Raw genomic sequence first — 143732 nt, 5'->3', positions numbered from 1 at the left:
ACTTACATGAAAAGACAAGTTTGGGTGGGAGGGATTTGATCTGGGTTTGCATTTGGTTTTGATTTAACTACGTAGCCTCCTCCTGCAAATGTAGTCAGCACAGAGCACACTGGGGAAAGTGACATGAAATTCAAAAACGATTCATTTGAATGTTTTTCACACCACAAGCCCGGAAGGAGTGCTTGCCACATGCAGAGCTGCTTTCTTGGGACTGGGGTCACAAAGATGAGTCAGGCAGGCCCTGCCCCCAAGTAGCCCACTGTCCAATCAGAGATCCCTTAAGCAAAAGGAGCGTTCCTATTAAAAGTGGGAGGGGCTATCTCTGAGGGAGGTTCACGGGGATATGAGGGAGCTCAGAGACTGGGCTGGCCTGGCCTAGACTGGTACCTAGACGGTAATGGAAGGCTTTCTGCAAGAGGAGTTCTAAGGTGAGACTTGAAAAACCAAACTGAGCCAAGCAAAGTGTAAGGAAAGGGTGGCACGCAGTCCTCTCTTAAGGGTAGCTGGTGACTGCAGACCTGCCAGTGATGGGGCTGCCCGGCTCACGCTGGGGAAAGAGGGTGGCTGGCTTTATTGCGATGGTTGGTGCCGAAGGACTGAAAGGCGGGGCTCCGTCTGTGATCCTCTGAGACCTGCCCAGGAAGTTGCTGTCTTGCACAAAACTTTGCTCTCAGATGCTTTATCTGTGTGTCTCTCTCCTTTATAAAGGCAAAGTACCAAAACAGTTTTTGAGTATTTGGACTTTTCAGTCTGGATTCTGGGTAAACAGGAGAATGCTGTTCGTAGGTGTCCAGTGGCTATATGGGGACTCTCCCATCCTCCGAGTGCCCTGTGGCACATAGATGCTGACCATTGGCCCATTTTGTTCACACTTTAGAAAAGCAGAATGCGGTAGCCAGCTCTCCATCCAGACAGGCAACCCCTGGGTTGTCAGCATCTGCCTGAAACACACAGTCTCTGCCTGCCAGTCCCAGGGGTGGGAGAGGACTCCTTGCAAAGAATCAGAGTCCCTCGGAGTCATAATCATGATCATAGTGACTGCTGCAATATTTTTTGATTGTGTAGACGTGCCAAGTGTGTCCCTGACCTCATCCAGTTTAATTTAATGCTCACGTGCATCTCAGAGTTTGGTAACCATCACGTCGGTCTTATAGACGAGAACGCTGAAGGTTAAAGATGTCGCGTCACCTAACCAATGTCACACATGATGGCGGCCGGACTTGAGCCCACATCCTTCTAACACCAAAGCCACAATAATGCCCCACAGGCCCCAGGCCCCGCCCATCCCTGCAGGCAGCCTGGGCTCCCCCTTAGAAGTCGAGACCCCAGGGTGAGCAGTGCCAAGGAGAAGTCTATCCTGTGCCCTAAAAATGATGCTACACCTGGTTATTGGGCTCTGGAAGCTCCCCAACAGCAGTGTTTTTAAACCGCAACAACCATCCATTAGTCAGGTCAGGAAATTTCATTTCGCTTCTGTGCATGTACTTGCCGGGCCATAGGGAATGGCTGGCAGGTTGGTCTTCACGCTCCAGCCCAACCTTCAGTCCCCACCCATGCTCTGACCTGGGGCCACATCCCCCGGAGGAAAGGGCAGCTATTGACAGCATGCAGAAGTGCTTTCCCATGTGCCAGGCTGTGTGCTGGCCAGGCTGTGTGCTGACCAGGCTGTGTCTCCCCAGAGGTGCCACGTGGGCTGCTAGTGTCTGTGTGCACGAGCTGGTCTCTGTCCGTTTGGCCCCGCCCTGCCACTGTCTGATGTCCACCATTCCCTGCTCTGCTCTGGGCCCCTGCAGGCTGGCTCCTCCAAATCTGGCTCCTTGGCTGTATTGGTGGTTGGGTTTGGCCAGCGGGGAGCCCTGTCTGAGGTCATAAGGCTGGAGCAGGGAGAGGCTGGATGTTTCTTCCCTCTGGTCCCGGCTTCCGCACACACCCAGCTCCAGCACAGCGCCTGCGATAAAGGCTGCACCTCCCAGGACCAGGGCTCCTGCTGGGAGCCTTCTTTGGGATTCCAGCCCTCAGGGGGCTCCAGTAACACTGTTCCTTCTCTGGCCCCTTCAGCCCTGGGGCTTGTAACAGCTTCCCGCTGTTGCTAGTGCCTGGTGCCTCATGGCCACGGCTGTTTGCCTCACCCGGCCCACCCCTCTGTCAGTATCCCTACAGTATCAGTAAAGTCTCTCCACTCAAACCATTTGGAGGGATCTGTTTCCTACTGGGACTCCTGCTGATCTAGTGTGTGTGTGAGCATGTGTGTGTCCCTGGGTGTGTACCGGGTCACAATATAAAATCTATTTCTTACTGTGGGTTACAGTTTTTAAAAACTGTATGAGCCACTGACCTAAGGGAATTCTAATGGAACACAGCTTGGGGAATGCAGAGTGTGAGCTGGGGAAAGCTTCAGAGGGAAGGCTGGGCAAAGAGAACTTAGTGAAAAAAAGCACTGGGCTGGGAGTCAGGCCTGCTGGGGCTGCCTCCACCTTGACCTCTTTGGGCCAAAACATGGGTGCTGAACTCCACGACCTACGGGGTCCAGCCAGCGCTGACAGTCAAAGGTTCTGTTTTGGAAGCTGATTTATCTTCATATTCTGAGACCCACGTCTATGAACATCAAACATATTTTTAATCTAAGAAAGTACCAAAGCGACATGTACAGCCTGCTCACAGGAGTTAATAGCCCCCCTGCCCGGGGCCTCTTCCTCTGCAGATGGAGATTTTTCACACCAGAGGGGCCCCTTGGATTTTGTGCTAAAACCACATGTGTCCCCTCGAATTCCCCAATTATGAGTCATTGTCTTCCCCTGAATATTTTTATACCTAACTCATGATCAGGCTGCCTTGCCAAAATTGTGAGCAAATGCGATCCACAGCCGCCCCTCGGAGAGGGACGAGGCAGGCCTAGAGGCTGTAAATAAATCCCACAGACTCTCTCCATGAGGCCCTGAGTTCAAGTCCCGGGGGCCACGGTGAAAATGCTCCTGAGAGAAGAGGACCCCCTGGCCCCGGCCCACTCCCACCGAGAGCGGGTCAAGAGCCAGGCACAGCTCATGGGGATCAGATCAGTGCGTGGACGGTGGTCTCTGCAGGGTTTTCCCCAGGAGTCTCTGGACTTCCCAGCCGCAATGGCACTGTCTCCCCATCCATAACAGTGCACACTGCCGTGCAAGAGCACTTTGCTCCCCGCATTTGGAGGATGGGGCCCACACTTGTAGCTGATAAATAGTTGTTCCAGGAAGAGGGGCAGCACAGCCACTAGCCTGATGTGGGCCAGGATCCAGATGCTCTGCTGATTACTCCCAGCCCGGCCCCAGCCTGGAAGCATGTGGCATATGGAGAGACTCACTTTGGCCTCAGGAGGACCTGAGTTCAAACCCTGCATCGCCTGTCTCTTAGCTGCAGGACATTTGCCCACCTTTGAACCTCCCTGAACAACCAGGTTCCCATACATAAAACCAGAATGGTACTGCCTACTGTAAAAGATTACAGCAAGAATTCAATAAAACATCATGTACAGAGCACTTAGTGCCTAATGGATGCAATCAATGTTTGTTATGAAGTGTTTAGCACACAGGCACTGGACTGAAACCACCTAGAATCAAATCTCATATCAAAACTCTGCCACTTACTAGCGCTGGGACTCGGGCAAGCTACTGAATCTTGCCGAGCCTCCATTTTCTGATCTTTGAAATGGGGGAAATAATATCACCTGCCTCCCACAGTGGCCTAGAGGAATAAATTAATTAAATGAGACAGTGGTAAGAGAAGTTACAGATAAGATAATGCTCATAACTTTAAAAAATTTTTTAATTCTTATTGGAATATCAGACTTAGAAAAATTGCAAAGGTAGTGCAATTTCTATATACTCTTCACCCAGCTTCCCCAGATGTTAACAGTTTTCCAACTTGCTTTATCATTCTTTCATTTTCTCTCTCATATAGACAAACATATTTGTATAAGTGTAATTTTTTACTCTGAATGCTTTGAGAGTAAGGTGGTGGCATAAGGTCCTTTTATCTCTAACTACTTTAATGTGTATTTCTTTAAAAAAAAAAAAAAGACATTCTTCTATATAACCACAGTGCAATTATCAAAATCGGGAAATTGACACTGATAAAATAGCATGATCTAATCTACAGGTTTTACTTAGATTTCAGCAACTGTCTCACTATTGTCCTTTTCCTGGTCCAGAATCCAATCCATGATGACACATTCATTTCCTTGTCCTGTCTTTGCCCCTGTCTCTTTAGTCTCACTGAATCTCGAACAGTCTTTGGTTTTTCTCTTTCAGGATCTTGACCATTTTGAAGAGAAAAAACAGTTATCTCATGGAATGCCCTTCAATCTGAGTGTGTCCAGGGTTTTCTCGTGGTCAGGTTCAGGTTGTGCATTTTTGGCAGTAGTAAGGGTGTTACTCCTTCTCAGAGCATCATATTGGAAGATAAACAATGTTCATTTGTCTCTGTTACTGTGATGTTCACTTTGATCCTTAGTTCACACAGTGTCTCCAGGTTTCTCTGCTGCAGAGTTACCATTTTCTCCCCTGCAATTAATAAGTATCTTATGGAGAAGGACTTTGAAACTATATAAATATCCTGTTTCTCATCCTAATTTCAACCAATAACTTCAAGCATCCATTGATGATTCTCTCCTGAAACAATTATAACTCTATTAGAGGTAAAATGTTGATTTTCAATTCCAGCATTCTTTCAATCAATTATTTGAAAGCTGTGTAATGAAAAACTTCCCTCCCTTTATTTATTCATTTGTTTATTTTATCATGAGTATGAATTCATAGATTCTGATTTCACGCCCTCCAAGCTCACGAACTGTTAAGATGAGTATTAGTTTGTGGTGGCTGATCCAGGTTGCTGCGTGAGATCCACAAGAAAACAAGTACACTCTCTTCTACCGTGAAAAAAACCTGTTATTAATTTCACTGATGACCACGATTTACTAAACACTTGCCACGTTTCAGGCACAAGCTAAGCATTTCACTCACGCTATCTCATTTAATTCTCACAATGACCCTCTGAGATAAGTCTTATTTTAGATGAGGAAATTGATGCTCTGGAGAGGTTAATAAGCCGAAATCAACAAAAAGGAGAGGAATCGGGATTTGAACACGGTCTGTCTCTCGAGTCTTGGCACTTAACCATGTGCATGTGGAAACTTCATAAAGCAGTAGAGAGATGGTATTGTCTAGTCTCAGCTCCCCAGCCAGGTTAGGGGTCCCTCTCACCCTCAACCTCCAGGACCTCAAAAGCTCTGCACAGCCCAACCCAGGATGTAGGGAGCTTTTGGTTCTCAAAGGCCTCCAGGGGTGTCTTAGAGTGTCAGGTGCCTCTGAGAGCCTCCTCACCAGCCCCCTTCCCCTGCCAGAAGGAGGAAATGAACCAAGAGAGGAGATGTCATTTGTCTGAGGTCTCATGGCAAGGTCAAGAGGTTCAGTGACACTGTCAAAACTAGAGCAAGGAACAGAGGCGGCGCCAATCCCACAAGCATTTCTGCAACGACCAAAGGCCATAACACTGAACCAAAGACGGCTTCTGGTTGCTTCAGCCCCAGCTTCCCTGGTCTGGCCTCATTCACTGCCCACAAAGTATCCCAACGCCTGCCCACGCCTTTGTCCCACTTCCTCCCAACCACTGGGTCACAGCATAACGTGGACCCTGGTTCTAGCCACATCTGACCACAGGGTACCAGTCTGACCTAAATTAGGACCAACTGGCTTTTGGTTCCATTGTGGCAAAAATATACATAACATAAAATTTACCAATTTGTCCATATTAAGTATACAGTTCAGTAGCATGAAGTGTGCTCACATCGCAGGGCAGTCGCCCTCACTGTCCAGCTCCAGACATATTTTCATCATCCTAAACTGAAACTCTGCACCCATCAAACAACTCCCCATCCCCACCTCTCCCCAGCCCCTGGTAATCTCCGTTCTACTTTCTGCCTCTGTGAATTTGGCTATTCCAGGTACCTAATACAAGTGGATTCACAGAGTATTTGTCTCTTTGTATCTGGCTTATTTCACTCTGCATGATGTGTTCAAGGCTCATCTCTGCTGCAGCGTGTATCAGAACTGCATCGCTTTCTAAGAGTGAGTAATATGCCAGCATATGTACATACCACACTTGGCTTACCCATTCATCCGTCCATGGACATTTGGGTTGTTTCTGCACCTTTGGGGCATTGTGAAGAGTGCCTGTATGAACATGGGTGTACAAATATCTGTTTGAGACCCTGCTTTCAGTTCTTCCAGGTGTATACTGAGAAGTGGAATTACTGGACCATATGGTAATTCTACATTTAATTTTTGAGAAACCGCCATATTGTTTTCCAAGGACCAAATGGTTTTTAACACACCAAGTGTCCCAAATACTCCCCCTTCCCCGCACACCCACTCTGCTTGTATTTCAGACTACAGAGCTGTAAAGTGGATAACAATAATGAGCTTTAGCTTTGGCCTCGAGGGATTCAGAGCCACTGGAAGCACCACTCCACCTGTAAATAAAAATCCTAATGGCCCCACATTTTGGAAAATGGAACGTAGACTCTCAGGTACACCCAGTGGTGACTTGCACGGTGAGCAGGAGAAGAGCCCTCACCCAGACAAGGACGCAGACAGAAGCGGCACCCCACCTGTGCAGACCCAGAAGGAATGATGGAAAAGCCCACGGAGAGTCACATCCACAAAAATACGAGTGTCTGCTCTGCCCCTCGGTCTAATTATGACCCAATGTCTCCACGCCCCCTGGGGACGGGGGACTTGTTTGTTCAAGCTGACATATCTATTATTACTCTTTAGGTAGTTAGCAGAATCATTTGCAGCGTTCATTAACAAGTATCACCGTATGGATTTCTAAACAGCAGCTCCAGTTTAGCTAATGAGCCCCAATAGTGTAATACTTTACATATTTTATAGCAAGACAATTAAGCAATGTCTTGCTTTTATAGCAGATCTTAAAATAAATCATCCAGGATACAAAGAAGAGACACGAGTAATAGTACCTGCAGTATGTTTGTGGTTAGAATTGGAGTTAAATGCCTCTTCACTCGATTTCCTGTTACACACCCACACACACTCAGTCTACAGAGAAATAAAAGACTTGCAGTGCTTTCTTGCCCAACTTCCCAGCTTCATAATTACAGACTACTTAAGTTATATGTGTATGGTTCACACGCAGACAAGGGGGAAGAAAAGAGAAGGGAAAGAGAAAAGAAAAGAAGTAGGTTGGGTTTTGTCTTTATAAGCAGAGAGAGTTGGGAAACACTAGTATGTACTGAATGCCTACCTCTGCCACGCATTCCTACCACCCCTCATTTAATTTTCATGAAACCCTGCAAAGTATAGATGAAGAAACTGAGACTCTGGGAGATTGCTGCTTGCTCAAGACCACACAACTTATAAGTGGCTGTGCTAGAATTTAAAACTAGGGCTACATGAATCCAAAGACCTGATCCTTCCAGGATTCTTTGTCAAGGGCACAGGCAGAGCCCCCATCCCTACCACTTACCTGCTAGTTTTTAAAATAGTCTTGTCTTCCCAGGAACATGGGGGTGAAATCCACAGCACACTTTTCTCCTGCATTGTGCTGACTCTGACAAAAGGATGTGTGAGCAGCTGCTCCGAGCAGGGCTGTTGACACCTACAAGCCTTAAGGCAGCAGGTGAACCCAGGAATTCAAGACTCGGGAAGGATGCGGCTTCCTCCTCTGTGCAAAGAAGACAGGCTCTTCTCTTTTGCCTTAAAAGAATGAGTCTCCAGCCACTGATAGAGTCTTGTGGCTCCTTCGCTGAGCAAGGACATGATCCCCAAGGTGGTCTTTGTCCAATTTACCCTACTGATTCTCCAGGGAATGCAGCCAGCCTTCCTCTACTGCAGGCCACCTGCCAAGAGAGAGACACTGGCCATAAAAGAGGCCAATGAGGAGAGCCTTCCCAGACTACATTTAAAAACTCCGACTCAGGCAACTCAAATGTCCACTATAGGGGGCTAGTTTAGAAAAAATACTGTGCGTATACACATATATATACACACACATATATGAAACATATATACACACATATATATGCCATATAGTGGAACGCTATGTAGCTATAAACAAACACAAGGTTTCTATGAATGGGAAAGGAAAGATTTCCAAGATATATTTTGAAGTGAAAAAAATAACATAATAATTTATACCTTTTGTGTAAAAGAGGGGGAAATAAGAATTTATAGTCACATTTGCATAATCCCTGGATTATGTATGAAACACCAAGAGAAGTGGTTACCTCTTCTTCCAGGTACCTACAGGGAGGGCTGGGTGACCAGAGAAGAAAATCAATATTGAATTTCACTGAATGTACTTTGGAATGTTGAACTAATGTAAAGATATAAGCTGTTCCAAAAAGATTACATTTAAAACCTCACAGACACCCAGAAAGGGGCAGAGTGGAACTCCCATCATGTGAGTATGATTTCCAAGCCCCATCCTGCCATCTTCGGCCTCAGCACAGAGTGGCCTGTGCATGACAAAGATTCCAAATGCTTCCTGATTGCGAGAGCCAGTCCCTCCTGGTGGGGCTGCTGAAAAGTAGACTGGACCCCAGTCTTTGACCACATCTGATGGAGACATTGGTTCTTGAGTTGGGATATGGAGAGGGCAAGGCTGTTGCTAGGAAAATCTCATTTAAGTTTATGTTCAATTGATTGCTTGTAAGCCATATTCTGGATGCTCCTGTCTTGTTGCCACCCCTAGACTGTGGGCTCCCTGAGGGTATGGACCCTGTGTGATATTGGTCACCTCGGTTTCCCCTCAAGTGTGCAAAAGAGGATTCAGTGGTGCCTGGTGAACCAATGCTCAAACCTACAGAATAAGCAGCTGTTTTTCTTCCCATTTTACTGGAAAAGAAATGACTGTGATTAGAGGCAGCATATTGAGGGAAGACTCAGTGACAAGTGATGGCAATTGACAGCAAAACAGAGAGCCATCAAAAGCAGATCCAAGCAACAAGAACTGTCATCCACTGCTGCTGGGAATGCAAAATGGTACAGCCACTTTGGAAGACAGCGTGGCAGTTTTTTACAAAACTAAACATACTCTTATTGTCCAATCCAGTAATTGTGCTTCTGTGAACTTAACCCAAATGAACTGAAGACTTATGTCCACTCAAAAACCTGAAAATAAGTATTTATAGCAGCTTTATTTATAATGGCTAAAACTTGGAACCAACTGAAAGGTCCTTCCAAGGATAGATAATAATGGATAAATTATTGGATAATTATGGATAATTAAATAATGGGTAAATGAATAAATAAACTGTAGTGCACCCAGGCAATGGAATATTATTTAATTCTAAAAAGTTACAAGCTATCAAATGTTATGAGCTAGCTTGATCGATAAATGAGCTGTCAAGCCATGAAATAACATGGAGGAAACTTAAACGCATTTTACTAAGTGAAAGAAGTCAATCTGAGAAGGCTACAAACTATGGTTCCAACTGTATGGCATTCTGGAAAAGGCAAAAACTATGGAGACAGTAAAAAGATGAGTGGTTGTCAGGGGCTGAGGGGGCAGGACGAATAGGCAGACCATGGAGGATGTTTAGGGCAGTGGAACTCTCTGTTTGATCCTATAGTGATGGATACATGTCATTATAAATTTGCCCACTCCTGTAGAATGTCCAACAGCAAGAGTGAACCCTAAGGTGAACTGTGGACTCTGGGTGGTCATGAGGTGTCATGTAGATTCATCAGCTGGAACAAATGGACCACTCTGGTGGGGATGCTGACAACGGGGGAGGCTATGTCTGTGTGGGGGTGAGGGGGTATAGGGAAAATCTCTGCATCTTTCACTCAATTTTGCTGTGAACTTAAAACTGCTCTAAAAAATAAAGTTTGTCTTAAAAAAGGAAAAGCAGACTCAAGGATGTTCACATCTCTGTGGCCTGGGGCCATTGGGTCCTGTGGTCACTGGGGTCACTGTGTTATGGCTCATAAATCATTTCTGTTCAAAACGAGAACCCCAAGCCCAGAAGCCAAAGACTAACTATGCTCAGTAAGTTCTTCTTAATAAGGAAATAATGTGGATGGTGCATTTCAAAATAATTCTACCAGAAGTGTATATTAAGAATTGGAGCTTGAATGAAAACACTTAGCTAACTGGAAAGTTCTTGACTTGGGACAACTGAGCACTATGCAATGTGCACTCCTGACAAGGATTCAGCATTAACCCCCTGCTCACTAGGGCAGTGAGTCTTCTCCACTTAGGATGCTTGCTCAAATGTGCTTGGGTCCTGCCATACCCAGCAAGGCTCTGCTCTGACTCCATCTGCTTAATTTCACACCAAAAGGAGAGTCCTTTGGGGGTGGGGGAGGCTCCAAGGGGGCAAGGTGCTGGAAAAGAAAGGTGAAGGATGTTGTCACATAAAAATGGGTGAAGCCAGCATCTCACTGGGGCTGGCTCTTAGAATGCAGGTGGTGGGCACGTGCCCACACAGGCACAAGCCTGGATGTTCGTGATGGCATGGGCAACCCCCAGGGGCGTGCAGGGAGGATGAAGATAAAGAGGTGAGCACGTCTTCTGTCAGAAAGAACTAGGACCCCTTGCTGTGGGAGAAAGCCTGACCAGTGTACTCTGCGACAAAAGAAATAGGGCAGCAAGGAGAAATCCGGTGGTGCGTATAATACCCATGACCACCATGTCCTGAGGTCCTGCCATGTGCCAGGCACTGTTCTAGGCACCAGAGATACAGCAGTGATGAGGCACACAGGACCCTGCTCTCATCCAGCTTCTTCTAGAAATGGAAACAGACAACTCACAATTTATTGTTCACTTATTATTGAGTTTAAACAAATAAAGTCCAGAATGGTATGTGCTATTAAGAACATGAAACAGGATGACAAGAGAGAGACTGGAGGTGGCCTTTAGAGCAGGCACTTACGGAAGGGATGAGGTGACATCTGAAGACTGGACTCCCAAGACAGCCCTGGCCGTGTCACAATCTGAAGGCAGATCATTCCAGAGTATAAAGCAAGGGAGAAGACTCTGAGGCAGGAATAGGCTTATGAGTGTGGGTAACAAAGATGCCAGTGAGGGTGGAGTGGGGTAAGTAGAGGAAGGAGTGATAGAAGATGAGATCAGGGATGCCAGCCAGGGTACCATCATGGAGGGCCTTGAAGGCCCTGGTAAGGAACCTGGATTTATCACTAAGTGTGATGAGCAAATTATTGAAAGTCTTAATCAGGAGAGGGATGTGATCCATCTCACTGTACAGTGACAGGAGCTGGCCCCGAAGTACCAGATAGAAGGCCACTTCAGGTGTCAAGGAGCAATGATGGTGACCTGGCCTGGGGAGGAAGCAATGGAGATGGAAAGAAGGAGGCAGATTTGAAATGTATCTTTAGGGCAGATATTTTTAAGTACCTTTTGGTGGATTGGATGTAGGGGGTGAGGGGGGGAAAAAAGATTCAAGTGAGACTCAGCTAAGTGGAGCTGAGCATACCTGGCCCCCCTACTCACAAGGTTGTGAGAATCAAACGAGAAACTAGATGGGAGGGTGTTCAACAGATGTCAGGGACTAGTCTCATAATCCTGTGGATGCAGTTAAGGAGCAAAATTTTCCTGGCTGGGGCAGGCATCTCCCAGAGTCTAGGCCCTTTTTGTTCTCTTTACCTGAAGCTGAGACCTCTGCCCTCATAGTAATCAGTGTTTCCTTAATTTGCCCTTCTTGGCCTGGGATGACCTGCTCTCCACTCTGTCAACATCCATCTTTCCCTGGACCCATCTTGACTGTATTTTAGACAAAGCCCCTGCAAGGCCATCTGCCTTCTGGTTCTGCACTGGACAATTCAAACCTGTTTCCTATCTCAGGATCTCATGCTCAGCCCATAGCACAATGTCCAGAACACAGGAAGTGCTCAAAAAGGATACGGGTATGAATGATGCCTCCCTGATTTTCCAAACTTCTGCCTAGGTGTACTAGTTAGTTTCTGATGTATAACAAACCACCCCAGAATGTAGTGGCTTAAGACAAAGAACATGAACCGAGGTCTCATGATTCCGTGGGCCGGCTGGCACTGCCAGCCTACGGGCCTCAGCTGGAGCCAGATGGTCTAGGACACCCTCACCCACACATCTGAGGCTTCTAGGATGACCAGGGCTTCTCTCTACATGGCCTTTCATCCTCAAAGAGGCTAGCCCAGCGTTTTCATAAAATGGCAGATGAGTTCCCAGCAGCAAGAGGCACATGCACTTTTTAAGACTCTGCTTACATCACATTTGCTAATGTCTACTGGCCAAGGCAAATTACACAGCCAAGCCCGGAATCATTCCGGGAAGGAACCACATGAGAGAATTGACACAGAAAACATTAGGTTTATTGGAGGTCATTATTCCAACAACCTACCACACTAGGTAACTTGACTGAGCCCACGTTTCAAAAACTCCTCTGGGAAGCAGAGCATTGAAGCCCACCAGGGAAGTCAGGGAGATCAAGAAGCAGCTAGCTGAGGGGGAGGGTATATCTCAAAGTGTTAGAGCGCATGCTTATCATGCAGGAGGTCTGGGGTTCAATCCCCAGTACCTCCTCTAAAAATAAGTAAATAAAACTAATTACCTCCCCCTCTCCCACTAAAAAAGAAACAAAAAAAGAAGAAGAAGAAGAAGAAGAAGAAGCTAGCTGAGAGCTGTCAGATCTAGCTGGAATCCTGAGAAAGGAACTGGAACTTTCTATCAATATGACACCTCCTCCCCACACACCAGCTTTCACCTCTGTATTGGTCAGCTATGGACACATAACACTGAATAACAAACAAACCCAAAACGTCAGCGATTAACAACAAATACTCACTTTTCTGGTTTGTAGGTCTGTGACTCCACTGGGGTTGTTCTCTTCCACATGTCACCTTCTGAGGTTTAGACTGAAAGGGCAGTGGCTGCCCAGGGAACACTCAGGTCTCAGAGTAATAGCAGAAGCTCAGTGAGAGCAAGCCAGCTGCACAATCACATTTCAATCCTCTCTCACATCTGTGAACATCCCATTGGCCAAAGTAAATCCCATGACTGAGCCCAAAGTCAAAGGGCAGGAGGTTCCTTCTACCTACCAAGAAGCTATGACAAGGGTGTTGATGTAGAGCACCCCTATATAGAAGTGCAGAATTGTGTTCAATTTTTCAGTCTGTCACAACCTCCTCACTTTGCCCTCACTCATCCCTCCTCGCCTTTCCACTTCCCCCACCCCAGCTCAGGCATCTCAGAGTGGCAGATTAGCCAGCCTCACCCTGCCAGGGGATCCCCACTTTCCCTGAAGCTTCTCTGTGCTCAAGTCCCCAGTAGATGACGTGGGAATAAGGTTGACATGGCTAGAAAGATGACATGGGGATGACGTTCCTTCTCCCCACAGAGGAGAAAGCCCTGAGACCCTGGAGCTACCTTTGTCAGAGTAAAATTGTCCAGTGTTGCCTATTGTGACAACCATCATCTCTAATATCCAAAGTCACCAGCATCTTACAGTCAAGGCTAAAAATAGGGCTGTTGGCTGAGCTCCATATCTGACAGAGACTTGTGTCCAGGACATATTTTTATCATTAAACTCCTTCTAACAGTTTAAACAGCAGAACATTTTCGAGGTGAATGGGCAAAACTTCCTCAGGAAATATGCTGATTTCAACCACCTGGACAGAGCAGATGCCCTGATCTTCTTTTTATCTTGCTGAACACCTTAATTGATTTATTACCATCTCCTAACACATGCAACAGGAGATCTCATTCATTTTTTCATGGTGCTTCCCCAGGCCCCAGGAACTGAAATCTAGGGGAGGTTAGAAAACAAGACTTTAAGGGTACACCTGCTAGGTGTCAGGAACCGCACCAGGGGATTCAGGCATGCAAGCAATGGCAAGACGTGGTCCTCGTCCACAGAGAGCACACATGAATTAAAGAACTAAAGGAAGAGGAGACAGTATTTGATGCAGATGATACATCTTACAGGAGTCTTAAGGAAGGAGACTTCCTCTGGGTTGGTTGAGCAAAGATGATGTAAATTGAGATCATCGATGCTTGATATATAAGAGAACTAAGATTGAGAAAGATGAAACAACTTGTACAATGAGAATGGTAGAGCCAGCATTAGAACTCAGTTCTCCTGAATCGGGGTTCCATGTCGTTATGTTCATGCTGTCATAATGTCTCCTCCCACTGACAACTTTCCAGGGGTGTCTGAATTTAGCCAAAGTTATATTGGTGGAGATGGAGTTGAATAAACTTCACAGTGACTTTCAAAACCTAGTTTCTAGACCTTGCTTTACCACGTATCAGTCATTTTTTCCCCAGCAAGTCATTCTACTGGAGCCTGATCTTCTTCATCTATAGAAAGGGCATAAAAGTCAGAGAACACCAGAACTATAAAATATCTTGCAGGCCATCTAGACCAACCAGTCACAAGATACTAGAATCCCTTCCCGGTGGGGGAAATGTAGCCTCTACTTGAATACTTCAGATGACAGAGAACTCATCACTCCATGGGGAACTGTTTATCATTTTTGAACAGTTCTATTGGGAAGTTCATACTTACAGGGAACTGATATTTATCTCTCTGCTTATTCTACTTGTAGATCTTTGATCTCCCCCTTTGAAACAGGCAGAACTCTCTAGCTTCCTCTTCCATAGGATAGATCTTTCTTCATCTAAGTACTTGATCAAGGGGCCCTGAGCCTTCTCCTCTGCCCGTCAGACATTCTCAGTTCCTCCCATCACTTTCATATGACCTGGTTTCGAGTCCCTTCAGCAACTTGATCTCTCTTCTCTGGTCAGGCTTCCACTTCTTTTCATGGCTCCAAAAGCCAAGGATGGAAGCCACTGGTGAGTTCATTACCAGTCCAGATCAGGGAATTCTTCACCCTTCCTAGCAACAGCATTTCTATTCTCACAGAAATTGAAGCAGGATTTCCTCCCAGATGTTAGGCTTAGACTGGACTTTCTTTCAGCCAGCTAAGTCTGTTCCACACATGTCTATAAGCCACACTCCCCTGGTTTCTCACTAGGTGGTTGCATCTGGATTAATCCAGCACTGAATCTTACACTTACCTTTATTACACTTCAGCTTCCTGGATTCAACTCTCTGCTCCAAATGTCAAGAGTTACTTGTGTCTTTTAGAGATTATTTTTGTTGTTGTTGATTTTATTTGCACTGTTGTGGTTTTGCTTTAAAATTTTAGAGCACATTGAAGTCTAAAAGAGTTGGTCTAACCCTCTCATTTATTTATGTATTTACTTCTATTTTTTTTTTGGTGTGATTTTTATAATTACAAAAAGTAGAGCAAAAGTTATGAATGGACATTTCACAGAAAAGTAACTACTAGTGGCTCTTAAATATACAAAAAGTTGGCCACCCTGATGCATAACAAAAGAAATGAAGATTGCCCACAAAATATCTAGAGTTCAAAAAGTTGTTAACAATGTGGAAAGAAGTACGCTCTCATTGGTGAAATAAATAGAAAATTCCATGAGCACAGTAGTGCAACCTGAAAATGTCTACCATATTACAAATGCAAATACACACACACACACACACACACACACACACACACAAAATGGACAAGCCATTGACCCCTCATTGGCACATTTAGGAATATATTCTACAGATATACTCAGACATATATGAAATTAATTAGCTATGATGACTTACACTTGCAATATTGTTTACAAAAGGAAGATTGGAGACTATATAAATGTTTATTAATAGGGAACTGGTTAAATAAATTATGATACAAAATACAATGGAATATTATACAGATGTTTTAATAAAGAGGAAATTTCCACTTATGGCCATAATGGAAAAACTAGCCCTCCATTCATAAATACTTAGAAATTTGAACAAAAACAATTGCTTTCTGACATTGAAAAACAGGCAGTATAGGACTGTGATTCTTAAGAGAAGGGAAATAAAAATGAAGAGCCTTCCCACAAAACCAGCTTTCTTCCTGAACTTGGTTCACTTTGAGGGCACTTTTTATAGTGTAGTACAGAGAAGAGGAATGCAAGCAGAGTTCTTTTAAAATAAACAACTTTTGATTTCATTGATTGTTTTTCATTATTTTTAAATGTTCCATTTCCACTCCTATATTTATTTTTCCATCCTTCTATTAGCTAACATCATACTTAGTAGTGACATAGTTAAACATTTTCCCCCTAAAATCGAGAGAAAAGTAAGATGCTCTCTCTTACCACTTCTATTCAATACCATACTAGAGATGCTAACCTGTGCAATAAAGCAAGAAGAAATAAAGGCATAAGACAGGAAGAAATAAAATGGTCTCTATTTGTAGTTAACATTGTTACTTAGATAGAAAATCTTAATGAATCGACAAAACAGCTATGAAAACTAATAAATGATTTAGCAAGGTCACAAGATACAAGGTTAATATACAAAAATCAATTGTATTACCAGGAAATACTTAGAAAACTAATTTTAAAAATAAATTTCATTTATAGTAGCATCAAAAAACATAGAATACTTAGGAATGAAAGTTTTTAAATGTGTAAGATCTCTGTACTGAAATCTACAAAACATTACTGGAAGAAGTAAATAACTTCTGAAAGACTCTAAATGAAAGAGTATACTGTGTTCACAGGTTGAAAGACTCAATATTGTTACAATGTTAATTCATTCCAAATTAGTCTATGAATTTAATACAATCTCAATAAAACTTCCAATAAGCTTATTTGTAGAAATTGACATGCTAATGATTAAAATTTATATGAAAACCTAAAGGACTTAGAAGAGCCAAAACAATTTTGAATCTAGAAAACAAAATTGCGAGAACTGCATTACCTAATTTCAAGACTTATTATGAAAGTACTGAAAACTATAATAATTATGGAGTCCAGAAATAGGCCTACACCTAATGATCAATTTATTTTTCACAAAGGCACCAAGCTAATTCTATGGGGAAAAGAATAGTCTTCAACAAATGTTGCTAGAATCAGTGGATGTCCAAATAGGAAAAAAATGAATCTTGACCCAGAGTTCATGCTATACACAAAAAATAAGCTGAAAATGGGTCATGGGCCTGGATAAAGGCTAAAATTACAAAATGTCTAGAAGAAAAGACAGGAGAAAAACTTTTGTGACCTTAAGATAGGTTAAAACTTCTTATACAGGACACACATACAAAAAGAATACTAATCATAAAAAAAAGATAAAGCAGATTTTATCAAAATTAAAACTTTTGCTTTTCAAAAGAAACTGTTAATAAAAAAATAAGCAAGCAACAGGTATAAGAAAAGATTCACTATATATTTTATATAGATATATTACATGATAGATATATACATACACACAGATATTTTGCAAAGAATATACATCCAAAATATATAAAGAACTTTTACAACTCAATAAGAAGACAACCCAACCAAAAAAAAAAAAAAACCCACAGGCAAAAGATTTGAACAGACACCTCACAGAAGAAGATGCACAGGTGGACAAAAAGCACATGGAAAGATGCTCAACATCTTTAGTCACCAAGGAAATGCAAATTGAAAGTATAGTGAGATTCTACTACACAACCACTGGAATTGCTACTGAAAAAAAAAAAAAAGACAATGCAGAATAAGGTTTGTTCAGGGTGTTCTGCCATCAGAAGTTCCCACTCTGGGGATTAAAACCTCAATTAGACTGTTAGGAACTATCTGCCCAGTTTGGGTATTTGGCCAAAATAATACTTGGAGGTGCCACTAACTTGACACTTTCTGATACCAACAGAAGAATTTGCTGAACCAGCCCACAAGGTGACAGACAATTTTAGACATTTTACAGCTCAGTTCCCTTGAATACAACTGTATCCACAAACTATGAATGATTTGCAGGGGATTCTGATATCGCCAATCTCCCGTCTCACTTCACCCAGGATGCAAGGGACACACTGTGATGCGTAGAAGCAAAGTTATGAGTGATACTGATCTGACCTCCAGTTCCAGCTCCACCACTGAGTGGCTGAGACCTTGGGCAAGATATTTAATATCTGAGCTTCAATTTCCTTATTCATAAAATGGGGATAGGACCACCTACCTCACAGGGTTGTCATAAAAGTTTCGGTGAAATCGAGGATCACTCGGTACATGATGTTATCAATAAATGACTGGCATTACTATTATGGTGAAGTCTATATGACTTTTTCACAGCCTTGAGATAGTCCGGTAGTCTTTTAACCTGCAGTGTCCCCTACCATTCTGTGCTAGGATGCTGTTCCAGCCCTGGATCTATCTGCTCTCAGATCCTTTCTATATCTTTTCCCTCCTTGTATCACAGCAGGATGACCCAACAGGCTGCATTTCCCAGACTCCCAGGTCAGCCAATGGGAGGCATGGGCAAGAGAGTGGAGGTTGGGGAAAAGGAAGAAGCCAGGGTGTTTCTCCTCCTACCTCCCTGCCTGGGGTGTCTCCTCTGGCGGCAGCACCTCCGCAGCTCCTGGACAGGTCCGCCTGATTCCAGATCACACTGGGCTCCACTCTGGTAGCACCGTCTGGTCCCTTGGTTTCTCCAGCTTCAGGTGGGAATGGCTTCCTGCCCTGACATCTCTGAGTACCTCACTGAACCCTGTTTGCCATCTAGGCTCCTACGGATCACCTGTGTAACAAACTCCCTGTTTTACGTTCCCTGTTATAAATACCTGACGTGGTTTCTGTTTTCCTGTCAGCCCCTGACCACGCAGATGGTACGTAGGGCCCTCGGGATTTGCAGAACATTAATCGTCATCATTTATGTGCTTGTTCAGAGCCCACTGTAAGTGCCAGGTCTCTATCAATCATTTTACCAGGGAAGCTTTGCATTCCTCCCATCCTTTTAGTAAAATACCTGCTGCTAATTACTTATTACCCAAGGGAATGGTTTCTCTCTGCTTTCAAGGCTCTATGGCCAGATGCCTGGCTCTGTGTGTTGGATCATCTCTGGTGTAGGAATGGGAGGAATATTTTACCTCTTTCCCTCAGTTGAGAAGAGTAACTTCCTGATTGAGATCTCAGTTAATAGTTGGGGGTGGAGGGGGCTCTTGCCACTGGGGAGACTCCTGGAAACCAGGTCCCTTCCTGTGTAATTCACACGCGTCACCCTGCCCACACCACCCCAACACTAACCACGCACAGCAGCTCAGGCCTTCTGCTGTTTAACGGTTTCACCCATGACACAGTTCAGGCTGTGTCTGCGTGGTGCTGGGATCCAGGGTTTGTCAGACGAAGGTGCTCCCCCTCCCCTCTCCATTTCAGCTGCGTAACTTGCAGGGCCCAGGACAAAATGAAAATGCAGGGGACCTTAGCCAAAGAATGTCAAGATAACAACAGCAGAGAGGGAAATGCCTGTGTACCATCTCTTCCCCCGCCTCCCCCAGCAAAACACCAAAGGATTGCAGCCTAGGGAGGCCAGATTTAGTTACCAAAAACCATGCTGAATGAGATGGGATAAATGGCCAAGTGTGGGCTGGGCAAGATCCCAAAGGTGACTGTTCCGGAGATAAAGGACTTCTCTTGATCAGATGGGCAGCGTGAAGAGGGGACTAGAGGGAGGAAGGAGGGAGATGTGATTACCCTGAAATTCAGCGAGGACAAGCGGACCTACTTTACCAGACAATCAAGCTGTGAGCTCTGTCTCTATGCCACGCCCACCTTGCCCATAGCAGCCCCACCCCCCACACTATTTTCGTCCTCCCCACAAGTTCAGTCGCCTTCTTCAGATGCCTTAGACATATGACTTAGTGTTGTCCAGAAGAAGCCACCCAAGACCTGACCAAGCTAAGCTGGGAGGGGAATCCGTTAGCCTGGGCCAATAGCATATCAATTAATCACAACCTTTCTATGTATATATAGAGAGAGATCTCCATATAGAGACATAGGAGTCACCAAATCTATAGGCCACATAAGGTCATGGAAAAGACCTGGACCCTCAAGACAGACCCAGCTCATGCAAGTATTAGGTGAGCCAAAGATATAGTCTGGATGAGGGCAGGGAGCTGGGTTTGAATTGTTCCTCTGCCACCTGCTACATGATCCTGGGATACAAGATTTTATGCCCTTAAGCCTCAGTTTTATCATCTATAAAATGGGATGATATCTATTGTATTTGAAATGTAAAGCTAATGTCTGTTAAAATGCCTGGCCTGGGTAGAGCACATGTAGTAATGGGTTCTCAAAAATGGTAGCTTATATATGGGGATGCATGTCTTGTACACATGGCTATATCCACATGGACGTGCATTGATGTAAATCTGTGTTCGACAGGTACGGCTATGTAAATATGCTTTTATACGTTTCTGTACGTGTGTAGTGTAGCCATTACACTGAACAACTTTCTCCAGCTTCCCGCACCAACCCTAAATGTCCTTTCAAACCAGCTCTGCAGAGTGTCCTTTCCCTGCTCTGGGATAAAATCTCAGGCGGGTTCCATCACTTTTCTAGTCATTCTTCAATAAAAAACAGTCTTTGGGTCACTTTTAGTCCCAAGCACAGTCCAATTTCAGTGATTAAAATGTCAAGCCCTGGGTTATGATTATTCACTCCCCACCCCCACTTTAGCAAGGGAGGCTTCCATGGGCCATGGGGCCAGGACACCCTTCCCTTCTCCTCCCTGTGTTCTCCAGCCACCCACAGACCCACAGGTTTGGAGGAGAGGATGGAGGAGAGGATGGAGAAGGGGACATCCTCGCTCAGATGCAATCTTGGGGGTTCAGAGCTCAGTCTTTCTCCTGGGAGGGAGGCTGCTTTCTCTGGGTTTGTCCGAGACATTCTTTCTGGGAGTGTCTCTGTCTCCTGTTACTTAAGACATCCCGTCTCCTGGGTTCTCAAAGGTCCCCCTACTAAGACGTTCACATTTGGGGTCACAAATGTGACCCAAAAGCGGGTCCCCTTGCCTCATGGGATGACTCATGCACCCAGACCCCTGATTCTAGGGAACATTCGCAAAGCTTCCTGAGAGGTCCCCCTGGAGTCTGCCTCCTTTGGCTTGAAGTGAGAAGGAAGCACCTCCGGAGCAGCCACAGGGGGACTAGGGAGTGGGGAGCAGAAGAGGTTGTGAGATGGGGAAATGTACCACCTTCCAACCACTCCCTTCATGGAAACCCTCTGTCCTGGCCTCTTTATTTCAATCCATTTATAATTCTCAGTGAGTAGCATTTTAGCATCCTATTATAAACATATAGAAACTATGTCGAGTCTTCATAAAGGTCACCTGTGCATTAAAATTTGGAAAGCTCAAGTTATGAGGAAAAGAATCTGGAAAAAATAATTTCAAAGTAAATCTGTTGTACGTTATGCCAGGCCATTCAGTTATTCCATAGTTTTTGAGCACTTGCTACACTGGGCTAGAATTTGGCACTGGAGTAGCTCCCACCTGGTCAAGGAGATACCCATGAATCGACAGCCAATGGGAAGAAACAAGAGACAAACTCAAAAGATAGGACCAAAAGAATATATATACACACACATAGACATATATGCACACATAGACATGTATGCATACATACATATGTATAACTGAGTCACTGTGCTGTACACCAGCAAGTAACACAACATTGTCAATCAACTATACTTCAATTAAAAAGAAGGATCAAACCAAGTATGTGAGCCCATTCTCCAGGTTAAGAAGTTTGCACTTTCCCTTAATCGCGTGGTTTCCTACCAGGCAACCCTGACCCCTGAGAGCCTGAGTAGACAGTTGTGGGGAAGGAATACCCACGAGCTATTTTCAGCAATTCCAGAAGCTTAACGGGAGTAGCACATTTACACAAGTTAAGTCTGCATAGGTCAGCAAGACATCAGGTTTCTTTGCTTTGAGCCGAAATGTTATTAGCACTTCTTATCGCCTGCTAATCAAGGATTCTGATTGGCAGCCTTGTGGCTTTGATAATTTGTCAGTGGAGACATGAATTAAATCACAGGTCATGAAATTTGGACTACACATGTCCACAGAAGAAATTATTTAAAGAGAGTACCACGGGAGAGGTTGTAAGCAAGGGAGTGAGCATTTCAGACCTGGGGTTTATTTTATTTAGTTAGTTAGTTATTGTTTTTTTGTTGTTGTTGAAGTATAGTCAGTTACAATGTGTCAGTTTCTGGTGTACAGCACAGTGTCTCAGCCATACATATACATACATATATTCATTTTCATATTCTTTTTCATTAAAGTTTTTAGACCTGGGGTTTAGAACCCTCTTTGCAGGTGCAGAGGGGAAAATAGAGTGAAGGGGCCAAGAATGGAGGCCCGAAATCCTGTCAGGAAACTGCTATGTTGACCTGGGAGAGGCTGGTGAGTGACCCAGGTTGATCATTGTGCATATCCATCCATCATCCGTCCATTCAAAAAAGTTTATTGAGCAGCTACAATGTGCCAAGCACTGCACCACATGCTCGAAACTCAGCAGGGATGAGCCAAAGACAGCCCCCTTCACCGAGCGTGCCATCAGCGAGGATGTAGGTGATGAGCCATGACACAAATGGATGTGTGGTTAAGGCTCAGGATGGGTGCTGTGAGGTCCCTGACATTAATCACAGAATTGTTTTCAAGGTCTGGGCAGGTAAATGACACACTGGAAGAAGGCATCAGCCATCACCATGAAATCCAGAGCTCTGTACCGCGGAATGAGAAGAGACTGCGTCCGCTTCCTGGTCCACTCCACGGTCTCGTACTTAGGCTGGTTCCAGCACAGGGCAAGTGTCATTCAGTATTCACTGAGTGCATGAAGGAATAAGCACCTATAACTGGGGCTTTCGTTTTATGCTATTTAACAAATGTGTAATGCTACTTTACCATGCCCCACACCCTGCTGTGGGTGCTTTACAAATAGTAACTCAGCTAATCCTCATAATAATCCTTTAGAGATAGATGTTAGGAGCAACCCCATATTGCAGGTGCTGAAACTGAGGCTTACACAAGTTAAGTCTGGCTCCAGGTTCTGTGCACACTAGTGGCTGTCAGAGTGTGGTCCCCACACCAGCAGCATCCCCATTACCGGGAGTGTGGTGGAAATGCAAATTCTCAGGCCCAGAGAAGGAGGTTGGAAAAGCAGTTCATAACAAGCCCCCCCCACCAGCTGCTGTTGTCTTAGAAACCCTGGGCCACACCTGTCGAATTTTCCCAATCCCATTTATCCAATCTAAGAATTACGAGTGATCTTGTTAAAACCATAGCTTCTTAATCAACCACACACTTCAATAAAAAACAAAATTAAAAAAAAAAAACTATAGCTTCTTAACATGACTCTCCCAACTTACTAAATCAGACTGGAGGGAAGGAGACCTGGGAATCTGTATTTTTAACACGTTCCCCCCCATCAGGCAGGTTTTAGAAATACTCATCCAAGCTTCAACACTGTGCTGGAAGAAAACAAAGATGGGACTTCAGAGTGTGGATGGTGGGTGGGTCCAGCGGAAGGTGGGTTTACCTCTCCTGTAAGCAGAGTCAGACAATGCTGCTGTACCATCCCGGAGTGCTCAACAGAGCAGAGGACCACAAGCGTAGTCACAGGTATAAATCTCCTGGGCTGGCCCCAGGTGTGTGTGTGTTCCCGACTTCCTCATCAGAAGAGCAGATTCCATCTCCGACAGGAATGTTAATGCTGCCTCCATCGGATACTTGCACATCAGCCTCAGAAGTCCCACGCTCCAGGCAAAAGCGCCTTTATTGCTGTCTCTCTGAGAAGCATAGGTCATCCTTGCCAGGGATTTCCTGTAATAAATACCTTTGTCATCTTGACTACAGAAGCTGTTGACCTGAAACACCTTGGGCTGAAATATTACCTCTGCCTACCTCTCCACAGACACCTGGGCTTTGTAGTGTTTGGGTTTGGGAGAGGCTGGGGAGAGGAGGCACCGGCCAGGGAGGGACTGAATCACCTAAGAAAGGTGTCATTTCCCCTCCTCCTCCCAAATCTCCCCGTTTTCACCTGCTACTGAAAATCAAAAGGGGAATGATGAAAAAAAAATGGGAATACTTTTAAGATTAACATTTCTAAATTAAAAGGATAAATCTAGGCATGTGGTTTTTAACCCAGTTTTCAATTTATTTTTCAGTTTGCAATGCACTCTGGAATATTTGTGATGCTCAGTCTGCCCAAAACAGATGAAAATGTACTAGACTGGGCAGTAGAAACAATGAGGTTTAGGTCCTGCTCTGCCACCGTATACTAGTCAGTATGGCCTTGAGCCAGTCTGTAAATGTCCCTGAGCCTTAGATTACTTACCTGTAAATTGGTGGTGATCGCACCACACAGCCAGCCTCACAGGGTTGTTGGGAGGGTTATATGAGCAGATGGCCATGCAGGGTGCTTTGCAAAAGTAAAGTGCTCTCTTGGTGTGAGGGGTTGTAACGGCCTCAGAGCAGGAGTCAGCTCTGGGCAGATCCAGACCTGGAAGCGTCAGATACAGAGAAGGGTGGGTGGTCAGTACCACGTCCCAGGACAGGGGTGGGTGATGTCCACTTCATGGGAACAGATGACTTTCACAATGAAATCCATGTCCTCAGCTTGTCAGTAGGACACCCCGTGGGCCACAGCCAAATGGACCCAGGAATCATTTCTCTTCCCAGACACTGCAAAAGCTGGACCCTTAGAATCCAGCTGGTAATTGAGATGCTAGAGACCTCAGAGTGACTTGCAGCAGGCTGCTGGAGCCAGTGCTCACTGGCTTCTGAGAGCCGACTGCGTGGCTCCCCAGCTCTGCCTTCAGGGACATCCTGTTAGCAGCATGAATTGGCCAGGATGGAGGATTTACACCACAGAATTGGCAAATAGTACAAGTCACACAGGTTTGGTTTTGTTTTTCATTTTTGCTTTGGTTTTTCAGACAGCAGTTGCTAAACACGTACTGATACATCCCTGGGTAACAGCAGAGACAGGATTTGGAGGTTACTGCAAAAATGGGAGGGGCAGACAGGAAAGTTCCTCCTCCACTGAGGAATGGGGGTACCATTAAACTATTCAACTTCTATTGATCAACGTAGGGAGGCTCCTCAGAGGAAAAAGCATCTCATAAACCATTTATACAATGAGAGAGTGCCTTCCCTCCAGGTGACATTGGGGCAAATTCCACTCCCCTAACACAATCTCAGACCCAGTGCCACCACCTCCAGGCAGTCTTCCCTGATACTCCTCACCAGACTCTAAGGGAACCCCAGCATCCTCTCAGTTCCTCCATAGACAGTATAGGATGGTTCTTCAGGCTCAGGATTTGGAGTCAGAACGTTTGAGTTAAAAATCCCAATTTGACCACTTGCCAGGTATTTATGAGAAAGTCAGTGAATGCATGTGTGAAATGAGGCTAAAAGACTCTCTAGCCTCAAGAGCTGTTGAGAGGATGGCTGAGCTAATGCTTGCAAAGGACTGAACCTAGTGCCGGGCACACAGTATGTGCTTAATAAACACCAGCCGTTACTAACCATTATGACAGCAGGTCCTCTGAACCATCATTTCCATTTTCACAGGCAAAGGCTGTGTCTCTCCGACTGGACTGAAGCTTTGTGAAGACAGGGACCTTGCTTCATTTATTTCTCACCTTCCACAGGGCCTTGGAAAGCCCAACACGCACCAAGTCCTCAGGAAATCTATATTGTCTTAAATGGAATTAAAAGCAGGCACGTTTCTTCTCTACAACTTCTCTACTCAAAGATGGGATGAGCCAGTGACAAGAAAACGCCAGGTAAGAACCGGTCAGCGGTCAGCCCATAGGTGTCTGCTGTGCTACACAGCCCGGATCCTTCTGGAGACACTGAGTCCTTCTCCAGACCTTGCCCTCCTCTGGAGGAAGCTGCCTAGTCCAAGGTTACACCCCTGCCTGGAGCAGCCCAAGTCCGGTGACTGGCTCTTGGGGGAATACAAAGAACCTCACCCCCACCCCCGGCCTTGATTCACAATATCCCTGAAGGGCCAGCCCCCTCCAGAGGTCCCCATGGGGTCAGCTGGGGGCTCTGTTACAATTGCCTCACAGCCCGATCTCCCACTGCCCAATTTTGCCTCCCTCACTCCTTTGCAGGTTTGGTTTCTGAAAGCACTTCCTAATAGAATCCTGCAGGCTAATCTCTGCCTCAGACCCAAGGCAGTACCCAGCGTGTCTGTGCTCTCTCCTCATAGCCAGGCCCCACTCCCCAACCTCCACCTCTGTCACTCAGAAGACTGGGGGAGACCTCAGTCCTCTAAGATCATGGTTCAGTGTCACATAGATTCCAGCACATTCTCAGATGACCTCTTCCCCGCCTGTGCTGGCCACGGCTTCACTAAGGGCTCCCCTCCAAGGTCAGATTTTAGCAAAGGACCTTCCCTTCTCTCCTCATCTCATCTCTGTACACAATCTTGATCCTTGGGCCCTCGTTCAGCACCTGTCTTAGGTCAGGTTCAGAAGCAGCTCTGAGATGAGAATTTATTTACAAGTGATTTATAAAGGATGTGCTCCCAGGAGAGACTGGAGGGAGGGAACGGGTGATGGAGGAGAGGGAAGAGAGAGAAATGAAGCAAGGGTACCATCCGAGGTGAAGCCCCAGAACCAGCCTGATCCCACGGGCTGCAAATGACACCTTGATGTTTGTTCTGCCTGCAGGCAAGGAGGCTAGTTCCAGTCAATCTTTGGCTCTGAACCTCAGTTAACTCCCAGGCACTTTCAGCTCTATGCCTGGGCACTCAGCTCCAGGAGCTCAAAGGTAGCCTCCTGACGAAGGCTGCAGGCAAGAGCCCTTGGGAGCAAAGCACACAGAAGCTGGCAATGGTCGTACAAAGGGGACCCTGGATCTGGACGGAGCCTCAACAACACCGACTCCAGCTCCGTCACTGATATTTAAGTAGAGAATGAAAAGCAAAGACTTCAGAGGGGAATACTGTGGTGTCAGGAAGAGAACACCAAGCTTGGGCCAGAATCCCAGCCCTGCCCTGCCCGTTCTTTGCTGTGTGATCTTGAGCAAGTCTCAGCACCTCTCTGAGCTTTGGTTTGACCATTTGCAAAAATTAAGATAATAAGGAAAACAGATGATCGTTCCCTCTCAGGGTGGTTGTGCGGTTTAAATAGAATTACACAGGGTGGAGTGTTTTGTCAGCCACAGGGGGCTTCCTGTCTTGGAAGATGCAGCCTCCTGTCACTGACACAATCAAGCCCCGCGCCAAAACTCAGCTGGGATTTCCTCCTTTCTCTCCCGTGCACTCCCCCTTGCCGACTTCATTTACTCTTTCTCCTTAAAGGCTTCTATGTTTGTCTTGCAGGCTGTTAAAACTCTTAATTCAAAATAACCCAGTACAAGGCTCTGGGGGGCTCATTGGTTCCAAACAGATATACGAGGAGCAAGTTGGCCTGAAACACAAAACTCAGAGCCCCAGCCAGGGCAGAGGTGCATCCCCCAGGCCTGGGAGAAGGGCCCCAGCCCGCAGAGCTCCTCGCAGCCAGCTCATTAAATCCTAATCACCAGGACACCGGGCCGGGTGGTGATGAGCACTGTCTGTCCGGCTGGGCTGTGTGAGAGGCGCTCGGGAGGAAACTAGGACCCTCTTCCCTGGAAGCCGGCCTAAACAGGACCCCCAGCCTGGGGTCACAGCCCCTTGCTCCCATAGTCCCACTTGTGGTTGGGGACCCCTGCCCTTTTTCCCGGAGCCCTGCTTAAAGCCTGACCCAGATCCTTGGGGTGGCAACCCAGTGCGCTCCCAGCCCAAAGGGCCGCTTACCCCTCAGAAAAGGAAAATGCAGCTGATCCCCCAGGGCAGGTGAAGCTAAGGGCTGAGAAACTGCTGAGTGATTTAATCTCATCCAGAAGCACAGCAGCAGCGGCCCGGCCTGGGAGCCCCGAGGTTTGGCCTGAGGCCCTGGCTCTGCTGCTGTTGGCTTGGGTAAGTCACTTCCCCTCTAGGGGACTCAGTTTCCTCACCTGCACGGTGGGAGTGGTAAGGCATCTCCTGCCTGTCAGAAGGGGTGTGAGGGACAGGATGGGAGGCGTTCTGTGTCTGTGCAGGAGGAGGGGAGGGAAGGCTCGGTACAGCTTCCATTTCAGAATCACCTGCCGAGCGCCAAAGGCACGGCAGGCACCCACCCATCATGTCTGCAGGATAAACATTACCCCGTTAGCAGAAGAAGAAACCGGCCAGATGGCTCCAAAACCCAGGCCCTTTCTGCTTTAGACGCAAGCTCTGGAGGGAGCCCAGGTTTGGAGAAATCCACAGGCAAACCTTCTATCATTGATTCAGTCCGTCGGGGTTTTCCGGAGCTCTGCTCAGCTGGATGATGACAATAATGACAGTGCCGCTGCCCCTGGGGAACATTTTCCCTCCTGCCGCAGCCCCGCCTTGTGGTGGCCTGGACTCAGGCGGCCTCCACCATTTAGCTCCAGGCCGCAGGACAAAACCAGAGCAGAACCGCGGCTTGACTTTTGCTGGGCGACTCACCAAGGCAGAGAGAAGGCCTCACTGTGAACTGACAGCCACACTGCAAGTCAGGAGGTCTGGGCTTAACCACAGTCACAAAAAAGGAAGAGCGATAACCAGCAGGAGTGGACCCCTCTGCCTGTGCCAGGCTCCATGCCAGTCATGTGGCCTGGGTTCCCTCGGTCTCCTCTGCGGTCCTGGGAACTGAGGGCACTTGCGGTCGCGGTCCAAGGTCACACAGCCAGTGAGGAACAGCGCAAGGCTCCGCCTCCTCTGTCTGACTCCTGAACCCACGCCCTTGAATGCTCTTTCCCTGACACGCTCGATGGCTTTGAGCAAATCCCTCCACTCCCTGGGCCTCAGTTTCCCCATGTGCCAATTGTCGGTATGACTTGCTGAGATCTCATCTCACCCTGACCATCAAGGATGTTGACCTAGGAGTTGGAAGGGGAAGGCTGACCTATGGCTGGCCTCCAGGACCCAGGAAGGGCCTCCTCCCTGGAGAAGAGGACACAGAGCCTGGCTGGGTCAGTTGAGCACAAGGGGATACCTCGGGACAGGGCTGAGCTCTGCCGGACAGCTTCTCCCTGGAAGCCAAATTTCTCATTGATGCCAAAGTTAAAGGCCCTTTGCGACCTTCCCACGACAAGCCGCTAGCTGTAAGGGACTCTGGTGCTAATGAGCTCGAAATGTCAAATTCCATCAGTCAGGGAGCACAGACGCGAAGCGATGAAACATCCCATTCCGGGAGGAGGCATAGTTCTCTTGCCTTTTTCTGGTTTTGTGTAACATTCATCACTGCTACACATGGAAATAAATACCAGACAGAATCCCCAAGATAAGGACAGGGTCTTCCCCGCCCCTGGGCAGTAAGACAGAGCCTACAATGGGCACTTAGGGTCACCGGCTATCAGCTTCTCAACAGAGCAGCCTCCCAGCCAGAGCCACAAGTTGGCTAATATCTGGGTCTTATCTGTCTTCTCTGGGCCTGATCATGGAAGAGGTCTTGGAGCAGGTGAGGAGCTGAGGTTTCCCCAGCCCTTACAAACTCCAGCCCAGTCATGGACACTTACCTTACTCCCCTTTTCTTCCTCCTGGTGCTTCTATCTAACCCCTGGGGCACACAGTCAGGGCCACTCATTAAGATCACGTTCCTATGAGGCCTGCTCACAAGCACGGGGTGCTAAATAGAATGTACAGGACCAGGAGCAGGCTAGGACTAGAGCCTGAACCTCATCTCCTCCAGGAAGCCTTCCCTGACCACCACAGCCTTCTCTTTCAAAGTCATCCTACACTTTAAGACCAAGTCACATGACTACCACTTACCACCAACTTGCCTTGCTCACTACATTTGTCATATGTTTTGCTTAGTCCTCATGCAGACTGTCAGCAGCTCCTAGAGGCGGCGAAGCCCTCAATACTTGCCCTGAGGACCTCTTTGGTCCCTGGCACAGTACCTGGTTCATTGAATCTGCTCTACAAGTGTTCGTGGAAAGAACGTGGTTACAGCATCACTTTGATAAGCATTAATAAAGCGATAGTAATCATCTCCCGACCCCCTACCATGTGCTGTGCACTGGGCAGAGGATTTTACCTGCATTAACTCAGTCCCACAGCAGCCCCCTCGGGTGCTATTGTTCTCAGTTCATAGGTGAGAAGCAGAGGGCAGCGACTTGAAAGAAAGGGACAAAGCAAGAATTTGCACCAAAGTCCGCAGGCCCCAAAGCCATGTCCTTCACCACCCACTGTGTTGAGATTGGGGGCAGGGCATCCCCCTGAGGTGCCTGTGGTGAGGACCGCCCCTCTCTGTTCTGATCCTGGTGGGTGAAAGGGAAGGTAGAGTGGTGGGTCAACCACCTGGTCGTTCTGTATTTTTATTCACTAAATCTGGCAACAGTCCTCCCAGGATCCAGGATCCAGGATTCTGAGAGCAAGGGGCGTGGTTTCCACACAGACCATGTAACCAGGTGAGTGTGTGTGTTATGTGTGTACTTGTACGTGCACCCATGCTCACTGGGAGCGTTCCGTGTGTGTGCGCAGGTGTAAGCCTGGGCAGGCACGGGAATGAGTCACCTCCACCCAACTCTGAACAAAGCATACAGGGCAGGAGAAGACTCACCGGGGTGAGTTACGCTAAGAGGAAAGCCTTTCCAATTGCCTTTCCCATTGGAGCCATTTTTTTATGGCTTAGTGTCCCTCCTGTCAAGCCAACCTCTGATGGTAGTCCAAGGCTTCTCCTGGGGCCACTCTACACGTGATGTTCAATGTCTGTCACAGACCTATCAGGCTGAGAAGGTCTTTTGGTCCAACTCCTTCACTGCTCAGATGAGAAAACTGAAGCCCAGAGAGGGAAAGGGACTTGCCCAAAGTCACACAGCCATCAGAGAAAGAGCTGGAACTGGAATCAGGGTCTGCTCGTTCCAGCCCAGGGCTCATCCCACTGTATAAATTAACTCTTTCTGATAACAGGGCACAGTCAAGAGAAAGGTGAACTCTTGAGAGTTCAAGGGCAGCCATTTGTTCCCCAACTGCTAGAATAATTACAATAGTGGCTAGCATTTATTGAGCGCTTACTGCAAGCTAGGCTCATTTACTTTACATGGCAATCCCACGTTGTAAGTTTTATTATTGCCCCCATTTATAGATGAAGAAACTGAGGCCAAGAAACTTGACCCAGGTCACACAGCTGCTGAGTGAGCAACCACTTTAATCAAACATGCACTTTGAACCATGGTAGAAAACTGGCTCCCTCATGCTAAACTGGTTCTAGAGACAGTTTTTCAGAGGTCTGAATGGCCGCCATGGGTGAGGGTCCATTAAGATGGGCCATAATTTAATCACCACATTCTGAACCCTTTCTCTCCAAGCCAAGGGCAGCTGTATCTCCTGGCCACTTCTCCTCTCGCCCAAGTCATTCATTTCAGCTAAGATTTTTAAACCTACCTCACTAAGAGTTTTTCCAAGACCGATGCCCTAGGCAGGGGGAGGGAAGTGATCCTGTTTCTACCTTGTAAACCCTGCCTTTCAACTCGCCCCCTGAGACAAGACACTTTCTCCTCTTTCCTCCTGAATGGCTCTTCTCCCTACATCCCCCAGCCGTGCCCCCTACCCCTATTTTCCCTCCGTCCTCAGCTCAGCTCAGCCACTTAATTCAGCAGCCGTTTGTCCCAGCGCCCCCGACACCACACAGGTGCACTGTGTACTCACTTGCTTTCAGGAAAGTAAGTAGTTTTTTGGTGAGCAGCCAGTAAAGGGGACTGGATACGGGCAGGAGGGGTGCACATCCCCCTCCCCAGGGGACTGCCCCAGGCATGTTATCGAGTGTTCCTGAAACCCAATGCCAGCCCGGTGGGACAGCCAGGTGTGCCCCAAGACAAGGTTGTTTTTCCTCTCCTGGAAGAGGCTCCCCCTGCCGTGGAGGAAGAGGGGTGGGTGTAAGAGCCTCTGCTTCCTGCAGTCAGGGCTATCTGGACAGCCCTGCCACGTGGGATCTCAGCTCGGAGGACCCTCCTTCTGAGAACCTGGATCTGACTGCCTGCCCTTCCCCTCACCCCCCCAGCCCGCCCTCATTGTATTCCCCACCACTCCTCCCAACCTTCCTCTCCACCCCTCCAAGCATCCTGCTCCCAGGGGCTCAGCTGACCGCTGCTGCCCCAGTAAGGACTCCATCCTCCCCACACTGAGCCCATCACTCTTTGGTACAGGCTGCAGATGATCTTGTCTGTGGCCAGACAGCACCTCAGCTCAAACCCCTGCTGTGTCATGTACTGGCCAGGTGACCTTGGGCGAGACTCTGAACTTCTCAGCGTCCTCATCTATTAAATGGGGGTATGACATTGCTATATATAAAACAGATAAACAACAAGGACCTACTGTACAGCATAGGGAACTATATTCAATTTCTTGTAATAACACAATGGAAAAGAATCTGAAGAGAAAAATATATGTGTGTATATGCATAACTGAATCACTTTGCTATACACCTGAAACTAACATTGTAAATCAACTACACTTTAATAAAAAATTTTTTTAAAACCTTAACCAAGTCAAAAATAAATAAATAAAATAAAATAAAATGGGGATGTGAGCCCCTGCTCTGGGGTCACTACTGAGAGGATTAAATGAGATAATGCACACACAGTTCAGAGCCCAGCACAAAGCACGTTCAATAACCATCACTGCCAACAGAAACTGTAACAGGCCCTTGTAACACATCCACGTTCTACACCCCTTCCTCCAGTCCCCCATCACCTTGATACTTTTTATTCACAGTTCCCCCAGTATTAATTTATTACTGTTTTATTTTTACATTGTATTTGTTTATATTTCATATGTAGCTTAATTCAGTTTAATCATATTCCCTGTGGGCCGCCTCTAGTCTTTTTTGTAATAAGACAGGAAGGACAAGATGCAGAGAGAGACATGCAGAGACAGGCAGAGGTGATGGGGAAGGAGAGACGTAAAAAAAACAGGGCTGAGAGAGTAAATGGGGAGGAGAGAGCATTAGGAGAACTGGAGGAAGAAGGATCGAGCAGCTCTGGCCAGAGCTGGGCACCAGGTAGTCACCAAGATGGGTGAGGACCAGCCCTGCTCCCACATGTGTTCCTGCATTGGAGAGACTGGATTTACCTGCTTAGAGAGGGAACTATTTGGGGCAACAGGATGGGGAAATGATGGCAGGCTCTGTATAGTGGGAGGGCTGGCTGGGAAACCTAGGTAGACTTCCTGGAGGTGCAAGGCTTGGCGACTGCCCTAAAAGAGCAAAGGTTTGATGGGAGAGTAAGGGGACAGAGGGAGGCATTTGGGGCCCTTACAAGCAAAGATTGAGATCAGGAATGTAAAAGAAAGTCTCAGCAGGAAGACCCACCCTTGTTTCATTTCCCCAGTGCACATACACACCTATAGACACACCCATACACCCATACACCCATACAAACACACACACACACATAGGCATACCACTGTAGCCATTCATCTCCATATACAGATACATCCATACACACTCATGTGTACATCCATAGACACATACACATGCTCATACATACCCACCCACCCACAAGTACATGGCTCTCTGGGGGGCTCTCCCCTCCCCTCAGCACCCACAGTATCGTCCACACACTTGACAAAGCCCCTGGGCCATCTGCCTGACTGCAGCCCTGTGGACCCTCTCAGGCCAGGCCTCATACCTGCTGCTGCCTGGCGTGCTTCTCAGAGGCTGCTGGGAGGGCTCAAAAGACAAAAACGGGTGGAAGAAAGTGAGAAGTGGTCCACTGGTGGGGTCAGTGGAGAGAGACCGCTCAGTGGAGTCACAGGGACATCCTGACTGGAGGATCCAGAGTCTCCAGACAAAAGGCCACCACTGCTCCATCCTGGCCCACACACATCCCTCCCACACTGAGTCCCTGTATGGAGCCTACAGGGGGCCGCAGATCTGTCTCTGATGGGTCAGCCTGGAAAGTCATCCAGCCCCACTCGCCCTGATGCCTCCAAGGCCCCGAAAGCCCACAGGCCAGCCTGGCCTCCCCCCCCTTTACAGCCCAGAGGCATCCATTTCTCCCTCCACCTCCTCAGCACGGGTAGTGACAAGGCTCTGGAGGAAATTCGAGACATTGGCTCCCTTGAAATGGAGAAGGAGGTCAAGAGACACATTTCCCAACTTTCAAAAGGAACTGTTTGGGATAATTAATCAACACATCACCAACACCAAGGGATTGTTTTATATCAGAAGACATATAATTAAGGAAACAATAGCAGGTTTGTTGTGTATTTTGTTCCTAAAAAATGCTAATTATGTTCAGCCCCCTGACACATCCAGAGGTTCTCCCTCAATACTTAGAAATCAGAAAGAAGTTGGCTGCAAGGTACCTCCTTGCCTAGACTCAAAACCAGGAGGGTCGTGGAAAGAAATGGGCTTCCAACAGGTCTTAGAATTGGCTTTTCGGCCTGTGACTGCTGCCGCAGAGAGAAGAGATGCTGGCAATTACTAAATTACACTCACCACTACTTAATTGCACCTTCGGATCAGCACCTAATTTGCTTAGGGTGCAACTGAGCCGGTATGGGTGTAATTACTTGCTAGGGACAGTACTTAACAATGCAGCCACAACCAGGGGAGAGGGGGAGCCGTGCTCAGCTCTGCTTCAGGACGCTGTGGCCCCACAGCTGTGGTTTCCAGGGCCCCAGACCCCAGCAGGCCATAATAGAGGAAGGCGCCCCTGGCCCAGCTGCTCCCTAGAAGCAGCCTGGGTGCCCAGAAGCTCAGAAGGATTCAGAGAGCAAATAGGAGGACTCTCTTGGGTTGTCCCTCCTGGTGACAGTAGTGACAGTAGCTCTGCCCGGGTTCTGCCCCAGCTATCCTGGGAGTCCCTGCTAGAGCCTGGTTCCCATGGGCACTCCATGCTGGGGCAGCAGGGGAAGTGGTGGCCAAGGGTCCTGGTACCCAAGGGGAACAGGTACATGACCACAGGTACCGAGGCCCTAGGTAAGGGAGCAAAGCCCCCTCCTGAGACCCCTCGAGTCCTGCTGAGTTCTGCAGGATGGTCAGACAGGCGACATCACAATCCACTGTGCCAACAAAAGAAAGGCACCAACCTTACCCCGCAAAACAGACTTTCTTGGAAGGGAAATCCTTCAGATGGGAGGAGGGCACCAGCATTTACAGACAGACCTCCCCTGTGTCCCAGATGTTTCTCACTTGTACTGTCAGGGAGTTCACGCTGGGGGTGGGGGACACTGGGCCCCAGGTCTACTCACAGATCAGTCCATCACCTCATGGAGAGAATTATTAAGGAATCATGGTGTTGTGATTGAGCTTCTCAAAGAATCCTGCTTGAGATACATCCTAAAATTGTTACCAGTGAAAGGTATGATGTCTGGGCTTGCTTCAAAATAGCAATGGCTTGGGAGTGCCTGGGAAAGACAGATGGAAGGAGGGTGACCTTGAGTTCATCATTTGTATTAGTTTGTTCACGATGCTGAAACAAGTATCACACTCCGAGTGGTTTAAACAACAGAAATTTATTTTCTCACCATTCTGGAGGGTAGAAGTCCAAGATCAAGGTGTCATAGGGATGGTTCCTCCCAGCATCTCTCCTTGGCTCGTACATGGCTGTCTCCATCCCATGTCCTCACATCGTCTCCCCTCTGTGCATCAGTGTCCTAATTCCTCTTTGTACAAGAACTCCTGTCATAATGGATTAGGACCCACCATAATTACCTCATTTTAATTTGATTACCTTTGTAAGGACCCTATCTCCAAATAAGGTCACATTTTGAGGTACTAAGGCTTTGGACTTCAACATTTAAACTTGGGGGACACAGTTCAACTCATCACATAATTGTTGAAGATGGGATATGTACCCATGGCACTGCTTCCTCTACTGTTGTGTAAGTTTGCATTTTTTCATATGATTGGAGGGAAGGGGTCATGCAGGGAGGCAATGCTTCAAACAATTATCATGTCACCAGGTAAACTCCAAGGAGATAAGACTTATTCTCCAGAGGTCACAGAAAATCCTAAAACCCAGAGCTGATTCAGAAGAGACAAGGCAACTCTGGGAGGTAGTGAGCTTCCCAGCTCTGGAAACATCCAAACCCAGGCTGTGTGACCACCAGTGAGGCCCTCTGTAGGATTCCTTCTCGAGGGGAAGCTGGCCTGGCCAGCCTCTATGACTTTGCTCAACTCTTGGTTTCCAAAAAAGCTGACACTGACTTGGACTGCATTAACACAAGCACACTGGCTAAAAAAGGGCTGCTTAGAGCCAAAGGGATGACCTGGATCCTGGTGCTCCTTTCTGGAACCGCATCACAAAGGGAACATTAAGCATTTAAGAACTACATGGTTACATCTGAAGGAGCTGGCAACCACACCATGGCATTCAAAAAAGGCTGCAGAATCCACCCTTACCAGTTCTTTTTGTATCCTCCTAGAAAGATTATAAACAACTTCAAACAAATATACACATCTTCCATTTCTTTTACACTAGTGATATTACAGGAACACTCTTTTCACTTTTATCAATGAACACTTACATATCTTAGAGATCCTCTCATTTTAGAACATAAATTATGCCTCACTCTTTGTAACTGCTGCATAACATCCTGCGTCAGGGTAGGTTATTTTACCAATCCTCTATTGATGGACACTTAAATTGCGTCAAAACTTTCCCTCTAGCAAACAATACCTAATAATTAATTTCATACATATGTCACTTCACATGAATGAGTGTATGTGTGGAATAAATCCCTATAAATGAAAGAAAAAAGAGAGACAGAGAGGAAAAGGGGGATGAGGGGAGAAAGAAAAGAGAGAAAGAAAGAGAAAGAAAGAAAGAAAAGAAAGAAAGAAAGAAAGAAAGAAAGAAAGAAAGAAAGAAAGAAAGAAAGAAAGAAAGAAAGAAAGAAAGAAAGAGAAAGAAAGGGAGAGAGAAAGGGAGAGAGAAAGAAAGAGAAAGAAAGAAAGAAAGAAAGAAAGAAAGAAAGAAAGAAAGAAAGAAAGAAAGAAAGAAAGAAAGAAAGAAAGAAAGAAAGAAAGAAGGAAAGAGGGAGAGAAGGAAAGAGGGAGAGAAGGAAGGAAGGAAGGGAGAGAAGGAGGGGAGGAAGGGAGAGAGGGAGGGAGGGAGGAGAGGAAGGGAGGGAGGGTTGTTGAAGGAAGGAAGAAAAGAAAGAAAGAAGGAAGAGAAGGAAGAAGGAGCTGGGCTGGGCTCCGGGACATGGCTCTCCACCATTGCAGGAGACAGATGTGGAGACAAGGGACTAAACCACAATCAGACAGGCAGCAGGAAGGGCACAGGGTGAGGTGTGAGGGGGTCCGTGGTCCCTATCTTTTTACAGTGACCTCCATCCCAGCCCAGCTTCATCCCTTTGACTGGTAGGAGAGAGCAAGCCAGGGGCCTGGGAAGGGGAGGACACGAGACCCTCTCCCTCCCTCCCTGGGTGTGTCCCTCACCTATCAGCCTGCATTTGGAACCGAGGTCAGTGAGGTGGTGGGCAGGAACACAGTAACAAGGAACTGATCCACGGCAGGGGGAGGGCGCAGACTGATATCTCCTGGTAAAATGCCGGCTCATAGCAGGGATTTGGAGCAGAAGCAATGGCTACTTAGCCCCTGTCCGCAGATTGGCCTCCCATCTAGCACAGTGGCCAGGGGAGGGGAAGGGCTTCTAGGATGTGCAACAGACCCAACGGAGACTCCCAGAGGCCCCACCTGTTCCCTTCCCTGGGGCCAGGGATCAAGGAACCTCTGTAGACTGTTATTCCCAGGATTTACACTGCACTTGTTCTGGCAAAGCCTGTTCAGACAGCTGATGGACAGTGAGCAACTGGGACCGATGTCATTGGTACACACACACACACACACACACACACACACACACACACGACGTGTGCACACTGGTCTAACCATTGATCTTCCTCAGGCCTCCCTGGGACTGACAGCAGGATCTGGTATGTAGCATATTCTAAATAAAATCTCCTTTTCAGCTGGGGAAACTCAAGATTTCGGGGGTGAGGAGGAGCAGGGGATGTGGGCAGAGAAGAGGGGCCTTAAAAGTGCTCTGGCTTTTCCGTAAACATCAGCACTGACCCTGCTCCTCTCACAAGGGTCCCTGGAGCTGATGAAGCCTGCTTGCTGCCCCAAGACAACTAGAAGGAAAGTGACATCTGACCCAATGTGGCATCATTTACTCAACGAAGCAGCAGCCTTCCGCTTGAAGTCATTTACATGATTAGACACCACTTCTGTTTTTCATTGAAAAAACTAACCATGGTCATTTAGAATGTGGGACAGGAGAGCCGGGAGCAGGGAGGGCAGGGTGAGCCCTTCACAGGCAGACCCAAGAGGGCTCTGGAAGGCTGGGGGAGCCAGGGAAGCCAGGTACACCCCAGCCACTTACATGGCTCCTACAACACTCTCAGCCATGCGCCCCCACCCACCATGGTTCCATCTATGCTCAACACCCCCACCCCCGACACACACATTTGCAGTCCTCTCCCACAAAGGCAAGCATATATTTACCACCATTCTCACACACTCATTCATCTACACGCGTGCACGCTGCTACTCAGCCTCACTCACAAGGGCACCTGCAGTGACCAGCCTTTTGTGTGATGTTTAGGAACTTTCTGGTGGCAGATAGTGGGGGCTCTTGCATCCAAAACTTCCACACTGGAAAGGTGGGGGGGGTGTCCCCAGCCAGTGAAGGAGGGACTGCTCAACACAAAGCTGATTCTCAATCAGAAGGGCACCTTCAGTAATACTCCACCCAACACGGAGAATCCCCACCGGAGCCAGAGTGTGTAGAATAGAGATTGTGCGAAGCATAAGAGGTCTGGGGGGTGGGGTGGGGGGCGGTCACTGAAACCCAACTCACATTTCACTCTTCAAGCCACAGGACAACCATCTATCCAGAAGAAGAAATGCCTTTTCCTAAGTTTTGCAGACACAGTATGAACTCCAGCAGACCCTTCGCCCCAAGGCCAGGTACACACACATCTATAGATGTGTCCACATGCGCAAATCATATGCTGTGCAAGACACACTCATGTACAGCCACTCACACATCTGCAGCCACCAGCATGTGAGGTCCATGGTCAAATGCAGGCACAAACTCTCTTCCTTCCCAGGCTCACTCCCAGGGACCCAGACACAGATTCTTCTGCTTGTCCTTGACACACCTGGCTTGAAGGGCCTCTCCTCTGGTGAGGCCTGAAACTTTATCTCTCACTGGCCTCCTTAGAAGGAAGAGGCTCTCAGCCTCAAGAGTCCTGGCTGGGGGCCAAGAGCCCCTGCCTTTGCCTGAGGGCAGTCCCCTGAAGGGGAGGGGTGTGGGGATGGGGCTGGGGTACGGAGGATGATTCCCCAGCCTACACCCTCCTTCTATGCTCACGTTTCAACTTGGACAGGGCAGAGTCCCGCCCAGGGTGCCCGCTGCCCCTGGGACGGGGGTGGGCAATCCCAGGAGCCTCTCAACCCACCAGCTCCCCGCTCCGTGCCAGCTCCTCTGGTTTAGGGGAGGGGGGAGGGTTATCCACGTTCTCTGGGGAGCAGAGCGAAGCCCAGCGAAGTGACCCCTTTTCTGAATGAAATTGAGCTGCCATTTTCATCTTCTTCCCAAATGTCAGCAGCGTTAGATCAGATTAGGAGCTAATCTCTTGCCAAAATTCATTTTCCATCAAGAGAGGTGGCTGCGGGTGGGTGGAGGTTTGTTGTTTGTTTCAGTATTCCTCCCCACGAACCCTCTTTCTCTCCTGTTCCTAAGGTGGGGACAGGGGTAAAATTCAGAATAGATAGCACCGAGGCCCCTGGGGGCCTAGCGAAGGTCCGGCCGCGGACGCAGCAGGACGCAGGCGGTGAGGGCGGTAGGAAGGCCCCGGCCCGGCCCCGAGCTCTCAGTAGCGCCTGACCTGCGCGTCTGTCTTCCGACCGCGCCCGTGTCGTCCTTCCCAGCGGGAGAGGAAGGGGACCCAGGGCTAGAGCGGGCAGGGGCTAAGAGACAGGCGCTGCGAGGGCATGGGGGCTTCCATCGATCGATGCCTGAGCCAAATCCTCCCTGGGAGACTGACATCCCTCCCCAAACCCCGCCTACCGGCTCCAAGCCCCCAGCCTCCCACCCGCGGGCCAGGGTGGTAAAAGCAAAAGGAAAGGCAATTGCTGCTTAAAGAGAAAAGAGGAAAAGGAGGAAATAAACGCCCAAACGAACTGGTCAGTACCTTGCAGGAGGCCTCATTTGACAAGTGACCAGAATACAGCCGCTGGCCTGAATGCATAATTACCCCCAAGTGAAATTTCCCCATCTAATTTGATATTTGGTTCTTTGCAGAAGCTATAGCCTTCGTAAATAATATACAAAGTAAGAAACCTAATCCCGCCTGCTAGAATGTTTAATTCATCATTATGCGAGCTAATTGGAAGGTGATTATATGGTAATTGCTCATTAGTGGTGTATATTTATCGCTGTACCTTATGTCAAGGCCATGGGAATTGTGTAGAGTCTGTTCTCTCATTTCAAGGATCAGTTTCAGAAGCAGGAGCGAAGCAGGCAAGATCAAGTTCTTCTTGACATCAGGGTCCAACCAGGACTGTGGAGACCCGCGCTATATATAGGATCTGGAGCTGGCTGGGGGCAGGGGCAGCCAGGGGGCCCACTGAGTCGGGGAGCCGGCATCCAGGACACTGCCAGGCAAAGCCGGTTCTCCTGGGGCAGAGAGAGGAGAGGCGTGGGTCTGGGAGCCCTGGACCATTTTCCAAACTCAACCCCATCCCCATTCCAGGCACCTCCCTGGCCCTTCAGGTGCGTCTGGGCCTCTGGGCTTATGCTGGGAGAGGAGACTTTGCCCCTGCGCTTTCTCCAGCAGTGTACAGAGGCGCAGTAGGTGTGGGGTAGAGAGGGGGACGGGGAGACTTGATTTGTACACTGGGTGGGAGGTAGGGAGAGGGAAGGTGACACTGGATTTGGACAGCCAGGTAGAATTTGGAGTGGTGGAGACCCAGGCTTCCTCTCCTAACAATCGGTCAACTCCCACCTCCTTAGCGGGCCAAAAGGATTCAACTCCCCCGCCCAGCGAAGCAGGGTGCTGGCACGACCAGAGTGCCAGGTTGCTGCCTAGGGAGAGGGACCCAGAGTCTCTTGGTGGTAGGCGCTTAGAGCAGGGCGAAAGAAGCACGAAGAAAGGCGGGACATGAGTCCAACCCAGCCCCAAGGCCAGCGCCTGAGCTGGGAACTTGGGAGAGGCAGGAAGACAGGTCTGAAATCCCGAAGGCACGGAGGATAGACGTGGGTTCAGCCCGCAGGTGGAGGTGGGGGCAGGGACGAAGCCATGGGCCTCCAGCAGCTCGGAGGATCCGGGCCTGGGCGCTCAGAGACCAGCTTACGGCCGAGCATCTTTGCAGGTGGGCGTGATCTTTGGCGCGCTCTGGCGCCCCCTCGGAGGAGTGCGACGCGCCTTTGCCCTACCCAGACCCCAGCCCGGGGAGCCGGGGAGCCGGGCACCCCTACTTGCAGCCCCGGGGCCCTCCCAAGTCCCCCCCATCCCCCGCCGGGCAACAGGCACTAATGAACAAAAGACCAATTAGACTCTGGGGCGCGGCTGATGAATGGACCTTTCGCTTTCAAGCGTGGCACGGCCTCTGGTTTCCCGGCAGACTGGGTCGAGCCGGGAGAAGCCACCTCCCCGAGCGGGGTCACGGCTGGGGTCAGCGGGTTCTCAAAACTCCCACTTCCCCTCGCTGAGAGGCTGGTTGGGGGAAGTAAATCTGGCGGCCGAGCGGCGGGCGCAGGAGCTAGCTTCGGGCGAGGCGCGCCGGGGGCCCTGCAACTTGGCCTCGGGGCACCGCGGCGGAGCGCTGCAGGCCGCTTTCCTTTCCCGCCCGGCTTGCCGCTGCGCTGAGGCGGCACCCAAGTAAACCAAACGCTGATTGCTGGAATAAGAAAGGCCGGCCTGGAAAAATGCGCAGTTACAGAAAACGGCTGCCGTTTGCCAAACTCCGGAGCGAGTGGTGAGCTGCAGAAACAATAACCGAACCCTCCTAGCCTTCTCACTAGACACACACTTCTAGATCCTGAGACGCACAAATGCTGCCCTGGTGCTGGCAAGGACGCCATCACAGGGGACAGGGGACCCCCAACCCAAACACGGAGAAATGTTCCCGCGAGTCACACACACACTGAAGGCATTCCCGTCCTCCAAGATCCACAACTACAGCCCGGCTCAGATACACACTGCGCGGCGACACGCTAGCACACGAACTATACACAGTTGTATTTCTACACCTTCGTAGGCACTCTAATCTCAGCTGCACACCTGCACGTTCTTGCTCTAAATCCAATCTAGATGACAAGGAAAGCTGGACACCTTGACACACTCACAATCTACAGAAGTAGCACTGGCCTCTCTAGCCTCTAACTCATGCAGTTAGCACAATTAGCACCTACACATCCTGACTTAAATCCTGGCTCAGACACACAAACACAACTGTTTCACAGACCAAACTCATGCACTCAATCTCTACAAACCCACAAGCACAGCCTCTCGTTCTGACTCACATCCACACCCTTATTCCTACTTGCAACTGCCCACATGCAGGGAGCCCAGCCTGAATCCCCCCCTACCGCGGGCCAGGTCCCTGGCCAGGCCTCCGACCCGCAAGAATCCCTCCCCACTAGGCCCGCAAGTCCGAGACTTTGTTTCCTACGACTCGAGGAGGGGACGGGGAGGAGCCATGGTTCCCAAGGCCGAGCGCAGGCCCTAGCCCCCTTTCTGCCTGGCCGGCTTGCCGCGGCTCTCTGCCTGCCACAATCCGCCCCTAGCACAAAAGTGGCCCGGCAGGTTCCGGGCCGCCGCCAAAGCTCCCGCTTGGGCTGGGCTTGGCTGCCAGGAACAGAGTTGGAGGGGGCGCCGGACACTCAGAACAAGAGGCAGAAAGGAGAAACTGTCCAGAGGTCCGAGGCCTTTCCCCACCCCAGGAGTTTCTGGGGCCATGAACGACCCTTAAACCTCGCCCGCGCCTACCCGGCCTTTAGCGGTGGAGGAACTGGAGAAACGCACGCGGAGCCCACGTGTGCCTCACAAGGAGAATGTAACTGGGGGGCGGGGGGGGGGGGAGACACTTGCGTCGTACATTCCATTTGACTCTCTCAGGGAAATGCGAACTGAAAACCTATGTCTCCCCAAACCCACTTGGCACTGGGGAACACAGGGAAGGTCCACAAGTAATCAACAAGGGAGCGAACGGGACGTGGATCAAAGGTGTAACCTACATCCCCATTCAGGGTAACGGGCAGGACACAAGGCAACAGGCGTACGGTTCGCCATGTGCAGGGAGGAACGCAGAACCTGGCTCTTGATGCCCACTGAGCCCTGGCAGGGACACCCAGGCCTGGCACCCGTGTAACCACGAGGGAGGACACAGACCTGCAGCACACAGCTCCCACGTTCCCCTGCCCAAAAGGCTCCAGCCCAGGACGCGCGCACTGCGACTGCGACGCAGCCCCAAGGCACACGCGCCCCGCACCCTGCCCCGCGCCCTGCGCCCAGATAGTCATCGTGGGATGGCATCTCGCAAATATTTATATTCCTCAGCGCCACGGCAGCCCGCGTCCACATTAGACGCTCTAATCCTGCCACTTTAAATAGATGAATTAATAAAGCAAACGAGCGGCTAATAAGCTGACTGTCCAGCCTTTTTGAGGCGGAGGAAGGACTCGAAAGTGCGCCAAATTTGTTTGCAGTGGATCAAGGCGAGCCGCCTCTGCTTCACTTTCTTTATCTTAATTCCGACTTGAAAAGATATAATTATCTAGTTTGAACAGAGCTGCTATCAAATCCTTCTTTGGGCCGGGAAGGGGGGCGTTGGAGTGGATTGCGGCTCTCTGAGCCGCTCCGTGCAGCCAGAGATAGCGCGTAATGAAGATGTGGAGGCCTGAGATACAAAGGGCATTAACCTCATTAGCATGAAACCTTTTCTTCTTACCATTGTGGGACCCTTTCAGCCGCCTAATCCCCCCTATTTTCAAAGCTTGGTTTGTAATAAAGCTTTTAGTTTTTTTTTCAAAGCTAATAGTATTCTCCGATGATTTTATTGCTGTTTCACTACATAGGACATTTACCAAAAAAAAAAAAAAAGTCTTCATCACTCTCCTCCTTTTCTTGTACTTAAAAAAAGTATATGGTTCTTGCAGAAATAAGCTTTTTATCAAGATGAGAAGTTTTCTTCAGGAAAGGCTAGTCTGAATTTTAACAGCTCTGTGCTCTTGTTTGAGGCATTCTAAGTTTGGGGAAATGTGTAGAAGGAAAAGGTCATTTGCTTAAGGGAAAGAGATGCTGCGGCAGTGCTGTAACAGGGACAGCAAAGCACCGAGAACAGCTATCGATCTTGAAGGTCCTGCTGAACAAGTGTCTGGATACCCCCAGTTGAGTTTCCAGGACACACAGGACAGCACCTGTCCCTTTGCAAGGCAAGCCTGTGTCTCCTGAGGCAGCCCCTCCTACCCCAGCATCCTCTCCCAGCCCACGCTCCCCCACAACACCCACACCTTCCCAGAGGAGCCTGCATGGAAATGCACCGTGAACTGCCAGGGTTCTCCAGAGAAACAGAGAGGGAGAAAAAAGGAGACAGAGGCAGAGATAAAGAGAAAAGAAAAGAAAAATAGACGGAGAGAGACCAAGAATGGGTTCTACTTTAGAAGAGAGGAGGGGAGGGAAAAAAAGAAAGAAAGAAAAATTTCCATAGTGCCCTATAGTCCCCACACGTGCACGGAATGTCTAATCTTAACTTTTCAAGGCAGGATGTTAACAAAGCTTGTATTTTTGCCCTGCATTGTAACTTGGCCTTATCACAGTGTAAAGGGTGGGGAGATTGTCCTAAATTATGTCCAGGCAGCCCCCCTGGATCTGTGGATTAAGAGATTAAAGGAGACCACTGGGCAAGGCCTCCTCTTTCCCCTTCATATTCCTGGTATGATAATTGCTTAAACTGATTTGCACTTTCACAAAAGCTCGCAGGACGCTTTGTAGCTCGAACAGAACAGACGAGGTTTCTCTATCAATGGAAATAAAACTGATTAATGCAGCCTATCAGGATAAGAAGCAAATGAAGCATGCAAAAACAACCTCGTACCCCCAGAAGGGGGAAGAAGTGGGACGGGGAGCTAAGTTTCCTCCAAGACTGGTTACAACTTTTTCTTTAATGTTTAAATTAAGAGTTGATGGTTTCTCAGAATGCTTGCCTTATAAGGCTACTGAGGCCCTTGGGCTCACCTCATCACCTTCAGCAGATTGGGGCCAGGGAGAGAAGGAAGGAAGGAAGGAAGGAAGGAAGGAAGGAAGGAAGGAAGGAAGGAAGGAAGGAAGGAAGGAAGGGAGGGAGGGAGGGAGGGAGGGAGGAAGGAAGGGAGGGAGGGAAAGGGAGAAGAGCCTTGTACTTTGGAGTTCGAAGTCAGAAACACAGTATAAAAGTTTCACGATTCTGATTCTGTTAAGTGTTTTCCCCAATCCTGGGGGAATATTCCTCAGGGGATAACTGTATGTCCAGTTTTCTTTTTTAAAGAAAGAGGTTAAGAGTAGTAAGCATTTTTAACCCGAAATTCGAATTAAACTCCCTCTTTAGGCCTTGCTATGGGCTGAAGTCTGGTTGGAAAACTTTTCTCCTATCCCTTTTCTGAGGGACTTAAGTTTTCCTAATCCTCCCTGTTTTCCATCCTCTTCTCTCTTTAAAATGCCCAAGAACCCCTCAGTCCGGCCCTTTTGTGGGTGGGGAGCCTGGTTTTGTTGAGCCTAGTTGAGGAAGGACCACACTCAAATTAAAGTTACTTTTTTAAAAAAAATCCACTTCAGTTTCCCAAGACGACTACTCTGAGGGCATATTGATAAATCTTTATTGACAAAATATTGACATTGACATACTTCTTGGAAGTATATAGTGTGTTAGAATTCTAACAAATTAACACAGAACACAAAAATATTTACATTCTGGTATAGAAGACATTAAGGAAGCATTTGTCACTCTCTTTAGTAAGTCTATGATCTTGGAATAGAAACTCAGTGCTTGAAAACTTGCCGCAGTGTCCTTGGCCACACTTAACATCATCCCCGCTAACTACAGTCCTTCAGTTTTTGCAATAGATAAATTTAAAGTTTGGAATGGCCTTTACGGCAAATGATTGTATTCAGCCAATATCTCCAACCACTTAAAGGAGAAGTTTACTTCGCGGTTTTAAGTCTTGGGATGTTAGGAAAGGGAATGTCCAACAAATAGAATTAATTTAGGTGGTTTTTTTTTTTCCAGCACAAGTCCTGACTCCTCTTGTGGGCTCCCTCCCCCGCCACCCTCAGCCCCCCATCCTGCTCCCCGATTCTCTGTAAGAGGACCACTATCGCTGAGCCTACTTCATTTAGCTTTCACAATCACTTTGACGTCAGAAGGTATCAAAAAGTTTACAGACTGCACATTTCTTGGAAAAAAAATCAAAATAAAAAAACACACAGAACCTGTCTTTAAAAGGAAAAGAAAATTACGATTCATTTTCTGTCTTTAGACATCATTCGCCCAACAACTGCTACATGCAATTCAAGTTTTTGAACAGGTGTGGGATGGGGCTGGCTGTGAAATTTCGATTGTTATTGTTACTAATTATTTTTAAAGATTGGGGAAAAACACTCCGAAGTGCAAAATAAAAAGTCCTGTGCCTGGTTGGGTTTTTTTCTTTTATCATCATCATTATCATCATCATTTTATTTTTAAATCGGACTGCGATAAACGGAATACCTGCCAATCATCTTGTCTCGCTGGTTTGGCGTTTGACTGACAGCTCCCCTTGTCAGAGTGCCTTCGGCTTTGCCACCTTTGGATCGCTCTCCCTCTCTCTCTCTCTCTCCCTCTCTCTCAGTCACTCACTCAGCTGCCTCTTAGACAAGGGTTGCGTGTTCATCAAGGAGCCTTCGTCCTCTGACCTCGCGGCGCGGCTCGGATCAGGACCCTTCGCTCTTACTGCCCAACGTCTGCGTCGCGCCGCTCCTCTCTCTGACTCCCTCTCCCCTTCTCCGTGAATGCGTGTGTGCGGTTTGTTTTTGTTTTGTAGGTTTTTTCTTCTTCCCCTCCTCTCCCTGTCTCTGTTTTGCTTCGTGTTGTCCGTTTCTGTGGGGTTCTGTTTGTGTTTTTAATCGTCTGAGGTCACGTCTATTTCCTCGGGACTCGCCTGCTTAGTGGCGATTCTCCACCGGTTAATATGGTGCGTCCCTTTTTTCTTTTGTTGCGAATCTGAGCCTTCTTCCTCCAGCTTCTGCCTTTTGAACTTCGTCCTTCTGTTCTGAAACCATACTTTTACCTGCAGGAGAGAGGCAGATGGGGCGTGTTAGCTTCTCCACAGCGCCCTCCTACCTCTTCCTCTTTTCCCTGGCCCAGACCCGGGTCTGAAACTAAAATTCCAGCTCGTCGGCCGTGTGTGCTCCCGGCCGGCCTCCCCACGGCCTCCCCGCTGGGGAGCAGAGCTCCTGTTCCTTGGCGGGAGCGAAGGCTGGCTCCCTGCCCTTCTGGGCCCTCCCAGGGCACCTCTCCCCACGAGCCCCACGGCCCAGAGGACACAGTGTCCGCTTCTCACTTTTTCCTGCCGGGGACACCCACATCTCACTGAGTGCAAAAGCCTTGCAAACGCTGGGAAACCTCTATAAAATAATAAGTAAGGGAAAATAAAGAGAGACAAGTCCCTAACTCCCTCTACCTAGCCAGTGCAGGAAAGATCTCATTCCCGCTGCTGCAGTTCCCTGCACGGCCCAATGTGCTTTCTATTTTCTGCCGGTTTCCGCAGCCGTTGCCTAAATATAGCACCTCCTCTGCAAGGCCTGGGCCCTGAGTCGGCAGTCAGGATTTGCCTGAGCTTCCTCCTCTCTGCCCAGGACTCTTGCAGGTGAGGAGTGGTTGTAGGGGGACTGCTGGAGAAAGCCAGGGGGATGGTGGGGTGCAGAACCCTGGGGACCAACTCCGCTGCATCTTTCCAGCTAGGAAAAGAGGCTCAAAAGTGAAAGCTTCTGTAAGACTGGGATAAAAGGGAAGTAAGAGGAAAACAGAAAGAGAAGAGAGGACCCCCCTCTGTCCTCCTCCTGACCAGCCTCAGGACAGGCCAGGGCCAACCTCCCACCCCATCACATCACTTCCCACCAGGGCGGGGCTGGCAATCTGGCCTCCTTTGAGCACGGCTAAAGGTCCGGGGAGCAATTAGGTGGTGCTCGGCTGCTATCCCGAGTGTCCCCTGGGGAAGCTGGTGGTGGGTCCCATTCGGTGACCAGACCAGACAGTAACACTGCCCAAGCTTCCCAGCAGTGAGGTGCAGGTAAGGGAAATGGTGGGGACTGCACCTCCCATGCCCCTGGGGCTGTCCCATTGTGATAGCAGCATCCCAAGCCCCTGAAGTCGGCTCCACTCCCTCCTTTGAGAGGGCAGGCCATGGTCCAGGCTTACTGTTCCCCGAATGCTCCAGTCCCCCAAAGTGCCCCGTGAAAAAGCAGAGTTGGAACAAGGCTGAGTTTAATTTGCTTTGAGTTTGCTAATTGAGGGGGAGGATGGTTCATTTCTCCCAGGCGCTCGCCCAAGGCGCGCGTCGGTGCGCTCGGGGCTTGACACGCACACAAAGGCTCCAGGCAGCGTGGGCAGCGAGGCGGACAAAGACCACCGCCGCCTGGGCTGTCCAGGAGAAATCAGCCGGGCCGTGCCTTGTGCCGGGCCCCGCACCAACCCGCGAGGCCCTCCTCGGTTTTGTCCGAGGGGACGTTTTAAAACAAAAGCCTCGACCTCTTTGCGCCTCCCAGAAAAAAAATGTTACAACTTAATCTGCCCCAAAATGTTACTGTTTGCCGGGAACTTTGACCCCGCCCTGCGGTTCCGCGTACAGTAGCGCCGACTGTAGCCCTAAGTCCCCTCCCCGCCCCCCGGCAGGCCACAGCCAGGCCTGCCTCGAGACCCTATTGCAAAAGAAGGGTCTGCCCCCTGAGGCAGCCCCTCTCCGCAGCCTTCCAGCTCTGTTTCTCTGATTTAGGGACGCACCCAGGATGTCTGGCTCGGCGGTCTGACTCTCCGATCCCCTCAAGGGGAGTAACTGGAGACGTCTATGTGAACCGTGAGCCTACGGTCGCACAGAACTCGACTATAAACCCACTCCCAGCCCTCTCTCCAGCCTATAGCCCCAAACACCCCGACACTCTGCTGGGCTCTCCCTCCTCCTGAACCCCAGCCCTGTCCTCATACTCTCACTGAAAGTCTCACCTAGAGTGCAGAGGTGTCAGCCAGGAGCTGCAAGTCCAGCCCAGCCGTACAGAAGGAGCAATTTAGCCCGTCCCCAAAAAGCCTGATGCGAGTCGGCTCCCACAATCCCCTGCTGGAGCCCAAGGAGGCCAAGGGCACCTCAAAACTTACACATCCTGAATCCGAGCAAGGAACTAGCTTCCGGCCTGTTTGCCGGAGACCCCTCCGCATTTTGCGGGCTGCGTGTGTCCAGAGATTTAGGATGCGGTCGCAGCGCCTGGGCCCGCTTACCTGAGTTTCCGTGAGGCTGAGGCTGTGCGCCAGCTGCTTCCTCTCGGCGCCCACCACGTAGTGGTTCTTCTCGAAGGCGTGTTCCAGCCTCAGAAGCTGGGAAGGGGAAAAGGCGGTTCGGATTCGCTTCGGCTTTCGGGCCAGAGCGTTGTGCAAAAGGAAGCTCTCCGGGCTTGTGTCGTTCCCTGCGCGGGGCACAGAAGTCCGGTTAAAGGGGGCCGTCCTGGCCGGGGCCACGCACTTCTCCCAAGCCGGGCTGACCCGGCACCGCGCTCAGAGCCTCCACTTAGCTGGTGCGGCTCGACTCATGGGGACCCGGGACCCTCCAGAGGCGCGAAGGAGATACCCGTCCAGCTGCCTGGCACGGACCGCCGAGGCTGTACCTGTGCTGCACCCACCCAGCAGCTGCCCCGGCGGGTGAGTCCCCAGGCTCCTGACCTCAGCGGGCTTCGCAGCCGCCCTGGCGCCGCGAGCCTCTCCATCTCCGAGCCGGGCGCCTAAGGCAGAGGAGGGGGCAGCAAGGCTGGGCCCGAGGATTGGCGCCCAGGACCCAAAGAAACGGCTTTCTCATCTTTCTAACCTCTGGGGAAACTTTGCCCCGGGGATGGGGGGAGGAGTGGCGACCAGTTGCTATCTAGTTTTCTCGGGGACTTATATTTAAAGTATTTAAATCTTTCTCCTCCTGAAAAGTGCAGAGGCGGATCGTTGCAGCCCTGCCGGGACCGAAATCTTGCCGGCGGGTGCACAGGGTTTCTGCTGCCGCTGCCTCCCGAGGCCCCGGCTCCCCCGCTGCCCTGCTCCAGAGAACTAGGAGACGCGAGCAAAGGCATCGAAAACCGAGCTGCGGGCACCCGATCGGGCTGTCTGCAACCCTGGAAGATCCCGATAACTCTGGGATGGCACGGGGGCCAAAAGCGTGGCTGGCAGAGAATGAGGAAAGACAGTACTAAACTTTTCTAGCAAAGCCAGAGAGTTTCGGGTTCACTTATTAGGGTGGCAAATCGATTCACCAAAAACGCAAAGAAAAACAAATCGACAGTTCAAGCGGGAATGGAGGCAAACCCGGTCTGGGAATAAAAGTAAAACATTGTTTTTGTTTGGTTTGCTTTTTTTTTTTTTTAATTATAGGGGAGAGGGATCTGCCTGATTCTAGGCTCCGGCAGGAACGCAAAGGGTTAATGAATGGACAAGTCGTTGAGTATTGATCGGCGGCCTCGGGAGGTAGGTCTTTTCCCCCCGCTCAGATCACTAAACTAATTACTCGTCTCTTTTTCTGGAGTTTTAACTTTCCTCCCACCTCCACCCAGAGAAAAAAACAAATCCAAAAAATAGCAAGAAAGGAAAACACCCAAACAGATCTCCTCTGGCCTGTCTTCCGACCGGATTCATTTCTTTTAAAAGAAAAACAAAAGCAAAAACCAGACCGAACCTGACTTCCCGCCGTGGCCGCTCGGCGCCCAAATCGAGGTCTCGGCGAGAGTGCCGAGCCTCGGAGGTTTCTCGCCGCGCGGGTTCCCGCCCCTCCCTGAGTCTCCAAAAATAACAGGATAAAACAAATTCCCAGACTTTGCTCTCGGGGCGCGAAGACCTCCTCGCCGCCCGAAAAGGGTCAGAGGCAGAGAAGTCGCAGTCTTCTGCGACTGTAGGGGCGCTGAGTGGGTGGCGAACACGGTCGAACGCAGTCGAAAGCGAACCTGGCGGCCGGGCCCTGTCCGCGCCCCTCGGAGCCAGGGCGGTGAGGGCACCGCCGGGGAAGCAGAGAGCCTGGGGACCCTGCGGGCTCTGTACTCCTTGGCCGCCGGCACTCGGAGCAGGCTGGGACAGCCTGCCTCGACCTTTGGGGACAACTCCTCTCTCTGCGCCCCTCCCTAAAGGGTCAAGAGGCCGCAGGCCAGCACCCAAACTGGCCGCAGCTCTGAGACTGGGGACCAACGCCATGCCCGGCCCCTCGCCGCCCAGTTTCCGAATGCAGGGCACGAACCGGCGGGAGAAACCTCCGCCCAGGCCTTGCCAGGCGCCCACCCGGAGCAGGCCGAGGGCAGTGCGGGCTTCGGCGCAATGCAGCCCCGAGACGTGGCACCTACCTTGGAAGCGGTGGCCCAGATATCGGTACCGGTGGATGAGCCAAGGATAGAAGGTGGACGGGTCCCGTTGCTGCGAGGCGAAGAGGGGGTGTGGCGAGTGCGAGGAGGGCAGGGGGTGGGCGGCCAGGGCGTGCGGCGGCGGCACCGGGTGCACTGGCACGGCGGGGTTGGGCGGGTGCGAGACCGCCTCGGCGAACACCAAGTCCGGGTTGGAGTAGACGCCTCTGCCGGCGGCGGCGGCAGCGGCCGAGTGGAAGCCGTTGAGGAAAGGGTTTATGGGGCTGGAGTTGGCGTAGCTGAGCGCTGCGGGACGGATGGGGTCCTCAGAGCGCGAGGCGGGCAGGGGACTGTCCTTGGCCACCAGCGACTCGATGGTGAAGCAGCGCTTGGGCGCCGGCTGGAACATGCTGCGCCGAGGAGCGGGCGCTCGGGGCTCCCGGCTCCTCGGGACCGCGGCGCGCTGCCTCCGCCACCCGCTGCCCGCTGCCCGCGGCGAGGACCGACGAGAATTGGGGACTTGTTTGTTGGGGGTGGGGGTGGGGGGAGGAAAGGAAGAGAGAAAGGAAAGGAAAGGAAAAAGGAAAGGGGGGGGGGAGGGAGAGGCAACGCCGAGGATCCCGAGAATCTTGCACCAAACGCGCCCAACCTGGAGAGAGGGGGGAAAATCCTTCCAGAAGAATTTGCAGGCGTGGATTGGGGTAATTTTTTTTTTTTTTTGGCGAGATGGCGTGGGGGGATCGGAGTTAGAGGCAGGGAGGAGAGGGGGGGAAAGTTTCTCAGAGGAAGCAAAAAAAAAAAAAAAAGTTTTCTCTCCTCTGCAAAATGCGGGCAGGGCGCCCTAAGTCCAAGGACAATCCATGGAAGTGTTCGCTTCTTCACAAGTTGTGCAAACGATTTGTTAGTTCATGAGCCTAATTAGTGCGGGGATCACATAAACAGCTTCCTCCGAAGCCTGGTAAATGGCTTGATGATTGGTCGCTATTACTCGCCCTGAGGTGGAAGGGGGGAGACTCTTTAAAGTGCGTCAGAGGGAGGCGAGTGCCTGGGAACCCGGAGGCCTGGATCCGGGCCGAGAGTGGAACGGAGTCGGCGCCGCTGCCTCGACCGTGCCTCCCGCGCCCGCCAGGCCGCCTGGCCTCTCCGCGCTGTAGCCCCGCGCTCCTAGCTCACTCGCTCCCGCGGCGCCCGCTGAGGCTTCTTCTCCTCCTCTTTCGCCTCCTCCTCTTCCTTCAGCCTCTCCTCCTCCTCCTCCTCTTCCTCCTTCTTCTCCTCCTCCTCTTCTTCCTCCTCCTCTTTCCCCACCTCCTCCCACTCAGCCACCGCCTCCTTCTCTCCACCACCACCACTCCCTGCGGGGCACCCGGGTCCCTGCAGAGCACCCGGCCGGTGCCGCCTCCGCTGCGGTCCCTTCGATCCCGAGCCTGCTGAACCCGAACTGGTGGGACAGACGGACAGACTGACACACAGATTCCTCACCCCTAGCGCGCCTCCGCCGCTGCCCACCGCGACCCCGCGTCAGGGGAGCTCGGATCGCCCCGGGAGCACACAAGGGTAAGCGGGCAAGGGTTGGTTCCGTTCGGTCACACAAATCCCTACCCCCCAGAAAACTCCTGGCGGTTTCCTAGGTGAGGAGGGAGCCTTGTCGGGGGAGGGGGGATCCTCCAACGACACGTAGCCCCGACGTCCCAGGGTTGCTCCTTTCGCGATCCATGACCCGGCTCGTTGGTTTCCAAGTTGAGACTAGAGTGGACGACCCAGCCTGGGAGATGGGCTTCCAACTAGCCCACAGGCTCTCCGGGATATTTTTCTCCGGGAGGGTGTTCATCTTCCCCCACATAATTCCTTCTGCATTATCTGGGACTGAGGGTCCAAGGTCAAGGAAGAGACTGATGGGGTACTACTATTACCACTGCGTTGTCGTTATAATTTTTGTTAGTGCTGTTAGTATTGTTATTATTGCTGCTATTATTATTGTCATCGTTATTATTATCATTATTATTTCTATTATTATTCTGCCATCTGTCGTCCCAGGGGCGGGTTGCTCTGCAAACCCAGGGCTTGCAACTAGGGAGTGCAGATCGCTTCTCCGGTCCCAAGCCTTGTCCGCATTTTCGAGCTCGCCTTCGGTTTTGGGATGATTTTAGGGCCGAGTTCCCTCGTCCCCATTGGCTCACGCAGCGGCATAATTATGATCACATCCCCCAGGCTGCTGGCGCTGCTCTCTGTTTATTGGTGGTTAAAGATCTATTATCTATTCATCAGCCGCCTCTTTTTTCCTCTTTTTCTTTTGCCAGTTACATTCTTCTTAAGTGAAGTACCAGCAGGTATTTTGCACGTTTACAATTAATGATTTTTAAAAAATCTGACATCCTTTTAATCTATTACTTGGAGGCCCATGTCATTTCTCTTAAGGATGAAGAAATGCCAGTGTTTGGTGACTAGGTTGCCGTGAGACCCAAAAAATGTCGATTGGGAGAGGGAGAAGAGGGAAATCATGTAAAGTCAGGCTTCAACGCCACCGGATTCATCAATCAAAGGTCCCCAGATCTCCAGACATGCTCCCCTGCTTTCTCAGCTGCCCACTCTCTGCCCTGATTCTCTATAGTTTCATCTGCTGTGTATTTATGTTCATGTCAATTTCTCCATTTTATCCCAGGCATGATCTGTGTTTGCAGGTAGGGTGGGAAGAGGGTCCAAATCCCCTTTTGGAAAACACTCCAGGCAAAAGAAGAGTTAAGGGTGTGTTTTCTGGGGTTGCCTGGGCACCTGACCTTAGTGAGGGCCCAAAAGAGATTATTCATGCTGTCTCCCTGAACATTCCCAGGGCACACATACATACACACACGATACAGTTGTGGGCCCCAGGTCTGCACTCGCCCCAAGAAACCTGCCTCAGGCATCAGCCCTCTGCCACCAGCTCTGGGCAGGGGTCTTGGCTGGGTTTTCACCCCTAGTGGGCAACCTTGCTTTGTGGCATTCCCCACCCCCCTCATCCTTTTCCCTAGGCTCAAGGATACAGGGTGTTCAATCCAGCCTCTTGGGGTGGGGCGCAGTTTGAATACACACCTCCCTGGGTCCTGAAACACTGACCTCCAAAAATATTGTCTCCAATTCAGAAATCTTTCCCTCAATTAGGCTGTAGAGACAAAGCCTCACTGTGCCCTGGTGGGCAGGAAGCCTGAAGCCCCAGGGAAAGTGGAAGTTTTTGGGCTGTGCTAGCCAGCCAGCCTGGGGTGGAGGTAAGGGTCAGTCCTCCCTTCTGGAAAGAAACACCCAATTTAGGTGGGCTGTAGATCCTGGATCCTGGAGCCCATGAGAGAGGATCCCTTTCTCCATGGAAGGATCTCCAGCAGGGCTAGAGAGTCAGGCCTGCCCTCAGGCCAGGCCTTCCAAACTCCTTAGGCTCCAAGTGGGAAACTGGGGGCACTAAGAGCCCTGCCCTGGCTGCAAGGCTGGGAGTGGTCATTTAGGCACAGTCTTAGTGATCTTGGCTGGGGGTATGACAGTAGATGACCTTGAAAGTAAAGGGGATCCAATCAGTGTCTGAGAGGTGAAGTGAGGCCAGCCATGGTATGATAAGTTTCCCCTCTACTAAACTCTCAGAGTAAAACTAAATGTTGCTGGTACTATCTTAAACCCCTTCTCTGCCCCCCAACCCTCACCCTACTTTGGCCAAGATGTGTCCGGAGAGTGTCCCAAGGAAGTGAGCAACACTATGGAGCCCAGAGTCTCAGCCTCGCTCCTGAGGCAGGGACGGTGGTTCTTCTGGGGCAGAGGGCCCAGGCTGCTCCCAGTATGCATTATCCTTGCAGGCCACCCGCCTCTTGCAAACTACTCTGACAGGGCCAGGTTTGCCCCGGGGGCTCCAGTTACTACCAGGTAGGCGAGGGTGAAGGAGTCTGATGCCCGCCCTCCTGGCAGGAGTAGGACTTGGCAGTTCCTCTGCCCCTATGCGCTGCTGGTGGCTAAACCTCTCCTGGGCCCCCACAAGGGAGAAGCGGGTTTCCAGTGAGTCAGAGGCCCAACACGGAAGACCTGGACACTGAGAAATCTATGCTAATTCATGTGCCCAGACAGAGGAGCTCCAAAAGTTTCGAGCTGCCCAGCCCCGACGTGTGGAGGAATTAACTAGGAGAGTAACTCATTAACCAGGCTGGCGGGTGCGGGTACACCAGGGCGCTGGGCACTCTAGTCTGGACTCGGACCCTGAGCTGCCTCTAGACTCCACTCCTAGGACCCAGCGGCTGCCATTCATTTAACTTGTGGCGTCTTCAGCCTTGCAGAATCCGGCCCCTCTTTGTTCCTTAGCTGCCCGGGAAGAGTGGGTGTTTGGTTAAGTACCGGTGTGAGCAGTGGGAAGTGGGGGGATTTCTGAGGCTCCATCTTAGACAAGAGGCTCCCAATCCCCACACCCCGAGTCGCTGAGGGTTTTGCTCTGTAGACTCAAGAATCTACACTCTGCAGGCAGCTGAACTAGCAGACATGTGATGAAAGTTCCATTCTTGGATCTGTCACTTACTGACCGAGCAATCTTGGGCAACACCACAACCTCTCCCGACCTCCATTTTGTCACCTGTAAAATGCTGCTTGCGAGGCCATAGAGGGTAGGAGACTGGCCTGTTTGGGGGAGTGGTAGAACCCTTCTGCTTCCCGATTGTGATCGTAATTACACTCTCGTGTGTGTCTTAAAAACTCATAGAACTGTACACTACAAAGGGTGAGTTTTATTGTATGTAAGTTATACCTTAGTAAACCTGCCCCCCTCCCTGCAAAAATCAGGCCTGGATGACCTTGGGCAAGTTACCTAACCTCTCTGTTGCCTGTTATCTCTTCTGGGAAAACGAGGTTAAATAATAGTACCTTGGCCCTTGAGGTTGTTCAACATATAAGCCAAGCAAAGTGCTTAGACAGTGTGCAGCATATAATGAATGAGCTGTAACAAAAGTGAGCTCTTGTCCTTGGTGTTGAGGTTATTATTATTACCTACCCACCTCCAGGGCTTGTTGCTGGGCTTGGAGATGGAGCAATCAAGTTGTACAAACAAGAGCTATTGCTCATCTCACGCTCCTGCCATTCTCCCCTCCAGTGCTCCCCCAAACGCCAGGGACTTCTCTAGGGAGGTTCTGGGAGTGAGAGAGGCTTGGATTCCTGGCTAGTAGGAGACATCAAAGGGCAGAGCTTTCCGGTGATCTCCCGTACCATCTGCTCTGAGTGTCCCACCAGGCCCACCTCACCCGGCTTCTGCTTCTCCCTCGCTCGGCTCCTAATAGACCTGTGTGATAACTGGAGTAGATGCATGGATTCATGCAACTCTGGATAGGTGCCCAGGTGCTGCCTGGGGTCTCTACCTGTGTGACCTTCACCTTCTCGAGCCTCGGTTTCCTCATTTATGAAAAGGAAATATCTTACTTGTTTGAGAGGAGTAAATGAGCTAATGCTTGGCACAGTTTCCGTTCATCAGATTTTAGTTAATGTGAGGCCATGGCCTTGTACATCCTGCCTACCTGCCACGCTGGGCTAAATCCAGGTCGCCGTGGTCAGGACCCTCCCGGAGAGCCAGTCCCTCCAGCCTGCAGTGTGCGCCGGCAAGGCAATGCGGGAAGCACAGGCGTCAGTGGAGAGTGAGCCCTTTCCGGGGCCCAAGGTGTCCCAGGGATGGGGAGATCCTCAGGACTCGGTTAAGAATTCCTCCAGCCCACAGTGATTTCCAGTCATCCGGCCTCTGAATTGCGTAGGGCAGCAGTGGTAAAACGAAAAAAAAAATTAATATCCAAAAAAAACGGTTGTTTTTTTTTTATTGTTATTAAGGCAAATCCCTTTCTGGTGCCTAGAGGCCGCTCGCTGGGCAGGCACGGCAGCCCGGGGTGGATATCCGCGTGCGCGCAGCGGCGCCTAGTGGCGAGGGCTGGGCGCGGGCAGCATACCCGTGGAGCCGCTGAGCCCCGCGCGCCCCAGAGTGCTGGGGTTGTGCCCCACTGCCAAGACCTTGCCGTGACCGCAGTCTGATCCAGGAGAGGAAGTCAAAGGAGGCTCAATGGCCACAGAGGAGAGAGGACATCTAGGACATGCGTCCCTCCTCCCTCCATCAGCTCCAGCTCCCCATTTCAGAGTTTACCACTCACGCTGGAATTCCAGCTTCGCTAGGAATCTGGCTTCCTTCGGAAGAGTGAAAGGAAGAGGGGACGGGTTCTGTTCTAAAAGGGGCGATGAGGACGTGATCACCTGTGCCAGGGCAATACTGCACAAATGCAGCCAACATCGTGTCTGAGGCCCCCGACCCTGGTGGCTCGCAGGATGGGATGGCCTGCACTGGCCCCGCCTGGGGTGGAATCCGAAGAGCTGGGGTTGCGGAGTGCTGCCCCTCTTAACTTCAAGCCCCCTCGTGGCCAGTGGAGGACGCCCTGAGACAGGGATCCTGATGGTTACTGCTGAGGTAGCAGTTGATCACCAGCCAGATTAGGTGGCCATGACCTGGCCCGGGTGACTGGTCCCTTCCTCCTGGTGCGCGTGTACTCATCTGTCCCTGTGCAAGTAGGTTCCTCCAGTGAGATGAAGCCCTGCAATCCAAACAAAGTTCGTTGGAAACCTGCGGGTAACTGTTCAAAGATTCCTCTGGGGGAACTGAGCCCTCGCAGGAGGATCTGGACCCTGGTCCAGGCCTCTGCTGCCCCGGACTGCAGGAAGCAGGCTCTATCCTTTTCCGGGCGTTAGTTAGCAGGAGCCTACGAGTGCCTGCACCGTCTGGGTCTCCGAGATCCGTCCCTTTTTGAGAGCCAGTGTTTCAGAGCCAGGAACTCCGCGCTGACCCGTGAAGCCACACGCAAGACCTGACCGTGGAGTTTACCTCCTTCACCACTTTGAAACTCGTCAACCAACACAGAGCCTGTGCCGATTCACTATCGAAAGCAAGGAAACAGATAAAAGGAGGTCCCAGTTTCTTTCTCCCTCGGCTGCCTTCAAATGAAAGTCGAAAGGCCAAGCAAGGATAAGAAAGGGGTATGCTGACTGACAGACACAGGGACGCAGGAATTAGGGAACATAGGCACACTTGCTCAGGCGACTGACTGCCTGCCTGGACAGGGATGGAGATAGCGCCCCTGCACTGTCCCTGCTAGTGGGTGGGTGGGGTTATTGCTTTCCTTTCCAGCAGTCCCAAAAGCTTTGCTTCATTGGGCTACAAGGCCATGGACTGTTGCCAGAAGCTCCCTGCTGAAAGATAAGATGACCTGTTTAGCGGGCCACAGGCCCAGCATGGGAGGTGGGGGACGCATCTGCTGACTCCTCTACCACCTTCCTGGACATCTTTTCATTTCAGACTCTGCTCTTGCCACTGGTCACGGGCCTTGTATGTAACTTGGGTTCCAGTCCTCTAAGGAGCTGCTTGGGGTAGTCAACGGGAATTCACCTTCCACCTTAGGAGAGGCTTCTGAAACGCTGGTGTCCCACCAGCCTCTCTCTTAGGCACTTTATTGTCTCTTTTTTGTACTTCCCCATTTTCTGGACTCTGGAAGTTTGGGATAGGGCTTAGAAAGGAGGTTGTGGTCATTTGAGGAAAGAAGGCAACTGGAGGCTTCTTCTCTTGGACACTTTAGCTCTCCATGAAACCTGGAGAGGACGCCGGGAAGACTTAGAAGAACAATTCCTTTCCCTGTATCGAACTTTAGCTTTTAAATAAGGCGTATTTGCTTACACCAAGAGCTCAGTGAACCTCACAATCTGGTGTGGAAGGAATCATGATACCCATTTTCCAGATGAGAAAACCGAGACTCAGAGAGGTCACCCTGCGAGAAGCCCTGAGACAGCCCTGCCTCCAACCTCCAGCTCCCCCCACCTCCCCCCTCGATAGACACCTGCATTCAAGATAATGAGAGATGGTGGCAAAAAGCTCCCCCGCAGGCAGTCTGGGGCGCCCAAACTGTCTCTTTCAGGCGGCCCCACATAGTATAACTCCATCACTTGCCTCGAACCCACTTGCCCACCATTGTCCTCTAGGCCCCCTTTTCCGGCCTAAGGCCTTTCCTCAAGCCGTCTTGCTCCTTCCCAGGTCGCCTCCTGAGGACTCAAGCCCCTGATTTAGGACTAGTGGGTCTGTGGCGGCCTCCCTGCGCCAGTAAACGGAAGCTCTGGTAGACCAGCGCTGGCCTGCCCGGCGGCGCTCTGAGGCCTCCGCCGAGACTCTGTGCGCTCCGCAGCTTCGCGTTGCTCTTCAAAGCATCCCTGAAATCTCCGAGGATGCCCTGCGCCGGAGGTCCAGAATCCGGGAGCGAGGCCTGAGCCCTCCCTCTCAGCCAGCAAGACGCCCCAAAAGCCCCTGGCCCAGCGACCTCTGCCTCCTTAGCTCTGCCCAGCCTGCCCAGAGCTGGCCGGGGGACAGAAGAGTGGCCAGGGGGGTAGGAGCTTCCGAAGAGGCCTACAGATAGGGTCTGACCGCCCTCCTCATGAGGAGACCCCCTCCCGGAGCCACGGCCCCTGGCTATCTTTAATTACTGGCGGCCACAGCGGCAGGCAGACGGCCTCCCAGGACGATCGATCGGGATGCAGTCTTCTGATTCGGCCCCACAGCTGCACCGCCCCGCCACGCTCACATTCGGGGGCCCTAGCACCTGGAGGTTGGACACACCAGACCCCGCTTTCCTATTTGCGTCTCCTCGGTATCTGGGCGTTGGGACACGCGGTGAGCTCCGCTTCCCCCGCGACTCCGCGGAGCCTCTGGCGGCTGAAGCAGAGGCAGAGAATGGGGCCCTCCAGAGGCCTTCAAGCGGCCAAAGCTGGGTCCGGCTTCCCACCCCCACCCCCACCCCCACCTCAACCCCCGCCCCATGCACACCCCCGGCAGGGACCCGGAGAGGCCCGACCGCAGCTGCCCTCCGCTTAGCCTGGCCGCCAGCGGCTCGCCGGGGTCTACGCAACAAAGGGTGGCAACGCGGTGGCGCGGGCAGGGACCTCATTGGTTCAATATTAGCTTTTCATTCCAGTCTATTGTGCCCATCTGAGATAATATTGACTCTGAGGTGAGAGCCCACAGACGACAGGGCTTGTCTAACACTCTGCGGCAGGGCGCTCGAAGGGAAGAGAACCAGAAATGGAGAGTTAAAGAGACTGCAAATAAAAGCTGCTGGCGCGGCTGCGCGCCCCAGGGCCGCGCATGGCCCAACAGCCCCGCGCTCTCTCCTCCCGGCGTACGCCTCGGCCTCCGACCCAGGAACCGAGGGTCGGGAGAGGCTCCTGGGGTCTGGGGGCCGCTCTGAGGAAGAGCAATGAGCGTTCCCATCTAAAACCACCCTCGTTTAACACCCCCCGCCCTCCATCTTCCAGACAACTGATTTTGAGGTTCCGCTTCTGGGCAACTCTGGAGAAAAACGAATTCCCATGCACATCGTTTTAGTTTGCCAGAAAGCCAACTGAAATATATTCCCCTTTTAAACGATGTAACACCTTAGGGTAACTTCGCTGTCAAAGTATTTCTCCGATTTCCGCAGCATCAAAAGAGTAAACACGCGCAGCGATTATTGTTAGGCTGCACTACTTGCGAGTGCGCGGTTAATATCAAATTTCTAACTGCATTTTGCTTTGCTTTGAATCGTCTCCTTGCAGCCCATCCACGGGTTTCTTAACCGCCCTTCTAACCGCAGCTTTAAAGGGCCTCTGGAATGTTGAAGTCTTGCATATAATAAGATTCGTTTCAATTTCCGAATTCTCTCTAAATGCCTACATTGGAAAAATGACACTTTAAGTTGTCTTATGTGTCAAAGAGAACTCTTAGGTTTACACTCTCGGGACCCACCGCCAAATGCTCAGAGCTTGCAGTGAACGCGTGACTGAACGTTCCCGGGTCGTTTAAGAAATTTGTGTCTCCCCCCTCATTGGAGTCTGACCTCTGTAAAAGATAATCTCCGTTACTCCAATAAGGAGCTGGTCGTTTGGAATCTTTACATCTACCCCAAGACACTTGGGTGTGTGGGGAGCTGGGATGGGGCAAGAAATGGGGTGGGGGCTTCAGCATCCAGGGAACCGTTGTGCGCCTCCCTCCTTCCGCCGAAGTGCCCCATGCTGAGCTGGGGCTCAGCGATCACGATCTCCAGCACCGTGAATATTTTAGAGGAGGACATTCTGTTTAATATATGTGTTCTGTAATATATTATATATATGATCCGTTTGTAGTATATATTATTTAGCATATAATATGTATTATATGGTTTCATCATGTCATATACTGTCTACCATATATTTAAGCCCGAGTTCCAATTTACATTAATATGTTAGTTAACATATGATACATTTTATACGTTACATGTTATACGTCATGTGTAGATAGTTCTGGATATATATGTACATATAAATATATTTATTTTACGTATGTGTGTAAAAGTATTTGGGGGAGCCTATAATTTCCCTGCAAGTACATATTTGATCGTTTTCATACAAAGTTTTTTTTTTTTTTAAGTCCTAGTGGAAACCACTTTGACATCAGCTGTCCTTACAACAAATGCCCTGGGGTCCAATTTCGGCCCCAGGGAAAGGCGGGAGCGGGTAACTCGGCCGTAAGGGACAGCAGATCCGCTCTAGAAAGTGGTTTTCCAAACGCCCATTCCCTGGGGACAGAGGAGGAAACGTTCTGGACCTAGTGGCAGGCTCTTCTCGCTTGCGTCGTGTGGTTGTTTTGGTTTTGAGAGAGGCTGTTTAGAGGCTCCGATGGTCCCTACACTGATGTCATGAATTAAAAATGAATTTGAGGAGTGCAGCATATGCTCAGCTGAGGCGTCTGGGAGAGCAGCGGAGGCCTTTCACCCCGGATTCTGGGCTCCAGACGCCGCACTGGCGGCTCCGGCCTCCGCGGGCGACGCGGGCGCGCACAGCGGTCCGGGCTCCCGAGGTCCCCGCTCCAGCCTGCAGCCGCCCTCCGACCTCGTGCCAGGAAAAGCTGTCCGTGGCTTGGACCGCCTGCAGACCGGGCGGTCCCAGCTACAGTCCGCTTTTCGATTAAGAGCCAAGAGCCGAAGAAAGCGGACAGTTGGGAGCTGCTCCCGCAGGAGGGCAGGGGCCAGGTGGAACAAAAGCTGGATTTCGGATGTCCGAAGGTTATCGCCTCCGCACCGGACATTCAGTTTATGGATGGGTGAAAAAAAAAAAAAAGACAACCGAAGTCAGGTACGGCGGGCATCAGAAATGAGAAACGTCCTAACTTTGCAGCCTGAGGACCGGAAGGCTTCTACTTCAGAGGCCTGGGAGTCGGGAAGAGAAACTGATGCGGCGGGGGAGGGGGCAACGGGGTGGGCTCGAGGAAGACTTAGTGAAGGGGCAAGAGGGGTCAGAGACCACCGGAACGCAAGGTGCTGTGGGCTGTTTATTTCTTATAAGCAAATCCTCCAAATAGCTACCTGGTGAACATCATGAAGCAAAACCATGAAACTTGGCTAAAATCTAACCAAGAGATGGGCTCCCCACTTCAGGCAAAACCCCAGGTTCAGGGAGCCCGGAGCCCGCCTCTGATCTGGCCTTTTCCCCAGCCTTGGGGAAAGGTTTTTGCGGACATGGAAGAGTGCAGGCTATGTCCTCACTGCTCTGTCCCTGACTGGGCTCTGGGGTGTGTGCTAACATGCGCTGGGGACCGGAAGTGGGAAAATGTCTTCATGTTGCTAAGAAAAAAGCAACCGACCCCTCCCCCTCCTCAGTCAATGGCTGCAGTCTCCGAGGCTGGCTGCGTGGGGAGGCGTCTGCACACTCACAGGATGCCAAAGCTTCCAGATGAAGGGTGGGTCACAGTGCCAAGCAGGTGGATGTGGGGCTCCCCTAGACGGGCTTTAGCACATCTGGCCCATCTGCAATATTTTCTCCACTCAGGTGATCCATCTTGCCCCTGCCCAGTGTCGTGGGAAACTTTAATTGCGTAAGCATCAGAGTTCCATATTACTGCCCCTTACTCTGAGCCCCCATGATCCTGGTTTAAGGGGCAGCTGCTCAGGTGTGCTGGGAACAAGAGAGGGTCCATTTCACTGCTCATTTACCATCAGAGCACCTTGCATGGGAGACAGTGCATTTCTATCACTGATGGCACCTGTCGCAGTACTATGCTAAGCGCCTGTTACAAGGATCTACCTCATCCGGTCGTCTGAGCAATTCATTGAAGTATGCGGCTTCTCACTTTCCAGATGAGAAAACTGAGGCTCTGAAATGCCAAGGGGTTCACCCACGGTCACACACAGCTAGGGGGACTTGGATTCCATTGCAGATCTTTCATTTCTTCCCGCCACCATCTCTTATTTCCCATCAAAATGCCCTCTTTCCCCAGTGAGGAAGTCTCACAGGGCGAGAAAAAAGATAACACTTTGCTGACTGGGTAAGAAAAGAGGTAACACTTTGCTCTTGACTCCCCCCCCCCCAATTCAATAACGAGAGGATACAGAGCCTGGATCCCACTCTCCCCAGAGCACTTATTTCAGGTCCAGAAGAGACAGTGAGCAGCTGGCACACAGACATCATAGACGGTGTACAGAGAACTTGCTCCCACATCACTTCAGTCACCTTTCCCACCACCCCCGTCCGGTGGATACCGCCGTTCTCACTGCAGTTTAGGGAGGCAGAAACAGGCTCGGTGAGGTAGAACTACTTGATCACTGCCCAGCCAGTTCACGCAGAGCCCTGGCACTGGCCTGGGCCGGCCCATTCCAAGCCTCCCAGCTCTGCAGATACCACATATGGGACCATTTAACCAACAGAGTTAGGCCTCGCATTCTGTTGTGAAACTGCTAGGTTGTTTTCTCTTTGTTTTAAGTGTTTCTGCAAATGTTTTTTCGGGATTCAAAACTTTCTCTTTATTTATACCTCTATTAGACTCATTCTTTCTCCATGTATGTATTGCAGCAATCTGTATTGCAGGACCATCAAGGAGACAGAAAAGGAGTTGCCCCTTAGCTGTGTTCAAATGTTACTCAGAGTCCAATTGTAGACTTCATCTGCAATTTTTGCTCTATTATTGTTTGTAGGTTTTGGTCTATTACCATTTGCCTTACGTGCATCACTAGAACTCCAATATGTAATCAAGGGTTTGAAATTGTTTCTGTCTGTGTATTTTTTCAGGACTTTAATAGCATTTTTAACCCTTGCTTGGACAATGCCTTCTCTTTGCTAAGATCTAAGGGGGAGAGTTTGAGGTTGGTTGAATTCTTTGATCAAATAATTTCATATCCAAAGGGGTAATTGAGACTCCAGATAGGAAATGGCTCGAGGGGTCTCTGACCTTGAGAGGATGTACCAAATCCCCAGCCACCACCAAGAGTCTTGCCAGGGAAGAGTGTTCTCAGCCATCAGCCAGCCAGGACTCCATCCCCACACTCATTCTGAACCTCAGTTTTTCTGTCTCCATAAGAGCCATGTCTCTCTGTCCCATGAAAAAGCCTCATTTATTCTCATTATTATAAAATCGTATGTATATCTTTATACTAAACTAGAATGTACAAAGAAGAAAGCAACAATCACTTAAATTCCCTCTAACCAGAGGTCAGCACTGCCCAACATTTGGGGACATTAACTTTTGACACCTCAAAAAAGAAAAGTAGTTTATGTAAACATACCTTTTCATTATTGGTGGTCTAGTAAATAAAAGAAAGGAAAGAAATACACTGTGTGATTCTGTTTACATGAAGTTTATAACTGGATATAGAATTCAGAAGAGTTCTCTGGGAGAACTCTGGGAGAGGGTTCACTGGAAAGGGGCACAAGGAAACATTCTGGGGTCCTAGACATGCCTTATGTCCTCATTTGGGCCATGGTAACATGTATACAATTGCTAAAACTCAACAAACTTAAGACCTGTGTATTTTACTATAACATTTTATACCTCAATAAAGAAAAAGAAAGAAATGAAAGAATCCTGGACAAATACTATAGCAAAAGACCAAACTGGAGGGGTGGGGGAGAAGTAAAAAAAAAAAAAAAAGAAAAAAGAAAGCATGAGATGCTGAGCTAAGGCAAGCTACATACAATACCCGGAACTTCACAGAGGAGGATAACAGGCTTGTCTCCCCAGTACCACCAGCCCTTCTCAGCACTGCCCCCCTCTTCAGGCCTGCAGTTAAATCCAAGAGGGCTCGACCCTTAAAAAGGTAACACAATCTTAAGATCCTGCTGGGGCCCACCATCTACCAGACTGCCTCTTCTTGGATGCTGTTACGCTTCCATGTTTGTAATGAGGCACTGCATTTCCTGAGGTGGGAGGGGGAAGGGAGGGTATCCCTTGGAGCTTAACAAGTGTCTTTGCTTGAGTCAGGAAGGAAGATTGAAGGCCTTCACTTTCAAATAGATTACTTTCCAAAAATTTCTTTCTTAATCACTAACTAGGACTCAGAATGTTTGTACCTCATAGAAACAATGTTATAAATGATGGTCAAATTTCCAAGTATCTCCTCCCAAAAAAATCTGTTAAATGCCTACTCATAAGATATAGAATTTTAGGCTTGATAGGCATATAAGTGCACTAAATTATAGTGGTTGTGTGCCATGTAAAAAATGGAAAGAAAGCAAAATCCTTTTTTTCCCCAAAAAGACATACCTACTATCTGGGTGGATCCCAGGCACTATGTTGGCATCAGGGATTCAAAAATGAACAACCTCCTGATGTCTTCCCTCAAACAGCTCATTGTCTAGTAGAGAAAGAATGCCTTGTAAATAAATAAGTGTAATAAAAACCTTACAGGTGTTGTGATAGAGATTGTTATAATGAAACAAAACAGAAAAATAGAAGTGAATGCTAGCTGACAACGAAAAACATTATTTTGAAGCAGGCTGAGTTGATGGGATAAGGAATTTGATGAAGACCTGTAGAAAGACTCTAAGGGGTCATGGGGTAATTTGAAGGGCAATGGCCCTAAATCTGATTCTACTTCAAAATACATGTCTTCCCTTGTCCCTGCATTACAGTTTGACTTCTCAGTCATCATTGGGGCTGGTTGGTTGATCTTCACTTTCAATTTTTTTGGAGGCAGTAGAAGTGGGCAAGACCTGTAATTCCAACGATAAAAGGAAAGAAAATTTAGAAGGTATGTAAACCCAGGAAAAGGACTGTCAGAGGTAGACTTGACCCAGTAGTGATGGAGGGAAAAGCGTAACTCCCAGCACTGGGTAAGAAAGAAAAAGCCGTTCCCCACACCAGCCACCAGATGGTGAGGATGGCTCAAGACAGCTTGGTTGTCTTGAGAGCAGAGTGAGCTTGGAGGCCCTGTGTCCTCACAAGCATGGGCCCACTTAAAGTCAGATATTTACAGTATTCGGGGTTCATTTACTCATCCAACCAGCATTGTGCATTCACCATTCGTATGGAAATTTGCAACTGACATGCAATTAACAGGATTAAAAGATTTAGTGATCTATGGTCCTTGCCTTCAAGGATTGCTTGGGAAACTAGATAACTATTATTTAATTTGCCCAGACATGAAATCTCCTGTATTTTTTCCTCATGATGCTGTTTTCGTCAGTAAGTTACAGAGAGTAACAACGCAGAATCTGCTGACCTCACACAATTGTTCTGAGGCTGGAATATGATTAGGGAGTAAAAATGCCTTTGTCAAGTGCGGGTTAGACAAACATTAATCATGAAAATTGTTTTCAGCTATGTCTTCCCCTTACTGGTCAATTATTCATTCAATAAATGTTTATGGTACACTTATGCTGAACAGGTACTGTTCTGGGCACTGGGGACATAGCAGTGAAGAAAACAGATGAAATCTCTGCCCTCATGGAGCTGACATTCCCCTTTAGGGCATTCCGCTGACATAAGTAAAAAGACTCATCAGCCATGTGAGGGAGGCAGAAAGCTTAAGACTGCACAAAGCTGTGTACATTTGCTGTTTGGAATATTGAAAAATTGGAAACAATCTAAGTATCCTTTAATGGAGGGACAGGTTTTTAAAAAATTATAATGCTTCCATACTACAAAAATCTGGGTGGCTGTAAAAAGAAGTAGCTCTCCGTATATAGTATCATGGAAGGATTTCCAAGACCTGTTAAAGGGGGGGGAAAGTAAGTTCCAGAATAATACGTAATATGATCCTGTTAATGTTTCAAATAAACACTACCTATTTTTGTTTTATTCATACCCTAATATACAGTTACATGTGAATACTTAGATGTAAACTCAGAGAAAAGTTCTGGAAAAATACACAGCTGACAATTGTGTTACTGTAGGGGAGGAGAGGTGAACTGATGGGGGATGGTGTGGACAGGGCACCTTTACGATGACGATGATAATTTCCGGCAATGAGTGTGCATTCACGTATTGCTTGTGTAATTAAACAAGGAGACACATGCATGTGGGTACAATTGAGTTATAGCAACATGATTATAGGTGACAATTGTTACTCTTTTAATCTCCTATTATGTTGTTTTAACATCTCTATAGAGAGATATATACATATAGATGAGATGATGCCAAAACATTAAAGGTGGATTTAAAACATGATGTCCTGGCTCGGAAATCTTGCCTCTCCCCACCCCACCTGAAGTTTATAGTGAAACCTTTTTTAAGAGCATCATGGGACGTTGGATAGAAACCCTTGATCTCCCAGTTCTGAGGCACATGTAATTATTTCACAGTTAAGTAGCCTCAAGGATCTTTGCAAAAGATATGATTTCATTATGAGAGCATCATGCCACTCCCAGCAGTAATTGAGCTTCAGCTGGAGCCAATGTGGAGGTTCTGGTATGTGATGGGTGGATCCCAACAAGGTCCCCTGGTTCCCAAACCAAGCCAGGTAAGCTAGCCTGAGCTTTGGCTGATCTCTGAAAACCAGCTCATGCATCCTGGCTGAATCTCTTGTCTCTGTCTCTGTCTCTCTCTCTCTCTGTGACCTTGGCAGTCTTTAATGCTTCTGGGTTCACCAATGGCAGGAGCTGGACTCTATGGCCCATAACATCATTCCTAATCCCAAACTTCTGATTTCTATTGTGGCAAGTTGTTACAAGAGGAGACCACATTTGTTCACATGCGCATGCCATGTGCTGGGACAGAAAAGCAGAAAAGCAAAGTCCGTGGCCTTAAAGAGTTGTGGTGGAGTCAAATTCTTGAGGATGTTGAAGCTGATGAAACTGCTATAAAAGTGGACTCAGAACAGAAGCATGGAGATCTTCCTCCACTTTTCTGTGGTCTCTGGTTTGAAATCTCTTGCATAAAGTTGGCCTCTGTTCTTCTAGCCTCTTTGTTCTGAAATAAAGCTGGCAGCAGGGGCCCTAGCATGCTGGGTGGCTTCAGGTCTTAGAGGTTCAGGTCTGTAACACACATCCATGTTACACAGGGGAAAAAGAGTCCTGGGTGGGGACAGGGATAGCCTGAGTGAGTCCTAGGAGGACTGGAGATAGGACCACCGATTCAACAGACTTTTAGTGAGCACCTGCTGTTTGCCAGGCACTTTGCTGGATTGTGGAGCACAGGCGTGAACTGATCAAAGATAGGGCTTACAGAGCATGGCTTCAGTGGTTAGAAGCCTCTCCTGGGCTGGATGATAGAAACCTTCAGATCTGTGCCCTCCTCCAGGGCCTCCCCGAGAATGGGCAGATCCGGTCTCAGCTGCCAAGAAGCAGAAAACTGCTCAGGGCGGGGGTTGTGGGGGGACCAGTCATGCTAGACACTGAGTCTGGGGCTGGGGTCAGAAGCCATCCTAGACTGTGCAGAAAACTCTACAGTGCCCTTGGTCCCAGCCAATATTGAGCAAAGGGAACTTGCTTCCATGGGCTGAGCATGGGCAGGTGTTTCCACAGCAGAGAAGGGGCAGTGTGGCAGGAGCAGAGAATTAACACCAAGCTGACCCAACATCTCATTCCCTCTCCATGCCTCCTAGCTGTGTGACCAAGTAAATGACTCAATCTCCTGAGCCTCCTTTGTTTCTTCTATAAAGTGGGAATAATGACAATCCCACCCATTCTTCCTTCAGGAGATGGTGCTGGAGATCAAATGAAGTAGTGGGTGGAAAAGTAAATGATAAAGCACTTTAAAATACGAGCTGATGGTGTTGCACACTTCAAAGGGGTGCATCTTCATGCTGTCTCCCCTCCACATCCCCCATCCCACCGGGAAGCCCCTTTGCCATGCAGCCATGTGATTTTTCCCAGTGTGGAGAGTGCGGGAGCAGTCCTGGAGGCAGCAGAAGGAATTCTTGGCTCACTTGCCCCTCGTGGGCTGGAGGGATCATTCCAGAGCTCGTAGATTCCCTCACCAGATTTCCCTTACAGGGCACATGGGCAAGCTGACACTGGCGCTGGCACTGGCTGAGCAGCCCCTGGAGATGAAGCTGGGAGGCCCCATCACTACTGTGGGTTCTGGCCCTGCCCTGAAACCCACTAAACCAATGCCTTGTATACCTGACAGGCGGCATCTGGAGACATTTTCAGGCGCTTATGGGCTCCTTTGGGGAAGAGGCTCTCCCTGGGCCCATGGGCTCCTCTGCAGGAAGGAGAGACCCTTTGGGGGCAGCGGGAGCTGGGGCATCAGGCGAGCCAGCACCTCTGGTCCTCACCTACTATCAACCTTGGGCATTTCTCTGGGCACAGCTGTCAGATGTGATTATTTTTTATTTTGAAAGTGACACATAATAATAAAACGTAAACGTGACATAAGAGGAAAAAGTCAGAGACAATACCTTACCCATCCTACAACCATTAACCATCTGCTATAAAAATGCTTCTCAATATAGCTATGTATGCTTCTTAAACAGGATTTGGGAAAACTCAGGTAAATCATTCTCTTGAATGTTCCCTCCTTCGGGGGGTAGGTCCGCCTCCCTCCTGCAGAGTATCCCAGCATTGGACCATTTTTGACTCTTTCCACAGGGTAAATCCCCTGAAGTTAAATTACAGGATCAAAAATATTTCTCTGCATCCTCAATGTTTTGAATGTTACCATTCCTTTTTAAAAGTTTGGTAGTGAGTGAAAATAAAATTGTGCTCTAATTTTAAGTCTTTTGATTATTTATGTGGCTGAACATCTTTTTTTATTTCTTGTATGTTTAGTGGCTGTTTGTATTTCTCCTTCTGTAAAAAGCTTGCTTGTGTATCTCAATTTTTCCCTTGGAAAGATGGTCTTTTTCTTATCTTAAAACAATACTTCATATAGTAAAGCCCTGAATTTATTGTTTGTCTTACATTATATTTTTTCACTAGTTTGCCATCTGTTTTTTGTGTGTGTTTCCATACCAAAGATTTAAATATTCATGCAGGTGAAGTTGTTAGTTTTTTTCCTTTCTGGATTCTGAGGTACATTTCTTTTCAAGAAAGGCCTTTCTTATCCTCAAGGTAATGAAATTCTTATTTTTTACTTTCTTCTCCAACTTTTAAAATTTTTTAAAATGTATACATCTTTAATACATTTGTATTTTTCTCTGTGAATGTGACAGGAGGTGAAAACCTACTTTTTCCCCCTCCAAATGGATAACTAATTATTCCAACATCATTTATGGAAAAATCTTGTCCTTCTCCACTAACAAGAAATACAATAATAACTAGATTCCCATTTAAACATTTTATTTCATTAACTTATTCTATTCTACATTCTATTTTATTCACTTACCTTTTTGATATTCCTACAACGTTATCATACTGCTTAATTACTCTGACTTTGTAATATCTTTTAAAATCTGATAGAGCAAGCCTCCTCTCATTTTTCTTATTTTACAAAAATTGTCTATTCCCGTGTGTCTAATTTCCTAGATAATATATAGAATCAAATTGCCAGTTCTTTTAATCAGGAATTTTATTGAAATTGCATAAAATTTATAGGCTGATTTGGGTGAGAATTGAAATCTTCACAATACTTAGCCATCTCAAGCAGAAATACCATAGTTTACTTAATTTAGATTTCCTTTGATGCACTTCAATATTTGCATCTAAACAGGTCTTAGATGTTTCTTGCATGAATAAGCCATTGCATTTTCAGTTTTGGGGGTGATTATGCTTTGTTTTGTTTTTGCTATGGTGAATGGAATAAATTTCATTTTATATTTGCAACTTGGTATTACTATTATTTAAGAAAACTAGTTTGTATCTGGGAATCCTTGCAAACTGTATTCTTGTTTCTATTTTGTAATCAGTTGAACCTCTTGGATTTTCCATTTAATTACTGCTTTACTTACTACCAAGAGAAAGTATGTCTGTTGTACAAAAGGAAAGAAACAAACAGTACCTTTCAGAAGTAGTCATTCTTTAACATTTTGATAAATATCCTTCAAAAAATATATGTTTTATATTTATATATACATATATTCTTAAAATAATATCAAAATGTTTATAACATACAAACATCTACTGAAGTAGACAGACATGTATGTCTAAGAATTAAGTAGACACTGATATTAGAGTCATACGAATAGCATCATAATATGCATATTGTTTTCTAACCCACTTTTCCTACTTAATAAAATATTATAAGCCTTTTTCCACATTATTATTCTACATTATCATTTTAACAGCTGCATCAAATGTATGAACTTATTTAAGCAATCCTCTAACTTTGGACATCTAGGTTGAGTCTATTTTTTTAATATTATAAATCTATAGTGAGCATCTTATTACGTAAATCTTTGTGAATGTGCATGATTATTTCTTTAGGAGGAAGTTCTAGAAGTGGGCTTTCTGGATCCAAAGGCATGCTGGAATCTAAGGTTTTTGTGACAGAGTTGACCAGTTGCCCGCCAGAAAGCTTCTTTTCCTACCTTCACTTTTTAATACAGATTTCCTTTCATATCTCCCTTTGTTCAGTAAATATTATACCATAGATGGTTCTTAAATTCTTAAACTCACTGGCAACATCGTCTTAACGGTAACAGAATATTCTGTCAGCCACCAACCCTCTTTGGAGCCTTCACGGTTCCTTTTGTTTCCTGGGATAACCCAAGACTTCCAACTTCCAGACCAAGCAACTTTGATGATGGGGAACCCCAGCCTGGGGTTCCAACTCCCCAAGTAGAAATAAAAGGGTTCAGTCAGCCTCAATCTTATTTGCTCTGTGCAGCAGGGAGGTCGCCAGAGGCTCTATGAAATGTTAGTCATTCTAAGAGTTTGCTACCTACAAGAAGCAGAAGATCCAATTGTGCTTCAAATAAAAATCCCCTTTCCCTGCCATTTCTTAATCAGTCAAAAAGGTGTCACATATTCTCCCCATCGGGTGTTCGTTTGGCAAGAAACTCCTAATTCAGAAACCCTTCCAGCAAGGGGGTACGTTTTTCTAAGCAGCGAATGACTACAAACACAACAGCATTGACAAGTCACAACTTATATCCTTCTATGGTGTTTCTGCTCTTTTGAAAATGTTAATAAAAACTTAATGTGGAAAAAACCCAACTTTTTCCAAATATGTGTACCAATGAGCCCGAGGCAACTCATACTTTCTTATAAAATAAAGTGGGTCACTCACATCAATCATGTTGTCTTAGCACATTTTTTCCAAATTAGGAATTCTCAATCCATCATACCATGTTATGGCATCCCTTTTCCAAACATTTCCTTTTAATATGCTCTTTAACATGATAAGCAAATCTAATAGAATACATTAGTGTCACTTTTCAGTGATGGAGTGTTTCCTCCTGTTGCAATCCATGATGAATTCAGGGAAATATTTTTCCCAGCTCACCCTCTAACCGTGATCACTTGTTGAAAATATGACAATGGCCCCCAAAGCAGCCAGCGCCACACTGGGGTGTTGGCCTTAGAAAAATCACGGGACTCCTGCCTCACCTCTCCATGTGTCATAAATGCAGAAGACTCACAAGATGTGTGTGTCCCAAAGCAAAATAATAAATCCAGATTCTGTACGTGAGCAGTGTTTAAATTTAGCCTGTCGATTCAGTAGAGCTGCGCCTGCACACATAGTATCCTGTATAGATCAAAAGCTTGTACTGGGCTTCATTTTAAAACCACATTGCTCTCAGAACGTTTCCAAATCTCCTGAATCATGCAGAAAGGGAGGATCCTTGGCTTAAGAGTCTCCCGAACTGGTTACCATCCTCTTGCAAGTGAATTTGGACCCCGCGTGAGATACACGCTCTGTTTACAACCCACTTGAGATAAATATATTTGCATGTTCATATATTTGACAACACTTAGCTGGCAGAAACACAGTCTTTGTTTCCACTCGTATCTCCAGTTCTCCGACTCATGTGTTCAGTGTTAGCACTTGACTTTCTTTGGAGTTTTTTTTTTTTTTTTTTTTTTTTTTTGGACAGAGTTTTGGAATAAAACATTTGTGAAAGTTGGGAATGGGAGAGATTTGCAGAGCGCCCAGGAATTCAGTTGTTTCGGGCTTTTGGCCACCCAATAGGAAGACATCTGAATGGGAAAGGGAAAGTTCAGTTTGTTTTCTGGATCTTTCATCTGGACATGCGGGGTCCTGCTGACGCAGGTTTTGATTGCCCATTTCACAAGTCACATCACTTCTTCCTCCCGTCTTGGGAAAGGGGAAGGGAACGTTATGGACTCTGATCAGCCGTAGCTTCCTGACGCTGCCCCATTCCTGCCCAGAGCTAACAACTTGAGGCTGTGTGTGTCCAGGAAACCTCACGAACTCATCACAAAAATGACTGTGCTGGGGGCAGTGGAGAATACAAAAACAAGACATAGCTGCTGCCCTTAAGGATCTTGAAGTCAGGCTTGAAAACAAGTAGAATATGATGAGGAAAAGAAGAAACATCCAGGTTGTTCAGGGGAGGGAGAGGTCACTGCCAGGTAAGGGTGAATGTAATGAAAGATTGAGAAGAAGATGATCTTTGAACCAGTCATCAAATATTGAGTAGGCTTTGGATCTACACAGATGGGCAAAGCATCCTAGGTCAAAAACACAGCAGGAGTAAAGGGGCAGGTGAGGGAATGCACGCAGGGAGTAGGGGCGGGACAAACAATTAAGGACCAATGGAAAGCAGGCTGCGTAAAGAGAAGCATGAGAAGAAATCCAGGAAGGAAGATGGATGAAAGTGTGTGAGGAGCCTTGAGTGCCAACAGAAGGAGCAAAGCCTCCGGGGGATAGTCCCCCTCCCATGCCCCCAGAATGTTCTGGTCGCATCAACACATTTGCCTGGAATAGGAAGGTTGTTAGGGGGATAATATTTACATGGGTGCATGTGAGCCCCCCCCCAATCTTCTGTCTCTTTTACACTCTCCTTCTGTGCACAGGCAAGTGCTACAGCAAACCAAAGTGTGTTCCATTGCTGAGGTTGGAGCACCATCCTGGAAATTCCCGCCGGCCTCAAAGCTGTTGCTCACAGAGGTTTAGGGTTCTCCCAAGTTTCACTGTTTTCTATGAGTTACCATTTACAGAAGCTGCCCCTTTATTTCTGGTCCATGGACCCAGAGGGGCTATGCAATGGAAGACTTTAGGTGCTTTGGTAAAAATCCATCAGTTTGTTCACCACACATTTATTGAGCAACTACTATGTGCCTTCACATTGCTCTGTGCGCTGGGGACAGAGTGTGTGAATAAAACACGCAGAGTCCCTGTCTTCATTGGGTTTGCTTTCTAGTGAGAAAGACAGAAAGTTATCAAGATCATTTCAGAGAGTTATAAGGGAAATAAAGGAAATAAGCGAAGTTATGGGATAAAGAGTGATTGGAAGTAGGAGAAGGACAAACATGTCAGAGAAGATGGTCAGAAGATGCCTGAAGGATGGGAGCTCAGAAGGAGCCAGCTAGCTGAACAACAAGAACAGAGAACAGAGCAAGCTCAGGTGGGTGGTGAGTTGGAGGAAGCTAGAAAATGAGAGGAAAGGGAGCAGATGGGGCTGGGGTGAGGCAGGAGCCCATTTGGGATTTGAGGTACAATGGGAAGTTCCTACAGGGTTTTAAGGGGGCAGTGACCGAGCTCTGAAGTTTGGGGTCCCCACTTTAGAGCCACCGTTGGCCACCATCTGTTCCAGCCTCACCGTTGTCAATTTTCACCACAAAGTCAAAACCAGTGCTCAGAGTGCATCAGCTTTTATTTTTACAGCAATCTTTGTACCCAAACCACCGTAGCATTTTTAATAACAAACTGGCAGGGAGTCAGACATCTGTACTTGAAAAAAACAGCCCAAGCCAAGTATTTCTAAATGTTTTATATTTACTTGTAACATTAGAATAACCATGAGGTTGCTTTTTGCATAATCGGAACCATTCTCATTAGGGTTCGACAGATCTCATCCTTCATGGGCTTGGGTGGTGGTTTTCATTATGGCAATGACATTGATCTGATGGGAGCGAATCTCTCCTTGAACGTTTGTGGATAAAAGGGGGAAGAAGTTGAGAGAAACCAGGGCAAGCTAGGAAAATAAGAACTCTGCGAAGATAACCATCAGCTTGGCATTGGCGGCAGGGCAAGAAAAGAGCCCAGGTTTCGAAGTTCAGCAGAGCTGGGCTAGAAGTTCAGCTGGGTGACCTTAGGCAAGTCACTTAACCTCTCTGAGCATCCATCTACCCATAGGCAAAATGCAGATGATAACAGAAAGTACTTCATGGAGTTGTGGTGAAGTCTAAATGAAATAAAACAGGGAAAAGGGCCTGATATGAAGTTGTTTTCTGCCTGCCTTCCTCCAAAATTAGTATTTAACATCCAAGATTGAGACACTTCCCCCCATCTTTGTTCTAAAGTAAACTTGCAAGATCGATCAAGCAAAAGCACAGCATACCCAGTTAAACCTGAATTTCAGATAAATAACAAATAATTATTTATTATAAATATGTCCCATGCAATATTTGGGACACTCTTAGAGTAAACAAGACATCCTGTATTTTATCTAGAAACCCTATTCTAAAGGCTTAACAATCCTGAGAAAGAGGGTTTTTGAGACCCAGCCCGGTCTTGGTATTCTACCTGGGCACCTGTGTCAGAGGCAGTTTGACATCCTTGTAAAGACTGTGACTTTCTTGCTCACTGAATCCCCAGTGCCTAGAACAGACCTGGTTTACAGTAGGTGCTCAATAAAGATGTATTGAATGAGAAACTAAACTACAAGACCTTGTCATACTCAACCAGATTTGGGAAGTATACACATTTCAAACATGCCTTATAGACTGTGCGTCTCCTTTATCTGAGGTCGCTGATATGAAGACAAGGACCTGCTGAGCACCCCAGCCCTCACTCCCCACCACCAGAATCAACCTGGAATTGAAAAGGAGGGTGACCGTCACACTCACATCACCTCTCAGCCAACTGCAGCCAAGGTGGAGCCAGATCTGTGCAGCTTACACTGCAGCCCCTGCCCCAAACTCCCTCCACGGCTCCCCCAAAACAACATGGGTTGCAGGAATACTTCATGCCAACTCATTTCATACTTCATTTATTTTATTAAAAAAGAAGATACAACTTCATGTTCAGAGTCTGCTTTTTTCTCCCCCTTCCTTCTGAAAACAGGAGACATCTGGGCTGGGAGAAGCTGAGAGTGGACGGTGAAGAAGTCAGGCGTGGCCCCTCTGAGCCTCCCAGGCTGGCAAATGTCTACGTTTCTCGGGAAGTTGTGAGCACAGAGGATTTCCCCAGGAATCCAGTCCGGACTTGTAAAGAAATGATCCCAACATCAAGAAAAGAAACCGGCCAGTAAATTCCTAGTTAGTTCGTTTTCTAAGACTTCTGAATGTGTTTTGAATTTTCTCTAAATTAAGATAATCATAAAAGGTTAAGACATTTAAACAGAGCTCCACCTGATCCCAGGGCTTGATGTGTTCGCTTAATTAGTTCCCGAACATACGGTTCAGAGCTTCTTATAAAAACAGGTTAATGACTCGAGGTATATTTGGGTATTAGATTGAACGATGTTAAAGGGACATTCAGACCCATCTCAAGGCCTTAACCTGCCCTTGATCTGTGCTGGAAGCCATTGCTGACATCTGTTTCAAAGAGATATCAAAAAACTTTCCAGTGGCCTCATGGTAAAACAAAAATCCACACAGAGATAGGTATCAAGCATTAAAATACTCAGGATTCAACATCGCCTGAGGAATGTGTGACCCCAAAATGTAACGGGGGGGCGGGGAGGGGGTTGGTGTTTGTGGTGGTTGAGGAGGGGCTCATACAAAGCCGGAGTGGACGGCTTCGGCTCCGTACGGAGAGGGAGCAGCTGGGTCATAAACGTCCCCAGGGCCTTTGTTCTTTCGTGTGTTTCAGCCCCGATAATAAACCAGGTGCTCCTGTGTGTGGAACATAATTCAGGTCGCCAGGAGTCACTCGCCCAGCACCCCGGCAACCCCACTCTTGCCCGCCCCTCCCGGGAAGGCGCCGGTGGGGACGCCCGCAGGAGGAGGGAGGTACTGCACCGACTCATCCGCACTCCCGAGTCCCACCCTTGACCCGCAGCCCCAGTGAAGGTCACGTGGGTGCTTGCTCTGCTTAACTCAGCTTTTGGATAAGCTCCCTCCCCAACCTCCAATCAGATTTCTGCCCCTGACGCCTTCCCGTATGGGCACGCGGGGTCCATTCTATTTGTGAAAATTCGGGCCACGTGTGGGAAATGACAGTCAGCCAGGTCCATAACACCCGCCCAGAGGGGATCGGACGCATCTCTCTGCTTCAGTGCACCTCACTCTACCCACATCCGTCACCCAGCCTTTTAACAAGTACTCATCCAGCACCTGTTGTGTGTGGGGTATGAAGTGGTCTGGGAAAAGCAGAGCTGGTTTGAGTCTAGTCCTGCCCTCCGGGGGGCTCACGGTCGAAGGAGATGAGGCAGAGATGGGTAGGCAAGCGTTAAGTGAGGCCCTCACAGGTGTTTGAGAGAGGCGTAAGCAACATGAGATCGGAAACGTGAGAGGAAGAGATCATTTCAGGCAGGGTAATGAGGACAGCTTCACAGAGGACAAGGCGTCTGGACTCTGAATGATGTGCCCATTTGGACTATGGTAACTGAGGGTGGGTCACAAGGCATCGCATGTGGAGGGAATGGCAAGAACAAAGGAAACTGCCGTGGTCCAAAACCTGGGAGTCGCTTTCCAGGCAGAAACAGCATCCCCATCCCTGCTCATCTGATCCTCAAATATCCTTGTGAAGTTGATAAGGCTGGGATAATTATTTCCACTTTATAGATGAGAAAACCAAGGCGCACCGAGGTTATATACATGTCCCAAGGTTTCATGGCTCAGATATAGTGCAGCCCAGATTCAAACTCAGGCTTAAACTTTCCAGATCCACTGGGAAGTAATACTGAAAAGATCATATTGCCAAGGATCTTAAATTAAAAGGTGAGGAAGTTGCTATTTCCTCTGTAGTCACAGGGAGCTATCGAGGACTTTGAGCGAGGCTGGAAGACCCATTAGGCAGCTGTGAGCAACAGAAGCCAGAGCAGGAAGAAGCTGGGTGTGGGAGGATGAAGGATGGATGCGTGGTGGTCCCTCAGAGGTTGTTACATCCACTCTGGGCGATGAGCTGGAGGGAAAAGGAGAACAAGGATGCAAGAAAGGGGAAGTTAGACTACTGTCAGGCAGGAGACAGGAAAGAGGCTCCAAGAACCACTGTGCCTCCAAAGAGCTGGCTGTGATGCCTCCCAAAGTCAGCTGAGACTCCAGCATCCGTGACAGCTGTGGTTTAGAGTGATTACAGTGAGCCAGGCACTTTCACATCTATTTCCTCAATGAATTCTCATAACAACCCTATGAAGTAACTGATCTTATTACTTCCAGTTTATAGATGAGTAAACTAAGGCACACAGTGGTTAAGGATCTTGGCGATGGCTACCCAGGGAGGAAATGGCTCAAACTGAAATATGAACAGGTCTTTCCACCCAGAGCCTGAATGCTGGACCTGACCACTCCCTCCAACCCTCCCTCTTAGGTCTTACATACCACTCAGACTGCCAGGGATGGAGGGGCGGGGTTCCCGTTGCCCATCAAAGTGCGTCTGCCTGGCTGCCCTTGGCTGGCCACCCTCTCCCCAGTCTGGCCCAAAGTTACCTTTTTCCTTTGTTACCTCCCCCTGGGTCCCGAGGGATCCTGCTGCCACAGCCCAGCAGGCAGGAGGCCAGATCCGGGCTGTGATACAGAGAGACAGAGTCCTTGTGAGCTGGAGTCCCAGCCTGGGGCGTCACAGCAGGAGAACTCAAAGCTGGGCCAAGCTCAGTGGGACTGAGATCAAAGCCAGCAGGGGGTGGCAGTACAACAAGGAACAGAAATGAGCCGGGATGAGGCCGGTCCCATATCATTCCTGTGGTTGCATCGCTGGGCTGGGGAGTCTTTGAAGGTCTGGGACACCCCATCCCTGGGTGCAAGGCAGAAGACCTCCTCACTGCCCTGGGCTCCCCTCCAGGGGCTGGGGGCTGAGAAAGTTGTCTGCCCAGCCTCAGTGATCCCCTCCTTCAACTTACTGCCTGCTGGCCCACCTCGGGATGCTGTGCCCACATCCCTGCTCTCTGGTGTAGCTGCTTTCATTTTCCTACGTGGAAAATGGGTGTGGCTCCCTCCTGGTTTGGCCTGTTACACTCTTTGTGACTCTGGGCATAGCCCCATGCACATTGTAGTATTTCCAGAAATCCTTGAGACCTGCCTAACAGAAAGCCCTAGGTCCATAAAAGCCCTTGAGAGCCACATTTACTGGGAGCCAAAATGGCACACAGCACAAGAATAGCACTGTCCAGGGAGCCCAGACCCCAGGTCCTCTCCTGGCTTTGCCACTGACATCCAAAATGAGCCCTGTCACCTCAGTTTCCCCATCTGTGGCACTAAAGAAAGGCTAGCTGCCCTAAAGTTTCCACAAAGCTTCCTCATCTTCTACTGGCCACGTCTTGGTCATTCTCAGTTCTGGGTCACCTCCTCCGAGAGGCCATCCCTGACCATTCAGGCTATAGCAGCTCTGTCCCCTCCCCAAGGCAGTCTTTATCATGTCACTTTGTTTGCTGTCTGCATCTGACCTTTTTCTGCTTGGGTATTTTTTGACTTGCTTATTAACTGTCTCCCTGAATAGGACATAACAGCTGGGAGCCTGTCTGAACTTAACCTCTGCTGCTCCCTGCTCTGTCTCCAAGCCCAGGATATAGAGCCTGGCACAGAGTAGGTGCTCAACTAATGTTTGTTGAATGAATGAATAAACTGTGAGCATTTTGCTGTGTTGTAAGATAGTCTTCAAAAACTATGTTTACAATGGCTACAAAATAGTCCAAAGTGTGGGTATATGAAAATATATTAGTCCAATCCCCTATTATGGGACATTTAATTTAATAACTATTATTCACTAAATGCTAAAGAAGGTCACTTCTGTTTCCCTATTTTCTGTTTCCCACTGCAACCACATCAGTTCTGAGGGAGCAGGGACTTTCTCCCTGAGTGTGGCCAAGAATACAGGTGCTATTCAAAGGTATTCATTAAATCAAGGAAGACTTTCCTCCTCCCCAGAACACTTTCCATTATTTTGTTCCTCCCTGCGGGTCTACGTTTTGACAGTTGTTTGCCTACCAAGCCAATGCACTTTTACTAATGTGCTAATTACTTTCTTATTTTAATAAGTCAGTTTTAGCTGCAGTCCTGCCTTCCAACAGCTTCTGGCCACCATGAGAGAACTGGCGTCACCATATACAGCTGATGTCATTTCAGATCACCACAAAGGAATGCAAAGTATCGGTCAGCGCAAGTGATCTTGTTGGGAGTAACTTCACCACTTCATGAGACTCATTGCAAAAGTGCTCAGGAATCTGCAGAATAATCTCCAACAACCCTGGAGTTCTGGAATCCCTGTACTGTACACCCTCACTCCCGCCAGGGGTGCTGGTGCCTGAGGGATGGCAAGCCGTCACCTCCATCTCTTCTAACTGCTACAGGCCACCCACAGACCAGGCTCATTGCTGAGGCCAAGCAGGGCGGGAGACTCATGCAACTTCCGGGATGTCCGCTTAGGTTCTGGTCCCCCAAGCGCGTGGAGTACAGAAACCTGGCTGGGCACGTGAGCCTCTCTGTGACTGTACAAAGTAAGTCCAGATGGCATGAGATGCCAAGAAATCCTGGGTGTGCCCCATGGGGCGCCCCCTCCAAGGGCAGACACAGCCCGGGCATGGTACACTTCTGGACAGCTGGCTGAGTAAGCACAGAACCACCAGCCTGTAAAGAAAACACGGTGCACGCTGTTAGATCATGTCAACGTTAACGCGCTTCCGTAGTATTACTAACACATCTGCGAGGTACCTTTTGACTCTTCAAAGGCTTCCCACAGGCAAAATCTCCTTTAAGCCTCATTCAGGAGGAAGACAGAACAGATGTCATGAAGGTGGAGAAAGATACTGTGACAAATCTGAAGTCAGCCAGAAAGATGGGGGTAGTGAGGTCGAGACTGCAGCCTCGTTACTCACCCCAGGCTTCAGCAGAGGATGCAGACGGGAACTGTGTACCCTGAAGAGGCTGACTAAAAGTTAGGAGCAGGATCACCCCGTACAGTTGGGCAGCTTGTGTACTGCACCAGGGCACCCCAACCAAAGGGGTGCAAATCACATCCTAGACATGGTAGAATTGTATATTAATTCCTTTTCTCTGGATTGCAGTAAAGTGCCTATTTTAATAATCAATCTATTATAACACTTTTGCCACAGTTAGCAGTAATGTGTCTTGAGGAAGAGGCCCCTTTTTCTAATCAGCACAGAGGTGCTGTATGACTGGCGACAACACTGAGAGAAGCCACGCATATTTGGGAAGCCTGGGCAGAAACAGAAAGGAAAAGTGGTGGTCTGGCTCCACCCCCAGAAACTCAGCTGCCCTAATGGCTGAGGCATCTTGGGAATTCCTTCTGACCCTCACTGACCTTTCAGGGCACAGTGAGCTTTTCCCAGTTTTAAGTTGTCACGGGGGAAGGCAGGTCCCTCCTCCCACTACGGAAGCCCAGGGGGCCAGTTCCTCCCTTTCCACACCCCTGGGGCCACAGGGGCCAGGATTGGAACATGCTGAGCCAACTGGATGGCCTCTCCAAGGGCCGGAGGTTGAGGAGGAGATGGAGGGATGCGAGGAAAGGTGGCATGTGCTTGGCCTCATCATGGCCAAGTTCATCTGACTGTGCAATTTTTGCTGTGTTGCCTCCATCCTGGTCCTTCATAGTTAAAGCCCCTCTACTAGTTCCTGTCTATTTCTGAGCCTGGTCGGAGAGTCTCCTGCAGATTCTGTTAAACCCTAAATTCTTCCACAAGTTGTCTTTTATGTAAACTAGCCAGGAACCAGTTTCTGCGGCTTACAAACAAGATCTTTTATAGATTGTCTTTGTTTGGCTTAGGATTAGCTGCACAGAAGAAATTAATAATAATAATAATAATAGTGGCTTAAACAAGCTTGACATAAGTGAAATGCAGATGTACACAGTCCAGCGCTAATATGACAGCACCAGGTCCTTCCATCTCACCCCTCTAGCCTCCTTAGTGTGCCAGCCGAGGATGGCTGCTCCCACTCCAGCCATCTTGACACACTTCAGGCAGCAGAAAAGGAAATGAGGGGTGGAAAAATTCATGCTCTCTCCCTTTAAGGACATTTCTAGTAAGTTGCCTACAGTCCTTCTACCTGCATCTCATTGGCCAGAACTTAGCCAGATAGCCACACCTAGCTGCAAGGGAGGCTGGGAAATGTAGGTTTTATTCTAGGAGGTCATTTCCTCTGCTAAGAATGAGAGGCTCTATTGAAGAGGAAGAACAAGGGTTTGGATGTTGGGGTATATGACAGATTCCATGTATGTCACAGAGATACAAAGTTCAACTTCATGTAATCAAAGGAAACATACATCAACAAAGAGAGTATTTTTGTACCCATCAGATTAACAAAAATGGAAATAATTGGTAACATTCACTACAGTGAGGCTGTGGGGAAACATACTTTCAGGCACTGATGGTCCAAACAGAAATTTTACAGCCTCTTGGGGGCAGAATTTGACAGTATTTATTAAAAAGCACCTATTCTTCCCCTCAGTACTTTCATTTCTAATAATTCACCTGAGAGAAATTGTCACACATGTGCACAAAGATACATAGACAAAAATACTCTTGCAATACTGAAAATTCAGAAATGATTTCAACATCCAGAAATAGGGGCAAGGAGATATAAACTGGAGTAGCTGGTCTAATGGAATAGGCAGGGGTGGGAAAGACTGAGACAGAACTATATGTACTGACATAAAAATAATTCAGAGATACATCTACAAATGACAGTTGGAAAGACAGATTCCTTTTATGTTTAATCTCCTATGAGCACAAAAAAGAGGATTATCTTTCTGATTGTAGCCATGTAATCAAACACACAGGGAAAGGTCAGAATAGACACTCTATGAACTGTTAGCAGTGGTTGTGACTAGGAAGAGAAATGAAATTTTGCTGTATTTATTCAAACCTTCTTGAATGAGCCTCCCTCCCTCTATTATTATGTTCCTGGATAGCCAGGTGGTTAAGCTCATTGACTCTGGGGTTAAGCTACCTTGAATTCAGATCCCAGTCGTGTTGTTTTCTTAACTGCCTGACTTTAGGCACATGATCTGAGCATTAATTTTCTTAATGGAGAAAATCCATAGAACGTGCTTAGCACAAGGCATAGTATATGGGAGTGTCTCTGTAAGCATTACTTGTTATCTTGGTGTCGCTACCCTCTCATGGCCCCCAGTTCTTTCAAAGCCATAGTAGATGCTAATAAATGTTTGATGAATGAATTAGGTTGCTAATGGTCAGATTGTCTCTCTGAGCGTAAAACAGGGGAAAGAATAGGCTTAGAGAGGCCAGCTCTTCCTATTTTCACATTTCCTCCAACTCAGTGTTTTTCAAACTGTATGTCATAATCAATTAATAAGCTGTAAGTCAATTTATTGGGTAGCAACCAGCATTTTAAAAATATAGAATAGAAAATATCAAAGTGTTAAGTCAGAACAAGTTTCATTATGTGAAATTCCTTTTGTGGACATGTGTAGTAGTTTGCAGTGTAAGATGTATTTCTTACTGTTAATCACAGTAAAAAGTACATGGGGAAATCTTACTTCAAGTGCAGCCTTACTCCATGGTCTGAGTGTGCGGTTCCCAGCCCACTGCTGCCCGGTTCCATGCTGAATGTCATGGGCTCGGGTGAGGCTGAGTCTCATGCAGCAACTATAGGAGCCTGTCAGTGGACAGAAGTGATGGGTGTCCAAAGATAGCCCTCTTTCTCCCTGCCTGCTGGGGTCTTCCCTTCAAGATGGCATTGGCACTTGGGGGAGCAGAAACCTGAGGCTCTGCATTAGTTTCCTGGGGCTGCCATAACTAAGTACCACAAACTGGGTGCCTTAAAACAAGAGAAACTTACGCTCTCATCATTTAGGGGGTTGAAAGTCCAAGACCAAGACGTCGTCAGGGTTGGTTCCGTCTGGAGCCTCCGAGGCAAAATCTGTTCCATGCCCCTCTCCTAGCTACTGGGGGTTGTCCGAAATCCTTGGCAGTCCTTGGCTGTGGCAGCAGACAGAACTCCAATCTCTGCCTTCTCCATTTTCACGTAGCATTCTCATCCCTGTGTCTCTATGTATCTCTGTTTCCAAATTTTCTTCTTATAATGAAGCCAGTCATTGGATAAGGGCCACCCTGATCCATTATGAGCTTATCTTAACTTGTTTCTATGACCAAAGGCCCCGCTTCCAAGTTAGGTCATATTCCTAGGTTCCGGTGGGCATGATTTGTTTGTTTGTTTGTGGGGGGATGCTAGTCAAGGCAGTATCTCCAGCCCGAGAGAGGAAGGAACCACATTGATGCTTCAGTCTGGAAGGGAATCAGGATGGAGGTGGCAGGTTCTTCTCTGGCCAGTGTGCTCTGAGCACCAGTCTGGGAAACTACAACTCAAGACCCTTGGAATAGAAGGAACAAGTTCCAATCTGGGGACCTGTGTCCACACCTCTGGAACAGCCTGACTGGTTTATCTATTTGGCCATAAGATTTGGACCATTATCATAGACTTCGAAGGTTTTTTGCTTAAGCAATATTAGAGATCACACCCACCATCATCTCATTTTATAGTTGAAAAAACTGAAGTCCAGGGAAGCTAAATTTTTTCCTTAAGTCACATAGTTGGTGAGTGGCCAAGTCAGGTCGAGAGCCCAGCACTGGACTCTGCCCTTCACACATGGCCTTTTGTCCTAAATACTTAATTCTACTAACAATGGTGGCACCTATATGTGGCTTGCAGGAATGGGGGAGAATTCAATTCCTCCACAATCTTCAGCCTCCCCTCAAAGGCACCTCAACATTTTAAAAAATATATTATTTGATACAGATTGTTTTCAACCTCATTAAAGTGTAAATAAAAGCATCTTTAGAAAACTTTGCAGTTTTTTTTTATTGAAACATATGACCTAAGCTGATGCAGGAGGCTTAATCTGTAACTGTTGCAGCTTCAGTAGATAACCCTTTGTCACCCCCTCCCTTTCCAACCAGACTGTCCCCCACCAGCCCCTCCAGCATGGAATTCTAGAGTCTAATGGAAGAGTGACAAGGCCCACTGCTGCCTCCTGCATGCCTAGCATGTGCTGAGTGCTAAGTGCTCTACATGAATTTTCTCATTTTCCCTTCCAACAGCCCTTTGAGCAAGGAGCTTCTATCTCTTCCAGCAGATGGGAAACAGGCCACGTCTCAGCCAGATTTTTTTAATCTGAATATCTCTAGAGGGATCACACACTGTCCAGTGTCACATGTCCCATCATCCCATTACAGTAACCACACTCACTTGAAAAATAATATTTTATTTTTTTAAAACAGCTTTATTGAGATAATTCACACCTCATCCAATTCACCCATTTAAAGCATATAATTCAATGGTCTTCAGAATACTCACAGCTGTGTACAACCATCATCACAGTCAATTTTAGAACATTTCCATCATCTCATAAATAAACCTGGTACCCTTTAACTATGACTTCTCTATCCCTCTATCCCCACCGTGGGCCCTAAGCAGTCATTAATCTACTTTCTATCTCTATAGACTTGCCTGGTCTAGACATTTCATGTAAATGGAATCATACCATGTATGTCCTTTTGTGTCTGGATTCTCTGCCTTAGCACAATGTTTTCCAGCTTCATCCACATTGCAGCATATATCAATACTGCATTTCATTTTATAGGTGAATAATGTTGTATGGATATACCACATTTTGTCTATCCATTATTCAGTTGATGGACATTTGGAAGATAAAGCTTTCTTGGTACTATATGCCAGTCCCTGTTCTAAGTGATTTATCTCATTTAATCCTCACAACAACCTTATGAGGTAGGTGTTATTATTACTTCTACTTAACAAAGAAGGAAACTGAAGCACAGAGAGATTATCTTACTTCTCAAGGTCACATAGCTCAGAATAGCTGCCTGGCCACTGAGTTTGTTTACAATTCCCAGTGGCCCATGATCCCTCTTTTTATTAAGGTCTTTGGGGGCAACTTGTACATACCTCAGCCTGCTCATGTATCCTAAGTGGAATCCAAAATGGCTCACCAAGAGCCTCCTGCCCGCATTACTCACCCCTCCCCCACTGCCCAAATATGGCTCCTTCTCCAGCCTGTCAATCACCCTCACAATCAAGAACACTCCAGAAAACCATTTCCACAGTACAGATAAACACCTTTATTCAACAAATGATGTTTGGTCAACAAACCCTTTCAAGATGTGTCATCCGAGCTCTGTAAAAATCCTCATTATTTTGGACCTCACTAATTCAATATTTGTGATCTTTTCAAGATGCTGTGTTGGGCTAGGGTATGATTTGGTTAGCAAACTTTTCTTCACAATGTATTACAAATTCATAGTGTAAACAAGATTATAGAAGGCATGTTTAAACAAAGTGTTTCCCAGCTTCCTCAAAAATCACAGACACCCCCCCAAAGCAAGCCAATCGCTGTCATCCAAGTTGCATGCAACTCTTACCCGGTTTTTAAGTAGGTCCCCTAAGGACCTGACAGGTAACCTTGCTCAGTGGGGTAGTGACAAGACGTGGCATGCCACGGCTGTCTCCCCTCACAAGTGGTCTCTCAGACGCACTCTCTGATTCTCCCAACCACCCACTCCTCAGCTGCACGTCTTCTATGGAAAAGCTGGTTTCTGCCAATCAGACATTCAGCAGAACCAGGTAGTGAGCCCCAAATCCCCTCCTGGGCAACACCAGGCTGAAAAAATTTTAAGATCAGGTGTGAGGAGGGGACCAGCAAGAGAGGAGGTCTGGAGGGGACTTCTGAGCTTGGAGATCACTTGTTCCTTTCGCAAAACCATTATTTTTCCCAGAGAGAAATTCTGCCTGGCTGAAAAGTCTGAGGACCCGGGTGACAGCCTGCAGCCAGTCCAGACAAGAGCCCAATACCTTCAGCTGTTGTGTCCTGGGAGCCTTTGAACTAGGCATTTCCTGTGCCAGGCAAGTGAGAGAGAGGTGGGGAAGACTGTAGGGGGGAGTGTCTGCTGACCCTAGGGCCTCCAAAGTGAAGCTAGCAGTTCTTTCTAGAATCTTAGGCCCCAGATTATAAAAATGTCGTGGGTTCAGGCTGCCCCGCTCTGCCCCAGTTTAGGGGTTAATTATTTTAAAGTAACAAGGAGATTTTAATCTTCTGCCCTTCCCAGGGGACGCCTTTCATCACACAGAGCTGCTTCAGTGACATCCCATGGCAGGAGGGTGGCCCTGGGAGAGAGCAGAGACCCAGCAAAAGGCAGAGGCTTCTGACGCACTGTACCTTGGCTTCCACCAACCCAGCTGGTGTGGCTGCAGAGAACACCACGCAGGGAAGCCAGACAACCATTGCTTGGAAGTGGCTTCCTAACTGGCACTGTAGCTGACTTCTCTCTGGGCCCCTATTTCTCTGGCTGCAAAATGGAACATTCAGCTGGAAGGGACTGCACATGGCTTTTGAGTCATGCCCTAATTCTGATCTCCTCGTAGAGGCTGCCCGGAGAGCTATGTTGAGAAGGACTTTGAGGGTTAGCAGGAGAGGGAGCTGGGATCAATCAGCAATGTCTGCTGTGAGCACGGGAAGGAGGGTGGTGCCATATTTCCTTGGCATATATTTGCCATCCCTGACATTGCTCTCCAAAGTCCTCTTTGGCTCAGTGCTTGTACAATGTTTTGAGTCTTCTTTTCTGTGCTGTTTTCTTTGCCTTTGAAGACCTATTTCAAGGGCTGTTCCCACCCAATGGGAATTGACAGTAGTCTATAAACAATAGCTTATAGGATCTGGGGCATGCCAGTTAGAGATCACCAAGGCCAGGGGAGGCCAGCTTGCCTCCTTGAAACTAGAAATAAGCCCCAAAGAGAGTCTTTCTTGGTCAACACTGAACTGAAACCTAAAAAGAATGGAGCACAGCCAAGGTAGCTGACCCTGTGCGAGGTTCTCCACTAGGAGACAGACGCTGACTGTGGCTTCTATCCGCATGGTGGAGGCATGGAGGACCGAGAAAGCCAAATACCATCTGAAACAAACAAAAAGAATTTTGAGCAGAGGACTGCTGGGAATAGGGGGGTCTCCTCGTCCATAAAGCAGAGATGATAATAGTACCTCCTCCAAATAGGGCGTTGTGAGAGCACAGTGAGGTGATGCATGAAAGGGCTCAGCACAGAGCCTGGCACCAGTGCCCAATAAAAGCGATCCAGTGTCCACAGTATTAGTACTCTTGAGGCTTACTCTTTGGTGGCATTGGGCCTAAGGATATTAAATCTATTCTGAAACTGGCCCTCCCATCGGCAGGGTGGGAGCCTGCATTCTCACCGCTGGGCCCCGAGTTGGCCAGTTTCAATAACGTGATTAGTCATTTTTCATTCCTGAGATGTCTGCCCATGGGTGGGTGCATGTGTGCATGTGCGAGTGCGTATGTGCCTTTCAGAGCAGGGGAAAATCCATATTCTCTCTCTTCTGACCGAATTAATCAAATAAATCTTCTGTAAGGAGCTGCTAAATGAATCACAGATGGCTCTGCCCTTTTACAGGTTGCAGAAAGCACCCGTTACAGTTCTTTTAATTTATCAGAGGAAAAAAGATGCCCTTGTGTGCCCCTTCCCGCTTGCAATAATAATCAGAACCAGTCTATTTTCCAAGGGTCCGAGACTCATTTTCAAAAAATGTGTATCAATAGATGTAACAGCGGGAAGATTATTTTGCCAAGTTCCAGCCTCCAGCACAGCAAAGGTGCCCTGGCTGGGGAGAGCGTTTATAAAACCACATTTAATAAAAGAGAGTGTTATATTAAGTATGTTTGCTAGTGTATTTAAGCATATGGTTTCCATATCAGGGGTAAAGATGGCAAACACATGCTTTACCTTCTTTCTAACCTTTCCTAGAGACGTTCTTTCTAGGGGGTGGTGGGATGGGAGGATTTGGGGTGGATATGAGTGAGTGTGTGTTGTTTTGCTTTTTACAACTCTGGCTCACAGGGGCAAGCACTGAAGAATGTTCAAGAAAACATGGGAAGACTCTCTGGCTCTTCTATTTATGAAATTAGCCCAAGAAACTTGCTTTGCTTACCTTCTTCGATTGGCCCAACATTCTCCCGGCTCTACCTTGCCTCCTCCGAGGTGCTGGGGGCTGGTTGACTTTAAAGTGCGAATCAACTTCAGCTGTAAAGAACTTGAGCTCCTGGATTTTAAACGTGAACCCTTTGGTAAAGCAAGAGCTCCGAGGATGGCTGTGGCTTTGTGTCCATGAATCCCTGTTTAACCAGTGAGCTATCCAGCTCAGGCATTCATCTACCCAGAGATCCCCTTTTGGTATTTGGGTTGGGTATCGGGGATTTTATCTTTTTCCTTTAGGTCAGAGGCAACGGGCTGCGGCCCTATAGGACTGGGGTCCCCAGAAAGGTAGCCAGGAAGGTCTCCAGAGCCCACCCACCTAAGACAGTTAAAACAATCCCCCCATTCTGAGACAGTCCCGGAAGCCAAAATGCCAAACTAGGAAGGGAACTGGGTCGGGGCATCTGCGGTGAGGCCGCCTTGCCCACCCCCACCATCCCAAACAGATTTGCCAGAGCGAGTTATAAATCTACTGGTACCATTTCTTTTTCGTCACTTGCCTAATCCTGTGCCCTTCGTTTCATGTGCTGTAATTATTAACATCTGCTTTCTGAGCCTGGACCGCATGGAGTTTGCAAAGGCAGTTTTCAGTCCAGAACAATGGTGACAGCTGTTTCATTTAGCCTAGGGCCAGCACTTCCTGTTCAGTCTACATCTGCCCTCCTGTGTCCAATTTCTGATGCGGGGTTTTCTGTTTTGTTTTCTGAGTTTTTTTTTTTTTTCCTTCATCTGGCCTTACTATATGTTTAAGAGGAGTTTCTAACTTAGCACTCCAGCTAGTATTTCTAGCACGTATGCTTATTAGATTGGCAATAGCCAGAGAGAGATAGGAGAAAGCCAGGATTGTCTCCAGCTAATATGGTGGAGGGCACAGGCAGAAAGGAGGGCTGACTAGGAACCCAGGCAAGCAAGCTCTAAGGAAATTCCTGGGTCTTGAAGTTGAGGGATAGGCTGACCCCTCTGGAAGCTAGACACAGGAAAAATGGGCTTAGCTCATCTGTTCCCCTGGCCTGGTGTCATCTCCACAGCTTCTTTGGTAAGAGGTCATTCAAACATACCACGGAGGAAACCGTGTTTCTAGGTGGCCACCAACATGTAGGGACCCTTCTTTGGGAAACAAGCAAGCTCGTCAGGTGGCCCCAGATTCAGTTTTTTCCCACTTAATCTCCAGCAGTGTGATACAAATCCTTTCTAATTTGTACAGAGAGGTCCACAGGGTGGGGAAAGGAAGCGCTGTGGGTAGGGGAATAAAGGAATCCAGCCTTAGATGATCTGCCTGACCCCTTTTAGTATACATGGCTTTGTGTGACTAAAGCGAATGGAGTAGCCCCGTTCCTGCCCTTCCATCCACCCCACCTATGCCCAGTTCCATCTGATCCATGCCTGGGCTTCCCAGCTCTGCTGGCTTCAGATGTCAAGTTACTACCTGAGACCTCACCATAAGGGCTGGGTTAGAGACTTCGAGATTTGTGTAAGCTTCCCCCAGCCACTGCTGGATATTTACCGCCAAACAGGGAAAAACCCAGTCTCTGCATGGATAAGAATATAAGGATGTTGAAGTGTCCTGTGGACGCACAAGGTACAGCGAGGGAGCCACGGGCCGTGATCACGCACCTCGACATCCCGAGTCTGTAACTCTGCCTCTCGCGGGATTTTGAGTCCGTGTCTCTGCCTCTCGCGGGATCTCGAGTCTGTGTCTGTGCCTCTCGCGGGATCTCGAGTCTGTGTCTGTGCCTCTCGCGGGATCTCAGGGCGTGGGGATGGGCAGAGCCCCTGGAGATCCGGTGCCCCCCGCAGCCTGCGTATGTTCCTTAACAGATGAAGAAACTGAGCTCCAGGGAGAGAAAGTGCCTGTTCTGCAGCCGTAGTTTGGTGCTTGATGCTGTGGACAAAGAAGCAAAGGAAGGTAAATCTGTGTATTTTCTAGGAGTTTGAGCATCTTTCCTGTTGCTATACCAAATGTCTCGTTGAATCTCAGATGCTCTGCACCCTTCTCGGTGGCTCACATGAAAACAGCTCGAGACCCTTCTCCCAGCTGGGAACAGTGAGGCGAGTTCGGGAGACCCCAGCCTGGCTGTCAGTACCTGAGACCCAGTTCAGGACCGATTCCTTTGGCTGCCAGTGGAGAGCTGAACCCAGCAGTCTTGAGAAAAGCGTTCATGCTGACTTGACACCTAGGGGTCACGGAGGTTCCTGGCAGCTGGCGGAGGCCCCGTGTCTTTGCAGGAGCAAGCAGGCAGAAGGTAGAGCTCAGGTGTGAAAAAGATGCAGCTGAGCGGTCCCTTCTCCCCCACCTTCACCGCCAGGTGCGCAGAATGGGGAGGAGGAGACCCAGGACTCCCTACCCTTGCTTGCAGCCCAGAGCCCGGGGCGCTGAGAGGCTAACCCAAGCAAGCATAGGGGTTACAGGGACTTTCCCTAAACTCTGGAATCGAAGGAGCTGATGGTCCAAAGGAGGCTGCGGCCTGTACCCCTTTGCCCTGTGGGAGAGCCTGGTCCACGCCCTTCCCTGCCCCTATTCAGTCTCCCTGCCTCCCCCCTCCCCTTTCCTCTCTCTCTCACTCACTCCTTTTCTTCTTAAAGTTAATTGCAACTTTTTTCTCAGCGCCCTGATCTGGATAAGCCACATCTCATTAGAAAAAGATTTAGCTGGAGCCAAAGCAGGCTGGAGAAGGAATCCCTAATCAACAGAGAAAAGATTTGTGTGTAATTGCTCTCTCCCGCCATTCTGCCCCCCTCCCGCCTCCAATCTTTCTCTGCTCATTAATCTGAAAAGAAAGTCGCAGTTGAACGTCTTGGTGTTCAAGTGCCTGCTGCTGCTGCAAACAAATCGAAGTGCTTCGGGGTTTTCTTTCGTGGGGGCGTCTGTACGGAGGGCTTTGGCTGTTGCGTGTAGGAGTAAAGCGTTTTATTGTTTGGGGGGAGTATGAAGCATCTTGGTTAGGGGAGTAAAACTCTTGCGGGGTGTGGCGTGTGTGCGCAAAGTGCCTTGGTTGTGGGGAATGTGTGAGTGCGTGTGTGTGAAGCTTTGGTTTTTGGTGTGTGTAAATGAAGTGCTTTGACTATTGAGAAGGTGTGTGAAGCTCTTTTATTATTAAGGGGTGTGTGTGTGAAGCCCGTTGGTTGTTGGGTACATGTGCGTAAAGAGCTTTGGTTGTTGGAGTATCTGTGTTTATGGGTGTGGGATGTGGTTTGGGGGTGTGGGAGGCAACCCTTCAGTTGGTATGTGGCTGTGAAGTGGTTTGGTTGTTAAGGGGTGTAGTGTAGCCCTTCGGTTGTGTGTGCGTGTGTGGTGCTTTTTTGGGGGCATCTATGTTCATTCACATGCACTAGTAGCCTCTTTGGTGTTTTCCTTTTGCCCCAACTAAATCCCAACCAATGCTTACATGGTGACACATGGAAGATGAATTTAGGAGCAAACCATCTCCCCAGGTCCTCAAACATTCAGCAATGAAACAGCACAGCATCTTCATGCTCTTCCTTCAAAATCTGGACATTTTCTACAATGACCATGATTTCCTTTGTAATTGGTAGGGAGAGGGGAGGGTATTTTACTTTATTTTTATTGAACAAGTACTGCATGCTCAAAAAGAAGAAAGCCGTAAGACACACTCCTGGTATAATGTGAATGTTACAGGGGGCGAGTGGTGAGAAGTCCACCTCTCTCTCACCCCTCGTTTACTCCCCAGCCGACTTCAGGAAGGAGCTCTCACAGAGGAGGACATGATGCTAAGAGAGGTTGGGTAACTTGCTGAGGTCACACAGCAGGTAGCAGAGTCAGAATCTGAATCCAGGCCCACTAAAGGCAAGAGCTCTGGCCCTCAGCACTGCCTTCTGGAAGAAAGGAAGGATCCGTGTGGGAGCTGGAGGTGAAGGGAGAGTGGGTGAGTCCCTTCTACTCCGAGAGCCGTTAGAGAGCCCAGGCCCCTGTGTCTGAGCTACCCCACCTGCATTTCCCACTTTGTCTCCGCCCGGGCTCGCAAGTCCCTCCTTGTCCTCATAGGCCACCCGCCTTGGCCGTCTCCCCAACCCTTAGTGACCACCGCTGTCAGGAGAACCCAGGCTCCGACCTCCCGTCCCAGTCGCCTGAGGGTGAGGCCTGGCTTGAGCCTCTGTGTGTTTCTCTGAGCACAGCCTGTGTGCAGTCACAGCCCCGACACTGGAGAATCATCGAATGTAAGTACTGGCCACAGAGGTGAGCTTCCTGGTAACGATGGGGTTTCAGGTCAGGCCACAGAGTTGAGCTGGGCGTGACCAGTTGAGGTTCTGAGTGGGAGAGCATGGACAGCGTCCAGGGGTCCCTGAGCCCCAGGACCCCACAGGGCAGGGAAGACACAGACCCTCAGCTCTCCTACCGCCTCACCCCCCTCTCTTGGTCCTCATTGGATCTCAGTCTGTTGTGCGGTGGTTACAAACGCTCCTGCCATACCAAGGACAAAACGGACACGGATTTTTGCAGAGAGAATGCAAAAGTCCTGTTTGTGATGCTGAAGGAAATTGATCTGGTTTTCAGAAGCACCCACTGATTGCTCAGAGCAGGGAGGTGCTGAGGATTTATCACATCCCACTGCTGAGCCTAAAAGCAGACCCTCCAGACCTGTCAGGGTCCCGGCAGATCATCTTCAGGCCACAGTGAAGACGATGCACCATAGACAAGGTATAAATACACAGACCCTTGAGACATGGAGCCATGTGCTCAGAACACTTTTCCAGGCCGCGAACAGTGCAGTCCAACACCGCAGCTACCTGCCACATATGGCTAATGAGCATTTGAAATGTGGCCAGTCCAAATGGAGATGTGTCATCCGCACAAAATACACACCAGGTTTCTGGAGACTTGGTGGGAAATCACACGTGCGGTATCTCCTCGTAGTTGTAATCAGCTGTCCACAGTTGTGTACATTGCAATCAATTGTATATTGATTCAATGTTGAAATAATATTTTGAATATATTGGGCTAAGTGAAATAAATTATGGAAATTATACATGGTGTGTGCATGTCAAGTGCTTTGGCACCTCTGCTTCCTTTACCTGTGTTTAATGTGGCTACTGGACAATTTTAAATTACCATGTGGCTTGCATTTGTGGCTTGTGCTATACTTGTGTTGGCCTAGAATATAACATACCATTTCATGAATGTTGTTACCCCGTTTTACTGATGAACCAACCAGCTCAGGTTGAAGGGCTTGGCCAAGGACACCAGCTGCATAAGCCGAACTCACATTCAGAGAGTGATCCTGGCTGGACAGTCTACTCCATGATGAAACTCCTAAAACAAGAGATGTTGTTGTGACACGATCTCATGTGAAGTTTTAGTGCCAGTGAGGACTGAAGCCCATGTGGAATCTGGGGGAAATTAAATAAAAATCCATGACTCCGGGATGAGGATCACCTGACATCAGCTAGAATGTTAAGGTTCAGGATGGTTTGTAGTGCGTGATGCTTGGGCGGGCTTCTGGGTTCCCTGCGTGAACTTGGACCAGTTCCTGCTCTGGTCTTCAGTTTCTCCGTCTGAAGAGAAGGAGCTGGATTAAATGTCCTCTGAGGCCCGTCAGGATCCGGGATGCCTTTCAGACTCCTCCCTCCCAGCACTTGAGAGTGAGCTTGAGAGCGTGTTGCTGGGTCCTGGGGCAAGTGACCCCCTCAGGTGTCATCTGTGAGATAAGGATGAGAACAGTGTGGTTGTCAGAGAGTTGCTCTGAGGATTAATGGGAGAATGCAGCTGATGCACTCAGCACACAGGAAGCACCCAATACATGGTGGCTCTCATCAGCGTAGCAGTAACCAGGGTGACCAGCTGGCTTGGATAGTTCTGGGAGGGCAGACTCAGATTCACAAGCATTATCTGCCTTGGAGCCTCCCCCTAACCTGACACACTCAAACACTGAATTTGATCCAAGGCAGGATCACCTTGAACTTGGCTTTTGAAGGGTTTGTTACCACTGCATCTCAATTCCCTGATTGCATGGGTAACAGAAGCACCCAGGAAGAGCACGGCTTGGCAGGGGCCCCAAGGATGGTATTGCAGAGGGAGACTCAAGGTTCTTGTAATAGAGCATCTTCCGGCATGTTCACAGAGGAAGAAGTGTTAGTTCTTAGCGTTATTTCTGTCCTTCGGGGATAGTGGTCAGATGTTGCTTTGCCATCCATTGGGGAAAGGGTGCAGATCCGAGGCGGTAGGCTTTCTTCACCCCTATTTTCCCACCGTGGGAGGACACAGACCTCAGTTCTTCTCAACAGCTGTTTTCATTTTTTTTTTATCCTTGAACTGTGGGTAAACAGCCTCAGACAGTAGATAAAAGCTTTGTCAGCTCAGCAGCTCACCTCCTACATACAACCTCCTTCTTAAGAATGTGAGTCTGCACTAGGAGTAAGCTGATTTTGGTTTGTCTCCTGGGTTGTTATCTTGCACCTTAACTGGGAGGAACCTTGAGTTCAAAGCCTCGGCTCCCAGCTGTTTCTGGCGTTCATCGGCTGCCATCTGCTGGGCGATCCTGGTATGACGTGATCTCCTTGGCTGGCGGGCTAAAGGGTAATGCGTTTCTTCCATTCAATCAAAATATACCTATTGAGCAGAAACTCTGTGTCAGGCATGGTTCTAGGCACTTGGGATTCATCCGTAAACAAAATATATAAATATCTCTGTTCTTCTGAAATTACATTCTTGGAGAGGGTAACTATCAGTCAACAATAAAAATAATACATTAAGAATACTATATGTGATTCATTATTGAATATAACTTGGGGAGCCCTTGCCTTTGATTTTCATGTGGTGCAAGTGCAAGTTCAGTGCTCTGTTCAGAACAAACGTCATAGTGACTTAAAACTTTCAATACAAAGGAAGTTTCCATGACAGCAATAAAATACAACCCACTGACCAGGACAATCAGGGGCTTGTCCACACTGAGAATTCAGAGCATGTGAAAAATGCCTTCAGAATGACTGCTAAGGTATCATCATGAATGATAGGCTCTTAGGATCCCTTAGAGCAGCCGTGGTGTGTGAAGCCGTTCTCAGGCTACAAGTTGTCATCTACATGATTCTATCTAAATTAATGCATTTTATTAAGATAAATATACTTAAGTTTTCAAGAAAAAATAGTATTATATGTTACAAAGTGATACATGCATGGAAAAAAATGTGGAACATGTAAAGGGGATGGGAAGTGCTGACTGGGAAAGGTGAGTGGCAATTATGAATAGTTTTCAGGGTCAGCCTCATGGAGAAATTGACTTTTGAAGAAAGGCTTGATGAAAACAAAGGACTTTGCCATAGAGGAGTGTACCTGGCAGAATGGATGGGAGTGCAAAGGCCCTGGGGTAGAAATGTGCTATGTGCCTTTGGGGAACATCAGGCAGGCCAGGGTGGTTAGAGAGAGTGGGAGGGAAGAGGAATCAAAAAGGCGATCAAAAAGAGGAAGAGGGGCTGAACAATGCAGGGTCTTGTAGGCCATTGTCTGAGGACTTTTTCTGTCTTGACTTGCTCGGGCTACCACAGACTAGATGGCTCACACAACAAACACTTATTTCTCACAATTCTGGAGGCTGGGAAGTCTACCATCAAGGTACCAGCTGATCCAGTTTCTGGTAAGGACCCACTTTGGCTTGTCAAGGGCCAACTTCTCCTTGCTGTGTGCTCACATGGCCTTTCCTCAGCTCCCTTCTGTCTTCTTGTTCTTATGAGGCCACTAACCCCATCATGAGGGCCCCTTCCTTGTGACCTAACTTAACCCTATTTACCTCCCAAAGGCTCTATCTGTGATGGCCATCGCAGTGAGGCTGAGGGCGTCAACATATAAATGGGGTGAGGGACACGAACATTCAGTCCATAATACTGGCCTTCACTTCAGAGATGCCATTCCAGAGAGAGGCGGCTGGAACCCAAGCTGCAGCACGACAGTGGTGACATCCAGAAAATGCTCTCAGACACACAGTCACTCTGGGAACTCTCTTCATTCGTTCAGTAAATCCAGAAGTAAAATGGGAAAAAGAAAGACGTGTCATGTGTTGAAGGCGATGTGTGGTGCGTGCGTGCGTGGTGAGTGTGTGCAGGGACTATGTGCGAGTGTTTTTGGTGTGGGTGTGAGCATGCGTGTGTAATGCTAAGCACTCACTCAGTAGTTGATACTTTATGCTTTAATTTTGGCACCTCCTCCAAACAAGCAAAAACAGTTTGCTGCACAAGAGTGCTTTCTAAGTACCTGTTTACCAGGACAACTGTGCTTTCTGCCAGAGCCTCTCACCTTTCCTTCCCCATCCAGCTCAGCCCTTGGAGCTGTGACCAGGAAGGCTCTGTCCTCCTGGCACATCTCAGTACAGCAGGCAGAACTTCCTCTCCCCTCCGTCCTGGGAATTCAGCTGGATGTCTTTCCTTCTGCCACCGCTGCTTCCCACCCTGCTTCTCAGGAGTGGAGCCCTCCCTTCACCTAGCCTCCTATGGAGGGTGCAGAGTTGGGTTAGACCTGCCACTGCCCCACCTGAAGGAGATGACCATCTCCTAGGTCACCAAAGTCATGATTAGACTCAGTTGCCCAGGGTAGAGAGGTGAGAAGCTCATGAGATCTGGAGGCAGACTGTGTGCCTTTAAATCCTGTATTTACTGCTTCAACCCCAAGGTTTAGATGTTCTTTAATGTCTTTCAGCTTCGGCTCCAAAGGAAAAGTCAATACCCATCTCATAGAGGAGTTGAGGGGGCTAGAGGGATCCATCATTCATGTCCTTGATTTACTGAGCACCTACTATGTGCCCGGTGCTGTCCAAAGGCTCAAGAATGAACTCTCATGGAGTGTATATTCCAGTTGGATATACTGTTAACTGGCACTGTCAGAAGCAGGTGTTCAAGTTTCTGAAATACCTACCCAGTATGCTCTCAGTTATTGAAATTTTATGTGTGTGTGTGTGTATACATACACACATACACATGCATATGTTTAAAGAATGGAAGATTCCAAAGGACAGATACTGTATAATAGCATTTATATTTGTTTAAAAAATATAAACCATGCTATATAAATATTTTTAACATGTATTAAAATAGCAATGCTATTAAAACATTTACCAAAACTATACATGCTGACAACTTCAGGATAATGTTCCCTGGTGAGAGAGAGAAGAGAATGGGATATGGAACTAGATGTTTAGCTACATCTATAACATTTTACTTCTCTCAGACCTGAAAAAATATGGCAAAATAATAACTTCTATTGAATATTTTAGATATATTATTTCATATACTAAATACAAATTCTAAATTGTGCATATTATTTCTGTATTACAGATCAGTAAACTGAGCCTCAGTGAATTATTGCACCAAGCAGGAAGCTGGTAATTGAAACTAAGTGTATCTAAATTTGAAGTCTTAGCTCGTTTCATTAAATCATACAACCTCTTGAATGTATGTTAATACGTAATTGGGTTCTGTTTGCAAATATTTTGTAGAGGATTTATGCAACAAGATTTTGTTCAAGATCTAAGTTTATGAGAGATATTGGACTGTAGTTTTCTTTTTTTTATTATTAAACTTTATGTTTTAGAGTAGCTTTAGGTTCACGGCAAAATTGAGTGGTAGGTACGAGAGTTCCCATATACCCCTTGTCCCTGACCCACCCCCAACTCCCTTATGGACATCTTGACACCAGAGTGGTACATTTGTTACAATTGATGACCTACGTTGGCACATCATTATCACCAAAGTGCATAGTTTACATTAGGGTTCACTCTTGGTGGTGTACATTCTATGGGTTCAAAGGTTTAATGCCATGTATCCACCACTGTAGTATCATACAGAATCGTTTTACTGACCTAAAAATTCTCTGTCCTGCCTATTCGTTCCTTCCCCCAACTCCTGGCAACCACTGATCTTTTTACTGTCTTCATAATTTTGCCTTTTCAAGAATGTCATAAAGTTGGAATCATACAATATGTAGTCTTTTCAAATTGACTTCCTTCACTTAGTAATATACATTTAAGATTCCTCCAGGTCTTTTCATGGCTTGATAGCTCATTATTTTTAAGCGCTGAATTATATTCCATTGTCTGGACTGAAGGATATCTTGGTTGCTTCCAAGTTCTGGTAATCATGAATAAAGCTGCTGTAAACATCTATGTGCAAGTTCTTATGTGTGCATTGTCAGTGTTTTGGATTTGGGCCATTTCAGTAGATGTGTCGTGGTGTCTCATTGTTTTAATTTGCATTTCCTTGATGGCAAATGATAATATAGAGCATAGTTTCATAAGTGTTTTGCCATTTGTATATCTTCTTTGGTGAGGTCTGTTCAGATCTTTTGCTAATTTTTAAATCAGATTGTTTTCTTATTGTTGAGTGTTAAGAGTTTTTTTGTATTTTCAGATACCAATCCTTTATCAAATATGTCTTTTGTGAGTATTTTCTCCTAGTCTGCAGCTTGTCTTCTCATTCTCTTGACATTGCCTTTCATGGAGCAGAAGTTTTAAATTTTAATAAAATCGAGCTTATCAGTGATTTCTTCATGGATGATGCCCTTGATATTGTATCTAAAAAGTCTTTGCCATACCCGAGGTCACCTGGATTTTCTCTTATGTTAATTTGCTCTTCTTTTTCTAGTTTTCTAATGTGGAAGCTTAGATTATCAATTTTAGATATTTCTTCTTTTCTAACACATGCATTCAGTGTTATAAATTTCCTTCTAAGCACCGTTTTCACTGCATCCCACAAATTTTGATAAATTGCATTGTCATTTTCGTTTAGTTAAAAAATATTTTTATATTTCTCTCGAGATTTCTTACTTGACCCGTGTGTTATTCACAAGTGTGTTGTTTGATCTCCAAGTGTTTGGGGAGTTTTCCAGCTATCTATCTGTTATTAATTTCTAGTTTAATTCCGCTGTGGTCCAAAAGCAGACATTGTATGACTCCCATTTCTTTTAAATTTGTTACAGTGTGTTTTATGGCCCAGAAGATGGTCTATCTTGGTGAATGTTCCATGAGAGCTTGAGAAGAATGTGTATTCTGCTGTTACTGGATGAACTAGTGCATAAATGTCAACTATATCCAGTTGAGCAAGGGTGCTGTTTACTTCAACTATGTCCTTATTGATTTTCTGCCTGCTGGATCTATTTCTGATAGCAGGATGTTAAAGTCTCCAACTGTAGTATTGGATTCTTCTTTTTCTCTTTACAGTTCAGTTTTTGCCTTGTGAATTTTGATGCTCTGTTGTTAGGCACATACACATTAAGAATTGTTATATCTTCTTGGAATATTGACCCTTTTATCATTATGTAATACCCCTCTTTATCCCTGATAACTTTCCTTGCTCTGAAATCTGCTCTGAAATCTACTCTGCCTGAAATTAACATAGGTATTCCTACTTTCCTTTGATTGATGTTAGCATGATGTATCTTTCTCCATCCCTTTACTTTTAATCCATATGTGTCTTTATATTTAAAGTGGGTTTCTTGCAGACAGCATATAGTTGGGTCTTTTTTTTCTTTTAATCCATTCTGACAGTCTCTGTCTTTTAATTGGGATATTTAGATCATTGACATTTAAAAAGATTACTGATATAATTGAATTAACATCTACCATATATGATACTGTTTTCTATTTGTTGTCCTTTTTCTTTGTTTCTGTTTTTGTCTTCCACAATTTTTCTGCCTTTTGTGATTTTAATTGAGCATTTTATAAGATTTCATCTTCTCATTTCTTAGCATATCAATTATAAATTATACTTTTCTAGAAAAACTCTTTTTTAAAAAAACTTTTAAAAACCACCTTTTAAAATTATACTTTAAGAAAAAAACTGATTGCTCTTGAGTTTGCAATATGCATTTACAACTACTGCAAGTCCTCTGCTTTCAAGTACTATACCACTTCACAGGTAGTGTAAATGCCTTATAACAACAACGGAAATAACATATAACCAAAAACCCCCCCAAAATCCTAATTCTTCCCTCCTGTCTCTTATATCACTGCTATAATTCAGTTCACTTATGCATAAGCATTCCTAAGTGTATGTGTGTATATATGATGATATGTGCTTATATATATAACACATTGTTGCTATTATTTTGAACAAAACTATCTGTTAGATCAACAAAGAATAAGAAAAACAAAAGTTTTTCTTTTACCTTCATTTATTCTTTCTCCAGTGTTTTTCCTTTCTGTATATAGATCCAAGTTTCTGATCTATATGATTTTTCTTCTCTCTAAAGAACTTTTGACATTTCTTGAAAGTCAGGTCTACTGGTAACAAATTCCCTCAATTTTTGTTTATCTGAGAAAGTTTTTATTTATCCTTCAGTTTTGATGGATAATTCCAAGAGTATAAAATTCTATATTGGTGGGGGTTTTTTTCTTCTCAGCATGTCAAAATACTTTACTCCATCCTCTTCCTTGCATGTTTTCTGAGAAGTTGGACGTAATTCTTGTCTTTGCTTCTTTATAAATAAGGTGTTTTCCCCCCTCAGCTTCTTTCAAGATTTTTTTCTTGATCTTTGATTTCTTGGATTTTGAATATGATATACCTGGGTGTAGTTTTTCGTTGTTGTTTGTTTGTTTTGGCATTTACCCTGCTTGATGTTCTTTGAGCTTCCTGGATCCGTGGTGTGGTGTCTGACATCAGTTTGGAGAAATTCCTAGTCAATGTTACTTCAAATATTGTTTCTGTTTCTTTCTTTCTTTTCCTTCTGGTATTTCCATTACACGTATATTCCATCTTTTCTAGTTGCCCGGCAGTTCTTGGATATTCTGTTTCATTCTTTTCCAGTCTTTTTCTCTTCACTTTTTAGTTTTAGAAATTCTATTGAAATTTCAGAGGGTCTCTCCTCAACCATGTCCCTATTAATGAGCCCATCAATTTCATTTCTTTTATCGTGTTTTTGATCTCCAGCATTTTGACTCTTTCTTAGAATTTCTGTCTCCCCACTTGTACCATCTATCTGTTCTCACACATTGTCTACTTTTTCTTTTAAAACACTTTGCCTGTTAATCATAGTTTTTTAAAAATTCCTGGCCTGATAATTTAAACATTCCTGCCATATCTGACTCAGGTGCTGATGCTTGACCAATTTCTTCAAACTATGTTTTTTTGCCTTTCAGTATGTCTTGTAATTTTTAATTTTTGAAAGCCAGGCAGGATGTACTAGGGAAAAGGAACTGCTGTAAAGAGGCATTTAGTAATGTACTGGTAAGGCATGGGGGCAGGGGGAGCATTCTTTAGTCCCACAATTGGGTCTCAGTCTTTTGGTGAGTCCGTGCCCTGGCCTGTGAATTTCACCGATGCTTCTGTTCCTCCTCCCCAGCTTCAGTGGGACAGGATGGCTAGAGGGAGCTGGAGCTGGTATTTCCTTCCTTCACATGGAGGACTAAAGTAGGCTGGAGCTGAGTATTTCTCTTCACCTAGGCTTAATTAGGCTGTGATAAAACCCCAGTGTGTTAGTCTCTAGTAAATAATTTTGATTGAGGGCAGGCTTGTTAAGAACTGAATTCTCTGGCACATTTCAAAATGATTCCTTTTTCCATCTCCCTGCTGGAGGCACAAGGGGATTTTTCTCCAGTATTCACTGTGAGATCCTAGTGGATGTCCTGGAGGTAAAACTCCCCAAACTGTGGGGGCCCCTATGACTGGTTTCTGTGGAGAGTTTAACTCACAGGCTCCACACTGAGCTTCCAACTATTTGTCAGTTGCAGTTCGGGCTTTTCCAGCCCTGCACTGGTTTCCACGGAGGTTTCTGCTCTGGTAAGGTGTGAATCTCTGTATCCTCCTCTTTGTTTCTCCAATTTTTGGAGCAGGAATTTGCCTTGTGACCTCACTTGTCTGATGAACATAAGAAGAGTTGTTGACATTTCAGTTTGTTCAGCTTTTTATTAGGATGCACTGGTGACTTCTAAGCTCCATATGTGCCAGACCAGAAACTGAAAGTCTCCTGGTTTTCTTTTCCTATACTGTCTTTGGTTTTGGTATAACAGGGATACCAGCTTCATAAAATGAGTTGGAAAGTGCTCTCTCTTCTGTTTTCTAGAAAAGATGATGTAAATTTTATGTTACTTCTCTAAATGTTTGGGAGAATTCTCCAGTGTGGAACTGAAGATTTCTTTTTCAGAAGCTTTTAAAATTACAGACTCAATTTTTTAAATGATTATAGAGCAATTCCGATTATCCATTTTATCTTGGTTGTTTTGGTAGTTTATGATATTTGAGGAATTGGTCCATTTCTTTCAAGTTGTTCAATTTATGAACATAAAGTTGTTCAGTGTATTTGCTTATTACCTTTTAAACGCCTGCAGGAGCTGTAGTGACCCTTGTCTCATTTCTGATGTTGATTATCTATGTCTTCTTTTTATCTTTGTCAGTCTTGCTAGATGTTTATCAATTTTATTGATGTCATTAAAGAATCAATTTTTGTTTCATTGATTTTCTCCTATTGTTTTCCTTTTTTAAATTTCAGTGATTTCCACTCCAACCTTGAACATTTCCTTCTGCTTTACTTTGGGTATAATTTTGTCCTGCTCTTCCTAGTTTCTTGAAGTAGGAAGTTAGATTTTTAAATCTGATACATTTCTTCTTTTCAATAATTTTTTTTTTTAATTTTTGGGTGAGGGAGTAATTAGGTTTATTTATTTATTACTTTTTTGGAGGAGGTCCTGGGGATTGAACCCAGGACCTCATGCATGCTAAGCATGCACTCTACCACTTGAGCTATACACTCCACCCATTTGAGACATTTCTTCTTTTCTAATGTAGTAAGCATTTAATGTTATACATTTCCCTCTTAGCTCTGCTTTAGCTGCACCCCACATATTTTGATGTTATATTTTAATTTTCACTTAAGTTCTATGTATTTTTTTTTTATTTCCTTTGAGATTCTCTCTTTGACTCATGAATTGTTTAGAAGTGTGCTGCTTAATTTCTAAGTGTTTGGAGATTTTCCTGTTGTCTTTCTGCTCACTGAATTTTAATAACTGTCTCTGACAATATTTTATCTCCATGAGAACAGACTTTTTCCCTTTATTCTACCATTATATCACTAATGCTGAAAACAGGACAGTAGTTTGTGCTCAAAAAATAAGGATGAGTGAATGATGGAAATATTTAACTTAAAAATCAATAAAGGGAAAACTGAAAGTTAAAAAGAGGGAGGGAGGCATCAGAACACTGACGGTAATGATCACTGGGTGGGGAAATAAGGGTGTATTTTATTTCTTTTTTTATCTTTCATATTTTTCAAATTCTCTGAAATAAGCATATACTACTTTTATAATCAGGTAAAGGAATTATAAAAGTGGAAGTTACACTTTCTGATCACCTTCACTCCCTCCCTGCAGGTCATATCAGAATTTGAATTGCTGAAAAAGCTGAAGATGAGAGGCAGGGCCACAGAAAGACTGGGAAGAAGATTCCAGAGATGAACTGACCCAAACTTTCAGGAATACAGGTAAGGGCCCTGGTAGCCACTCACTTTTTTAAGTTTCTGAGATTGCTGCTATGATAATTTATCATGAAGACCATGCCCATTTTGAGTCATAAAGGTCAATTTCATCCTTCTTTTCTCACCCTACAGAGGCCCCTAGTGACCTTGTGAATTAATATTCATACCAAAAGATCTGGTTTGCCTTTGGAAGTAAACCATCCATCTAAGTCCAGCCTTCAAAATTCCTTTGATGGTTTATTTTGAGGAAGCAGTATTGGCATTTGTTTTCAGGGTTCATGGTACGCAAAAGATTACAAAAAGTAAGAGGGAGCAGAGCGTAGACACTATCTTTTTAAAATATAATTATCTTTTACACCTTTAGTCATAGTCTGTTCATGTTTTTTCAAGGCAATTTCTTCAGGAAACTGAGTAGACAAGACAATTTGATGGTGACCCCTGATGGCTAAGGTCACTCAGAGAGTTCTTAGGTATGGACAGTTTCTGAAGATAACTGAATATGCTTTTCTACTTTTGAAAACAATGCTGAGAACTTGGTTTAAATTTTTAAAATATTTTCATTCAACAAAGAGATTGCATAGAGGCTGGAAATTTTTTTCACCCTTTTCTACTTTTGAGGTGAAGTGACGTATGTCCACGAGTCTTGCTTTGGCTAATGAAATGTGTGCAAAAGTGACTTTGGGCAAAAACCTCAGGCCAGGGTGTAATTCACTACACTCTCTTCCTTCTTCTGTTGTGGTTGTGGATATGTGTGTTAAAATGAAGCCATTCAGGGTCCCAGAGTCACCGTGGCAGACAGAGCACCCCATGATGACCTGCAATGGACAGGTGGCATGAACAGAAAGCATTCATTGTGTAACGTGGCTAAGGTCTGATGGTTGTTACTGCAACAAAACAGCCTATACTCACTAATGAGCATGTGCAGGCACATTCACGCACACACTTACTGAGTACCTATGTGTGCAAGGGAGGGACCCAGGGCTGTGGGGGTGGGGAATTCAAGGTAAAATGCAATCTCTGTCCCCAAAGAGTTTACAAGCTGGTTTGGCAGAGAAGATACCAGACAGTGCAGAATAATAATGACCCAGGAGTGCGTAGTTCAAGAGCAAAATGAAAACAACTAGATGTTTGTGTAGCTGGAGCCAGAGAAGGACTTGGCCAGGTGGGGCCCGGGCGATGTAAGAAAGGCTCCTGCATCCTCCTCTCGGCCCCTCTGCATTCGCCCTCCACCCTTCTCCCCACGGCGAGTTTGGGCTCATCATGGCAAATCCTTCAGTGTTCAGACTTTCCCCTGTTTTCACATTTGAACAACTTTATGGGTTTCGGGAAATCCCTTGTAGCTCTTACATATCCCCATGTATTGTATCCATGTTGTGAAATTTTGACTGTCAGCTACATATTGGTGCGACACAAGCAAAGGATTACTGTAACTGAGTTATTTTTAAAGTTAAAATGTATTTTTATGTGCCTTTGAATTTTTATTGCCGAGTCCATATTTTATAGATACTGCATCAGATATGGTCATTTGACTTTTTCCATTGGGGTTCCATTGTAAGCTGTGTAGGTCTATGTTTGGAAAAGTTTATTCCTACTTGGCTTTTTTTTTTTTTTTAAAGTCTGTTATACTTTCCACAGCAGCCAACAATGCATTGTGAAGTGTAAAGACACAGGTTACTCCCAATGCTTTTGCAGAGACTGTGGGCTACACCACATAATGTTATTTGGAAATACGGGTATTTTTTGTACAGTGCATAGTCGCATTACACAGGTATTTCATACAACTCAATAAAAAGTAAATGTTAAAATTAAAAAAAAAAAAACCTGTCTGCACTACGTTAGTAGGCTCCTCTCTCTCTGGCTCCTGATCAGGTTGGGTCAACAGGGGGATGGGGCGAGGACTTAGTAGAAGACTGGAGGCAGAGGGAGGGTGAAGCTGGAATATCGATTCCTCTGGCTGCCTTCTCGCAGCTTCTCGCAGCTCTCACAGGCTGGCTGCACCCCTGGGCTGGAGGTCTCAGCTCCTGTCAAAATGACCCTCCCTACTTGACTGTCTCCTTCCAGATTCCCACAATGCCCTCTTCCCTCACCCCGCCCCCGCTTAGGCTCAGGGGTGGTAAGAGTCCCATAATCAGTGATTAAGCTCAGTATCCTCATTATCCCCTTTGGTTTCCTGATATCCTGCCCACACCTTTGTAAACAGTCTTTTTTTTTTTTTTTTTTTTTAAAAAAGAAGACCTTAAATTATCCTATTCGGAGCTTGCCATCTGTTTCCTGATAGACCCTGAACCAAATGATCCCGCTTTGGGGAGCCAGCCAGGGAACTGAAGTGACCGTGCTTTGTCTAATTATAGAGTCTGTTGGTAAAAGAAGCAGGATGCTTTTAAATGATCAGTTCTTCATTAAGAAATGAATTTGTACATTACTCTGCTTCCCCCACCCAAACTGGAAGATTCTGCTCCAAAATAGAAACGGGTTGGAGTCAAAGCATTGGCCCCTTTGCACTTATGATGAGCGAGTGGGCCCCTCACAGCCTTTGTCTCACAAAGCGCTTTGCAAATGCTGGGGCCACAGGAGCCAACCAGGATGCCCTGTCACCTCCAAGGAGCTTCCCCATCCCCCCTTGGCTGGCAGAGTGGACACAGAATTCCAGCCACTGTTTTCAACTTGAACCTGAGGGCAAAAGCCTAACTTCTAGCTGCTCAAGGAAAATTCTAGACCTTTCTTTTGGGTTCCCACATATAGCATAGAGGTGCTTGGGAAAGAAACACCATCTCTTTGCCATGACCTTACCCACTGGGAGTTGTCCTGTGTCCTGCCCTGGGATTCTTGTTTCAAATTCACTGAGTTTATTCATTTGTTAGTTGGTTTTTCACATGGGGAGTCAAAGGAGCCTTTGCAAGAGTTGGACTTGGGAGAGTTCTGGGCTCTGTTCTCTATTCCCCCACCCCCGTCAGCCCCTGCTCCTTATCTGTACCCCACTCTGGAAGGTGCAGCCAGGAGGAGGCTGGTACCTGGAGCCCCGGCATTTCCCAAAGCAGCTGGAATGAGCAGATGTTGACTGCAGCTGCTGGGGCTGGACCCGGAGGGCAGGTCCGCTCGGGCATGCTAGGATATAAAGCTAGAGGAATGCAGGCAGTAGTTTGGAAGATTTAGGAGTTCTTAGGCTATCACCGGATTCTACTGTGTTGTCATTGACATACGTTTGTATTCTCTCCTGAGCAGGTAAGAGGTGGGGAGAACAAAGGGAGTGCGTTCCCGCCTTGCCAGGTCTGCACAGCTGGGCAGATGAGGAGAGATGCAGAGGAGGGGGTCGGGGATTGTCTGGGAGTCTGAGCATCCTGTTTCTCCTTGTGCGCCGGAGGGTGCATACCGGGGCCTGTGGCAGTACTGCCGAGATGTAACTCACAGTAGCACAGCTTGTGCTAACAACTCCCTTGAATTAAAAACACGCTTTTCAAGGAAACAAATACCGATTCAATCAGCAAACAGCAGAGATCTCTCATTATAATCGTAAAGAAAGGCAGGGCTGTCGAGCAGCATAAGAGCTTCTGGAAAGGAGAGAGGAAATACTCTGGAAGGAAGGAGCAGGAACAGAGCCCGTGCCCCAGCCACCCTCATCTTTTTGGTCAGATACTGGGAGCACCTTCTGGAGCAGGGGAGAAACAGCAGCTCCTAAATGCCAGCTGCTCTTCCAGAGGTGACCAGACTCTAGCTTCTCCATGGAAGTTGCCCTAAAGCAGGGCTCTCATGCTCTACTGTGCACAAATGGCCCCTGCGGATCTTGTTGAAATGCAGGTTGTGATTCTGTAGGTCTGGCCTGAGAGTTTGCACTTCTAACAAGCTCCTAGCTGAGGGTGATTTGGCTGGTCCACGGAACACACTGAGAATAAGTAACGAGGCGTGGGAGGGTGCTGCCGGCTCAGTACCACTTCCCTTCCCTCCAGACTATAAGAAAACAGAAGCAAGTGTAAGTACCCAATTCAGCAGCCTGGGAAGTTGGATGAAATGACCCAAGCCTTGGCCTGGTGACCTAGCAGCTGCCCCAGGAGCTCCTTCTCCAAACTCCCCTGCGCTAGCTCCCAAGAGTGAGTGACGTGCAGGGGTTGGTTGGGGTCAGCTGTCCCCAGGAAAAGAGACCGGTCACCTGGCACAAGTGCGCGGGGCAGCTTACCTTTGTGACTTGACCCCGGTCCTGGACAGATGGGCCACAGAACTTGACTGGCCGCTCACTGACACTCACTCATTCATTTCTTCACCACTTAGTGAGCTTCTAGTACCCCAGACACGGGGGTCCAGAGAGGAAGGAGCAGATGTGTCCTCCTGAAGCTTACTGGACTGCCAGCCCCTGGGAATGGACCCATTTCTCAAGGACATGTGGCTGATGGATAAGAAAACTGATGTTTATTTAGGATAATATTTGTACTAGTGATGATGGGAGCTTACACGTCTTTAAAGGCCTGGGATGTACTCACTGTTGTGCTGAGCACTTTGCATGGACCATCTCATTAATCCTCACAGCAGCCTGTGGGGCAGCTACTGTTATTAAATCCACTCCAAAGATGAGGAAACTGAAGCTCAGAGAGGTTAGGTAACCTTCCAGAGGACACCAGCGAGTGAGGAGAGGAACTGAGATTCATGCCCAGGCAGGCTGACCCCAGTCTAGGCTCTGAGCCTCCATCCCCACAGGCTGGGTCTGCACTTCCGCTCATGGGCACGTGCCCTGCCCGTGGGGAGAGCTGCGAAGCCAAACCACAGTCAGTGGCTAAGTGAGTATGGAATCTGATGGTGGGCAGTGGGGCATCGGATGAGGTGGGTGATATTAATCACAGAAGCATCCCACTCTAAAACTTGATGTTATGAGTACCTATCCCCGTAACTGGACACACCTTCAGCACAGGCCAGGCACTCGAGTTCCTGGCCCAGAGTCCCCTTCTTTCCCCTGGGGAAAGCCAAGAACACACTGCTTGGCTTTGCTAAGTCTTGTTCCTCTCTTCCCTGGGTTCCCCTAGCTTTGCACACGGACACGCACAGTGGTGATGACCACATTCTCTTTTGGATATGTTAATCTTGTGAACCAGATGAAACAAAGTCTTTGCTCATCTCTTCTCTGAACTATTATATTTGTTTTAGAGTTTAACCCTCAGAAGACTGCCTTATTTCTCAGAATCCAGGTTCCACCAGGGCCTCTCACTGCAGCCCAGAATTTCTTTCCACCTTTGAAGCCCCCAGGTGATTCTGTATGGCCACCTCTCTTGACACCCAGGTAGCAGATATGAGGAGCCTTAAATGGTCTGGAGTCTCCATGGTTTCTTTTTTTTTTTTTGAATGCACTCTCAGAGGGAGGTTGGATAACTTTGCGCCCGGTTTTCATTCATCTCAGAAGCTGCTGTTTGGCTTTTGTGCAGGAGAATCTCTCCTGGTCAACTTCCATGTAACCTGCAGTGCTTAACCTCAGCTCTCCATCCCTGCAGAAATCTCCATCCACCACATGCTGGGCCCACGCTGCTAGCAAGCCTTCTGCGGGCATTCCTGTTGGATTTTTAATGTATCATCTAACCACCAATCCTAATACCATCAGATAAGAGAGGTTCTGCTGCATTGTGCTTGTTTTAAAAAAAAATTGCAAATGCTACCCACCTGGAGTTAAGTCCAGCCTTAGGAAGACAGAATAATCACCCAAGGAGGCCAGGCATGCCTGCAGCCACTAAGATCCTCAGACGCTATGTGCTGTAGGAGCACCAAAGAGGGGATTATATGAGCTTGTGTGGGTGCAGAAGTCTTCCTTGAGGTGAGATTCCTGGTGGACCTTTGTTATGGGTTGAGTGATGTCCTCCTGCCAATTTCATACGCTGAAGTCGTCAAAGTGTCTACCGTCTAAGAATATAATCCCAGTCAGCAGTCAGCTGAGTGCTTCCAGAGGCTTCTCATGCTTTGTTTTGTTTGTAATCCTCACCTCCCCTCCTGCTTGGAGCTCCTCTCATTCCCATTTTACAGACAAGAAGACTGAGGCTTCATGAATGTGGCCAAAGTCTGAATAGTTACCATTCAGTGTCCCAAGTGCTCTCACTAGAGCCTGCCACGCTGCCTTGGGAGCTGGGGACTGGCTTTTCAAAGCAGTGCAGGCTGGGGGAAGGACAGAACGGTAGCTGAGCTGCTTCTTGAAGGACTCAGCAGGCAAAGCAGAAGGGACAGGAGTTCCTGAAGCAGGAACACATGTGCAGAAGCACCCGGGTGTAAAAGAGTACAGTTAGGGGCGTGCATCCTTTGTTTAATTCTGGAGTTTAAGAGGCTTTCAAGGTCATGATGGGAGATGCAGCTGTGGAGAGAGACAGGGGCAAGATTATAAAGACCTTTGAACGGCACCCTAAAAAGCACAACTTCTGGAAGCAATAGGGAGCCGTGGAAGGTTGTTAAGCAGGGGAGAGAGTATCTGACAGATCACAGAGCAGTAGAAGTGAGCCATATTGTCAGTGCCCTGGGTGATGGGGGTGAAGAGCCTGGATGGGGTGAGCTGAGAAGTTTCCTGGAGGCAGGGCCCTCTGTTGGAAAGGAGGAGCCTGCTGGGCCCAAAGCCCCAGTGAAGGCAGCATGCTGAGAAGGAAAGGCAGTCTGTCATGAACAGAGAACATCATACCCGGAACATTTTAGCCTCAGTCCAAGTTTTCCCTGCACCCACTTCAGCACGGGGAACTGAAAAAGAAACAGCTAAGAAAATGTCTAGTTTATTAAAACAGCTGAGTTCCTGTCTCTCTCAGGCTTTCTAGCCAGGACTTTCCTGCTATTTTCAGATGTTCCAGAATTCTCTGTTCAGGCATTCCCCACACCCCTCTGAAGAGTGAGCCTGTTTCCTGCCTCTCTGGCCATGGCCAACCCCACTCAGCTTCCTTTCCGACCTCAAGGCCAGTTTCTGATGGGAGTCTGAGGGACCCCAGGTGTCGGAGTCCCCTCTTCTCCCTGGGTCTTGATTCCACAGAGAGTCACTTAGAACTCGGTATTATTCTTCCCTTGAAGAAAAGAAAGCCTAGATTCTTTCTTTGGCTGGGTTTTTCACCATGACTAGTTTTCATTAGCTTTTCAAGTGGAAAATAAATTCCCCTCAGTGGAAAGTCGCCACTTGTGTGCAGAGAGTCATTGTTCATTTAATATTTTTTGTGCTGAATGACCCAAGCCCCAGCCTGCTGCTCTGGCCAGGGCCCTGAAGGAGTCTGTTTGAGAAACCTTCCTGTCCGGCACTGTCTAAAGAGCTGGTGGCCTCTTGTTAAAACTTTGGGGTTGATGAAACCTGGGGAACATAAGCAGTGTGCTCTCCACTGCCCAGCTGTGGAGCGCGGAGCCCCTGCTCAGCCTTTTCCTTCCAGTCCAAGTCTCAGTTCATCTAGTAGAGAAGCTTCTCAAAGGTTCCTCTGCCTCCCAGCGTTCCTCACCCTGGAGCTAAAAAGTGAGGAAAAGAGAAGACTAAACCAGGAAAGGAATCCAGCTGATCAAACTCCAAGGCAAGCTGCCTATGGAGCCAGAGGGGGCCCACCTGGGCACAGTTCTGCTTCTCAGGGGCTGAGCCCACGAGGCTCTGGGCTCCCAGGCCAGCCCCAGGGCCCTGAGTGGCAGGTGAAGATACAGATAAGAAGAGGAGAGACAGGCAAGAATTAGAGACTGAGAAACAAGGTGGGGAGACTGAAACGGAGAGAGAGGTAGAGCCCAGAGAGACAGGAAGTGGAGAGAAATGGCCAGCAGGGGCCCACGTTGCTCGGGATTCCTTTGCCAGTTGGATTCCCCGTCCGAGGGGATGAGGAAAATTTAAGTCTCTACCAGGAAAATTCAAGCCTGGAGATAATTTGAGCTTTCCTGGGACTCTGCCAACCATCTCCAGGGTTTTGTCAAATTTTCCACCTACTTCCCTTGCATGTGGATACTCCACCTCCATCTTAGAAACCCCATCCTCAAGACTGGCTTTTTTCAACTCTTGGTTATTCAGCAGGGTTTGTAGATGGAGATGCATGGGATAAGGTGTTTGTAGGGACTGGCTGGAGCTGTACCCCTTCTCCCTCACCCCTACTCACCTACCCACATACACTCTTGTGCAGAAGGCACAAGATGCTGGGGGGTGGCGAGGGGTGGGGGATGCTTAGGGAATCAGGTATTGTGTTGTCCTGCTTTGACCCACAGTGAAGTACTAGGTATCCACAGAGCCCCAGGACACATTCCCCACTGCTCAGAATGACAGCACCTCGTCAGAGTAATTCAGGAATTTTTCCTACTTTATTGTGCAAATATAGAACCCAATCACACAATACACAATATATGGGTGTATATATATATATATATATATATATATTTTAAGTTCACAGTCTTCTCTCTCCTAATCCCACCTTTTCGAGGACTACTATTTTGATATGTACATTGATATTTTTTATTGCTTATAAAAACACATTGATCTGGCTTTTTATCCCCAGACAAAATGGGGTCACACAATATTCCTAAATTTGCTGTTAAAAAAAAATTGCCAATATTTGCTGGGAATTGTTACAGCTCATGAGATATGGAGCAGACTCATTCTTTTTTAACAGCTGTGTTGCATTCCACTGTGTGGATGTCCCATTGTCCCCTCTGTCCTTTCAGGCTGCCATAACAAAACTATCACAGGCTGGCTGGCTTGTAAACAATGGAAATTTATTGCTCCCAGTCCTGGAGGCTGGGAGGTCCAAGATCAAGGCGCTGGCAGGTTCAGTGACTGAGCCTGCTTCCTGCTTCACAGATGGCCTTCCTCCCGTGGTGTCCTCACATGGCAGGAGGGTGAGGGAGCTCTCTGGGGTTTCTTTTAGGAGAGCACTAATCCTGTTCATGAGGGCTCCACCCCCATGACCTGATCACCTCCCCAAAGCCCCACTTTGAATTATCATCACATTGAGGGTTAGTTTTCAAAATTTGGGGACACAAACATTCAGTCTAATGATTTTAAAAACCAGTCTCCTAGGGAGTAGGGGGTATAGCTCAGTGGTAGAGAGCATGCTTAGCGTGCACAAGGTCCTGGGTCCAATCCCCAGTGCCTCCATTAAAAAAGCAAAATAAGAAAGGAAAAAACTAAATTCAATAAATAATAGAAAACCCAGTCTCCTGTTGATGGACATTCAAGTTGTTTTTATGTTGGGTTTAGTTGTTGAGTGAACCTGAGTTTTGACCCGTGTTAAATGGTTAAAAAATGCGTAAGTATTACAATAACCGTGGTACTTCACCTTGAAGGGAAAAACAAGAAATACACAGAACAGAGGTTCTCAAATTTTTTGCTCTCAAGGCCCCTTTACACTCTTAAGGTGTTTTGAAGAACCCCAAAGGGCTCGTTTATGTGGTTTATCTCTATTGATATTTCCCATATTCAAAATTGAAACTGAGAACTATTTAGCAAACAAGAACCCAGAAGTCCTAGTCCATCAGGATAGTGACGTCATCACATGTCACGCAGCCTCTGGAAAACCCTACCACACACGTGAGAGATTGAAAGGGAAAAAGGCAAATAACATCGTGATATTCTCTTGTGAACATAGTTTTGATCTTGTGGGTCTCCTGAAGGCGTCCAGGGGACTCCCGAACATCCCCAGAACACACGTTGAGAACGGCTGATCTAGTCTATAACTGAGGCAGGGTTTCTAGACGGCTTGTGCAGAGGATGGAAAGAGAGAAGGAGGTGAGGTCATGTGAATGGGAAGTCAAGTACAGTGGGGAAAGGCGGATGGATGCAGTGAGAACAGCGGAGGGACCCCGCCATGCCCGCCATGCCCGCCTGACCCGGGACAGTGGCCTCGCCGCTCAGCAACACGCAGCTGCTCCCAGATGTGCCTCCCGACCCGTCCCCCGGGCCCTGCAGCAGCGAGGCCGAGGCTCTGCTGGTTATTCCCGGCTCGGAAGCAGGAAGGAGCAGTTGTTTAAAAGCGACTTTGCTGCTGGCCAAGCCGAGGACGGCGAAGCCCGGCCCCGCAATGCTCCCGCAGATCCAATGTGAGTGGCAGCCAGTTTAATAAGGCTTATTTAAAAACAAAAACAAATCAGCTTACTCTCCGTGTGTAATGAGTTGTGTTAGCCTTAATCCCCCATGGTCAGTCAGCACCCGGTGGCTGTGCCGGCTGTCGCCGTCCCCGCAGACCGCCTTCGTGAAGGTTACGTCCCTTTCCCAGTGACGAGGAGCAGAAGTCCAGTAATGCATTCAGTGCGGTGAAGACTTAATCCCAAATATCATTTTTCCTCATCTGGGGAAAGTTAACCCGCTGAAGATTCAATTCAACAAACACTGTCGTCGAATTGAGGTCATCCTTTACTTAATTGTAACATTGCCGCTTCTCGCATGAGTTCTGACCGACTCCCAGGTCAAGGCTTCCTGATGGGTTTTATTCATCAGGTTTTCTGGTCCCCTCCCGGAAAGCGGAGCCAGGATGGAGCGGGGATTGACAGTGTGCTCCCACGGATGCCAGGCCGAGCTCCCAGAACACACAGGCATTTATGGGTCAGGAGGGGGTGGTTACAGTCATGGGGTGTCAAATGACTCACCCCTTTGGGAATGCTAGGAGACTGGAGGGGCCTTCTATGCAGGGGGGCTCCTAGGTCATGTGGGAGAAATGACAGGAGGGCTATGGAGCCTGAAAGGAGGCCCCTGCACACCAGACTAGGGCACTGTGGCAGTTAAAGCTCTTGCCACGGCCACAGGCAGCCTCTGGAAGGGGATTACCAGAAAATTAGGAGAAAAGCAGGCAGCCACCTGTTAAAGAGAAAAACCAAAGGCCCCAAATGGCGTCACCTGTACTAAAATCCATGCCACCCGACCTGGTTTACTACCTGACCTAACTGTAGTTTTGACCTTCCCCAGGAAGGTAATGGTAATTGGCCAGTCTGGAATTTTCTAGTCGGCATCAATGAGGTAATCTGTGGTGGGGGAAGGGCATGCGTGCCTTCCCCCACCTAGGAATGAAGAGATAATCTGCATGATAGACCTTCATTCTTCCCCCAAAAGAAGGTGAACTGGTCTGAAACAAACCTTTCTTTTCTTTTGCTAGTAGCTTCTTTGCCCCACCCTCCTCCTGCCTTTAAGAACCTTCCATTTGGTACAATCCCTCCCAGTGAGCACCCTTCTTACTCAGTGAGATGCCGCAGAATTCCTGAATCACTGAGTAAAGCCAATCAGATCTTCACATTTACTCAGTTGAATTTTGTTTTTTAGCCCACTTAAAGCAAGGCCCAGGGGGAGGTGGCCACTCTGAGGAGAGCAGGTGCCCGGCCTGCAGGGAGAGCTGATGTTTTGGAACAGGGTGGGCAGGAGGCTGTTTCCCGTCTGAGGGTTCTTTAGCCTTCTGGCCCCCTCCAGGCTCTGCCATTACATCCATAAACCCCGTGGTTACAGCAACTCTGTCTCCTCTCAACACAACCGACAATTCACCAATCCACTGGCCCCTCTGCTCCCAACTGCTGCAGCAACACATCCCAGGCCAGCCTTGGGCCTCTTTTTATCCCAGAGGAAAATAGCCAAGTCTGCCCTTTGGGTCCAGAACAAGATCTGAATGTTAATTCTGAACTTAATTCCATACGGGCTGAGCCAGGAGCCATTTGGAGATGGATTAGCAGCCGCGCGGCTAAGCCCAGTCCCTGGGCAAGGCTCCCTGTGACTCATCTAGTGCTTTCAGAATGACCCCTCTGGGCCAGTTCACCATCTTTTCAGGGTGATTCTGCCCACCCAGGAGCAGGACTCAACAACGTGATGGGGAGGCATCCAGAGGGGGAGGACACAACAGAAATAAGAGGTCTAATACCAGTGACCACAGGTTCCTGGGGTGGAGGTTTTCCTTCTCATGGCCCCTGATGGACACCAACGCATGCCAAAACTAGGAGAACGAAAGGAAGTCTGAGGAATGGGGGCTGGTATTAGTTAGGGTTCTCCAGAAAAACAGAACCAACAGGAGATAGACATGGATAGTCTGAAGGTCTGAGAACCAGGAGAGCTGATGCTGTCAGTTCCAGTCCAAAAACCAGCAGAGTCAAGACCCAAGAAGAGCTGGTGTGTCAGTTCATGTCCAAAGGCTGGCTGTTCCAGCTCAACAGCCAGGCAAAAGGAATGCTGTCTTACTTACAGAAGGGCCAACCTTTTTGTTCTGTTCATGCCATCAACTGCTTAGATGAGGCTCACCCTCAGTAAGGAGGGCAATCATCTTTAATTAATTTGAGACATTTCTTCTTTTGTAATATAAGCATTTGACTTTTAAAAACAGTGTTTCCCTGTAAACATTGTCTTAGCTACACCTAACTGTCTTGCAGGTGTCCCAGCCTGAGGCCAGAGCAAGTGCAAAGCCAGGTGTGTCACAGTGACCACAGAAGTAAAGCAGGACCCTGAGGAGGACCCCTGGGAGGGGCTCAAGGTAAGAGGATATGTGAAATATGTACAGTCTGGGCCATAATTAATTAATATATAAATCCAAAATAGGCCATTACCTTCTATCTCTAACTAAACAAAATTACTTATGGGGACATTTCATCTTAGGAATAAACATTGTAGCACAAATCATTTATTCAGTCCCTCTGATAATTATCAGCTCATTTGCGGAGTGATTTTTTTCCTTTGTCTGGCTGCCACTAGGTAGGAGGCCCCTGTCTGAGCTATAGTTGACTGTGGGGACTGCATCAAATTTTCCCAAGGCCATCCCTATCAGAGCGATAGTCTCTAGGTCCCTGGCACCTGGTGTTCCTTTGCAGCCAGTGAAGTGTGGCCCAGTGACCACACATCATGGCTAGGAACGCACACACCTACCGTGTGGTCTGGAGTCAGAGAGTCTCTGAGACAGTGGCTGCCTGCCTTGCCACCTGCTCCATTGTGCCCACCAACACTGGCTGCTCTGGGGCAGCGGGCAGGCAGCGCACTTACCCACACTGTCCCCATCCACTGAGTGCCAGCGAGGGCTGCCAGCATCCTCTCCAGCATCTGGCCACCTGGTAACCTCTGGGCTTGATGGTTTGTAGTGAATGCATGCTTTTTTACCATCTGGCATGAGAGGATTTCAATATTTTAATCACAGTGACGATTTCCCAGTGTGCCCCCACCAAATAACAACCCTGAGTTGGAAGGACCTGGGGGCATGAGGAAGCAGGTGGATTTAGTAGGGGACCAGCTAGGAGGGGTTTCCCTGCTGGCTAGACAGGAGCAGCAGAAGGAGGCAGCCTGGGAATCTAGGATGAAGGCCCCCAGTGTCACTGTGGAGATGGGGCATGAGCTGGAAAGAGAAGCTAGAAGTACAGGTTCTGCTGTGAACATCTTCTGAACTCTGAGCACTTAACCACCCGATGGTAAGAATCAAGTGTGCGGTGCTGGGCGTATATACATATAATGTCCCATGCTCACACCATGCCAGCCCCACGGGAGGCATTCCCCTAGTGGTTTTCTTTAAATTTCCCCCTGCATCTCTCTAAAGAACATCATTATCTCGAATTTCACATGAGGGTAGTAAAGCTCAGAGAGTTTGAATTTACTTATTCATTCATCCCACAGATGAACATACGAAGTACTGTACCAAAGCACTGGGTAAGAACTGACCCAAACAGACATGGGCCCTGACGTCCCGGAGCTTACAGTCTGGTGAGCAAGGCCACGTTAAAGAAATGAGCCCACAAGTAAATATACAAATACACATCACCATAAAATACATTAAAAAGATGGGGGGCCAAGGGCAGTGTGAGAGTAAATGACATGGGGACCTATATAGACAGACCACTCAGGGAGAACTTCAGTCTGCAGGAGCCTGCACTTACCAGCCAGGGAGTGGCCGACCAGGATTCTAACCCACAGCCTTGTTCTTCCCACCAGTTCCCCATCACTAAGCAAATGTGAAGGGACCAGCTGATAGATTTCCCTTTTGAGAGTCAGTCTACATGTTGTGGACGTATCTTAGACCGCTGTGGCCCAGATTCTCCTACCTTCCCACCGTCCATCCTCCTCCCTCAGTGTATGAGGTTGGGATAAGTCAGCCATGGGAGGCTGATGAGGGGACCCTTTAAAAAGTGTTGAACAGTAGCGGTAAAGATGCTTTGAGGCCCATTCCTGACTCTGCTACTTACCAAGGATAAGTCACAGACACTTGGCTTTCCCCAGCCTCTAAGGGGTCATGGCAGTGATCATGGTAGCGTTTTCCTGAGCACCTACCACGTGTCAGGAGCTGAATAGCTGCTTGTAATGAGCATTGTCCTCTGTGGTTGACTGAATTATCAACCCTGATTCTTCACTCCTCCCTGCACTCATGCTCTTGCCATGGACCAGTTGTGGGCAGACTGTGCTTCCTGATCCTTCTCACAGGGCTCAGCCACGTGACTTACTTTAGACAATGGGATATTAGTAGATAAGATGCAAGCAGGGACTTGAAATGTGCTTGAGCAGTCTTTTCTTGTGTCTCTGCCATTGCTGGGAGAAGAGATTCCCCCAGGCAGATGTGGCCATTCAGCTTGGGCCCTCAGTGATTCATGGAATAGACTGGGGTCAGCCTATGAACTTGAAACAGGGCTGCCCAGCCATCAACTGGCCCTAGCCGACCCTAAGAAACATTAGAAATAAATATTTTATTGTTGGATGTCCCTGAGATGTGGTGGTTGATTATTACACAGCAGTAGCTAGCTGATACAGTATTTCACAACTCTCTGAGGTAAGTATTATTCTCTACCACTTTACAGATGGAGAACTGGAATCGAGGTTTATGCTTTGGCCTGTGTCATAAAATTAGCACGTGGCAGAGTAGGGATTTAAATCTAGGACTTTCTGGGGCTGAACTCCAAAACATAGGTATTGGCATTGCTTCAGTAAAACCTTTGCATTAATGCTGATCCTATAATGATGTAAATTTGGTTGTGATGTAATTGACAGCTGGTCCCTAGAGCCTGAAGCTGCCCAGTTACACGAGCTCATCCCAGTTGTTTTATAAACTTACCAGTGATGCCACCCCATTTCATGTGTGTGAATTTTCAGTTGCTATTTAACGGCATTGCAGCAGGTCGTCTTGTATTATAATTAGCTAGAGATCAAGAGAAATTTTTAGAATAAAACTTTAGTGTCTGGGAAAGAGAGAAAGAGGAATGAAGGAGAGGGATTGTGTTGAAGAAGATAAAAATCCCAGCGAGGAAAAGAAAGGAGAAATGATGACTCTTATTCATTCCAGGGGGCTGGAGTGGAGCTGTCGCTCCAGCCAAGAGATCAGTGAGGAGGCTCTTGTGGTTACCATCAGGCACATGACAACGGTGACTTGATCCAGGGTGAAAGGGTTAAGGGAGCCCCTGGAGAAGGAAAGCATGCGATGCGACCAAGTGCCCTGAAGCCCCGCTGCGAGGGAACTGGGCAGGTAAACCAACTTAAGCTCAAGGACGTCCTCCAGAGTCTTTCTCCCCATCCAAAGTTACGAGCCACAGAACACGACTCTGGGTCAGAGCCAGTTTCCAGTTAACTGAACACCTCATGCCTTTTCCAGCCTGGGGAGGGGGTCCCCAGAGGAGCTGGAGGAGGGGTCACCAGCAGGGTCCTGTGTCCTTAACAGCAGGAGGGCAGCTCCGCAGTCAGACCTCCTCACTCTCCCCACGTCCCCCCACGTCCCCGCTCCATATGGGCCCACTGCAGCCTCCAGTGGAGGAAGGACTGCAGACCTCAGTCAAGGCTAGAGAGATTCTAGAGCGGCGTCTGGTTTTGCTGGAGGCCATGTTGGGGGTGGAGAATGACGTGTAGGGATCCAGGGTTGAACTGCTTTGGGTCAGAGATGAGTCTTCCATCTTCAGCATGTGAACTGAAAGCCAGGAGGGGGTTGATCTGTCTGCCAAAGGATGCACCAAACCTCCAGGCTCAGCTCTGAAGGAAGGCCTGGGGACAGGGATCAGAAGCCCTTGGCCTGTGTTGGGCTGTCTCTAGTGGCAGCAGGCATCTTCTTCCTGCTGCCGTAAAGCTCATTTCCGCGGACTTGGGGAAAATAAAGGACAACCATGTGGGTCACCGAAATACACCACAACCACAGCTTTGCTGCCTCCAGTGTTGTCAGACTGGGTCCAGAGGCCAGTTCTGCCAGGAGTGGGGTATGCCTTTCCCCGCTTAAGCACCTGGGTCATGGCTTTGCTAAGTGTTTCTGAGCCCACTGACTTAAGCAGTGACTAAACTTGGAAGTCATAAAAACCGGTACTAAACCTGTCAGTGAGGCTGTCAGCTGGGCCAGCATGCAGACCCTGGGTCTTCTGCAGCGAGGCAAGGCCTCTTGCTTCCAGCTCCTCCAAGTGCCCCAGGCAGGCCCTGTCTGATGTGCACGGAAATCCACAGGCTCCCAAGGTCCTTTCTGTTGGGCCAGAAGGTCCAGCTGGGATCCATCTCCGATGCAGAGCAGGACTGAGCCTGGGTAGAAAGATGGGCCAAGGTCGGTGTGACCACGTGCCCTGGGCTTGGTCATCCGCTGAAGCCCTTTCTGAAACTATGGGCAAGGAGCCCTGGGATCTGATGGAGGGGGCTGTCTCCCTGGGGATTTCCAACTCAGCTCATTGCAACCTTCTGCTTCCTGTGCATGGTTTTCCCACACGGTGGCCCTGAAACCTACGGTCTGAAGAGCTTCACCTCAGCTCAGCCATGTGACTTGGGCAGGAAACATCCTCTAAGCCTCAATTTTTTTCAGCTATAAATGGGAATAATAGTATCACCTACCCTGCCTGCCCCACGGGCATCTGGAAAGGCTCAAGTGGAATAATATATTCAGAGGATTTGAAAAAGGGCAAAGTGCCACATAACCATGAAGAATAGCAAGTCTTGAATTCAACCCACAGCCCTTTACCAAGTGCCGTCTTCATGCCAGATGATGCCTGGGCCCCAGAGATGCAGAGATGAGGGAGAGGGATACAGTTCCTGCTCCCGTGGGCTCAGCACTCTGCTGGGTGCTTAGAAGAGACAAAAATGCACCCTAACAGTAGCGCTAACAACAACAGTGATAATAGCTCATTCCCTGAGCACTTACTGTGACCCAGACTTGAGCTAAATACTTCATATGCTTGTAACCCTTGAACAGTTACGCAAGGAGGGCATTGCTATTTCCACTTTGCCGAGGAGGAGACTGAGGCTCGGTGGGGTGCAGTCATTTGCCCAAGAGATTTCAAAATCGCTCCTTACCAGGTGTGTGTCTTCTTTCCTGGACTTATCTAATGTGCACGTGTTTTACATAGTTTCCTTTTACAACCTTTAGCGGCAGAACTAAAGAGCTTGGTGCTTTAGTGCATCAGTTTATAAAGAGACGTGTGCAGAAGTTCTCTGTAGAGCGCAGGTCTGGAAGCATCTCACCTGTCCTTCTGCTCAGACTGAAGCCATCTCCCAGACAGGTGAGCAGCCTCTCTGTCCAGCTGGCCCATGGGTGATGGTCCCAGCAGGCCCTGGCCCAACCTCCTGCTTTATTTGAAAACAAAAAGACTGGCCCAAGCCAGGCCTCCTTTTCCTGCTGTGGAACCCTGGGCACGTTCTCTCACTGAGCTAGTGTTCTCTGTGACACCTGCCTTGAGGTGCTTTCACGGAGATGGCAGAGAAGATGCTGATACAGAGCCCAGGGGTCCTAGGAAGCCTTCACCCCTGGCTCTTCCCCTCTCCTCGACCCGCCCTCCTTCCTGCCTTCTCTCTTCCATGTTGGTTCCCAGGCCGTCAAGGAAGAGGCTGCCCTCAGCCTTCCCAGCAGGCCAGTCTCCTGCCCTGGAAGCTCCTCCCACTTGCTCGAGGGCTCTGCCCAGCAGAGATTGGCGTTTTTTTTAATTTATTAGGGTGGAAGGATTGTGGTGACTGGCTTTACACTCAGGAAGGTGAGGAGACTCCTCCGTAACACAAGATGACTCAGGATGTGGCTCTAAACAGATGTCTGAGCCAAACATCATCCATTCAGTCAGTGAGCCCTTCATGGGCTCCTGGTGGTCTGAAGGCTCAGGGAACATGGAGATAAACCCTTCCCCGGAGGGCTCGCAAGGCCGGAGGAAACATGCTCACATCCCTGCCATGAAGGGAGCCAAAGGTGACGCTGGAGATTCCTGCAGGGAAGAGAAGAGATCAGGCCCTGCTTCCTGGATGTAAGAATTAAAGAGTGAATTTGGAGGGAACCAGGCAGAGGGACAAGGAAGAACAATGGCGGGGAGGCATTCAGGGAACCACCAGGGATTCAGCGTTGGGGAGCAGAGGGGACACCCCTGGTGCTCACTGGGCAGCACAGAGGAGCAGGCAGAGGGGCACCCACTGGGGAGGAGGTGGGGCAGATCCTGGAGGACTCTAAGCCAGGGGGAGCCCAGGACTCAGGGACACAGCATGACCAGATTCATGCAGCGTGGACGAGGGGAGAGGCTAGAGGCCTTGAAGCTTGAGAGCCGCCGTTAGGACAGGTCTGCCATGGAAGGTCATTGTGTTCAGCTGCCTGTTTCCATTTCACTTGCTCCAGGATAAGGATTTGCTTATCGAGGGGTAGGGTTCAATGAATATTCCTCCCAGTATTTCATGAGAACCTTACAGGATCGTGTGCACACACACACATAGCCAGTGCCAAGACTGCCAATAGCAACCCCAGAATCCATCCTTGGAGCCTCCTTAGGGTGGGCGTTCTATGCTGCCTTCTTCTCAGGACAGGATGGCTCCCCCAGCTGGAGGACTGGGCCTATTGCTGACACCACCTCCAGGCGACTCAACAGTCATCACCACATTAATTTTCGGAGTTGTTTCTTTGATTCTTTTCTTCCCCCTGAGCCAACTTTAAAACAAGCATTTTCCATTTTCCCAAATCACTGTGACTCCAAAGAAAATGATAAGAAAGCTAATATGTAAGCTTCTTGCTCCTGGAGAAATTGAAAACTTTGACTATTTTTCCTTTGTTTCTGCTGTATCTAATTCAATTGTTCTTAAGCTTGGGAGTATATAGGAAATCTCTCATGGTGTCTGTTAAAATACCAATCCTTGGGTCTCACCTGGAGATGTTCTAGTCCCACAGGTCTGGAGTGGAGCCCAGGAGTCTGCATTTTAAGTTGCCCTGGTGGTCAGTGACCCCACTGAGAAAACTGAAGTTTAGCCTCCCCATGATTCACAAAAGTATTGAGCTGAAGGAGCCTTTCCTTTCCCCGCCCCCTCATTGTCTTCTTTCCTTGTGTGACCTCAGCTCATGATCGCATCATTGGAGGCATCTGACGAGCCAGGAAAGAAGGAATTTCCTAACTGGACAGTAACTCTGCCAGAATCCCAGCCTCCATGTATAGGGAGACATGAAGGGGCGAGGCAGATGTTGTTGGCTGCCTCCTCAACGGTCATCCCCCTCTCTGGTCCACCCTTCCATGTTCTTTCTTGCTAAATAGAACCCCAGTCCTGTTCAGAAATCAGGTGACACGTGTTTCACAGCAGGCTGGTCCCCCAGCCCCAGGAAGGAATCTTGATTGGTTTAAATGAGGGGTTTTCAATTCTGGCTGTACATTCAAGTATCTGGAGGGATTTTAAAGATACCTATGAATGGATCCCAACTGAGATCAGTTAAAGCAGGGTCTTTAGGACTGGGATCTGGGCATAGATATGCTTTGTTTTGTTTTGTTTTTAACTCTGCAGGTGATTCTAATGTCCAGCCATGGTTGAGAACCAAACCAATCAACATAGTAATTTCATTCTCTTTGCCAGTGATTGACTTAAGAATGGACACATGGCATTTTTATGGCATAAGAGGAGACATAAATGGAAGTCTGATCCAAATTCTTCAAAAGGGGCATGAGAAAAAGTTATGTCTTCTTCTGGCCTTTGGACATTGTTGTGTGAGAGTGATGGCCATGTTGTGACCATGAGGGACAAACTTGCAAAGATCAATATGCTGAAGATGGCAAAGCAAAAGCATGGCAAGAACCTTGGTCTGGCATTTGCTATTGAAGCCTCACATTTGACATTGAACTGCTAAGTTATGCAACCCTGGAGCCACCTCATCTCTGGACTTCTGGTTATATGAGATAGTAAATGTTCCTTGTTAGTTAAATCACTGGCTAGGTCTTTTTGTTATGGCTATTTTTGTTTTGTTTTGTTGTTGATTTCACCAGCAAAAAGCATCTTAGGTGATACAAGAAGACAAGAAATTCTAATGAGGGTACCTGTTGGTTCCAGTTGCCCTTATAATGATTCCTATAATGAATAACCACACTTCCCTTCCACAGCACCTAAATGAATCTAGCTCCCTTAGGACTCCTGAGACACGGAACACCATAGAAATTAAGCCCATGGGCTCTGACACTGCCATCATCCTGCCTGAGTTTAGACATGTACTCCATCGTTAACCAGCTGTGTGACTCCTGGTAGTTATTTAAGCCCTCTAAGCCTCAGTTCACTCATCTGTATTTTGGGGATAATTTTTACCTGTTTCCCAAATTTGAGGATTTAACATGTAGATGTCACAATATAATCTGTGCAGAAATCCATTTAACAACATTCTTGGTGCCTACTACTCAGTATTAAGTCAGACACAGGGAGTCTGAATTTACTAGAACATTCCCAACTCTTCAGTTAAGGTAATTTAGTAGTAAAATTAAACGTCTTCCTATGATCACAATTGTAAAAGTCAAGAAAAGGCCTTTGCCAGGCTCACTCTCAATTCCTGTTTCAAGCAATGAGGTCTCCACGACTCTTCCGGGGAATGGGGTGAGCGTAGATTTTTATATCCTCTGACAAAGCAGACACGAGATCAGATGTCCCGTTGTATGGTTACCAGGCACAGCACAGACAGACATGTCACCGCAGGCTCTTCTTGCTGCTGCCGCCACGAACCCTCAGAGGCTCAGGGTGCCAGTTCCCTGACTCATGATTCATCAGGCTCGAGATATCCCACAAAGATGCCAGTCTATCCGTGTGTTTCTGCGATGTTTAGCACCATGATACTCAGGAGTACTTGAAAGAGAATCACATCTGTGGGAGAAAACAGCCCCCTGGGTTCTGGGGCTTCTCCTGGTGAGGTGTGGCCAAAAGTGAGGACCAATCAAGGCAAGAAGTTGGTTTGCCTCTTCTGGAATGTTCTGATCGCAGGGATGAGCCTGGTTTACAAGTTCAAGGAGTTCCTATGGCCACCCCTTCAACAGCAGCAACCCTCTCCCCAGCCACTGCAGCCAATGGTATCCATGGGCAGTATCCAGACAGAGGACACCAGGGGCTCAAGACGTCTGCCTGGTTTCCCGTGGGTTCCAGCCTTTCACTTGGCTTTGCCAGTAGTCACATGCTTTCCCTGCTGTTCAGCATGGCTAGCTCTGAGGGGTAGGATTAGATCAGAGGATGCAGGAAGGTCCATATTTTACTTTAACCACATCTGGTTGAATTTGTTGCAGTGAAAATGTGGGGGTTTAATTACACTGTTTTTCACTGCCTTAAAACAAAGATGGGGGTTGGTGGAGAGCAGAGGGGTAGGGTGGGTGGATGGGGTCAAGACACCCTTCCATGACTTGTCTGCAGTGAGAGCTTCCTGTTGACACAACCCAGGTGGGGTCTGGGCAGCGTGGGTGAGGGAGCAGTGCCTAGCCCCACGTTCTTCTTCCTTTCTTGCTTCCAAACACTGGGTTTGGTACCCACAGGCTGAACTCACCCTGGCCCCTTCAAGTCTTATTCTGTCCATGAGGCTTATTCAGAGGCCGTTCTCAGACCCTACCACCAAAGCTGATCTGGAACCAGAGCCAGGGTGAAGCCCCAAACTACCACTGTTTGATTATTTTTCCACACGTCTCATGGTCTTGCTTTGACACTATTTCTACTTTTTAAAAGATTTAATATGCTATACTTATATATACCCTCCAAATATAAAATATAACATAATTAACACCTGTATGCCCACCACTCAGCTTGGGAAACTTTTTACCAATAGAGTTGAATCTAATCACACTCTCTCCATTCCTTCCTTGAAATCACCTGAATTTGGTGCCCATCCTATATATCAGTTGGGATTAAGTTTGGCTACAAACCCAAAACAGTCGTTTAAAGCAAGATAGAATTTTATTCACCTTTATAAAAAGAGATCTTGAGAAAAACAGTTCAGGGCTGCTGTGGGAACTCCATGATACTCAAGGACCAGCTGTCCTGTGTGCCACCATCTATGGCACAATTTCCACTTCCTGGACTCAGATAGCTGCAAAGATCCAGCCATTTCATCTACTTTCAAGCCAGCAAGAAGGAGAAGGGAAGAAAAGAAGGTGACTTCTTAAAAACTGCATGCTATGGTTACCTCACATCCCGTTGCCCAGAACTTAGTCACAAGGCCATACCCAGTTGCAAGAGAAGCTGGAAGATGTAGTTTTATTCTAGCTGGCCCTGTGCCCAGTTAAAAATCAGGAGTCTCCTAAGAAGGAAAGGGAGAGTGAAATTGGGAGACACCTAGTGGTCTCTGCCATGTCACAGTCTTAACCAGAGGGCTAATTTAGACCTTGGAATGTTGAAGATGCCTTTTTTTAAAATAAAATTTTTGAAAACTCTATACATTTAGTATCTTTCAATAAAAAGCATGCAAAAAAATAAAGCTCAATGAATTTTCACAAATGGATCAAGATATAAAATGTTATCAAAAGCCCAGAAAGCTCCCCTTAAAACAGAAAAGAATTCAGTTAGAAAGTAAAATCTCAGGTTAGTAGCTAGCTCATTCCGTGTTGGCTCATGAGCATTTGGTTTGCATTACTCCTTGGTCTTACACAAGCATAATCCCGCTCTCTCTTCTGTAAGTCTTTCTCCTGATGAACAAACTGAAACTGAAGTAGAGCTTCCTTTAAGGGAAATCCTGGCCGACCAAGGGCTATGTCCATGGATTGGGCTCTAAGCTACATTAGATACAGATGACATTATTGTGCATCTACGATGTGCCAGCGACCGTATCGAGTGAAGATGCCACTTTTGATGCTGTCCCCACTGCTGGATCTGCCACTGTTGTGATATCACCTGAACCAGAAGTCCCTTGAACCGGCTCTGCCTTAGGCTTCTCATCTGCAGAATGGGGTTAATGTTGTTGTGATGGTTAAAAGAGAAGAATGTTGCCCAGCCGGTCTGTAAATATGAAACTCGACTTAAAGACATTGTGCCGTTCCCCTGGGGAGACCAGGTTTCTGAGTTCTACCTGGATCATTATTTCCCAGGAAACAGCTCCATTTCTGATGGAGCCTCCTGGCTCCCATGAAAGTGGGAGCCCCCCCACCTCCCTCACAGCACGATGGCAGAGCGAGCACTGAAGACACATCTGCTTGAGAGAGCCGAGGGCTTGTTGTTTTTCCCTTCTCAACTGGATCTGAGTGCTGACCCCTCTGCTTCGCACAGCCGCAGCCCTCCCCTCTTCTGGAACTCTCAGGCTGTCTACGGGTTTGACTTTTGTGCCGCCTTCACCGTCTGTCTCTTTCATACTGTGCCAGCCCACATAGGCTTAGCTCTTTTAATCTTGCTTCATCAATCATTTCTGTAAGTCAAGTCCTTGAAAATGTTTCCCCTGAACTCCCTCCAAACCATATCTAAAACACTTACCTTCTGGTAAACGCATCGTAGCCAGTTCAGCCTGCCACCGCTGCTGTCATTACCGGGAGAAAGACGATGTGGAAACTGCAGAGGAGCAGAAAAGGCAGGCCTTGGCACTCTGTGCAGAGAGCTTTGTGTCCCTCGTTTTTTATAAAGAAGCTGAAACAGTGCTGAAAAGCCTCGGATGTAATTTACGTTTTGGTCTTTACTATAGAGATATAATGTGGTGGTTAAGGGTTTGTCCCCTAGCATGAGTGCCTCTTAAATATCCTGGCTTCATCATTTGTTTGCTATGAGCTCTTGGCCAGGTCACTTCTTGGAGCCTCAACTTCCTCAGCTATAAAATGGGAATCGTGAGTGTTCACCTTCTGGGCAGTTATGAGAATTAAATGAGATAATGCATGCAAAGTTCTCCACATGGTACTTGGCACTTGATAAGTGCTCAATAAATGTAAGCTGTTGTGGGGGTTTTTCCGTGGCCTACCTAATATCCATTCTCACGTTGTAATGATTAGCAGGATCCTGGTTCTGTGCTGGGTGCTAATACACCTAGGTTTAAAAAACAGCAATGCTAATGTTTTCTGGCTTCCCTTGCACCCAGAAGTAGTCATGTGACACAGATCTTGCCAAAGTGACATCATCTGGAAACCCTGGTAGTGCACCCAGGAAAGCTTTTTCAAGGGAGCAGACTGAGTTGGCATGTGCCTGTCTGCCCCTTTCCCCTTCCTCCTTTTTCTCATTTAGAATGTGAATGTGATGTCTGGAGCTTCAGCAGCCATTTTCTGACCATGAGCCAAATTTAAGGATGGCAGCCATATGCTGAGAATAGTGGAATACAAAAATAAGAGGAGCCTGGGCCTCTTCTCTGATGATGCTGTGGAGATGCTGTACTAGCCCTGCAGTGCCTGCCTTCAGACTTCTTGTTACCAAAGAATTGAATGAATGAATAACCCGCTTAAACTGCTTCAACCTGTATTTGTGAGGTCTCCGCTACTAGCAACCACGCACAGTTCCTAGCTGTTGTAAGCATTAGGCTTCTTCTGATGAGGAACAACTCCAATTAGAACTGGATGGGAGCCTGAAGTGGTTTTCAAACTGTGTGCCACGGAAGCTGGGGGATTCCATGGAGCCCTCATCTCAGACTGGAGATTGGGAGTGGGGGAGTATGGGAGCGTGTCGCCTCTCCCTACCCCATCTTTTTTTCCAGCTTTGTTTTAAGGTATTGTAGAGGGAGAGGTGGCCCAGTTAGCGCTTGTTTAAAGAACAGATTGTAGGATGAAAAAAAGGTTTGGAAACCAATGTTCTTTTCCAACCCCCTCATTTTACAGATGAGTGATCTGAAGCCCCAGAAGTGAGGTCCCTTGCCCAGTCAAGTTCAGCCAGGCATAGCCAAGAGGAGAACCCAAGTTTTCTTCTCTTTCCGGGGGCTCTGCCAAGTGCTGGAACTGCCACACACAAAAAGCAGATCCAAAGAGTTTACAATCGCTGATGAAACCCCAGCCAACTGAACCCTGATCCAGTGCCCACTGGAGGGGTGGGGGGAATGGACAGCCCTCTCCAGTTAGAATTAATGAGGGGTACGATGCCCTTTCAAGGCTCTAGGCAGCCAATCTGCCCTCCTGCTGGGAGAGAGTTGGACCTGTTTCCTCTTCTCTCTAAGTAATTCAATAATAGTTTGTTTATTTTTTAAAAAGCACACACATACTAGATGCAAGGGAGGCGAATGGATGGCGTGAAACCCTCAGTTCATGGGGTTCTTTATCCCCATTCCTGTAGTTCTTCTTTTCAAAATGCTGGCTGAATCAATTCAAGATCAATGGCTGCTAAGTTGCAGCTGTAAACACCGCCTCACTCAAGGTCGATTAGAGAACAGCCCGGGGTTCTGTGGCAGGAAGTTAACTGTGGGGGGGACAGCAGGGAGGCCTTTATCACAGAGCCTTCAATAACGGTTTAGCGGCCCTGTCCTTGCAGGCCTACTGGGCACACTCGGTCTGCTCAGTAGAAAATAAATTGCCACTTGACAGAATAACCAGGCATAATAAAAATTCTAAATATCTCATTTTAGGACTTTAACTAGAAACTCTTTTCCTCATCCCTCCATTCCATCCATCCAAGCATCCATCCACCCACCCAACAGTCTTGAGCACCTGCTCATGGCTCTAGCACTGGTCCAGAAGAAGACAGGCAAGGGCCTCACTTGGCACTTACTTGGGGGGGAGTAGGGAGAGACCAAGCACCAGCATGTCAGCAAGCAGACAAACAACAGAGCCTGTGGAAGCCACCCTCACCTGGAGAAGGCCACAAGGCACTTCCTCCAGGAACAGCTGGGACAATGCGGCCCCACCCCAGGCCACCCCCAGAACTCTGATCTAAAGCCATGGTTAACCATCATACAACTGTCTACCCTATGACTATCTGACAAGTAATCTTATCAAATGTTTACTTATTATCAAGTGCTCAGTGTTTAGTGCTTAACTTTTTTTGGAAACAGGCTTTCTCTTCCCCTGCCCCCAGACACCCAGTGGTAGAGAGGGACCCCTCGGCTCTCAGGGAAGCTCAGATATCAGGGTGAGCTCGGCAGCACTTGTGCCTGGGGCTGCTGCAGGACTCCTCTTTGTAAACTGCAAAGCTTTCAGAACAGCTGTGTGAGCCACGAGAAAGGAATCACCATAATCTTTCATAAATTTAATAGGCAACTATTTCAAGAGGTGGTTGAGGGAAACCAGAATAGATGCTACACTTGGAATTGGAGACCCAAGTTCAAATCCTCCTTTCACTACCCCTGCCTCCTTTGGCAAGCCCTTAATTTACTGAGGCTCACTTTCCTAACCTATAAAGCAGTGACAACACTGTCCTACTTATGGAATTGTTATGGGGATTTTTTTTAAAGTGATGCTCAGCACATATCTGGCCTGGAGTCCAGAGATGGTGGTCCCAGAGATGGTGGTTGAATCTGCCTTGAGGCAGGCGGACTCACCAAGAGATTGGAAGGGTGGCTTGGGCCAGAGGCACTGAAGGTCTGAACTAGAGAGGGGGCACTGAGGAGGAGAATGATGGCTGGGAGAGATGTTGAAGTGCTAAGACCAGTGAGACTTAGCACCTACCTTGGTAGGAGTTGGGGACAGCCATTCAGGAGGGCAAGGAACTAGGAGAAACTTGGGAGACTTGCTGGGGGCAGTGCCACTGACAAAGATGGGAGACACCAGAGATGCTCAGTTTGGGGGTGCCAGTGGGCCAACCAGGTAGGCATGAATAGGCACCTGGCTGTCAGGGGCTGTGGAAGTTATCCACACGGTGGTAGCCGTGGAAGCAGTGGTTGGTGAGCGCTTGTAGGAGACATCACCATTGTTCACTATCCAGTACATACACACACACATCACTCTGAAGAACCGTTCCCATCAGGGGCGTCCGGCAGGACCGCCATTACTGCACCCTGCCCCACAAAACACAAGGGTAGACAGCAGGCCTAGGCCCACTTGGCCCCAGCACACGACTCCCTTGCCCATGCAATGGCACCAGTGGTGAGCATATGACCTAACACAGGGTGCTCAGAGCCTTCCCCAAGATTTTTAATTTGGACTTGGAGGAGAAGGGCTTGGTCTTTGAGTCCCAGAGTGGGAATGAATTGAGGGCTGCCAGGTCCCACCCTCTGTGGAAAGTGAAAAAGCTAATTTGCAGGAAAGAATGAGCCAAGCAGAGACAAGCAGAATTGAGAAAGAGAGAGGGAATCCTGACAGCAACATGTCCCTGACGTCAGTCCCCCAAAACCCCAAAGCTGCCGGGCTTCCTCTAGTTCTTTGAGCTACTCCAGGCATGTAAGTCATTCAATTCCCTTTTCGTTCAGCTCGGCTTAAGATGGGTTTCTGTCACTTGCAACCTAAAGTTTCTTGGCTACCTTGGCTCTTAAAGGCAGAAAGATGATATAGATGTGACTTTTTTTTTTTTTATGGAACTATAGTTGATTTACAATGTTGTGTTAGTTTCTGGTGTGTAGCACAGGGAACTATATTCAATAGCTTGTAATAACATGGCTGTGAGTTTTAACACTTTATTATTCATAGACCCACTTGAGAAGCTGATGAAATCTGTGGATACGTGCACAAAATGTTGTCTACAATCCAAAGTCCTGCTCATGGGCTTCTAGAACCTCTCAGATACAGGAAACAACAGAGAGCAGAGGCTGACCACTGTGGGGGGCAGTTCCTTTCAGAAGACCAGGGGAGACTAGGGCCAGAGGAGAAGAAGCAAGAGCATAGAGGTGGAAGGAGAACCATGAAGGGGCATCATGGCGGAAGTCAAGGATGAAGTGTTCCAAGGGGAGTGGTTGCCGCCAGTGACTGACGGGGTTGGGAAAGGCTGTGGAACTTGGGAACTGCAAAATGGATGTCTTGGGGAGCTCAGCAAGTGAAGCGTGGGGCAGGATGACAGAACCAGGCTGCAAGGTATTTAAGAGTGATTGAACTTTGGACACAGGTTTAGCGGAAGAAGCACATCCCCATCCTAATCCCTGGAACCTGGGAACACGTTACCTAACGTGGCAAAGGGGGATAGGCTTTGGACAGAATGAAGCTGCTAATCAGCTAACCTTAAAGTAGATTATCCTGAATGATCTGGTTGGGGCCAAAATAACCACAAGGGTCCTTAAACATAGGAGGAGGCAGAATGGTATGTGTCAGGTGATTCAATTATGAGAAGGACATACCAGCAACTGCTGGCTTTGAAGACGGAGGACGGGGCCATGAGCCGAGGAGTGTAAGGAGCCTCTAGAAGCCAGAAAAGGCAAGGAAATGGATTCCCCTCCCTCCAGAGCCTCCAGAAGGGAAAGCAACGCTGCTGACACCTTGATTTTGGCTCAGTGAGACCTGTGTCAGACTTCTGACCTACAGACCACTAAGATAAATTCCTGTTGTTTTAAGCTACTAAGTTTTGGGTACTTTGTTACAGATGCCATAGGAAACTAATACTGTAGAATATTCCAAAGCTAGAGATGACTCAAGTAAAGCCAAGTAGATCTGAGAGGGTGGTGATGTGGAAAGAACATTGGCTGAGAGCCAACTGATGTGTGAAATCCCAAATGGTCACTACATTGAGGCATCATGGGCAAGTCATCCTGTCCCTCTCTGGGCCTCAGTTTTCCCATCTGTGAAATGGGAATATTGGGATGGACGCCCTCTAAGATGTCTGACCCTCTGACTCCACAGGCTGGTCCTCGGGCTGTGCAGCTACAGTCACTGGGGAAGTCATTACTGCATCTCTGACTGGTCCCATGAGGGATGCCAGTCTCAGCTTTGATTTTGCACTTTGGTGTGTCAGAGAGGCTGTCCTGCCAGAGGATAATGACAAAGGGCATTCAGCTGCTTTCCACAGAGGCAGGAAACTTGAGGCGATTTGGGGTAACCCATCACCACCACCACTGCCAAATGCATCTCTCCAATCCCCTGAAATCCCCCTTTGCACATAGGCATGTGCAAAAGGGGTTCCTGGGCCCAGTCTCCGTGTGTGTGTGGAGGCTTCCCCACACTAACAAGCAGTTCTCAGGATCAGCAGGGTGTCCAAAAATTCAACTCAATTTTGACACTATCTGCTCAGAGATAGAATCAGGTTCCACAGATAGAGGGCTCAGTCCCACAAGACTGTCCTCTGCTTCGGATGTCAGATGGGGTTGTCACCTATACTTCTGACCAGCTGGCTACAAATCAGAGAGGTTCCTGGGACACCCCCCCCCCCCTCAGGTTTGACTAATTTGCTAGGATGGATCACAGAACTCAAGAAAATCCATTGACTCATTAGATTACTGATTTATTATAAAAGGATGTTAAAAGATATGAATCAACAATTAGATGAAGAGGTACGTAGGGCGAGGCCCCAAACCACGTTCTGGAGTTTCTGTCCTCATGGAGTTTGGGACTTAGCACAGTGACACATGGAAGCTCTCAGGAAAGGGAGCCAAAAAGCTGTCCTTCGGGGGTTTTATGGCTTTACAGTCATGATTGACTAACTCATTGGCCAGTAGCACTTTGTTAAACCTCCAGACACCTTTTCCCCCCACCAGAAGTCAGGTGGTGGGACTCAAGGTTCCAAGCCTCTAATCACACAGTTGGTTCTCCTGGCAACCCGCTCCCCACCCTGGGATGGGTTTGGAAGTCACCTCATTCACCTAACAAAAGACACCCATTATCACTCTCAACACCTAGGAAATTCAAAGGATTTGAGGAGCTGTGAGCCGGAACTGTGGACAGTGACCAAATATATATAAGAAATATATTTTGATCATCTGAATAGCCAGATGTATCTTTCTCATAAAGCACAATATTACAGCATGGAAAGCATCTATGTGGTACAGGCATCACCACCCTCTACTCTCTTCCCATTGGCAGACATCACTAGTGAGTTTTGACTTCAGAATATTCAACACAGTGCCCCATGTAGCCACTGCCAATTGAGCAGAGCTAGCGGTGAGGTGGTATCTATGTGGCATCCTCAGGTTGAGGTATCACTGATGCCAGCATCCTCCTTGAAACCATAAATATCTTTGGGATTAAGTGAGACCTTAAAATGGTTTCTATCATAGACAGCAAACTGTGGGGTAATTAGTTCACCAAGGTTCTCACGGAGGTTCCTGGTTGCAAACAATAGAAATTAATTCTGGCCATTTTAAGAGAAAACACCAAATCCTTACTGAAGGTATTGCGTTGCTCACAAAATTGAATAAGGAGCAGAGGAAAGAGGCAAGACCGTGGAAGTTAAGGGCGAACACAGCCACGATCATGCCACAGGAAAAGCTTGATCAAGACATCACTGTTGACACCACTGGATACTCCCCACCATGGCCATTGCCTTGGCAGTTCAGCTATTGCCACCCTTAACAACCTCTGCCTGAGCCCACCTCTTTGGGTCACTCTCCAGATTCCAGGCCCCAGGGGAGAGAGCCAGTTGCCAGCAGAGGTTAGGTGTTTTTCTCTGGTAGGCAAGAGCGGAGAGAAGACCTCTACCTGATGCCCTCTTCCTCAAGGAGCTGGAGGCTCCGCCTCCTACCTTAACCCACACTGTGGGAGAATGCCCCCTGGTTCCAAGCAGTTTCACGTGCTAGATCCCCTTAAAAAGGTCTAAGGCCCCTTGCCTTCAGGTAATTACCATGGGATGTTCCTACTAGAAAAGACTTTTGAGATCTGCAGTTCAGCACTCCTGGTTCGGAAGCTCAGAGGGCTTGGTTAGCATCAGAGCTGGGACTAGAACACAAGCCTCCCAGCTCCCCCTCCAGAGGCAAGTGTTGTCATGGCAACCGGAAGTCACAGCTTTTCCAAGACTAGGTGAGTTTCTTGAGCTGTCATACTTCTCTAAGAGATGAGTAGCAGCTCTATGTGATTTAATCCTTATAGATTTGTAAATATGCCTTTCAGGTGAACACGTGAACAGTCCAGCAAAACAACCCTTTGCCTGGTTCTGTATGTTCTGAGAATATGGTTGCCCCAGGGACAGGTCCCTGAACACTACAGGAAGGGTCTCTGAGCAGCAGGGCAGCAGGAGGCCACAATGCCTGGGGTGAGAGGAGGAAGAGGAAGCACGAGGGAGCCTGCGCAGACAGGGAGGAAGCTGGGACTTCTAGTGACTTCATTCCTTTTCATCAGGCTGGCACAGCAGCACTGCATCTTGGCTGGACAGGGCAATTAACAGTTCCCCAAGCTCCTAATGAGTCGTTTTCTCGAGGTTTCAGCTGCCCTGGGAGTTTCCCAAGAGAATTTATTCCATGGAAGCTAATTTCTCAAAAGTGGCCTCTCCAGGGTGCACCTGGTTCAAGGCTACTGGATTTGGTTGGAAACAGGGAATTGTGGGTTCAGAGCCATGGCCTGTAATTTGCAAGGAGTGCTGGGTAGCCGAGCTCAGCCCTAACTCCAGCCCTTGGAATAGTGCCTGCCAAGGACACTTCCCCTTCTGGGGCACCTTCTCTGAGCAGCTCCAGCCATACCCAGTGCTCCTGTAGTGCTGTTCCATGTCTCCATCCCCCCAAAGCCCAGGCTCTTAGTTTCTTAACACATACACACAAACTGCTTCCTTTTGTTTTCAAGAGAAAACATAAAGTTTAAGCCCTGAAGAAGATGAAATGACAGACACTGTCACCTTCCAAAATTGGATTTATAATGGAAGTAGGAACTGATGAATGGCAGTGAGCTCTGCCATTACGAATTATTTTAAAAGAAAATAACTCCATGCAAGAATAGTCGTATGACATCTCATAAAGGAGAGAATCTGTCTACCTTGACTCATTTTCCTTCGTGAAAACTGCATTTGAAGGTGAGGCAAGCCAAAACTTGTAGATCTGGATGAGCGCAAGCCGTGCTGACTGCCCACCATCTGCCTCCACGCTCGTCACCCACCCTGCTGGCTATTCAGCCTTTTGGAAAATACATTTTGACTGCTCCACTAAAGTCCTCGAGGAAAGACAGAAATCCGCAGAACAGCCTCTGGTTCCAGAGTGGCTTTCTGACGCCTGATTGTTGACACTGTAAGGCCAGCTGCAGATCTTGCCTCCTGCAGGGTGAGCGGTCCTGAAAAGTGCTTCTCTTCCCTTCTCAGCCTCCAGGGTCCCATCACTCTCCTCCAGCAAGAAAGCAAGAGGCTGAAAACAACTGATAGGCTTTGGGGAGGCCAAGTAGATGGGCTAAAGGCTACAGGGTTTGGAACAAAGAGACTTGGGTTCAAGTCTCAGGAAGGTCACTTATTATTAGCAGGTTACCTCACATCTCTGAGCTCATCTGTGCACTGGGAGCAATAATAAGGATGGCCTCGAGGGAGCTGGAGGACGTTTCAAAGGTGGCGATGGATGGGAACTGGGAGCCCTCTCTACACAGTGGTGCCAGGAATCCCCAGCAGAATATGGAACAGAACAGTCGGACAGTCAGCTTTCCAAATGTCAGCTTCCCAGCTTTCTCAAGTGTGGAAGATCCAGGTCTGTAAAGCTGCTCTTCCCTGCAGATCAGGCCCTAGCGACTGGGATTATGCTTCATGGAGCCACGTTCCATATCCTCTGCTTAGAAATAACCCAAGGGAAAGAGTAATAGTTAACCCTGCTGATACTGTGTTACATACTGGCTCCTGCATGAAGTGTTTACAAGCAGTCCTGTAAAGTAGGCAAGAGGTGTTGTTCTCATGTTAAAGATGAGGAAACTGAGGCACAGAGAGGTGAAGCGGCTTACCCAAGGTTTCCCAGCTAGCAAGTGGCAGACTTGGGATTCAAACCTACAGAATCTGGCTCCAGTGGCTTTAACCTCTAGGCTACACTACCTCTCCAGAAGTTGGGGGTGGCTAGAAGTTGGGGCCAAGCAGCTCAGGCGGAAAGGGTCTCTTTCCCTTCACCTCTTAGATTTTGGGAGCAGCATTTCATCCTTATACTGCAGGGAAAATAAATGAACCGGAGTCTCAGGTGAAAAAAAGGGCAAATCTCACACTTGATGTCATTGTATTGAGTGAAAAAAGCAGAAGGATGATAACACTATGTCATTTATATAAAGTTTTAAAACGTAGAAGATGATATATTATCTAGAGAGTCAGATAAATACAGCAACAGCACCAAGGCATTCCTTGGAATGACAAACATCACCTGTAAGAGTCACCTTGAGGCAGGTGCATATTGGAGAGGGGTACACAAAAAGCTTCAAATATATCTATAATTTTGAAAATCAAGTTTGCTGCTGGGAACATGAATGTTCAGTAAATCCCTGTGTCTTTCTGGATGTCTGAAAGATTTCCTAAGTTAAAAACTAAGCTCCCACCTTAGAATGCTGACATCTCAATATTAACATCTGGTTCATTTTTTGTCCCTTAGTTTGTATCAGCTTCCAATCCCTTTGTCAGTTGATGATCAGGTGGCTTTGAGCATCTGCGAATAATAACATTGATAGTAACAATAGATAACACTATTGAGAGCTCAGTGTGTACCAATACTATTAAATGCTTTGCAAATATCAACTCCCTTAGTATTCACAATAACTCTGTAAGGTAGGGACTATTATTAGCCCCATTTCAAAGATGAGGAAACTAAGGCTTAAAGGGATTTGGAAAGTTTCTATAGTTCCTCAGATAATACGTGGCAGAGCTAGGAGTTGAATCCATGTCTATCTGACCCCAAAGCCTGACTTCAAGCAAAACTCAGGTGAGAGGGTGAGGGGAGGCAAGCAGAAAGGATGGTGTGGCCCCCAACCTCAAGGGTCTTCCAGTCAGTAGTGGACGCCATGATACCTTCATTTCCCCCAGCTGCTGGAGGTGCTTGCCAGCTGCCCCTCTCAGCTGAGTCCCTCTCCAGCATTTGCCGCCGGCTGAAGAGAGACAGCTCACCCAAGGTCACACCTTCTTCCTGGAGCAGCTGCATGCAATTACTGTTGATGTGGGGGTATAAAAGCCCAGCCCTTGGCCAACTGTGAGGGCCCTTCCCGGTTCAGAGCTCTAGGAGGTTGACTGGACCTTGGTTGCAAGGTTGCAGCTCAACTTCTCCCTCTGCCCGTTCCCATGGCTGTCACTTCCCCATGAGGCTGGGCACCAGAGAATTCCCCAGTAACCCTCTTGCATGCAGAAAGCCTGCTTCCCAGGGAACTGGCCTGTGACACCATCCAATGGGGGAAGATGGACGCAGGAACAATCCCATGCTACACTATAAATATCCCAGGGACAGGTCAAGAGAGCCCAAGGAATTACAGAGGCTTCCTGGAGGAGGTGAAGATCAAGCTGAATTCTGAACGATAGGGAGAATTCAAATATTACTCTTTGGCCATAAAAAGAAATGAAGTACCGATGCATGCTACACCACGGATGAATCTTGGAAAATTATGCTCAGTAAAAGAAGCCAGCCACAAAAGACCCCATGTGCAATTCCATCCGTATGAAATGACCAGAACAGGGAAATCTATGGAGAAAGAAAGTAGATACACTGGTAGCCTGGGGCTGGGGGGATTGAGAGGTGATAACTAAAGGGTATGAGTTTCTTTTAAAAAGTATGTTCTAAAATTAACTGAAAGGTTGCACATACCTGTGAATATACTGAAAACTATTTTGTCTTACACTTTAGATAAATTGTATGGTATGTGAATTATATCTCAATAAAGTTGCTTTTTTTTTTTTTCAAAGAGGAGCATGTGGAAGAAGATGGGAGAATTGCAGATGGGCAAAAACACAGGCGAATATGTGGAGATTTAAGTGAGTGAGTGGGGAGGGGAGGGGGACAGGAAGTAGCAAGAAACAAAGGTGGCAGGAGGCTATGGCCAGGTAAGGAAGGTTGGAAGTCCCTGCAGGGAGGAAGCTTGTCCTGGAAGATCTGGGAGTAGTGAGATGAAAATGTGCTTTTCAGAAAGAATGGTGGGTACAGTGGGGAGGTTGAGAGACCAGTTAGGGGGCTCTTGAGGCAATCCAGGTATGTAGGCTGGACGACCATGTCCTCGTTACAGTAAGACATTACCTGGTTTAAAACATACACACATGTACACACTGTAGTGTTAAATGTCCTTTTATGTCTTTCTTATCTCTTTGGGCTCATCCCTGACTCTCTCCCACCAGTCCACCAGTCCACCAGTCCACACACTAGACACTCAGCTGCATCCATCTCCACCATAATTATGTGCCTATAAAGTCTTCTTTACCCAGTGAGAAGAGTTTCCCTTCAGGTGGAGGTGGATTTACAAGAACGCCCAGCCTCCCTATAAATCTTGTCACTTATCTCAAAGGTGCCTTCTCACCTCCTAAACCAAAACTGTGATTCAGACAGGGATTTTCATGTGGTTAAAGACATAAATAATCTTGCCGCTCCCCCAGGATCTCACCCATCTGCCATTTGGAACTTCAATAAACCACTCTTACCCACTGTCAAGGGTGAGCTGGGAGTCTGCCCGCCTCACTCATCCTGAATGAGTTCAGCCAAGCGTGACCCAGGCCACACCTGAATTCAGCTTCCTTAGTACACATAACATGGAAGCTGGATGGATATGAAAGGTTCTCCAGTTCCACTTGGCCATTTGACAGGTGAGGAAACCGGGGCCTTCCACCCATCACTGGCCAGGGAGCTGGGGGTCTTCTCCTCCCTCTGAGTCCCACACTTAAACTATTCCAGTTGAGCCTTCAACCCCTGACTGCAGAACAGAAGTCAGTGTGGCTTCTTACCCTCCCCAGGATGGTGGGCAAGGATTCCTGAACAGGCTTTTCTCCAGGTCATCCTTCTTCCCAAGACCCTAGAGCTTCTCATATAGACACCGTGGAAGCCCCTGAGCTCACCCAGCAACCACCGGACTAGGGGTCAAATGCCAGCTGAGGACCCCAGCCAATTATTCCCTACCTGAAACTGAAGGCCAGGGTCCCCAGTCTCTTGTGATTGTAACCCACATGGCTCAGGCCTCACCAGCCTGGGGACACTAAAGTGGTGACAGGAGCCTACATACTGGCATCACTGCTCCAAGCACCTTCCTGCTTGGCTTAAGAAAGTTACGTGCACAGGCAGGGACTAAGTTTGTTTCCTTCTCTGCTCTAGCCTCAGAACCTACATAATAGTAGTCAGAAAACACATTTTATGGCAAAGGAGCAAAGGCATTTGGAGACAGTGGAGAAAAGTCTTTTCAACCAAAGATACTGGAACAACTGGACAGCAACATGAAAAACAACGAATCTAGACACAGAAAAATTAACCCAAAATGGATCATAGACCTAAATGTAAATATAAATTATTAAACTGCTAGGAGATAACATAGGAGAAAATATAGATGACCTCAGGTTGGTGACGTCTTTTTAGATACAACATCAAGAGCAAAATCCATTAAAAAGAAGTAAATTTGCAAGCTGGACTTAGTCAAAATTAAAAGTCAACATCAAGAGAATGAGAAGACAAGCCACAGACTGGGATAAAATAATGGTAAAAGACATATCTGGTAAGAAACTATTATCTCAAATATACAAAAAAAAACTCTTAAAACTCAACAATAAGAAAATAAACAACCTGATTTTAAAATTGGAAAGAGATTTGAACAGATCTCACCAAAGAAAATATACAGATAGTAAGAAAAGCTGATGACACTCTACTTCACATCCTGTGCCACCAGGGAAAGTCAACTTACGACAACAATGAGATACCACTACACACCTACTGGAACGGCCAAAATCCAAAGCCCTGACCACACCAAATGCTGACAGGGATGTGGAGCGACGAACTCTCATTTGTTACTGATGGGAATGCAAAATGGTATGGCCACTTTGGAAGACAGTTTGGAAATTTCTTACAAAACTAAACATGCTCTTATCCAGCCGTCACAGTCCTTGGTGTTTATCCAGAGCTGAAAACTTAATGTCTGCATAAAAACCTGCACATCTACATTCAGAGCAGGTTTATTTATAATTGCCAAAACTTGGAAGCAATCAAGCTGCTCTTCAACAGACGAATGGATAAACAGTTGTACTTACAGACAATGGAATATTATTTAGCACTAAAAAGAAACGAGTTATCAAGCTGTGAGAAGACATGAAGGAACCTTACATGGGTATTGCTAAGTGAAAGAAGCCAATGTGAACAAACCACATCCTGCATGATTCCAATTCTATGACATTGTAGAAAGAGCAAACTATTGCTGTTTTCTGGAGACAGTAAAAAAGATGAATGGTTGCCAGGGGTTAGGAGGGAGGGAGAGATGAATAGGCAGAGCACAGAGGATTTTCAGGGCAGTCAGACTTATGGTATGTAATACTATAATGGTGGATACACATCATTATACGTTTGTCCAAATCCATAAAATGTACAACACCAAGAGTGAACCCTAATATAAACCATGGACTTTGGGTGACAATGATGTGTCAGCATTGATTGACTGAATTTAACCAAGGCCCCACTCTGGCAGGGGAAGTGGTCAGTGGGGGAGACGACTGTGCATGTGTGGGGACAAGGGAATATGTACTTTGCACTCAATTTTGCTGTGAACCTAAAATTGCTCTAAAAATAAATCCCATTTGAAATACATTTTAGATAAATATTTCCATTTCCCTCCTATTTAGGCAGAAGTGCCTAACTGTCCGTGAACCAGCCCTGGTCATTGCTTGCCTGAGAGTCCATGAATACACAGCCCCATGAGTGACCCATTCCTTGAGGCATCTCTCAGAGGCTTGAACTTTCTCCAGCAAGAGTAGAAATGATACCACTGGCCTAACAAAATAAATAACCACTGGCCTAACCCTCTGGGTTATGCTCAGTCTAGAGATGACCCACTGCAAAGGTGCCTGGGTCCTAAAACCATCACACGTCTCCCCAACCTTTCTCTTAAGTCATCTCAATCTGTGCCCTTGGAGGCTAGTTCAGAATGCACTTGGCTACCAGACACCGTGGTCCATCTTTGATGTCTCTGTTGCTAGGTTTCCATCTATGAGGAAAAGGCCCATAACAATATGTACACCAGATTGAGAGGCCTGGAAGGCTGCCTGAAACTAAAAAACAGTTCCCGGGGCCAAAGAAGGCAGGATGGGGGAGACAAGGATCATCTGCCTGTTTGAGGATATCAGAATAGGTTGAGGGGTACAGGCTGCATAAAAGGCAGGGAGGGTCCCAGGAAGTGTGAGTCAGAGTTTAGAGGGGTGCTTGTGTGGGCTGTTGAATCTGCCTCCCCACTCCAAAATGGTGCTGCGGCCTTCTGGGCTGCTCCCCAAGACACAAGGCTCCTTGGCCTCCCCTTCCCCTGATTCTAACACAGACATTTGGACAAAGTCCACTGAGACCATGGAAAAAACACTTGAGACAGGGAACTTCAACACTTAGTCTCTGCCCCATTCCACTTTCCCTAGACCCAAACACTGTGTGATCTTGGAAGTCACCTAGACCCTCTGGGTAAAGAGGAGAGGAGGCAACGTAGCAGAATAGTCAAGAAATGAGTTCCGGAATCAGGAAGGGCTGGGTTTGAAGCCCAGTCCCACCACTGGCTCCTTTGGTGAATTTAACCTT

The 143732-nt window shown here is 47.7% G+C and overlaps 1 protein-coding gene and 1 long non-coding RNA gene across 3 annotated transcripts; one reads left to right on the top strand and one right to left on the bottom strand.

Moving 5' to 3' along the window:
• Window positions 1–45708: 45708 nt before the first annotated feature.
• EMX2 (empty spiracles homeobox 2) lies at window positions 45709–51967 on the bottom strand. Of its 2 annotated transcripts, XM_010987204.3 has the most exons (3): window positions 51465–51967; window positions 49381–49565; window positions 45709–47179 (listed from the first exon to the last, which is right to left on the bottom strand). In XM_010987204.3, exons 1-3 carry the CDS (start codon window positions 51868–51870, stop codon window positions 47012–47014), a joined length of 759 nt encoding a protein of 252 aa, XP_010985506.2. In that variant the 5' UTR covers window positions 51871–51967; the 3' UTR covers window positions 45709–47011. The 2 variants fall into 2 exon arrangements, with proteins under 2 accessions (XP_010985506.2, XP_031317705.1); XM_031461845.2 differs by lacking the exon at window positions 49381–49565 and having other exon boundaries at window positions 51465–51937.
• A 466-nt stretch (window positions 51968–52433) lies between these two features.
• On the top strand, window positions 52434–125291 carry LOC105095095 (uncharacterized). The gene is made up of 7 exons (XR_010381991.1): window positions 52434–53015; window positions 76822–77015; window positions 80895–81352; window positions 105191–105300; window positions 117586–117686; window positions 120465–120644; window positions 124877–125291. It is a non-coding gene; the product is annotated as an uncharacterized LOC105095095 (long non-coding RNA).
• The last annotated feature ends 18441 nt before the right edge of the window (window positions 125292–143732 follow it).

Source organism: Camelus dromedarius, chromosome 8 (assembly GCF_036321535.1).
Source record: "Camelus dromedarius isolate mCamDro1 chromosome 8, mCamDro1.pat, whole genome shotgun sequence".
In the NCBI taxonomy this organism is placed as follows: domain Eukaryota; kingdom Metazoa; phylum Chordata; class Mammalia; order Artiodactyla; family Camelidae; genus Camelus; species Camelus dromedarius.
This window is presented reverse-complemented; position numbering and strand designations above follow the sequence as displayed.

What these genes read in the sequence shown, in the direction of transcription:
- EMX2 (XM_010987204.3), bottom strand. Translation starts at nt 51,870, where the DNA reads ATGTTCCAGCCGGCGCCCAAGCGCTGCTTCACCATCGAGTCGCTGGTG. An exon ending in TCTGGGCCACCGCTTCCAAG is followed by an intron (nt 49,566 to 51,464) that starts GTAGGTGCCACG and finishes TGCCCCGCGCAG; the next exon opens with GGAACGACACAAGCCCGGAG. An exon ending in TCAGCCTCACGGAAACTCAG is followed by an intron (nt 47,180 to 49,380) that starts GTAAGCGGGCCC and finishes TCTCTCCTGCAG; the next exon opens with GTAAAAGTATGGTTTCAGAA.